The sequence below is a fragment of the Zosterops lateralis genome (assembly GCF_965231275.1).
Source record: "Zosterops lateralis genome assembly, chromosome: Z".
NCBI lineage: Eukaryota > Metazoa > Chordata > Aves > Passeriformes > Zosteropidae > Zosterops > Zosterops lateralis.
The window spans coordinates 4,819,987-4,932,247 of record NC_139800.1 but is presented as its reverse complement, the minus strand read 5'-3'; the positions used below and the strand labels follow the sequence as shown (position 1 = coordinate 4,932,247).

At 36.4% G+C, this 112,261-nt stretch overlaps 1 protein-coding gene across 6 annotated transcripts; it reads right to left on the bottom strand.

Annotated features, from left to right (window-relative positions):
• Positions 1–16,957: 16,957 nt before the first annotated feature.
• On the bottom strand, positions 16,958–100,702 carry FCHO2 (FCH and mu domain containing endocytic adaptor 2). 6 transcript variants are annotated; one of them, XM_083883723.1, is made up of 26 exons: positions 100,049–100,702; positions 91,105–91,196; positions 85,356–85,430; positions 83,915–84,056; positions 83,671–83,823; positions 79,498–79,602; positions 77,437–77,535; positions 76,337–76,433; positions 60,296–60,340; positions 58,535–58,607; positions 55,381–55,405; positions 47,879–47,933; positions 45,312–45,490; positions 44,718–44,732; positions 44,282–44,306; positions 43,497–43,539; positions 42,477–42,571; positions 37,952–38,058; positions 34,954–35,083; positions 29,509–29,620; positions 28,771–28,926; positions 27,729–27,861; positions 24,776–24,975; positions 22,610–22,674; positions 20,025–20,189; positions 16,958–19,796 (listed from the first exon to the last, which is right to left on the bottom strand). In XM_083883723.1, the coding sequence occupies exons 1-26, from the start codon at positions 100,358–100,360 to the stop codon at positions 19,774–19,776; spliced, it is 2,721 nt and encodes a 906-aa protein (XP_083739849.1). In that variant the 5' UTR covers positions 100,361–100,702; the 3' UTR covers positions 16,958–19,773. The 6 variants fall into 6 exon arrangements, with proteins under 6 accessions (XP_083739849.1, XP_083739850.1, XP_083739851.1 ...); XM_083883724.1 differs by having other exon boundaries at positions 44,718–44,729; XM_083883728.1 differs by lacking the exon at positions 100,049–100,702 and adding an exon at positions 92,444–92,525 and having other exon boundaries at positions 16,959–19,796.
• Positions 100,703–112,261: the final 11,559 nt, after the last annotated feature.

The following is a 112,261-nucleotide window of genomic DNA, read 5'->3' as shown; positions in this document are numbered from 1 at the left end:
TTTGGGTTTGTGTGAGTCAAAGCGAGATGAGCCAGACCAAGGATGGAGTGATGCTGGAGAAACAGATGGCAGGAGGAAAAGAGAATGATTAAACTCTTGCCTGACAAGAGATACTTTGGTTAGACAGTATGATGGGATGAAAAGTCTGTGTAGCTTTTCACAGGCAATCTGAATTGAGGTAGAGAGCAAGGGAAATTTGGAATTGAATTGATAAATAAAGAGTGTATGAAAATATATGTTGGGTGTAGGAAGGAGCTTGTCGTGGGGTAGAAGGCTTCAAGGCTTCCAGAACTGAAGATTCCTGAGTGCTAATGGCCCTTTTCTGTCTCAACTCAGGTACCATTGACTGGAAGGGCTCCAGTTGTGTAACACTCCCAATCCTGCTGTGAAGGGTCTCATGGTAAGGAGACTGGGAAATAACAACTCCTATATTCTATGATGAGGGAAATATTCCAGTGAAGAGTTTTTAAAAAGTCTGAACACAATAAAAGAACATGAGCTGTGCTTGTTTTAAAACACAAGCTGAAGATTAATTAGTTCTCCCCAAGAGTAAGAGAGCATCAAAGGTAGAACCAGACTGTTTTATGGAGTCTGACAACAGTGACACAAGGAGATTAATTATGTTTATATGTCAGTTCTCTAATGCCTGATTCTGGTTCCATTGTTTGTTCAACACAGAGCTTATATAATTAATAAAAACACTTATGTAGTGCATATTTCTGTACGAAGTCCTTTGTCAGGCTAAGCTTTCTTTGTTTCTGTGATACTAGTTAATTATTAGACCACTGCTGTGATATATGCTCTCTTTTCCTGTTACATAAATAGTTTTTTATTTTATGTAAACACTTCTTCCACCAAACCCAACATGCCAAGAATTTCACTTAAAAAAAAAAAAAAAAAAAAAAAGTCAGTCATAATAGTTCATAAGTTTGTTGGCTAGCATCTACCTAAAAATGATTTCTGTCTGCAAAGCCTGTCATCAGTTTTTCCCCCCTCCATCCACCACTTAGGTTTCTTGCAATGTTGGGCTCAAGGGCTTCACCTCCCTGATGAAAGAAGGGATGGAAAGAACATCATTCTTCAATTCTTGAGATTCTGACTCAGCCTAGTGTGAGTTTTCAATGCATTAAGTGCCTGTTGATTCCTGCCATGGGGCTGCAGTCATAAAACTGTGATCTTGAGCCATATCCTGTGATTTAAGATAAGAATTATTTTTTAACTATATATTTTTAAACTTTTAAAATAGTATCTGTTGAACTACAAGTAATGCATATTTTAAGTGGTAGTATTTGGCAGAAACTGATCCATATTGTTTTTTTACCATACAGGAAGGTACTGAGAGAGTTTTTTATGTTAAAAATGGACATGATTGTATGACAGTAGTTTCTGTTAGTGTTAGTGCTGGTAGAGAAAATAAAGTATTTTTAATTGGCATGGAAAGCAATGCTAGAGCTATAAAAAATGCAGTGCATTCACAGCACATATGAAATTATGAATAATTACAGTCAGTAATACTCATGAAGACACTGACAAGGAGATTACCATTTGGGATGGTGAGCAGAGAAATAAAATTGCCCATGATTTATTGATTGGGAATTAGTTGAGGCTGATGGAAGCCACTACTTCTAGCAATAATCTGATGAAATATAAATAAAAATTACTAACTTTGCATTCCTTTTATTTTTTTTTTAATTTAGCACACATGTTTATAAATATCAAGGACAGTTGGTTTGAATTGTTTGCCTAATTGATGGTCTCTAGAAACAAGGACACAAATGCAGTAAGTAATGCTAAATGCTGGTCACTTCTAGATTTAAATTCTGCTGTGCAGAAAGATGTTAATATGTTGTGTGCAATATAAGATGAGTCAATAAAACCACAGCTGTTGCAATTAGACATTAAATACTGGATGTGCTGAGGCTGTGCTTCAGCTCAAAACATTAACTGTGATCTGCAGAACGTTTTCAGGTGTTTGAAAACCTAGTGAGAATCCAGACTGTCCTAAACTGTCCTGGTTTAGGAAAATGTAACCATCATAGAAACACTCAGCATTTATAACTCACAGCCCACCTTGAAGCTTTGTAGAAGATCCTTAGATCAAGGCTGATGCTTGAAACTCTCTTTGTTTCAATGACAGCTGGCCTTTTGTTGGTAGACTTTGAAGCAGGAGCTGCTGAAGAGTCCATGGAGGAGATTTCACTTTGTAATTGCTACTTGCTTGCTGTGATGGTGTGGTGTCACCCTGAATTTTCTTGCTTTTGAGTCTTTGAACCTTTGCAGCAAGGTTCTCATGCAGCTTCATGAAAACAATGTATATTTTTAGAGTTTATCTGTGTGTTTACATATTTCTCCTCTGGGAGGAGAAACATGATTGATGGTGATGGTGACCACCGAGGTCCATGAGGTTACAACCTCTTCAGCCAATCCTTGGCTTTTGTACAAAATTTATGTAAGTTGATGGAGTCAGAAAATAAGGTGGAGTTTTCCTTGTCTGACCTGGTGCTGCTTGCTTGTCCTCTGTGTGTCGTGAAATCGCAACAGTGTGGCACAAAGGAGATGATGATGGAGAAGTCAAGAGTCACCCATCTCTCCCACCAAGTTCTGTGCAGCCAGTTCACACTGAGAAGTTGCACAGAAAGTGCAAAGCTTGACTGAATAGTGAAGAACTCATTGTATTGGTTTATTTAGGTTCTGGTAGACTCAGAAGCTCTTTACTGAGAAATACAAGCCTATAAAATGTTTATTTTATTAAAGTTGTCTATTTATAGGTTTAGAAGTGACAAAAGCATTGCTGCCAACATTCAGTAAGCTTTGGAACCAAGCTTAATAAATCCTGAAATTCTGTGTAGTTCAGCAGATAGCTACAAAAGAACTACAGGAAAGTTGCTGGCTATACTGTCATGGAGGGTAAATGGGGGACTGACACCCTCCCCACAAAACAACAGCCACCTGGGTCTGTGGCATTTGTACGCTCATGCAGTGGATCCCAGTGACTTGTGATGGTCCCCTCTCAAGAGCAACACAGAAGGACCCAATAGGAAGACTAACCTGCCTCTCTTCAGAGCCTGGGCATGTCCATGGAGTGTCCATGACTTGGCTGACAGTCACCATTTCCTCTTAATAAATCATCTTTCCCAACCTTTCTGCTCCACCCATCTAAAAGGTTAGAGGTTGCATCTGTGAATGCAACAGGCTTGTTCAGTATTTCTGTTAGTAAATCACAGAATCACAGAATCAGAATGGTTTGTGTTGGAAGGGACCTTTAAAGGTCATCTATCCAAGCCTCCCTAGATGAGCAGGGGCATCTTCAACTAAATCAGGTTGCTCAGAGCCCTGTCACATCTGGCTGTGAATAGTTCCAGGTGTGGGGCAGCTGCCACTGCTCTGGGCTGCTCTGGGCAGCTTGTTCCAGTGCTGCTTTACTATCATCATAAAATATCTCTTCCTTATACCCACTCTACATCTACCCTTCAGTTTAATACCATTGACCTTCATCCTATTGCAACAGGCCCTGCTGAAAGGTCTATACCAATTTTTCTTATAAGCCCCCTGTAAGTATTGAAAGGAAGGAAGAGACAACTGATTAAAAATTAATGCATTTCAGAGAGGTTATGCATTAACCCTCATAAAAACCAAATAGCTTTGTTTTGGCCAGGAGGGGTAGGTAGATCTCTATCTCAAATCTGCATCTTAATTAGTTGGGTTTGCTTGTTCTTCTTGCATTTGATTTTTAAGAGAAAGGCATGACAGCTATTTCAATTTGTGGCACCAGAAACCCATAAGCTCTTGCACTGTGCTGTGATGACACTGGCGTGAGGAAGTGAAGCCCAAGACAACATGCTGCACCCATCACAACAGGAGTCTGGGGCAGACAACCTCACATGGCTGAGGACTCTGCTGCTTCTCACAGTCAGGAAATGAATCCTATAGAAAGGATTGGTCATGCAGAGGAGGGAAGGAAAGAGGAATGCAAAAGTCTTCTATTACTTCTCATCCAGTGCATGCAGAGACCCAGGTCGGACTCGAGCAAATCTTTCAATGTGTTAGAAGGGCATTTTAGAAATCCTAAAACACTTGCAATTTTCTGTTCAAGATTTTATCATAGGTGCCCTTATTTACAAGGAATACAAGACCAGCAGGTTGGATATACACTTAACCAGGAAAAGAATGCACACTGATTGTGTGACATTGACTGGGTTCCCTTAGCTTTTAAATTTAAATGAGTAAGTGGCAACAGCTCAGGAGAAAGTATAAAAAAGACATTGAGGTGCTCGAGCACGTGCAAAGAAGGACAACAAAGCTGATTAAGGGTCTGGAGCATAACTCCTATCAGGAGCAGCTGAAGGAGCTGAGGTTCTTTAGCCTGGAGGGAAGGAGGCTCAGAGGAGACCTTATCACTCTCTACAGCTGCCAAAAAGAAGTGAGGAGGTGGGGATTGGTCTCTTCTCTCAAGTGATAAGCAATAGGACAAGAGGAAAAAGCCTTGAATTGTTACAGGGGAAATTTAGATCAGATATCAAGAAATATTTATTTACTGAAAGGGTTGATTGGAATGATCTGCTCAGGGAAATGGTGGAGAAACCATCCCTGCAGGAGATTTAAAGATATGCAGACATGGATCATGGATTAATGGTGGCCAGTGCTGGTTGGACTCGACCTTAAGTCTTTTCCAATCTAAACAATTCTGTGATTCTGTGACACCAGGGCCTGATTGCTCATTTCTGGGCTACAGGGTAGGCTGCTTAGTTTGTGTGACCTGGGACATTTGTGTTTTGCTTTGCTAGAGATCTGCATCCAGATGTTTTTGTGCTCCCACCCAAATTTGTTTTACAGAGCTGTAGATGCTGGTTTTGTGCTAGCCCAAATTAAAGCATAGTTTAAATAGATGTGAGACCTTGAGTTCTCAGACTAAGAACAAGTCTCAACTGGGAGGTGAGGATTTGTTTGGAAATATACAACAAGATCTATAGTTTTGATCTTTGCACTTCTGAAAATGATAGAGTTGAGTGGCCAAAATGTGCTGTTTTACATTTATCTTAATAAGGGATCAATATTTATACTAGGGATATAGTCACCCTCTACTATCAGTGTGTTATATCAGAGCTAAGGATGCTGTGGTTTGATACATTGAATAGAAAACAATATCTCTATCAAAGTATAGAGCAGAACTTTACAAGCTGGTGTGCCAAACATTATTGGCTTGATAAATACTTTATTCCGTTTCTGGCTGAAAGCCATGCACCCACCAAAGCTGCTCTGTAATTCCCTTCCTAAGATGGACAGGAAAGAGAGGATGTAGTAAGTCTTGTGGATTGAAATATGGACAGGGAGAGATCATTTATTTATTATTGTTGTGGGCAAAACACATTTGACTTGGGGAAATTAATTGAATTTATCACCACCCAAAATCAGAGCAGGTTAATGAGAAGTAAAATCTTAAAACCACTTTCCCCTTGGGCTATACCTCCTCCTCACAGCAGTGCAGAGAGATGGGGATGAGGATTACAGCCACACTTTGCTCCTCCCCCTCAGGCAGAGGAGTCCTTCTCCTGCTCCATCATGGGGTCCCTCCCACAGAAGACAGTTCTCCATGAATTTATCCAGTGTGAATCCATCCTACAGGCAGCAGCTCTCCAGGATTGGCGCAACAGGGGTCCCTCTTCCACAGTTCTTCAAGGACAGGCTGCTCCAGTGTGGGTTCTCCATGGGGTCACAAGTCCTTACAGGATCTTATGGATCTCGAGATCCTCCATTCTTCCATGGCTGCAACTGTATCTGTACAAAACCTTTTTCCCCCCTTAAATATGTTACCCTAAAGGTTCTGCCACAATCATTGATGGTCTTGGCCTTGTCCAGCAGCAGGTCCCTCTCAGAGCTGGCTGGCATTGCTTCTACAGGACATGGGGAAAGCTCCTGACAACTTTTTTTTTTCTGATAATAGTCAGAAATGGCTTTTGCCATACATTGAATACTGTTTTTCTACCTAGGTTCATATCAGCTGAGATATGAAGGCTTAGGCTTTGGCAGTAAAAAATAGATTCAGATCACTGGTGTTCTATTCCGTTGGTTTTGCAAGTCCCATAGCTTTTATTTTAAATTTATTTTTTAATTTTTTTTTTATTAATAGCCTCCATATTGATTTTAAAGGAAGGTAAATGAATAATATTAACTTGTCTACCTCTGTGTTTAACATCTTAGTGCCTCTTGTTTAAAAACTGTAAAAAGAAACAAGGTTTTTTATCTTATTCATGATCAGTGCTTTCACACATGATTATAAATAAGTTATTTTGGTTGGGTTGTTTTGAAGGTTTTTTTGGTAGGAGGCCTTCTCTAAGCTGATATTTTGGTGATATTTTGCTTACTTTATGTAATTATTTTGCTGTTATGGATGATGATAATTAATTTCTCAAAGCTTGTTTTCCCATATTGAGTAATTCCTCATCCCAGAAGTAAGGCAGGCTATTGTTTCTTCTTGTGTGTTGCAGGTGCGTGTCTGTACCCAGGCACTGGAGCTGAAAGCCTTTCTTTAACTAACAGTACCCATGGGATGCTACTGCCACATATCTAAACCACTTGTTAAAAGATATTAAATGTCTATGTGGTGCTACAGGTTGTTGAACACTTTGCTTATTCAGGAAAGTTGTAGCCAGAAGTAAATTCTTAAAGCCTTGAGACAGAGGCAAAGGGAAAGGATTGGTCTATGTGCCATGAAGAATTTCTGAATATTGATAGTGGGTTTTTTTCTGATAAATAGTCCATTTCCCTTTTTATACTGTACTCCAAACAGGGAATCACTGATACATCTTGGATTATCTGAGGAAAGATTTCAGAAACATAAGAGGAAGGTGCCAAGGAGACTGCTGCACCAAGGTTTCTGTGTTCTCTGCACCAGCACATTACTATATTAGAGTGTATAGAGTTCAGCTTTGTGGTAGAGCTCTTACTGAAGGGATAAGAACATTTGACTTGGTCCATAATATGTGCCTGAATCATATCAGATGTCTTAATTGTGTTTAAGGGTTTTATATGATCTATCATGGATGTAGGAAAACATGGGTGGAGATTGCAGGAAGTTTGGTAAAACTTCAGGTCTTTGTCCCTGCCTTGAGCTTGGGAACTGGCTGGATGATGTTCAGAGTTTCCTCCAGCCTCAGATCCTCTGTGATCCCATGAAGATCTGCAGGTTTTTCACAAGATCTAGTTGTCGTGGTTTGAAAGCAAAACGAGTGAGAGGCTCCAAGTATAATTTAGTAAGAAGAAAGGTAAAAAGGTAATAAAATAAAATAAAATAAAATAAAATAAAATAAAATAAAATAAATGCAATAACACAAAGGGCCACTGACAGAGTCAGAATACAACCTGAGCAGGGTGGTGGAAGCAGTCCAGGTGAGGGGCTCTTCCTGAAACAGTGATCCTGTAGAAAGGTCTGGTAGCTCTGGTCCTCTGGGAATCCAGTGGGTCAGGGCTGCTTGTACTGTCCCAAATCCCAGATTATATCCAGGTGAGAAAGCTTGGCTCCTCCCCCTGGGCAGAGCACCTCACAATGGGATGAGGAGTTGTGAAGTGGGTCCTTGATGGCCCATTAAACAGAGATAACTCTTGGAAGGAGTTACCTGTGAGTCATGGGCAAGGCGTTGATGGGCCATGAGCAGAAGAGCCCAAAGGAGGGGCCTGGGAAGACACTGCCCCACTTGGTTCCAACAGCTCATGGAGATGGTGATAGAATAAATACTTTTGTACATCCTACATTGGACACTAGTGCTGGATGACTTTTTAAGAAGAGTTCAGGAAAGTCTTTGGTTATCCCAAAAGGATGTTATTTTGTCCCTATTTATTTGATACTATAGCATCCTCCTGCCATTTTGGATGATAGTGAAGTGGTTAAAAACTGCACTGGAGACCGGGCTTATTTTTTGTCCTCCAGCCTTTTGTCACCTGCAAAGCTTCAGGTTTTTTAACATCAGTAATTGGAAAAATATTAGATATTATGAAGTCTGCAGGAGTCTACCAGAATGGTGTTTAAAGTTGATTCCCTCCTCAGTTACATCTTAAGACTAATTTTTTAATTATGTTCTTGCATTGCTCTAGTTATAAACCCAATGTTGTGTATTTCTAAATCAGGCAAATTACATAAATCCCTTTTTTCCTTTGACCCTATTATTCTTATGATCCAGATTTTCAACCTACTCCTAAATTAGTTCAAGACCTTTATTTGGTACATTCATAATTGACACTAATTATCTTAAATATTTAATTTTCTCAGTAAGATCTGTATTACAGTTATTTGGATTGACACTTCTTTTTTTTTTTTTTTTTTTTTTTTTTTTTTTCCTGTAATTTATCTTTCTTTTAATCTTCTAATCCTTTCCAGGTATTTGAGAATCACTGAAATAAAAATTAATGATCCATAGTATGACTTATTCAACTTCCTAAATTCTTCGAGGTTGTTTATCTGATATGCTGGTTTAAAAATATTTAGCTTTAGTAGATGATGTATTAATATCTCTCTTCAGATACTCTTGGATTGCAAAGTATTTTTACCACGTGACTACCTGATCTAGATGGCCTTTAAGGGATGTGGCAAAATATTTACTGAATACTTTTCCTTCTCACTCTTTTTTTTTTTTTTTTTTACTAATTCTGGCATTTCCAGCTAGTGCAGATCCCATAACACAGTGGAAGCTAAACATTTTTGGTTTTTTAACATTAAAGGCAGAAAACTAGAGAGCTTGGCAATAAAAATAAAAAGAAAGAATGAATGGTGCATGTACAGGAACAAATATTTTTAGTACCTTCCTCTTAACTTCCTCCCTATACACAGCTCTCATCAGCCCTCACCTATAGGCTGATGTGCAGGTGGTAAAATTAACAAGAAAATGCTGCTTCTCACCTTTGAACTTACTACTTTTAAAGCCAAAGAGGAGCCTGTAGAGAGCCTCACTTGAATTTGACTACAATTTCTTATCCATTAGAGAAGACTCAAAAAGCAAGGAAGCATCCAATTCTACGTGTGTTTCCTACTGAGTTCTTAGCAGTAGCTTCCCAAACTAAACATTTCTTAGGAAAAGCACCACAGTCCATCAAGGATAAACTGTCATCCCAAATCACCAAATAAATTTAGTAATGGCAATCAGCATTACAGCCTAAGAAAACCTGGCCTGGTACACACTTTACCTTGGGGAAAATCCCCCTGGGGGTGATCAAAACAATGAGGATAAGGAGGTCTTTCAAAGGGATGGTGAAGGGGAAAATCATCCTGCACGGAGCAAGGTGGAAAGGGTTGAAATCACACGGATGTGGGGGCTGGTTGGATTGGGGATGTTGTGAAGTGAGGGTTATGCTGCCAGGGTTGTCAGCAGCAGGATTGCAGTGGGTCATCAGGTCTGGTCCTACACATCCTGACCTGTTTGCTGGCTGCTTGTAAAGTGAAAATGGGTTGGTTGTTTTGGTTGGTTGGTTTGTTTTTAGTTGATGTTTGGGTTTTTTCACAGCTGGAACATTGAGGAGCAGCTGTGATATGAGTGTATTAGGAGATAGTTCAGTTCACAGCTGTCTCTGGTTGGTACTATCAGGGTTAGGCAAACCCTTTTTGTGTTGCATGGATTAGGCACCCTTCAGATCCATATATTTCCCTTCTTGAATACAAGATTAAGAGAGGGTATGACAATCATGAGATTATTTAATTAATTAGAGTGGTATCTTGGGTAGAATCTCAGCCTTATGCTTGTTTTGTTCATCATAAATAATTTTCTTTCTTACTCTATTGTTGAACAATCTGTCAAGATCTTTTAGATGTTTCAAAGTCCTAATCTGATCCTTGCTCGGTCCAAGAGAAATCCCATGTTTGTTTTTATGGTAAAATACTCTATTGAGTATTTTTTCCAGTATAACTGTTTAGAGGTTAAGTGCAGAATCTTTAAAGAGAATTGGAGGAGGGTTGATGACTCAGTGAATCCCAGCAGAGAACAGCAAGGAGAAGGTGTTCCAGAAGAAGCAAACCTAGATACCAGTGTACCTCAAAGTTCCAACTTACTGTTTCACCAAAAGATTTGGAAAGTCACTGTCTCTGTCCCATACTTGGTTTAACATTCTCTTTTGGCTGAGGAAGATCAGCCAAGAAAAAGTTCTTCAGCTCTTCTGACAAGACTGTTGTAATGAAAATCCCCAAGAAAAGTGTGTGCATGTTCTTTTTCTTCAGGAAGGTGTTCATCTCTGTGAAGTTCCTAATGGACATTAGGTTTCATAGGGCTCCCCTGGGACTTGGCTGGAGTAAGCTGATGTTCACCAGGTGCTACTGGAGAACTTGCAGGATTCTTTGGAGAGGAGTGGAATGTTTTGTAAATTTATTGATGTTATATCTTGAATAATGCTGAAAAAGCACTGAAGAAATGCCAGTGCTTTGTGTAACGAGCTGTGATAAACAGAAAGCAAATAATAGTACAGGATCTCAACATTCTTAAACAAAGGTGCCCTGTAACAAGGATCCACATTCCACTGCACACTATTTCCTCCAACTTCCCTAAAATATTGCTAAGTTTTGTAGATTTATAACTACATTTTATTTTCTGGCAGAGGACTGCCTGTGGTGTTCAGCACTACCAAACTTCTGGTTACTTTATATTTCTTGTGCACATTCTCAGGATTTATGGGACTTCTGTGTAATTAAGGATAAAAAAATCTGAAAGAACTGGTATACTGAAGCCTGTCAGTTAAAATAGTTCTTGTAGGTTCTCACAGATGAAAAATTATTTTTTTCTATAGTTTTCTGCTGTGAGCTGCAGATTGAAATCAGTCAGAGTTTGCCACTAACTAGTTTCTAGGTAAAAGTTGTTCATGACAGAACAAGAGAAACAGATATTTTTTTTCTTTTTCTTTTTCTTTTTTTTTTTTTTTTTTTTTTTTAAGTACAGGAAGTTGCTGTGTGAGTGTCAATATTGGGTTATGAGTAAAATGCTTTAAGTCTTTTGATGGTGGATCTACTGCTTATGCCCCACCTTTACCATTTCTTTTCAGTGCAACGTCATGCACTGCACCTTTGCACACCATTGCGGTCACAGTGGTGAGATTAACCACTACTGACAAGCATCTGATATACAACTCTCTGTACTCTGGACTCCATTTCAGTTTCCTGAAGGAAACCACTCTGTATCTGGGGAGGACAAGAAACATCCCTCCTATGGCAGCGGGTCGTGCCCTGCCTTACTGATGCTGTACATGAGTGATGTGGAGGAGAAGACAAAAGCATTGATCTGTGTGGTGCTGTATCTGCCTTTCCCGTGCCCTTTCAGACACCAGAGTTCCTTCCCAGTCAACTTAGCACCACAACAGGAGTGTCTGACCTGGCTTCCAAGGGCACAAGGCATGTAGGATACGATCAGTTCCAAATGATGCCTTGCATTGTCTTGGGTTTTACCACTGAGTATTCCTTAGGGATGGGAGAGGTAACTCAGGCACCCGAGTGTCAGAGAGACAGCTGAGTGCCTTTAAGGCTGCCGGTGCATTCAGTGACCCGTGCTCCATATTCACCACTCAGTGAATTCCTGCATGGTACTAAAATGACAAGATATAGTGGTGCCATCAGCTACTAGTTGGTATCCTCCAAACAAGTGTTACTGGCCGGGCTCAACTAATGGTGGTCCAGGTACACGTGGTTGCTGGAGAAGCTCAGAGACAACATTTTTTGCCGTCAGCAAATTCTTGGATGAATGTGATTCTGCCTTAATCCTGATTTCAGGAGTGATGGATGAAGTACCCAAATTTCAGGATGCATGGAGAACCCTAGGACTGGCAGTAGGTTCAAAATGGCTCCTCGTGCAAAAGTCACCCTGAAGGCTCCAAACCAGCACCCTCAGTGTTTCCATGACTTGTGTTGGCAGCACTCTTTCCTTGCTGCAGAAACATGCTCAGTTATGAGGGATTACAGACAAGGGAAGCCTATCCCTGGTAGAATTCCCAGATTCCAAGTTAAGAGAAGTATTTAGAAATAAACTTGAGCATAGTGGGCAGGCAGTTTCCCCCCCTGTTTCTTCCTGCCATATGTGGTTTTACAGACCTGTCATTGCACTCTCTCATAATTTGTTTTCCAGTTTGAAGAGTTTCAGTCTGGTTTACTGAAAACAAAATGTTTAAAACCTCCAGTTTTTTGAAAACCTTCATTTTTTGGAGCAAACACCTATTTATCACCCTCAGTCAAACTATCTCTGTGGACTTTCCTGCCCGTGTGTTTAATTTGCCTTTTTTATTAATCTATTTTATAATTTCAGGATTTAGAGCCACTATTAAGAGAAGCCTTCCCTTATGTCATTGGAGGCAGTGGCTTAGTTCCCAGTTCTGACTGTGATTTAGTGAACAGGTGGCCTGGGCTGGGGATGTGTTGTTGTCTGAATTGGGAGATCTCATTCCCTATCCCATCTCTACCCTTAGGTCAGGAATCCCTGTTGGCCAGATCCTCCTGCAAGTTGGTTCAGTTGGCTTAACTTAGAACAGAATTTTCTTGTTTCCTGGCTTTGACTTATGTTTAGTTGTGTAGTTTACCTAGGAAACTTAGAATGACATGTCATTTATGTTATGATTCTTTGTTTGTCAGCTGCATCAGAGAGTGTTTCATTTATGTTTGTTTCTCTCCACAACTGCTATGCTCCCACCCCCACTATTGAGCTCATCCTGGCACAACAAATTAATTGCCCATAATCTGCTGACAGCCAGCAAGTGTGGCAGCTTCTGCAGGATAAGACCTTCCTAGAAGAAAACAGCTTGCTGTACAAGAGCACTGAATTTCTTGGCTCAGGCAAGTATTCCAAAAGGGTTCTCAAAGATTAGACATAACTGACAGAAGACCACTTGAAAGCTGACAGTATCTCTGTACATCAAGGTGCAAGCAAACTGTAAGTAGTTCAAACATGATCCCTACCAGCAGCTGTGTGTTTTTCTGATTTAAAAGTAAAAACTGACTACAGCAAGGTGGCCTGATGCAGTGTGCATTATTTCACGAGGCTTACATCAGTTTCTTCACCATAGAAATAATCCCACACTAATTTTTATATATTCCTAACCTTGACCTGATTGCTACTACTACCATAGTTGAGTTATAGAGATGACAGTGGGGTATATGCCAACAGTATTCTCTGTAACATCTATGGAGAACAATGAAAGACACACCTGATGTGATCTAATACTCTTTGAATCCCTACTTCAAATGTCTGGTTAGATTTGATTGTGCATCTGTTGTAAACATACACTTCACATGTTTTTAAATGTAGATAGTGGCAGCAATAACCATTAAAACACCTACCTAGAGAGAAAAAGAAGAGCTTCCTAAACTTTAATGGAGGTGGAACAAGTTTGCAAGTATGGAACACTTAAATGTTGAAGAGAATAGAAGATCCTTAACTAAAGACCAGTGCCCAAAAGAGACTTAACAAGAATTTTAAAACAACTGTATAACCATCTTTGACTGAATGGATGAGTAAGATACTGTTCCTTACAAACACCAACCAAGGTCTTAACAATATTCTACTGCTTTTACAATTCCAAAAAAAACCCTGAAAAGATCACTGAATGGAGTAGCAGGAGATTGCAAGTTACCACTTAGCTTTCGCAGGGAAAATGTAGAAATTGATGCAGAAATCTGTCTTCTGTCCAGACACTGTTGTCTATGGCACCATATGCTGTGAATACTTTACAGCTTCCGTGAAGGGGACATAGCAGGACACTGCTGCTGCTTCTCATAAAAAACAGGTCTTTTTGCTCCACAAACTAAAATAGTGGCAACTGTTATCAGTAGTTGAAATAGTGAACATATCTCCTGGATACCACTGCTCCTGCTGTGTGTTGGTACAAACATGTTTACTGATGACCTAGAGAGGAGGTATAGCTGAGTCTGTGTTTCCGGACCCAGAAGGACTCTTTAACAGGTGAAACTCTGAACATTTTTTCCTTTTAAGCTGATGTTAAGGTAACAGTTACCACTTCAAGAACAGTGTAATCCTTTTTTGAAAGCTTCTTTTACAACTTGTGACAACAGCTGGGTTTTTTTAACCCTCAGTGGCATGAAAAGCCAGAGACTGCACTGTTCTGCTTACACGAGGGATGAACTCCTTCCTGAAACACAGATTACAGTTTCACACTTTTTTATCAAAACCATGTTACTATAGGACCGTTTTGAGCTGGAGAATCACTTGGAGGAACGTCTAGAAAATGCTATTTGTCAAAAACCTCTTGAATTTTAATGTGCGTTTTTGTGGCATCCCTTGGGGAGCAGCTGGCAAAAGCACTGTCACCTTGAGCAATCTGGAAAGGTCACAGCTGAGGAAAATGGGGGCACAGGTTCCATATTGCTCTCACTGGGAAACTCATTGTTTCCTGTAAGCAAAGGCTGGTACTTAGGTGAGTACAGTAATGAAAAGTCTTAGCTCATAAATAGGTGGACAGAGAAGACAATGTACATGTTCTCCCATCATATTAAATATACAACTTCTATTTTGAGGACTCTGATGGTCTTTTCAAGTATCTTGCACAATGCCAAGAAAGTAGATCTAATGGCCTATCATCCTGATTTTTTAAAAAAATTTCAACTCTTCTATGAAAGTTGTGGCAAATACATGTTCTTTCCCCTTAAACTGCAGGGAGCACTTGAGCCCACATTAATTTTCCCTTCTAGCTTCCTTATTCTTTCTCCTGTGAATGCAGTGTTTGCTCTATGCTACCTCTATACTGTCTTAAGAAATTATGCCAGACTAACAGCAGTCATCTGAGAACTGAGTTTCTTGTGCTAGATGTACAAGATGCAGTTTTTACATTGAGAAATCTTCTGCATTTCAGTCCTGAAATAAAACTATATTTATTTTGTAATCTCACTAGAAGCAGACATCCAGTCTACTGTTTCTAGTCAAGTAGAAACAGTAGCAGTTTCTAGTCAGTGTAGTCAAATTCAGAGGGATGTCAGCTGCAGAAATGGCAGATCACAGACTACAACACTCCTCCTGTACTCACACACCCAGGCACTTCAAGAGTGTGCTGCCAATCTAGGAACTGCTCAGGAGTGAGAAGGGACTCAGCACACAGGCCAAGGCATCCTCACCTGCGAAGGAGGCAATTGCATTGAAGAATGAGGTCAGGTGCTTGGGGGCTGAAAGTTCTGTCTGTTCTCTGTCTTTGATTTTCTGACTAAATCCATGGTCCTGTAAGGTGCCAGGGAGGGAGAGTTCAACACAGGTGGAAAGTAAACAACAGTTTCTGAGCTTTCTCTGTTGGGTTTTGGTTTTCTTCCAAGCCAAGTAGCATTAGTGCATCTTATCTGGATGTAATGTCATCAGTACTAACACTGGGGCAGCCTTAACATTTCTGTATTACTGATAACTATTCATGTAACCTACCAGTAACGAGAGAGGGAAACAGAAGGGAAGGATGTGGTATTGTATAAGGAGCTTATCAAATAGCAAAGCAGAAGGGGACATCTGGAGGGGAGAATCAGTAATTATTATAAAAATGGGCTGCTTCCTTAACCAGGATGGAGAAAGATTTGAGTCACTGCTGAACATATTACCACTGGTAACTTTCTAGAGCAGAAAACATGACTTAAGAACTGAGAACTCCTAAAAGACAGGTTGGGACAAGATAAAAGGAAAAGTTAAATAATCAGAGTAGTGAAATTGGCATGATTTATGGCTTATGATTATAAACTCTTAAAAAAAAAAACCATCCTGAGTAATAATAACTAAGTTACAGAACAAGATCTTTAAAAATAAAAACAACTGATTCCAAAGGAAGTGAAAAAAGGCAGAAAATGCAGAATTAGAGTATTGAATGTTCAATAAGTAATCCAGAAGAAGCCTCTCATGTTTTAAGATTATTTTATTATTTTTAAGACTGTATGCATTATATTGGTTATTGAATGAATTAAGGGAGAATCTAAAAATCAACATGTCAGTAAACGTGGAGGTCAAAGTGAGCTGAGGAGAAATACTTACTGGTGGAATAATATATAGAATTAAAGATAAAAATTATGTTTTCAGTTGAGAGACTTTGTAATCAGTCCAATCAAGGGCACCTCAACAGTAGATATGCTATCTGATGCTTTAGTACTTAGAACTGTTTTTAGCTTATGCTATGCGTGGAAGAATTCCTGACTTTTATCCTTGCATGCTCTCAAGTATTATTTCCCTTTCATAACAAGTGAAATGGAAACTAATTATCTAATAATTGCAAAACTAAAGATAGGCATCTTAACCTCTGTGTATCTTAAGCTTTGCAAATATACAAGACTTGAAATGCAATCCTTTTTCCCATGATGCAAGGCTTTGCCTTTTACTTAGATAGCAAAACTCACCACATGTAACTCGCATGCTGTTCCAGTTCATAATCAAATGCCTTAGCTCCTTCAAATACCCAACATAAATGTTATTTGGCAGTAGTAGAGATAGGTTTCCCTGAAAAGCTACCTGATCATGTACTTAGATAATCACAAACCTGCCTGGACAGTGGTGATCCAGTTTGCAGCAGCTGTGAGCAGTCTGTGGGTATGAGTCAAGTGTTAACAGACCTGCCAGAGCAGCCTCGGTCACATCTGTTACACTCCAAGTTCAGTGAATACTAGAAAAAGTTAACAGCACCTTTTTACATCCCTAACCAATAAAGAGGTGCTGGGGGAGCAGAAAGCAAATGACACATTAGCTCTCTGAGGCTCCAGCCTGTTTTGGGCAGTGTTGAGGACCAGAGTACTGTGCTAGATGGACCATTCAGTCTGACCACTCAGCACTTGTGTCCTTCATTCCTGCCTGCCAGCAGAAGATAAGGATTAAGCCCTTGAACTGTTGCTTTCCTGCATGACAAGAGTGGTACCTCAATTGCACTGGTACCCAACCAGCTGAGAAAGTGAATTTAGTAAGTCATTATTTACTAAGCCTCTACAGGCCTTGGCGTTAGTAGGAAACAAACAGATTCAAAAACATTTTTTCAGTTTCAACTGTTCTGTGCTCAAAGCTTAGAAGGACTAAACCATGAACCAAGAAGGACTAAACCAGACTGCTGAAGAAGCACTAAATTGTCTACTTTCTTTCACTGGTGTAACATAAGAAATCAGAAAGAATTACTTCAATCTTGTCACTAATTCTTCTCCTGCATACACAACAAGATTGTGGCTTATTAATGAAGAGATAATGTACAGCATTTGACAGCACTATTTACAGCTCATGTCCACAAGTCAGGATTTTTCTCATAAACATATCCACAGTTTTGCCTAATGTAATTTATTAATGAAGTGAATCAATTTAGTAACGGCATAGGGCACTATAGATATTCCAGTTTAGTAAAGATGAAATGTTTTGGAGAAGTCACCTTTCCATTCACCTTCTCTGTGATGATTTTAAATATACAAAAGAGTTCATAATGACCTCTACCCTTTATCACTTAAAAATCAACCTCTTCAAATGTTCAATACAGGCATGGTTTTGCTCTATTACCTTATTGCTTAGAAGATCTGTGGAACTAAACTGCAAAAGTACAGGCAATATAAATCAGTATTTAAATTATATATTACATGTTTATTATGGGTGCAAATTTTTAAAATTTACATTTTATGAAAATTCAGAGTATTTACAATTTTTGAAAGATAAAATTGTATGCTCTAATTTACAGTCTAACGTAGTAACAATTCATAAAAATTCAGATCCTTTAGAGTTGTGTTTACAAATTAATTTTCTTAGGAGGCAGCTAAAAGGGATATTGCTGTATACACAAGCAAGAACCAGCTTGCTACGTACTTTCTTTTTATTTAAAATCAGATAGCTACACATACTTTTTACATTGTTTTTGAGTTTCTTTACAAAATGTCTATATAAACTTGTATGGCTTCAAAATTGTAACCTGCACCCAATGCAAATGTATGAAAAACATCTGAATGAAGGCTAGTTTAAAAGTGCTGAAACATCAACTACTTCATTTAACTTAGAAATTAATGTAATACTTGATCGAAAATAGCAATAGGTTTGGGTTTCCATTAATAAAATATTGTTGTGTCAATCAGTTTGATTGTAAAGCAGGTTACAATTAAAATTCCAATCAAAAGACTACCATTTTATGAGTTGTAAATTTATCATCAATAAGATTAGCAAAATATAGGGGCCAAATATACTCTTCCAATCAAATCTACAGTACACTATGTTCTTAGTACTAACAATGAAACTCTCACTGGCAAAAGTGTCTAGTGTACATGACAATTTATGCAGCTTCTACAAAGGCATAATTTATTCTAAAGCTTCAGCTGTCCAATTCATTACTGGCTTTGCATGAATTAACTCAAGCACATTTTACTGTTTCAAAAGAGAATTTGAAATAGATGCTGGTATGCTAAATGTTCATTTGAAATTGCCACATGCAGGTTATTGAATTATTTTGCCCCAATGCTTATGATTTCAACATTACAAAAAACCAACTCGGTAATACAAATACATAGAAAATTTTCTAAATTAGTTACTAGCTTTAAAAAATTGTTACTGAAGTGTCACATCCCCATGCTTATGCTGTAGCAAGCAGATTAGATTACAATACAAATATTAACATTGGTAGTTATAAAAAAAATGAACACATGACAGGATTTGTCATCCTGCAGCCATAAAATATCCTGAAGTACTATGTGTACATTCACATCACACATCCCCAAAAGCACTCAAAGTCTGAAGACTTATAGTCAAAGCAAAAAGTAATGCTGTTTGCTTTTAGAAGTTTGTTTTTCCTATCTTCACTGATTTTTCAGATTCTCCTCTTTGGTGACATTAAAATTACTTAAAGTTACCAAGTCCTGCATGATGCAGCTCCCTTTATTAAAGCCACATTTAATTGTAATTATTCCTTGAGGAACTAATTCGGTGTTTTAATTTTCTTTAAAAACAAACTACAGTTTTTGCAAACCTGTCTTCTAAAGAAATTGCAGTAAAAGAATTTTTATAAAGTTGTGTATATAATACAAACATCATGCTTTCTGGATGAAGAGCCAAACTTTGAAAAAGGAAGTGAGGCACGTGAGTATCAAATTGGATAGGCACAGGCTTTTTTGAAAGGCACAAATGTTATGTAATTAATATAAAAATAAATTAAATCTACTGCATTAACTCAAACAATCACAAGGCCCAAAATTTTTTACTAACTGCAGAAGTAAATCTCTGCTGTGTTTTGCAATTTTTAAGACATTGCACTTAGTTAAAAAAAAATCCCAATATAAACCAACTTACATTTTAAGAATGATCCATGGGCATCAAGTTAGTTTTATACATCTCTAACTCAGCTGGTCTTGTGGTATGAATGGAAAGAAGAACTACATGAGACTTAGCTTCTGCTATCTTTATAAACTGTCAATTAAAGACTGGCAATTAAAGAATCTGAAAAATGAGTATTACTTATGAAAAGCTCAAATATTTCTTACTAGCTCTCCTACCTTTTAGGTTTAATGTTTACAGTACAACATAAAATTTCATACTTCCATTACAACTGTGGATTCCTATTTTGACTTCATCTATATAAAGTTACTAATTTTTCAACAAATTTTCCCTAGTATTGTAGTTGATCATTTACAGACAGTGTTGAAGTTAACTTCAGTGCTATTGTAAAGTAATAAAAAGTTTTCAAAATGACTCTTAAAAGTGCATTTACTTTCTGTAGTTTAGCCTCAAAGTAGGTCAATATTTTGGAAAAATTAATGCATGTTAAAATAGTGTTTGAAAAGTAGAGAGGGCAGAGTGTGTTTCTTGCACTCCTGATCCGAAGACTTCCACAGGTACATCAACAGTCTGCCATATACCGTCCTGAAAAACAAAGTTACGTTTTTTGCAGTCAGTAGATACACCAGATTTTGTCCATATTTTCCTCAGAGCAGTCTGAATAACTATGGAAAAACCAAACTGACTTATCAGAAAGGTTTCAACAAGGAGTAGCTATTTATACATTGCTCATTTAACAGTTTCATATTTTAGAATTCATTACTAGAGAATATATAGGATTAATTTGAATATATAAGTGTGTCAATGTCTTACCAGTGGCAAATCTCTTCTTAAGAAGGGAAAGCCGATAGCCAGTGCCTACAAGTTCCACATCTGCTCCTGAAAGGGTGCTTCCTTCACTGATGAATTGCACTGCAAGTGTTGCTGGTTTACTGGGTCCTCCTGAAAGCTCAAATTTGGCCCTGAGGGATCCAGAACCTATAAAAACAACAAAACTGAGAAGCTGATTGTTTTGCAATAACAAAATGATCTCCAGATTTTTAGTAGTAAGAAGTGAAACTAATATGGTGACTGAGATCTATTCCCAGTGGCAGCCCTACATACACTTTCCAAAGAGGGAAGAGTATAAGTCTGTTTTTTCCAATAGCCTGTTTAAGACAATTTAATGAATGATTTAAAGAGAAACCATGTAAATTTCTGCAGGACTACCCAAAATGTGGGTGTCAGCCTGGTACCCACACTTACTGATTGTCTGATTGGTCCCTTTAATAATTTATGCTTGTTGGTCTCCAAGTACTTACTACCATCTATCTTGTGGTAGATGGTACCTGATTTATAGATAGGAGATAATATCTACTTTTCACTAGCAGATCTGAAATTACATCAGAACATTTAAGAGTTGTCACGATCCATCTGGGTGAACAAAAACATTGGAAGAAATGCAGTTCTACAGTAATGTACCCAGAGGAAAGAAATTACTATGTTTCCATTAAGGACAAGGTTTGATTAAATACTTCTCAAGAATTTCAGTTGATTTTTTTTCAGAGAAAGTGTTGAAGTGCCATCACTTTTGAAGTTATTATAAAGCAATAATAGTTCAAAATTACTTTAAGTACATTTCTGTAGGCAGTGAAATGCATTTTATTAAAATCCCTCATTGTTACTAATTTCTAGTTTTAAAACAGGCCTTTTCTTGTCCTTGCAAAGTGTGCTGGGAAAATGAGATTTAAATTAAAATTAATGGAATAATTTTACTTTAAAACAACTTGCTATTCCTATCAATAACTACTAAATGACAAGGAAAGTTAGTAACTGAAATGCTACTGAGGTAAAAGCAGGAACTCAAAAAAATTGACACGGTAGCTTGTTCTTGATAACTTTAGCTTAAGATCAATTTAATTTCTTCAGTAGGTCTGCCTTATTTCTGTAAACTGGAAATTCTTTCTACTCTAGGTATGGAAACTCATATATTCAAGTGCTTTGAAAGTTTGTTCTGTGTTTTATCTCTCTCCAACTGACAGGTCACATAATGTGTTGGACCATAAAAAAAAACCCCAAAATTTTATCATGCTGTCCACCAGGAAAAAAGACTTGAAGACACTTGTCCTGACCTTGACAGTGTTTGTGCAACTTCTCCCTTTGCTCCTCTAAGTGCAAGATCAGCACAGTATTATCTCCTTCTGGACTGAGAGTACTGTGTGTTTATACTCAAACAAAAGGGGAGGAAAAGATGGTGGGGAGAGAAGGAATACAGCAGAAGCAGTGGGATATATGCGAGTCTGCTGTCAACACACAAGATGCAAACTGGATCACTAGCAGCCAATTCTGTGCTGCTCTGCAGGTGTACAGTTCCTCTTCACCTGGCTGCATTTGTGTTTCAGTATGATTTTTCCTTTGAAAAGAAGCCACGGAGTTTGGAAAAAGGAAAAAAAAAAAATAGACTCAATGTAGTGGAAGACAAATAGCAAAGAACTGTGAGGTTAGTGAAGGACAAAGTATGCCAGACTAATCACCTGTGTTCAATAAAATTCTCTCTGATTTTGTTTGAATGATAACCACAACTTTGCAGCCTTTGCAGGAAGAGAAGTTGTCTTCTCTTTTCATGCTTGTGGTTTCTATATAAAATCAGTCATACTTACAAGCAAATCTGTGATTTCACAATCCCCTTCAATAAATTCTTAACAGGACTAAAGGCCTTTCCTTTACATTAGCAATTAATTTCTGCACAGAGGCTTTGAGGATGAGATACTTTGGCTGCTGTACTACTTCAGAAAAATATTGCATCTTCAGAGACTGTAGGAGTTGTGACATCAACTACAGCTCAGAGGAAGGCACTGAGCAGAGGACAACTATTGGTATCTTACACAATATTGTATAAATTACCATTCCAACCAGATGTGCATAGATTTTTTTTTCCTGGAGTCATTATGGTCAAAACCAAAACTCAAAATGTTGGTCAAGAATAATATATCTAAGTTCAGGACTCTTTTTTTACCCCTAGTTCTTCCACATACCTCCTTCTAATGTATTTAAATTATCTATGTGTGGAAAGACACAGATATTAAACCTGTTTTCATCTGAGTTAGTGCTCACTTCCAAATAGCATGAATGAAATAATTTCCTGTCTCATCTAAACTCTATTTTAGAACTACTAACTGTTTTCAGGGTACTTAACTATTTTCCCTTGTATAGCTAATAATTAATTTTATATTTTGACATCTCACTCAAAACGGAATCTCTCAGGAGGCAACTGATTGAGAAGAAGGTGAACTAGTAAACAGGACACAGCATGAGAAAATGTGTAAAAAGGAATCAGAGGGGATAGAGGCTAAAATGATTACTTGTTTACTGTTAAAAAAATTCTTTACAAGAAAGCAAAACAAAAGAGTTCAACTTGCCTCCATTCTCAGACTTCTCTGAAATGCTAGATATCTTCCAACATGCTTTCATCTGGTCTGCATTCCTGTAAGAGAATGGTAGGTTAGTTACAAGCACTGGGTTTAGAACTTTTATTTCTCTTGACTTACACTGGTATATTACAGACATCTCCAAATAGAAGCCAACAAAATACTTGCATGTTTTAAGCTAAGTCTGTGGAAAACTACAGGGGGGAGAGAGGAAAAGAAAAAGGTGTGTCTGCATCACTCCAGAGCAGTGAGCTCAGAAGAACACACTTCCTTACACATTTTATACAATAATTTTTCACACATTTAACACTATCCTGTGTCCCCACCTATGGCTCCAAAATTCAAACCCCTCTGCAGTTTTACAGGGTGAGTTATTCTGGAAGCAGCCTGGAGGCTGTGCCTTGATGCTTTGTGATGATGATTGTTCTCTCACAAGTGACAGTCCTGAGAGCATGAATTTCATTCCACTTCCATTCTAGTAAAACTACTTGGCATCAGTGACACTCTGTTCAAGCTAACTTCAGGCACTATGAAGGGGCAGAAAAGTGTACCACGAGTGTCTAAGCTGACAAGGCATTTTAGCTCCTGGAGGACTTTCTAGCAGTTGTATCAAAGGAAAGTCAACAACTTAAAGCTGTGAGCAGCATGAAGTGCTGATAGGTTTGAAATTGCTCTTGGCATTGATGTAGTAGGACTGAAATGCTCACATAAGTAGCACATATGGTAGTATTTACTCACAGGAAATCACACTATAAAGCACTTTTTTCCCCTAAAAAAAGACCAAAACCCCACCAGCCAATCCACTAGATGGAACAGGTAGTACATCACAAATACTATACCTGCCTGGGACATAACTGACTTTTTTTTTTTCCTCAGCTTGCCAGGCTCAAAATTCTGGGTCTTGGAAGATGCCTAGGTGAATTTCCTAATGCAATTCTCCCTAAGCCTTCCCAGCTAACACAGAGTGTTTTGGGTGGGTGTTCCTGCTTTCACTCCAGCTTCATTACAGAGGGTTTGTGGAAGAAGCCTGGGCAGGGAGACTGGCTTCAGCCCAGAGTGGTTGTGTTGTTCAGATAGGATACTTGTTCAGATGTTCTTGTTCAGAATAAGCTCAAGATTTGGTTAAAAGCACTGTTTTCTTGAAATACCAAGTTAAGAAGGACTCAGTCCTGTGAGGATTTTTTTTTCCACTTAAAATTATACTATATTACTACATTGTCCAATAAACACCTGTAACTGTATTGCCTCTAGAAACATCAGAATCTACCCAATAAATGCATCATTTATTTTTCTTTTAAACCTTGCTTTGTTAGGTAAACTGATCTACAAGAAACAAGGTTAACAAAGCCTAACTTCCTTCAACTTTGTGTTCTTTGTCCTCTTCACATTAAAAAGACCATTTTGGGAATAAACAGTCCAGAATTTATGTTACAGCTGGGCAAGTATGTACATATTGCACAAGCACAGTAATCGAATTCTGCTCATCTTTTGCTCCAGGGCTATACTACTACTCTGTCTTACTCTGTCTAGTCCTACTACCTTCTGCGTGTTTCCACAAACTTGTAACATAATTTTCTGCTATCTATGTCACAGTTTGAAGTGCTGCTGTAAATGCAGGCTCAGAAGATGATGGCAGGTAGCTGTTAGTCTAATATAATCCACATGATGCTTGAATTGATAGAACAATGCTACCTGGCTTATGGAGAGCGCCTCAGTTACCCAGTTGCAGAGTTTGTTTAAAAACTACTTCCATTAGAAGCTAATTTTAAAGTTAGAACAATCAGGAAATCTTTTTAAAAACTACCTTTCTGCTACTTTTTCTATACAATGTCTTTATACGAATACATTATTACACACAGAGAAAATGTTTTTTAACCATTTCAAATTACTGTATTAAAATTGTCTATTCTATTGGACAAAAAAGCGCCAACACTGGAAAATTCATAAAGGTTTGTATTATTACACACTTGGGAGGGGTACTTACTGACTGTTTCAGTTTATGTGAATTGCCTGCACATGATCTCTTTTAGACCACAAAATATTTAGACATCTGATACTACACATTTTGCTATTTTTTCCTGTGAAATTTTTCAGGCTATGACACTAAAGAATACCCTGCAATGAATCTGAAAAAATACTGAAAAGAATGAAAATTACCATTTTGCAGGTGGAAGTGACTGCATGTTTATTACTCCTCCATCTACTGGTACCACAACCTGGACATTAGACAGCATACTAGGCACATTCATAGACTCTGGATTGTATTTATAATCCACTCTCACATCAGTAGTGCTAGCGTCACATTTCCAGTAAGTTGCAAGATTCAAGGGAGTAGACTGTATGCCATTTGAAGATACCTGTAAAAGAATAAACCATTGAAAACAACTTCATTAAAATATCCACCTTTTGGGCTGTATTAGGGGACAATGGTAATTAATATAAGTCTCAGTGCTGACAAAATACCAAGAGAACAATTGACCCTTGAGTTCTTAATCACAGAATTTTGAAGACTGCTGCTGAAATGAATTCTTGCTATTTTAATTTCAAATTAAAATACTTGAAGAAAAGATTTAAACTCCCTCTGGCCTATGAGGCTTCCTCCTGCTCTTTTATAACTTTTTGTAAGCTTTGTTTTTGTTATGTTCTGCCTTATGCAAGATGCATTCTTGCAGCAAAATGGCTTCATCCTTAGCAGCTGTGTGCTGTGCCAGTTCAGCTGCCCAACCAGCCAGCACCAGAGGACAACACCTGTCATGGGACAGGCAGCCAGTAGAATAGTTCTGACCTCTTCAAAGCATTATTTTCCTGCTGCAGGCAGGTTGGATGTTTCCTCTGTAGCTGAGCTCATTCTACTGTGCTGATGCATCTGAACCACCTTCTCAATCTATTTGAGGAACCTCCTGAGTCCTGGTGCACAATCTTGCCTTTTGTTGTCAGGCCAAAACCTTTTTTATCTGTCTGGGTTTCCACGTGCCAATGCCTCATTTTTACAAGAAAAATACACAGTACTCATTTCAGCAAACCAAATAGTGTTTTCCTTTCATCTTTCTCAAGAATTCTCTGTCCCTAACATGCTTTTTGCAGGTTCAATATGCCAGGATTTTAAACTATCCTAGGCAGATGTGGTAACTACAGGTATGAACACCTAGACTGACCAGTAATTTTCACAGTTTTTTTTGTTGTACAGCTGTCTCAGATGTTCAGACATTTCAAGGCAGGCCTAGAAAATCCCTATTCTCCCTTTGAGGTGAGTATGCCTTGAATATCCATTAAGACTTTTTATTAACAACCAGAAAATCATCTCACTGATGCACAGAATGGCTGAGGCTGACAGAGACCTCCTGGAGGCTGTCTGGTCCAAACCTCCAGCTCCCACAGGGCCACCTCCAGCAGGATGCTTAAGCTCCAGACAACTTTTGAACATTTCCCAGAATGGAGACTCCACTACCCCTCTAGGCAACCTGTGTCCGGTGTCAGCCACTGTCACAGGAAAAAAAGTGGTTCTGGCTGTTCGGAAGGAATGTCCTGTGATTCAGCACGTGTCCATTGCCTCTGATTCTGTTACTGGCCACCAGTGAAAACAGCTTGGCTCTGTCCTCTCTGTGCCCTTTCTCAGGTATTTATACATATTGATGAGATTTCCCTGAACTTACCCTTTTCCAGGCTTAGGAATCCCAACTCTCTCAGGCTTTCATGGGACAGATACTCCAGTCCCACCATCATCTTTGTGGCCCTTTGCTGAACTCTATCCAGTCTCACTCACAATGAGCAACCCAGAACTGAACACAGCACCCCAGGTGTGGTGTCACCACACCTGGTTGAGGGGAAGGATCCCCTCCCTTCACTTACTAGCAATACTTTGCCTAATGAAGCTTAGAAGACCACCTGTTGCCTCTGCAGCATGAGCAGTGAGTTGTTTGGCTCATGTTCAACATGGTAACCCACAGCACCCTCAGGTAGGTCATTTCTGCCAAGATAATTTCCAGCTGGTGACTCCCCAAGTGCATTTCATGTTGAACTTCATGAGGTTCCTTTCAGCCCATTTCTGCAGGGCAGAATGACCCTCTGATTTATCCAGAGGGCCATCCCTATTTGGTATCATCAGCAAACTTGCCAAGGGTACACTCTGTCCCATCATTCAGATCGCTAATGAAGCTATTAAACCATAAAATCAGTGTTCCCTGGGGGTCAGTTCACCTCAGTGTCTGCCCATCTCAGCCTGTTCCTCACCAGCCTCTCTATAAAGATTCAGGTATGTGGTGTTGAAAGGTGCCCTGAAGTCTGAGCAGACAATACCTACTGCTCTGCCCTCATCCATGACTGGGGCAGTCATGTCAGCACAGAAGTTTGTCAGCTCGGTCAAGCATGACTTATGCTCAGTAAATCCATTCTGACTACTCCTGTTCTACTACATTGTGAGAAATCAGAATGCCATACATTCTCAGATAGAATCACAGAGTGTTTGGGTTGGGAGGGACCTTAAAGCTCCAACCCATCCTCATCGTGGGCACAGACCAACTTTCACCAGACCAGGTTGCTCATAGCCCTACCCAGCCTGGCCTTGAACACTGCCAGGGAAGTGGGGCATGCACAGCTCCTCTGGGAAACTTGTGTGAGTGACTCACCACCCTCTGAGTAAAGAATCTTTTCTTAATATCTAATCTAAACCTACTCTCTTTCACCTGAAAGCCAGAACAATGCACTAAAATTAATCAGTGCCAATATCCAAAACTCAGGCAATTGCAAAATCAAACACACTATGACTACAAACTACAAGAAGGCACCAACAAATCTCTTAAAGGAGAATTTGACTTTGCAGACAAATATTAAAAAAAAAAAAGTGTTTGAAGCTTTTTTGCAGGATTGGGCTGAAGCACTAGCAAGCTGAAACAAGCCCTGTATCTTAGGGAATGACATGAAGCATAGCAGGAATGTGCTAAGCCTGGGCAGAGTCTACATATTATAAGCAGAGACATACCCAGAACTGGTCTAGATGAGGGATGACAGCTCACCTCCAAGCTGGCAGACAAAGAATAATTCTTTTAATTTTGGGGTATATATCATATCTGCTGGAATTCCTAAAAAATTACAAAAGGATAAAAGTGTTTACCTGATACTTTAGGACATCCACATTGTAATAGGATGCAGATGGATTCTGCTCGGATAATTTCTTGAGGTAGACAGTTATAGCTTGCATGTTCATCCAAAAGTCCTTAGTACTGGAGTCACTTTGTGACTGATCACTACAAAGAAAGATCATTAATTAGAAGTGAAATATTATACCATTCATTCAAGAATACTAGACATTTGCAAAATATGCTTTTTCAGTATAATTCACTTTGTCAGATACAGCTCTGCTAACATTTCAGTTATAAACTGTCACATCAAACAGTGATTAAACTTAATTTTGTATGAATTATCTATTGCATTAAGTATGAACTAGCAAATGAAATTAAATACAAAAGAATACACACATATGGTTTGATTTATTATTTCAGTAATTAAAAAAATACAGCATTTAAAAACATTTAGCTTAGTGCTCAAATAATTTCTCCAATAAATGAAACAGAAACTGCTCAGCTGAAATGGATTTCTGCTAAAAAATACCAGCTTTTCTATCTTTTAAAAAACAGCATCTCCAAGTGCAATTTCAACAATTATCCTACTTAATCAGCAACATTTTTTTTTTCCTACAAATTATTCTAAGTATGATGTTACACATCTGGGAGGTTGTTATATAAAGAATCTGATTAGTGCAATGATTGGATTTTAAAATACAGTAGTACATGGCAAAGGAGAGTACATGAATCTCCTACTACTTGTTTTCCATTTAAGCCTATTGTTTTATCATTTAGTTTTACCATTACTACTACTGTGTAAAGAAATTATTTATAAAATGCATATTGAAACACAGACACATTTACAAATTATTTTTCATGGCTTTTGTTATACTCAATACAAGTTTTAAGTTCAGTAATCATTGAGATTTTTAATAGTAGCAGTGGAGAGAACTAAGATGAACAAGATTAATTCAGAAAATTAAATTATATGTAATTAAATCAACCAGACTGCAAAGAATTCTGATTTACATAGACAACAACTCATATTTTATAAATTATGCAGCTTACAACTTTGTTAAAAAAATACAAAACCTGTATACAAGTTGTGCATTTGGAAGGATCTGCTCTAGTTTGCTTGTGTTTTTCACCCTGAAGCAGAGCACAGCAGGAGATGGGTTGCTGGTGAAGACTTTAATAATCCCACTTGGGAATGATATTGTCATATCACCAGTAATCTTCACAATACATCTAGAAGAGAATAAAAAAATCAGCTTCATTGCAATCCATTAACTTTCTAGTTCTAATACTAATTTTAAGGCAACTGCAATTTTACAATCATACGAATGACTGAATTAAAAAACAGTCTTTAATGAGGGTAATGTGACTATTGACTGTCACATTCAGCTCGGAAATAAGATGAAATAAGAAAAAAAACACTTTAACTGCTTAAGCATACAGTAGTCTTGGATATTTTTTGAAAATATGGCATGGCTCTGCCTAGGCAAGGCCTAAGTAGCACAGCAATGGATGTGACAGGGAATGAAGTGCTTTTGGCTGCACAAAATCACATGTAACACCTACCTGACAATGATAAAAATCCTTGTCACTCTCAGTGCTCTCACTGAACACATTTCTGTAAAGCAGGTGTATGTGAACTCCTGGCATTACAGAACAATAATCCACTGTTGTCATTTATACACGGGGAGAAAAATCCCTTTGAATTCCCATTCCAATGCAAACTCATTTTCCCTCCCCCAGTATGAAAAGTAGACCCAGTGTCTTTTCTTACTGCAACTCAATACATTCAACCCAATTCATTAGTTAACTAACTTTGTGGGATCTGCTCCTTTAAAGTAGGCGTTAACAGATTCAGTAAGAGCTACTGCAACAGGCAAGGTGTCCTGGTTTCCAAGGCTGACGGGGCTGGGACCACGTGAAACACCTAGAATACATACAGTGTATAGGTTTAATTTTCAAATAGCTTAATAGATTTCAGACTGGTTGGCTAAATCTGTAATTTTCACAAGAATTTACACCAATGTCACAGTAACATCTGAGGTATTATAAAGTGTGTACAAATACATAAACATTGTACAGTCATACCACCAAAATGCTGCTCAGCAGCCCAAGAATGCAGGTCTTGACTATTGGCCTGGTATTATGTAAACAGACACAAGGAAATACACGAGACAGAGGAACGCCGCACTAAAATGGCTACTGGTGGGGTTGAAGTCAACAGACCCAAATTGACTGGAATGCCTTTAAAAAAAATCCCTACTGTATGCTTTTTGTATGGAAAAATGCATGATAAAATGGTCACAGAAATACAAATAATTCACTTACAGTAAAAATGAACTTAAACACAAATTCATCAATATTACCCCCATATAAGTGAACTGTTGAACATTTTTTTTACTTTTTCAGCCAACAAACATTGCAATTCCCAAGCAGAAACTGTTGGAGAAGTCTTCACTTGTTGCTTGTGCCAACACAACACAGTTCCAATGCAGAGCTATAAAAATCAACCAAGACCTTATGCTAAGGCTTTTTGAAATGTGGATATACAGTTGATGAAACAGGTTGTCATGGGATTTCATTTTTCATGAATTTTCTACACGTGTATGGAATATAAAGGAAAATACTGGAAGTTTCTTCTTTTTTCTTAATGCAGCAGTGTAGTAGAGAGCATCTTACTATGTTTTTTGTACCATGAAGAAATAGTCTGTATTGCACAGTATTACCTATCACAAAGGAGGTACAGCCTTTATCTTTTCATAAGCAAATTGACAAATTTTTGTTTCATACCATGAAGCAGGGACAAAATGCTTTTGTATAATATTGCCCATGGCAATTAAACCTATTTACTCTAAGTGGCTGTCATTTCTGAGCTCTTTCAGAAGTAAAAAGGAATTTCAGGCCTTGCTCTTCACAGAGCACCTAATATCTCATATTAGACCTTAAATTAAGAGGTAAGTGAATGAAGTAGTGACAGAAAGATAGCAAAAGACAGGAGCTGGTCTAATTCTGCTACCTTGTACCTCTCTCTCCATTACAATTTCTCACATAAGGTAGTAAAATGTTCAGAATTCTTCTCAGTACCATGAAAATATTTGTGCAATGCTTAGGCTTCCTTAGATCCAAGAGATCCAGTCAAAAGTGTTGAAAACCAAAAATTCTCAAATTAACTAATTATTATGATTCTGGCTAAAAAGCACTGATTTATTCACCTTTTTTCAGTATGAACAGCAGGTTGTTTTTCTTTATTTTTCAGACAATACATGGATCATGTTTCCAAAGTTTTTTCTCTCCCTGAAAACTACCAACAAAACCTGTGATCCCCAATAGTCTCAGGAATCCAGAAATCATTATTTCAAGAGGCAAATGAGCAATAAAAAATGAGTTATCATTTACTAGAAATTCTGCTTGGTGAATTACTGAACTCCAGAATTATTCTTCACTAAAGCCAAAGTCTACACTCTGAACGTGGCACTACAGTCGCTGAGCTGTTTTAATGTCTTTTTACGACAATTTACTAAGGAACAATAAACAACTGTAGAGCAGACAGGATTACCTTGTATATAGATGTATCAATTATTTTAAAATCTTTTACTTAATGGCCTTATGTACATTTTTATAGCATTATTTCAAAAATTATGTAGAGCATTGCAAACATATTCATTATATTCCTGTTGGCAAGATACAAATACTGTTTGCTTGACTGAAAAGTGAAATTTATTAGAAATAATAACATTCTTTTAACTTTTTTTTAGGGCACACCAAAGCAAATACATATGTATACATATTTCTCTGAGACCTATTCTCTGAAATGAGATCACTTCTCTCTTCTTTGCTCTGCTCCTGCTATTCATCACCCTTTGACTCAAAAAGTTTTGCATTCTCCTAGAAAATAAATACACTAAAAATTAAACAAATTACTATACATTCAACAAGGCCAAGTGCCAGATCCTGCCTCTGTGTTATAACAACCCCAGGCAGGGCCACAGGCTGGGGCAGAGGGGCTGGAAAGCTGCCCACAGGAAAAGGCCCTGGGGGTGCTGGTGACAGTGACTGAACAGGAGCCAGCAGTGCCCAGGTGGCCAAGAAGGCCAATGGCATCCTGGGCTGTAGCAGCAATGGTGTGGGCAGCAGGAGCAGGGCAGGGATTGTCCCCTGTGCTGGGCACTGTTGAGGCTGCACCTCAAATCCTGTGCTCTTTTTTGGGCCCCTCAATTCAAGGAAGACATCCAGAGAAGGGCAATGGCTCAAGGGAAGGGTCTGCATAATAAGTCATTTGAGAAACAGCTGAAGGAGTTCAGGATATTTTGCCTGGAGAAAAGGAGTGATAAGAAGAGCCTTATCATTCTCTACAACTGCCTGAAAGGAGGGTGTAGCAAGATGAGAGACAGTCTTTTCCCAGGCAATCAGCAACAGGAAAAGAAGAAATGGCCTCAAGCTGTGCCAGGGGAGATCCAAGCTGGACAACAGCAAGAATTTCTTCACACAGAATGGGCTGCCCAGGGAGGTGGGCGAGTGACCATCCCTGGAAGTGTTCAAGAAATGACTGGAGTGCTCAGTGCTATGGTTTAGTTAACGAGGTGGTGATTGTTCAAAGGCTGGACTTGATCTTGGCAGTCTTTCCTCAGCCTTCATGATTCTGTCATTCTATCATATGAAACAAACACAACTGCTTGTCTTGACGCCTGAAAGTCAGTTTTGTTGCCTTGCTGCTGAGAGTACAATTCAATGCAGCAACATTCAGCTTCAGGGTTTTCTGTATCTGCTGTGAGGTTTCAGATGGAAGGGAAGTAACAGCTGCATGAAGGGTACCCTCACTTCATTTCAGGCTGCATCCCAGGTCAAGGCTCCAGCTCTACCACCTCTGGCAGTGCTGGCAAACCTGGCTTCAGTGCCCTGCCATCAGCCTCAGCCTGATCACTGCTACCAGCCCCTGAGCTGTGCTGACACAAGAGCTGGTGACATAACTGTGCAAATGGTTGCATTGACACCTTCAAGGTGCAGACCAAAACTACAGAACAAAAGACTGCATCACTGGTCATAAAAAAGGGCAGATGAATAAAGCTGATCAAATGGTTTTAGTTCAGTTTAGGAACAAACATCCACAGAGTTTTAATACTGGCTAAACACCTGTCATGAAAATAAAATTTATTTAAAAAAGTACTATCGTTATTATGTCTGTCTTCTAAGATTTGTATTACATGTAAATATAGAAACATTATTACCTACTTGTTTTGGGAAAATAAGGATTGTCAAAGTAAAAATATATTCACTTTACTTGAAAGAAAGTAGTAATGACAAACTGAAGGAGCAAGGCCAAGTTTCAGCTTGTTTATGGAGCAGGGAAGTGGATAGACAGGAGATAACATTATATAAAAGTGGTTACATCAAGTTCTGGTGATTTCAGCAACACACAACTTGTTATGTAGTTGAGATGTCAAGCAACTTGTATGTGTCAGATACCAGAAATATCTGGAGAAACTTGTCTCAAAAGAAATACAATTTTATTAGATGTAGTATATTAGGATGATTAGTTAAGACATAAATGTGCTTTGAGTACAATACCTGGTGGTGTCTCACAAAGCTTTTCAATTGTAGGAAGATTTGGAATCAAAAGATCATCGTCTATTACATTTAAATGAAACAAAACATTGCAAAGAAAAAATATTTCAAGCAAAAATAGATGTTAAAAATCATTATTCAAAAATATTTTGCAAATTAAATAAAGGCTAAAGCAAAAAAGAACCACTCAATTATGCATGCCTTAAGGTTAACTTGGAAAAAAATAATCAGAGTCAATTCTCCATTACTCAGAACAAATGGGGTAAGGGGAACAGTGGATTGTGCAAAAGCCAAAAGAATACAGAATGTATTGCAAACTATATCCTCATGCCCCAAAGTACTTCAGCTTTTTGCGCCACCCTTCCCGTTTTCCCAGGACTATTTAATTCATACAGTCAGTACAGACGGAACTGGTCTTATTTATTTTTCCTAGGCCAGAATAATAACCATGTCAAACCTCAGTGTCAGCACACACCTCGTTACCTCCTGCCTCACCTCACAATTTCACTCTGCCACTGTTTCCAACAACACACACTCACATCTCCCCAGATCTGGGGATATTGATGCTTTTGCTACCAATGTTTGTTTCCTCAGCACCAGAGCTGAGCCCTGAGGATGTGAGCCTGGATAGACTCTGGCAACCAAAATATCAATTTTGTTTCTGCAATGATTCTCAGTATTTGTGAAACTGGTGGACACTGAACTGTAAGAGCTAAGGTTGGGCAGAACTCAGTAGCTTTGCTTCTGCACAGGGTGGAAACAACTCCACTGCAGAACTCCCACTAGGTGCTGCACAGTTCCTCTTCTGAGCTGCTGAGCCTGACTGGGGAATCCTTGGCATCAATAGCATTTGCAGATAATGAAATGATAACTCGACAACTTGATTTAACTTGTGACTAAAGGTGTAACCGTGTTCAGGAATTAAGCAGTTCAATACTGCTATACAGTACAATACAATAAACAAGTTAAAATGTCTTAAGCCCTGCCCCTCTCCCAAACTAACAAAAAACCCCAACTAAACTAAATAAACCATAATGTCTCCTTTTGATTTATGATAATCAAATATCAAAACTGAAGGGCCTTCCTTTAAAAACAAGAGAAAATCTTCTGAAATCAGTGGCAAAACATGAAGACTAATTTCCTTTTAATCTTAATCTTTCTTGTTTAATTATTTGTTTTGCTTTTACTGCTTAGCTTATATTCTTAACTAACTTGAAGAAAAAGATCCATTAGGTTGTTTTTTTTTTTTTTTTTTTTTGGAAACTGCAATTATGGAACAACAAACAAAATTAAAAGAACATAAAAGATCTCAGTTTTGTGAACATTAGTACTAATTCAAATTTTTCAGTATCCCTAAGTATTTCTGCACCTTTACAACAATATCTTCTGAACAAATATATGACAGCATGTTGTACTTGACGGATATACAAGCATACCAAATAAGAATTCATGGAAGGTCAATTGTGAATAATATTTCCCTAAAGAACATGCCATAAGTGGATCTATGGGGTAATATAATTTAATCTATTTCCCTGTGTCTCAGTGTCATTTAGAAGCAGACATTGCAAAGGATGCTTGAAGTACCTGGACTCACATATGAAACAAATAACTCCAACAAGTGGTTCTCACAAACAGGTGCAACCTAGTGGCTGAGTTGTCAAATTTCTCAAGTAGGGTAAAATGGTTAATTAAACTTACCAACTGTAGGTGTGTTTGCTGCACTGAGGGAAGCAGAAGAGGATATAGAAGAAATGCTCTCTGCACGTGCCAAAGGAGCTGCTGGAGGTGGACTTGAGTTAGAGGTCAATGGAGGGCTGAATGGCCTAGGCTGTACAAGAGAGATCACAAGAATATAACACAAAGTGGTTTTAAACAGATGAAAAAAATTGTAAATAAAAAAGTTCTTATTTCATGCCCAAATCAATTTCATAATGTTTCTCAACATAGTTTCTTTAATGTTTGATCTATTAATGTTTTTAATGTAAAACAAAGAATCTGCATTTCCCATTGGAGTAAATTCCATTATTTCATAGATTATAGTTTTTTTGACAGAGTAGTCAAATTTAATATGTTTGATTATGCAACAGCCTTTCAATAATAATTATGGAACACAGTATCAGAAACTAAGACCACAGCCCTATGTATATGTGGCAAATATAAATTTAGAGAGCTAAAGCAGAGCTACTGATAAACTGGAAGTGAGAGCAGGAGAGGGGAACTAAAATAGTTGTGACTGGAGTACAGGAGCAAGAGAGGAACAGGCTGTAGGACCAAGGCTTTTTCAGAGAACAGAAGCCTAAGAAGGGAATTATTAGCAGTCTCCTAATAGGTAAAAAGGGGTACTCAAAGAAGTCAGAGTCAGGCTTTTCTAAGAGATGCGAGAGCTACAGCAAAGAAATGTCAGCTGGAATTTGGGAAAAAGTCCTTTTTGCAACCTTGTGGTAAAATCCTGAGACAGGCTGCCACATTGGGAGATTGTAAAATTTCCCACTCTGAAGATTTTCAAAACTCAGCATGTGCCTGAGCAACCTGATACAATTCAGAAGTCAGACCTTTTTCAAGTAGGTTGGCCTAGAGAACTTAAAAGTTACTTCCACTCTAAATCTCTGGATGTTTTTAGGATACACTTAACTGTTAAGGTATTTAACCAATGCTCATGCTGGGACTAACCTATCTGAAAGGAACTGAAACCCCCAAAGCATCATTTTGGCAGGGTAACTGTAGAATCCCAGAAGATAAGGGGCTAATGTGTATGTCTGAAACACTGATAGCTGCACAGCTGTGGGACCAACCAAGGATTGCTGGTGATAACAAACAAGGCCAGCTGGTAATAACCACGGATTGTTGTTAATAACCAAGGACTGTTGGTACTAACAGCTGAGGTCTGCTGATGATAACCAAGGACTGTTGGTAATGAACTGAAAAAGAACAAGATGTGGCTGGAGAAGAGGCTATGCAGTGATAGGCAGCACTTTTCCATGACAAACATCCTGTTCTGGCTCCTGCAGATAAGCATAAGTACATGTACAGCTCAAGTACAGGAATGAGGCAGAGAAGTGGGCATGGACTGTAGGGGGTATAAGAGCACCCAGGACCCCCAAAGCCCTCTGACTGAATTCCAGAAAGGTCTGAAGGAATGAACTGTGCATGTTAACTAATTTGCATAGAAAACAAGAAACTTAGCTCCAGGGTAGGGAAAACCTTTCTATTAAAAGGTACTCCCAATAAGCCTAGGTGATACCTCCAGAACACTCCATCAGCTGAACAGACACTGGAACCAGGATTGGTGATCTCTTTTTCTCCCTTTCTCCCACTCTCATCCTGTTTATTTCATATGTTCCTTTCTCCTCCTTTTTTATTCTACCTCTGTATCCAGAACCCACTGTTATGTGCATATATAGTAGGTCAGGGACTAACATACAATTTCCATGCCAAGTGCATGATTTAATAATAAAGCTTTGTGAGTTTCGTAGAGCCTCTGACTTCAGTCATTTCTTTCAACCACCAGCATTTGTGAATCTTGGGTGTTTCCTTCCGCCTAAGGATGGGATGTCAGAGAAACTTTTCTTCCCCATTCTATTGCACTTGTTGACTTTGACAGAGACAATGAGAATTGTAAAAGGAGTTAACATACAATGAAGACAACTGACAACCTTCTCCTTGTATCCAGATAATAGTAAATTTCAAAAGCAACAGTATAAAACAAAGGTAGCTTTGTTCAGGATCATACTTTACAGCAGAACAGTACCAGATAAATTCTTCTATTTAATTATGATGACATGAAGAACAGATTCTTTGAGCTAAGAGCAATTACTAAAATTCTGTATTGGAAAGAGAAAAGAATTTCAAAACGAACTCTCTTGTGATCCTACAGAAAAGGAAAACAGTTTGAAAATATTTTGTTAGCTTTGTCAAAGCACAAGATGAGAATTTTATTTGTACCAAGAATATGGTGAAAATATCTTGCTACTTTAAAAGACTCTAAGAGGATTTTACCACAGAAACATTTTTCCGAGTCAGGAAGTCAAGTGAAACCTGTAGAATACTAATATTTACAGAGGAAATTAGGCATGGCCTAGTGTGATAGGCTGCTTGGTGATTTGCATTCTTTACCACATTCCTCACTGGCAGGTGAACTCGCATTGCAGGCACTTGCAGACAGTGCACAACCTCCCACTATCCTCAAGGGCAACTGCTGTGATCTACCTCCTCCCTTCTCCACAAACAGCAAGTGCAAGAACTTACAACAGGACTACTTCTGTCAACATACAGCTGAAAAAAAACCCCGCTCATTTCCCAAAGCTTTGGTGATATCCCTGAATCAAGGGAGGTTTGTATTTAGTATTTTGCATTTTGAAAACGTCAATCTTATGCATGCACCATCTTTCATTATCAAATTACTGATTGCTTAATTAAAAACACTCACCTGATGCAAAAAAAAAAAAAAAAAAAAAAAAAAAAAAAAAAAAAAAAAAAAAAAAAAAAAGGCTTGGAACTTTGTACTTATGTTAGTAATTATTTATTGTAATAAGATATTTATCATAAACTATTACCATGCCTATTTTGCAAAGTTGAAAACCTGCTTATGTGATTCCTTGAACATTGGCTAGAAGGTAAGTCCACTGTAACAGTGTAAATAAATGGTGTATCTAAAATAAAGTCAAAATGGCAAATAATAATAATAATCAATACATACTATTTCATTAATCCCACTTAGTTTCCCAGTAGAAGACAGCTTTGGTCTTGATGCAGGTCTTGGTGGGGGTACAATGGTGCCCACAGAAAGAGGAGTGGTGGGCCTTGCTGAAAGAAAGCAAAGTTAAGAAAATATTAGAAAGATCACACTGAACATAAATAATGATTTACTTGAGTAGAGTATCTGGAAGTGATGTTGCTACTAGAGGTTCCTATTGTACAAGTGCCATTAAAAGTTACCACGAATAGTAAGTGCCTTTAAAACAGTGTCATGTGATACCCTGAAAAGTGCATCTAAAAACAGCATCATGGGCTTTCTCATTGCTCTCAAGTGATTTTATATCAACCACTCTTGGAAACTTGTATGTAAAAATTGTTTTAGCAAATGCAATTACTTAATCTTTGAGATCTCATTGCTGTCTGACATCCCACAAAAACACATTCCCATTTCTAGAAAAGTAATACTGCATAGTTAAGAGAAAGCAATGCCTTTAAATGAATAATTTGAAATTTCTTCTTGTTTCAAGCTGAGTATTTACTTCACTGCCCCAACTGGTATTAACAAGCAGTTTAGTACATTCTAAGTAAGAAGATGAGTTAATTTTAACATCAGTTGAGTAATAATAACAAAAAGAAAAATGAATCCAAAGCTTGCTTTTTGGAGTCAGTTATTAGCAAAAGAGCAGTACAGAATGCATGCTTGGCATACCCTTATTTGTATGAGCACAAGAAGACACTAAACTATAGTCCAGTAGTGCTGAAGATGATGCAGAAGATATTTCAGCAGCAGTGCCAGTTTCTTCAATGAATAATTGTTCATGGCATATAAAGTTATTGAAAAGGTCACTTTGATCCTCAGAAGCACAGCTGTTGGAAGAATTCCCAAGCAAAGCAGAAGAGGCAAGGCAGGCATTTTCAGTTTTAAAATGCAATCTTTGGGGCTCCTTCTTGTCTGTGCTCGTGTGTCTAATTGTAAGAAGTTCATCAGCAAAGGAAATCCACTGACTTTGAGACCGTGAAAAACAGGATAAAGTACTGGTACTCCCTGATGGCGCTGCTGCAACACCAGATTTGCACAAAGTGCTAATGGTAAAGCCTGGTGAGGATGGGCTTGTAGACCCAGAATCTGTCTGGTGTCCAAGCAAAGACTGAGATATTCTACACCCAGACAAATCAGTGGTAGATGAAGAGGAGCTCCTATTGTGCTCTGTTAGGGTAGCTGAAGGAAAAGGGAAGAATTGAAACTAGGACCGACAACGAAAAGATAAAAATTTCAATATTCAAAAAAATACTCAATATCCATGGCACAAGGATTACTAGCCAGCAAGAAAAATAACTGCTCTACTAAGATAACCCCCCCAACTGAAAAACAGAAGAAAGAAAAAAGCCAGTCACATATCATATGTACTTCATTCATACTGCCAACCATGTTGCTTTCCATTGTTCAGTACATAAAAATATATTGTGCGTCTCTCCACTTAAGGCTCTATTTCTCACAACTTTCCTCATTCCTCTGACTTCCTACCTGCTGTGATTTAATTTTTTCTCATCTTTGTCTTTCCCTTCTTGCATCCTACTCCAGTTCTGGTTCCTCTCCACAGCATTCTGCTTTTAATTTCCTCCAAAGTTATTGACTCAAACCTATCCTGTTCCTTCTGAAGACTTTGATCCTCTTAGTCCTAACATTTGTAATAGGAAGGTCCCACAGATTTGGCTTTCAGGTGAATGAATGGAGACAATGGAGTCACAAGATTCACTCTGATAGTTATTTTGTCTGTAAAATTTGTGTCTAGTGAGTAACAATATGGATGAGGCATCATCCACCTCAGGTTTTTTTTCCTCTCTTATCCTATAGTCTTCTGACTGCTGAAAAAAGAAGTTTTTCACAAGTATTCCCTGCACTTGCTGTTGCCTGTTGCTCTAGATGACAATAAAAGCAGAAAATGCAAGGTTAGTCAATTCTCAACATCTTGGACATAGGCAGAGCTAGGAGCAACAGCAGTGACAACCAAAATCAAAAACTGAGAGAAACACATTTAAAAGTTCAGATCAAAAGTACAATTGTCCTCTCCCCAGTGGTCCTTTTGTCATAAACAAATACATTTTCTAAGTCCACCTAAACATTAAGAATTTTAACACAGCTTTCCCTTTCTAGCAGATATTTTAACTATCATTCAAAGGCTTTAAAAATACTACTATAAATCCTATTTTAAAACAATGTGGAGATGTTAAGAACTATTTTTAAATACATATAGATGAAAATAAGGATGAAAACTAATAGAAACATTTTAAAGTATCAAGAGCTAGCTAAAAAATGTCTGTTGTGTTTATTCAAGATAACAAAGTTATCTTAGGCTTCTAATAAAGTGGGATTATTCATGGATGACCAAAGATTATTTCTGGGCTGCATAAACCACTGTCTGCTCAAATACCAAGGTAGTTTAAGTGTTCAATGATTAACACAGTAATAAAACAATAGTTAAACAAATGTTTAAACTGTAAGGGACATACACTGTATTCCACATTACTAATGCAATTTAGGTTTTGGATTGAGATTTTCAAAAACTTTAAGCGCCAGCTTAATACTGACCTTCAAGTTGAAGATAAAACATTGATTTTGAGGAAAATACAATCAGACAAGTATTTAAAAAATCTTTTAGAACTAACTTGCAAGTTAGTGAGCATTAGAACTCAATTTAAACATGACCTACATTAATCAAACTTTTTTTTGCCCCAAATACATTAGAAATTTGTTATACTTTGGAACACTTACTTTCTATTTAATTCTATAGATTATTTCATAAATGTAAATATCTTAGTTAACTCCCAGAACAACAATCCTTGAAATAATTATTTATCAGATAAACTTTCCCAAGGCACAGATGTATCTAAACTTGATTTATGCCCATAAGACCCTCTATTGCACCAATTTCTATGAACTGCAGGGCTCTGTGTATAACCCTCAGGGGTAGGACTAGGGCAGATGAAGACTAGGGTAGATGACTCCCTGTCAGATACAGCTAAGGAGGATGTCATGGATGTCTGTAATTACTTATCAGCCAGAGACTACTTTCCCCACAGTTCTGCTGCCAGAAGGAACTGTATGAAGATTTCCTAACCTGCTTTCACTTCCCATCCAGGCACAGCAATAAACACCAGAATACTGCTACAACCACCAGCACAAGTTAGGTATCCTCTGCCTTTCTCTGCAGAGTCCAACACAAGACCAAAGCTATCAAAACAGAGTATTTTAAGAAAGCACCATTTCTTTTCAGAATATTCCAGTAATATATCTCTCTGTAGAATTTATTCTTAAATGTGTTACCACACACCACACACATGGTGGTTTCACTTGCCAATACTACTGACTGATTATGTAAGTCAGGGTGAGAAAATTATGATGAAATCTGTAAGCCTGATCTGTTAAAACCTTAACCTTTAAGGAACATGAATTCGTAGTGAAAGACTAAGTTCTACCTAAAACTGAAGTGTTGCAAAGCAATGTTGGTTGTTGCTAAAAGAACATTACTTAAGCCAAGAAATAACACTAGTTTTTCAGAATTTTCCTATTGATACATGTAATCTTCCTTATTTTTCTTCAATCTGCATGATCAAGCACAGAACAAAACTGATAGAAAGCCGTAATCATGAACAAAGAAGTGAGGACTATTTTTGGAATACAAGTACTTAGTTAAAACCAAAAGTGAACACACTTCCTTTGTCAGATGTGTGGGAGGAGAGAAGTGTCTACGTTAAGAGAAAATTAAGATGTTGGAAAAAAGATACACAGTAGGTAGACTGAAAAAAAGACTATGAAACTATATTTTGCAAATACTGAGTTTCAGGAAAGCCTGCCAGTGTCCTGCCAACACTAATATCCTGCAACCCAAAATTCCCATGCAATTTGTGCTCTCTCCCTCCACCTCCCATACGCCACACACCATTCTTTTCCTTGCAATATCCCTGCTTTCAGGATCTCAGCTTAATTCATGTCTCAGTCCTGTCATTTTTATCTGTCTCCCCTTGGATTATGCCTCACATCTAACAGAATCATGCCTTCCTACAGGAAAAAAGCTCCTCACAGCAAAGCTCTGCAATGCCTTTGTACTACATAGCCCAATCAACTTTCCTGGAAAGAAGAAATCCATCCCTATTCCTTGTGCAAGCTCAGCTTGTCTCACAGCTGCTGCAACAACCTACATTTAATCTCCCAGCTTTACCAGCTGCAAAAAAAGGATTATATTCTAGATGGTAAGCAATTGTTCAATAAGTATGAGAAGGCAATAAAAAAAGGCAGGAGCAAGACAGAATTTTCCTAAAAATTGCACTGCCTCTTCCTTCTTGCTCTCCAGCTTGAAAGCCTTTTATACTGCCTTCTCAGTCGTGTAACTCTTCCAAGACAGTGTACTGCCTTGTAAGATTCTATAATTTACTCATCAAAGCATGTCCCCTTGCAATAATTGGAAAACAAAATAACTGGAATCCAGAAATAAGGCAAATGCAATCTCTACCATCAAATATTTTACCTGAGGAGGATGAGGATGCCAAAGAAGCTGAAGAGGAAGATTCAAGAGAAGTGCTGAAGAGTGGATCCCATGCCAGGAAGTCACTGTTCCCCTTTCTATATTAGGAGTTAAAATTGGAATAGAAATGAAAGATTTATGCATTCATAAAAATCACAAACTTCACTAGTAGTTTGATAATGTAATAATTATAATAATCACAGAATAGTTTGGCTTCAAAGGGATCTTTAAAAATTCTGTTCCAACCACACTGACATCCACTAGACCAGGTGGTTCAAAGCCCCTTCCTGAACACTTGAACACTTCCAGAGACAGAACATCCAGAATTTCTGTGGGCAACCTGCTCCCACATCTCACCAGTAAAGAATTTCTTCCATATATTTAACATAAAACTACTCTCAGTTTAAAGCCACTCCTCCTAATCCTATGACTACATAACCCTTGTAAAAAGTCCCTCAATAATATGATAAAAACATTGGACAAATTAGTCTGTATTAGTCTTTCCATCTAAAAAGAAAAGAATTCATCAAAAGTTGCAGGTCAAAGAACTGATTTACACATAAGGAGACTATCTTAGTCAACACCTTGGTGAAAATTTGTGGACACAGTCCATAATGTCAGTTAAATAACTGTAATTTTTGAGACCTACATCTTCAAATTCATTTATTTCAGCCTATATACACATAAGCAAGGTATGCAGATCAGCGTAAGTTTGGGGTTTGCAATCCTAAACACTTTACCATGGAACACTCTTGGACAGAAATGAAATCTATCTTATTTAAAAACATTGTGTAATTAAAACCATATGTAATTAAAAATACCAACTGAGATTGACCACAATAAATCAAATGTATTAGAAGGGGTAAACAAATAAATGGAAAAGAAGTATTCATTGATACACTTAATCTTATAATGCCATAGAAGTACAACTTAAAATAGGACTCAGCTGTCATTTCCAGTGAGTATAAGAAAAAAAAGAACAAATTCCTGCAGTATTTGATAGAATTTTAAATTTGAACTTACTCAGTAGTTGGAGCAGGAAGTTTTGATTTTGTTAACTCTTCACCTAAGAAGATACAGTATTATCACCAAAAGTGTGAAATATAAAATAAAAATTTATTTTCATTATAAAACGATAGTTAATACTAATGTTGGCAGATCAAAACTAATTACTACTAAAATGGAAAAAGAAAATGTATTTCTAAATTTAGCAAAAAAAGTTGTTTCTGATAACTTAAATTTAGATATTCCTGAAATATGAGAAGACTACACAGACCAATGCACTTCATAAGCAAGTGCTGTTTACTTCAAACTTCCTCCTTGAATTATACAGTTTACTGTATAGTTATAGTGTGTAATATCAATACTGCTCCCCAGCAAATCTGGCCTTGTTTCTTACTGACAAAAAAAACCTCTCCAAACAAACCCTGAAGAATAGAAGCTAATGCTGTATCCTCTATGTAGGTATTTTGTATCATACACACAGTATGGTTTGCTGGTTTGGGGATGACACTAAAGTTGAGCAGGTGGAAGGGTTACAGGAACTTGCACAGGAGTTTTTGCCATGGGGTTACCCCTTTGGCATCTGGGTGTGTTCCTCATTACTGTCAGATATAGGTTCATCCGGTCCCCACAACAGGGAACGGCCAAGTACATAGATAAGGAAGGGTAATATAAAACTAACAAGAGAAGCGTTTTGTTCAATTTAAAATAGAGATATTTAAGAAGTTTATATCTCCAATAATTAAAAAAGATATTTGTTTTCATTCTATGTTAAAAAACTAACAGACTAAAAGATTCACACTTACTGGATGAATTTTGATTCATTTGTGCCTGAAACAGGAAGAAAAAATTAGGAATAAGTTCTTTTACTGTGAAATAAACCACTTATGAGTCCCAGAATTCTTATTTCCACTCAACTTTCTATCAGATATTTTGTTTTCAATGCCAGTCAAAAACATCATGAGATTCATAAAGACCATAGAACTTGAGCCTGGACAGAGGAACCAGGGCACATCTTCCATACCAGTATGAAAATGCAGGAATAAATAATGTACAGGTGACAAATGGAGCAGCATTTTTAGATCTGTTTACTGTCTGAGACAGAAAATTAAACACCTATGTATCTATCACATGGTACAGATGAAACAAAACATTCCTCATGTTTTCCCAACAAGTCCCCTCACATACTACACTTACTTAGTTTTAACTACAAATGCAAATAAAAAGCCATTCTCTACTTACAGGACTGTGCCTCTGCTTTCAAAATGTGGTGAGGGAAAAAAGAGAAAAATTATTATTTTAATATGTTATGTGCACTATTTTCCTTAAAATCAGAACCAGTCCTATTCTGATCTGAATACTGTACTAGCATACTCTAATATTATTTATCTGGTGGTATAAAGGATTATTCCATGAATTGGAAGGATACATCAATAAAGCTGCACTGCAAATGTTACATGTATCCTCATTATATGACCTGTTTTAAAAGACTTGTATGTTATTGAAAATTAATTAGTAAATTATGTTAAAAGCCATGCTCAGCTAACTCTAAGATGAAATTGAATGTCTTGTGGTGGCATGAGCACAAAGACAAGAACTGAGCAACCCAAAAGACTCATAGGAAAGTTTAAATATGAAAAAAGTACTTAATGTTATACTGCAATATAAAAGTGCAATCTAAATATATTGGAATATGAAGTGTACCAAAAATGACCTAGTGCACAAGAAAAAAGTTCTTGAACCTAGAATAAATTCTGAACACTGCCGTATTTCTTTACACTAAAGTTTCTTTACCACTTTTCTACACATTAAAAATACAAGGAACAAAAAACTTACAGATATTGCTGGAGAAAGAGTGATGTTCCCTATGGATACTTTTAATTCATCCAAAGAAGGCATAGTGTACTGAGAGCTATTATTTGGCTGGACAGGTTTTATTTCCACATGGAACCTTCTGGGTTCATCGTCTTCAGAGTCAGAATCACTGGATGAATAGAAATGGTTCTCTTTGGTATGTTTTTCTCAGTTAAGGTGGAAATACCTCAAAGTCATCTGCTTAATCTACTTCATAATTTTGCTCCACAAAATGCTCGTATTAAGTGACCTCTTTGTGCACTTACATACATCCCCAGTCCAAAATTCACAACTCAGAGTTAAAATTTAGGGGTTTATTCCATTTATCTTCAGAATGATGATTCTGTTCAGAAACACATGATGTCACATAACTGAACAACTGCATATTTGAAAGCATGAGGTTAAATTTAAGATTCTAAAGCAGCAACACTTCTGCACATGTAAAATTATAATTTGCAAGACTCCAACAGGGATTCTAACAGACACATGAAAAACGTAGAAATCTTTTAAACCAAATGGAGAAAAGCCTAGGTTTTTTAATGAGCAGTGAAATGCCCATGGTATCTGTACCTAACATAAACAGTGAAGGAAGAGCAGGAAGCAACCATTACTTGCACCTTTTAGTGTGGCACTGAATATTTTGCAAGAAAAGATGCCAGTTAAATAGAAGGCTGCACAGCAAACTGAACAATGTCAGCTGCTTAAAGTTCTTTGGATAGAAAGAAATCACAATGACATCTCAGCCCTCAAAATAAGAAAAATAAACAGCTCTTCATATGCACAGAAGCTGCAATGAAGAAAAGCTCTAAAAGCCCCAAGCTAAGTCTTAAAAACTGCATTTGTTTTGGCAAGAAAAATTTGAAAAACTTCCCTCTACAGAAACACAAAAGTTTTGTACCAACTGGAAGAAGTCTAAGTCACATCTGTTATTTTCACCTGAAAATATGACAGACATTTGCATTAAATTCCTTCAAACTACTCCCTAACAAAGTTTTAAACCTGAACACTAAAGACATTCCAAATCCCTTTCAGCTGAAAGGATCTGAAAATCATGGTGAGGAAAAAGCCAAATATCTTAATATTATGCCCATCTCTTCCTTCAAAATGAAGCATTTAAATAAAAGGTTTCAAAGACAATTCTAATTTCATCAGATTTCTTGCCTTGAACATTATCACTGACCTTCAAGATTCATTTCCTACAAAGAAGGCAGGTTTTGTCAAATGTTTTGCCAATACAGATTTAATTAAGACTTATTGACAGTCATTATAATAAAACAATGTCCTCCAACAAATTATCTCATGAGTTCCCACCAACAGAATAAATTTCTAGAGGTTAAGGGAGGAAAAGAGAAAGGGAGCTGATAAGTTCCTGAAGCTGATTTTCAAGAAGCTGAAATACTATCTCATGACACATTGCAAATCATGGGTATTTTTCACTGAATGTATGTTTTACTCTTGTTGCACAACAAAAAGAGATAATAAAAAAAATGATGCCCAGATGAATCATTCATTGTAAGGACAAATGTTGTTCACTTATCTCTCACTTTCAGAAATACATGTAAAGCATGAAATAATACTCCTCTTAGAACTGGACAAAAGTCTGCAAGTTTTATATCAATTTTGTGAATAGAAGATGACACCAACTTGCTTTTGTTGTTACAGAACTCTTCCATGTGGGCATTAGAGGCATATTCCGCAAAGCTGATGAAAACAAAAAAAGTTATGATGATGAGCTGGGCACAGTAATGAGCTTTTAACTGCTTAAAAGTTTTCGGAATTTAAGGTAATGGTACAGGCTAAATTCACCTTTTATCTGCAGCACACAGAAAATTCAGTGAATATACTTCCAAAAATTAGCTATCTTGCTAACATACTAGGCTTGCTTAGATCTAAGGTAACTATTCCCAGTTCTTAAATAGAACTTTTCTCTGTGGCAGGAAGAAAAAAGTGGACAAGAATTTTCCTCCTGAACAACAGGGGAATGGCAGAGAAAAATCCTGAGGCTCCATAAAGGTGACTCAGAAGAAAATCTATTCTGTTCACGAAAGCTATTATTAATAAGACAGTAAAAGCACCAACTGGAAACAGCATGTGGTGTAATGACCTCATTATGTAACAGAACTTCTATTTCTACACTGGTCTAGTGCTACAAAGAAAATGGGAGGATGCAGGTATAGAACAGCTAACCCTTCAACATGCTTTAAAAAGTTTACAAACTTAACTTCATAAATTCTCTGAGAGCTTTTCAAGGAGAGAGATTTGCATGGAATTTTGTATCTGCATTGGATCTGGCTATTTTTTTGCTTTTTATTTTTACTGTCCTTTTAAAGTTCCCAAGAGATCTGATCCAATCTAATCTTTAACATTTGCACACACACATCCAAGAAAAAAATTGGTTCATTTTACAAGAGCTATGAATGTAAGAATACAAGGTTGCAACATAGGTAAAAATATCATTAATCTTCCTTAACTCTTTAGTCAATACTTCCTCTCTCCAAAGAATTGTAATATCATCAAATAACTTGGCACAATAATAGTAAAAAGGATATCCTGTGTTGCTTCTGGTTTAATGCTGTATCCTTCATCATCTACATCAGGAAAGCTCTAAAAACAACAACAAAAATTATGCTATGGATAAATAACTAAAAAACCATGTCATTCTTACATCAGACTGAATTTTGCATCATTGACAAATTAAAATTACAATAATTCATGAAAGTGATTTTTATTCAACATTATTACCATTTTCTGAAGTTATGATCTATCATTCAGAACTTGTGTGACAAGATACCTCAGCACAAAAGGTTACAAAAGCAGCTCTAAATTTCCTGTGAAAACTGGCAAGTTTGAAATATATCTGCTTTTACTAATCAATCACTAATTATTAATTGATTAATTACCAATCAATTACTCTATCAAAAAGGGCAGAAATCAACATTATTTTAGCTTTAGTACTGAGTTAAATTAGGCTACAGTTCTCTACACCCCAGAAAAATTTCCCAATTTTCACTGCTGTCAGCTAAGACACAAGATGCTCTGATGGTGCAGAGGTAAAACCTTTCCTAAGTATTAGTCAGTATTTAAGTTTGCAAGCCAAATCACAGTTTGCAAATTCCACTTCCCCTAGAACAGACAGCATGCCTGCACTGTTACTTCAGAAAAGAATATCCACATCACAAGTGCTCAAAATTTTATTCCTAAGTTTTCCTTTACGTATCTCCAACACTCTCCTGTATCTTCAAGGCCAATAAACATCTGAAAATTTAAGACAAGTTCTGTTTTTCTGTTCTTCCAGGCAATTAAACAGAAATTGAAAAGAATTACGTTAAAACAACTTAGAATGCTCAGCTAAGCATGCAGTTTCATTAATAAAAACTTTGGGGCAGAAAGAAACAAGTCTCCAAGACAATGTTAATTTTAAAAAGGCACAAACCCCCCACATCATGTATGTTACATATACAGGATAAACTTCTTTCCCCACTCAGAACCAAAAAATCCACTCACAATTTCATATGCATAGGCCGTGTACATGAACTGCCTAATGTCTCAGTATGTTTATCACAAAAAAACACAACCAAGGTAGCTTCAATATGGAGTGACTTCAGCAATTACTAATATATTATTAAAATATGTATATATATTAAAAAGTGATTTACTATAGTGTATTATCAGTTTATTCTATCAGAAAGCAGGTACTGGGAAGCAATTCGACCAACAGATATGTATACATAGTATAGTCAAAATGTAATTTGTTAGAAGTCAAGAGATACAACAAAATGATTTATGCTGGTGATTTCAAGTGGAAAAGAAAGGAACCTCATGACTTCAGATAAAATTTGAAGCTAAGTTAAAGAGAATATCTTTAAATAGTTTTTGAAGTATAGAAGATTAAAATTATTAAAAGGTAGTTATTCTTCTGTATCTTTTACAGATATCACAAATGGGCTGCCTGATAATTCGCTAAGAAAGATTCTCCTCTATACAGCTCCCTAAATTTAGCACTTCTGAAATCAATGGAATTCACACATAGCTCAAACTTTCTGCTAAGGAAAGTGTAAGAAATACAGTCATGTACAGATGTAAGACTGAAACAAATTAAATATTGCATCAAACTAATGTAAAAAACCAACATTTAAGCCCTTTAATCTTAAAATATAGACCATATAGCTGTAATTTCTTGAAATATTTACAAGATCCAGACTTCACTGCTATCTGATTAAAAAATAAATAAATAAATAAATAAATAAATAATTGCAACAACAAGAAAGTAATAAGAGTACAATCACACGGTCCAATACTTTAGCTCCACTTGCTCAAATCAGGGTTCTTAGCCACGCTTGACCTCAAGCTGACCTTGTTTATATACCAAAAACCATTAATGAAACTTGACATCAAAGTAAACAGAACAAAAACATATAGGTACAGGGTAAGTATATTTTCTTGTAATACTACAAATTCTGAAATTTCAAATTAATTTAGTTGTCACACCAGGTAATTTTCCATAGATCAGGATCATTCACGGTTAAGATGAATTGAAAATCAATAAAAATCTTTAAATGTACAACATTTAATTTTTCCTACAACTGGGCCATATATGTAAAGGATACTATTACTGGGTTAACACAGCATGCACACCATAGCTGGAAAAATTGACTGTTTTGATATAAAATTGTGAGACGACTTAGTTTGTAGAAGTTATTTTCATTGTATTATTTTTAATTACTGAATAATCTCTAGGATGAAGAAAGCACTAAAATCCTAAAGTATTTAACTTTCTTTCATAATACTTTCATGATAATTATTTCTGATCTTGATAATATACTTAAAACATCTGTTCCTCAGAAATAGCCCTTCAGCATGCAGTCTGTTTTCACAACTTCACATACCTAACAGAGATGGATACTTTATAGCTCAAGTTCTGAACACAGAAGAAAATTCCTTCCTTCTCTTTCAGCTAGTCTATGTTATCACCTCTTTTCAAACCCTGTAGAGAAAACTTAATTTGTATTTTTTTTCCTATATCTAAAATTTGAATACACGTAATTCCAAACATCTGACTCTAAACAGCATATACACACATAAATAATTTGTATTTCCAGCCTTGTCAGTAATTCAGATTGATCTTGTGCCAATTTATGATCATTGTTAACACCTGCTTTAATTAACTAGATACTGATTTTATATTTTCGTGTACACCAAAGTAAAAAATGGGTGTAAAAATACTTGATACACCCTTGTATAGACAAAGGCAAATTGTGTCACACACACACACAAAATGGTACCTCACAATTTTATAAGTTAAGTAGTAATTTCAAAGTACTGCTCTCAATATTTTGAATGATGAACCGGTGAATGTTCTGCTTTCTGAAATACAAACATTTCATTTGTAAATCTACAGTTAATAACACTGGTAGATAACACAGCAACCTGAGAGATAAATACATTCATGAATCTGATGTTAATGAAGGCACTTACACCTATATGACTAATTTTCACTCCCTTTTCCACACTCCTACAATTACAGAACTATATATTATATATTATGTCACAGATAACAGTGTATCTTAAGTATCAAGCACACAACACAGATAAGACCCAAATTGCCTACCATGCTGATCAGAGGTTAAATTCACAAACTACATTTATACATGAATAATTTTTGAACTTCAACACACAAGATGATGATGTCTGCAAACTTTGGCCTTTGGGAAAAGTTATTATTAATACTGCAGGGATGGAGGTCTACTTTAGTCCCCTACACTAATATGTAGTGGTCTTTGCAGCCAAAAAACTCCCAACAACCTCATTATGCATGTAAATTGAACTCTGCAGAAGCAACTGGAAAGGTGGACTTCCAGGAAGCCTTTCTGAAGTTCTGTTAAGCAATTAAACATGTAGTTATAAAAGCCACAGTTTTCCTTGTGTTTGCAGATGTAATGCATTAATTGAGATCTTATATAGTTTTAAACATATGCCAGAAACTTCGACTGTGTACCTTTGTCTTTGCCTTGGCATATTCTACAAGCTTTCTGGGTGGGGTTAATAATTTTTCAAAGAAACAAAACATAAATAAATTTTCCTGTAAAAGAAGCTTGAGGACCAAGCATTCTATTGCCAAAACACTTTTTTTTTTTTTTTTTTTTTTTTTTGTGAATAATTTATTTCAGTTTCCTTGCTCTGTCCCATCTGTCATCCAAAGGCAATTGAAGAAGCTACACCATTATCATAAGTGGCTCTGGGATACATGCAAAGGAGAAGGGAGGAACATATGGAGCACTGCAGTGTAGCTGCTTCATTTGGCCCTTCCTCTGCTACACTAGTGCTGCTGGCAGGCTGGTCATCAGTCAAGGAGCAGAGAACCTTTGATTTCTTTATATTTTGATTTCTTTATATTTTCTCTTCTCCCCAGATAACTACAGTAGTTATGAGAGCTCTTTATCAAGTTTCCCTGAGGTTATGCTTGAAGATGCAATACAGCTGAACTCAATTTTTTTTTCTTCCAGAACTCAACTGGCTTCCTGTAATCCAGATAAGGACTCTAAGTAAGCAGCTGAAGCTCGTAGGCTGGAACAGGAGAACAAAAAGGCTCTCCACTTTTGACATATTTGAGATGTAAATTTAACTCTGGCATATCCTTAGGTTAAGACAGAGGCACAATATTGGCCTCCTCTCCTTAGGGTGCCTATTAACCCAGAAGACACAGAAGAAGAGAGTAGACAGTTAGTTTCTCCTATTGTTAGAAATGCAGAAAGAAAAATGGGTGTACAAAGTTCCCCTGTCTTGTGCTGTGATAGAAAGCCTTGTCCTCAAAAGCAGCTATTCAAAATATGCCAGAAAAAAAAGCTAAAAATGCAAATAAGAAAAAATACTTGAATTTCATTAAATATTAGGTTACACTTGAGTTCCACTTGTCAGACTCTGACAGTCCCAAATTCAACAGGTCCCCAACAATAAAAATGGTTTATAGTTCTATATAATTATGCTACACTCACTTGTGAAGAGGTTAATAAAAACTTTTGGATGCCTTGATAAATGTTTGCATTTCAGTTTCCCCTGAAAAAAACACTTCAGTGTTATGATGTACAGAACATAACACTGACTCCCTTCTTAATTACTTTTGAACTTAGCGGACAATTGCAAATGGATTTGACAGAAGGAGCAGCGAACTCAAAGATAATTACATTATTACAGTCTTCATGAAAATAGGCAATGAAGTAGAAGAAGGAGATCAGTATGCATCCCAATCAAGGGAAAGGTTGCAATCCCAATTCAGATCTTACTGGGCACAAGTGGAACCCTTGTAAATGTTTCCCAGAAATAAAAGTTTCTTTTAGGCCTCGTATCTTCCTAGAGAACATCTCTAAAAACATGGCAAAACTCAAGGGAAACAAGACATTAGAAAGAAGACTTTAGAAAAATGTTCTGAGGCAAAAGCCTCATAGACAGTCAGTTGCTATCTCTTTCCAGTGCATAAATTTTCTACTACAAACTTTCCACTCTTCTTAATTACCGAGGTTAAGCTTGATGGAAGTTACACTATAGACTGACATATAAAAAACTCAGGAATTTTAAATCTCATTAGATACTCTCACCTATGTTTAAACAGAGACTGCTTATTAAAATGGTAAACCTTTTGAACAAATACCAGTTCTCAGTCTACAGCTGCCTACTCACTGGCACACAAAAACCTCTTACAGCAGTTGCAAAAAAAATACTCACAGGAATTAACATTTCATTATCTTATTTTGCAATATACATATTCTGACAGCTATAAAAAGAATGAACATAATAAGCAAATTTGTTTTATCACAGATAAATTTGAGAGCATCAATTTTGGGAAAAAAGACATTTTTGACCCATCTCACCCATTTTGTTTTTGGAAAGAAAGAATACAAGTTTGATAGATTGCATTACACATTTTGGACTAGTGAGAAGACCTTCATGGTACTGACTACAGAATATGTTCAAAGATCCACAGTAGCACACAGAACTGGAAAATAATGTATGGAAATCAGTTCTTACTCCTTTTTAACTTGAAAGTTTGCAGTATTTTTACCTTGGTGCTTATATTTATATATAATTGAAGAGTGGTTATCTCTTATATTCCTTTCACATAATTAAATTTCTTGCCAAATAAACAAAAGCCACCTTTATAAAAATGATTACATTAATCATATATTATGCCAGAGAGGTTTTCTGCAAGTGATGAAAACTGACAAAAATAATAACTGGGACATCTTAAGTTAAATTTTCTGAGGTCTGTTCTTCAGCATTTCCTAGCAATCAAACTATAAAAACAAATTATAATTGCTTTATTTTTTGCTTAATAATAGTTTTCCAAGTTCAATTTCTTGAAATGCATGATTTATTGCAAATATCCATACAAAACAAATACTCCTAGAGATGATACAGACTGTTCAAAGTATTTCGATCAGGTTTAAAAAATTAAACAGAAAGGAAATCAGGAAGTAATAGGAAGAAAAATTAAAACCACTTGAAATGAGACCTTTCAGAAGAAGACTCCAACCTTAAAACATAAAAGCACTTTGGATTGCTTGTTTGTAAGGGCTGAAATGAATCATGTATATTTTTTTTCATTAGAATCACAGTAGTGACTTCTCCTATCAAAGCATTCTATCACAACTCAGAATACTACTTTTGCTGGAAAAAAGCAAGCAGCAATCATAGACCAAATTTTAAATTCCAAATGCAGTCATAAAATGTTGAGCAGGCAAAAAAAACCCCACAACAGTATCAACAATTAACCTAGATGATCATATGGTGTGCCTCATGTAGCCAGAAAGAACGACAAACCAATTTATAGTTGAATTTTCTGAACTAATTGTTTTCCAGAAACATGGAGATCAAAAAAAGCAAAGAAAATAAACACTGCAAGTCAAATTCAGTTGTGGTTCACTCCAATGACTCAACTGTCAAATGATTTTACTTTCATAAGAAGCCTGATAATTATAAGGATACTTCTACAGTTACTTTCTTTTAAATGTACCCAAATAAAGAAATTTGCTGTAAGCCAAGATGACTCCACAGTGTTAAAAAACTATCTTGCCCAGAGCTACACATCTGTTCTTACACATATAGTCCTGTTATGTGACAAAACTTACTTTTCCCCATTTAGAATGATAGTTCTATTAGATGTTTAAAGTCAAGTTTCTCAAAGCAACTTTTATTATTAGGTACTAAAACCTCCTAGTTACCAAATAAAAATATGAAAATCCACAAAATAAGTGAACTTGGAAACTTAAATTGTGTAATATAATTGGCACCTCAATGAATGAACTAAAAACAAATCAGTCTATAGAAAATCACTCAGATTACTCTGTAAATTTTTCCTAAATATAGCTATAGGGAGTTACAATCTTTGTTATATATTAATTCAAGAGAATATACATGTTGGCATAAAAAGAGAAGACTAAATTAAGGAAATAAAAAAATCATTAACATATTAAATTTAATTTGAAACGGTCGCTTACCTGAATTGACTAAAAAAATTTGTAAGACACATCACAGATCTAACTAACAGTAATGAAAACTAGACCATTAACAAAGTGCATCTAGAAATGCTGCATTTAAAACCATATTTTTAACAGTATATTCCTACACTCTATTGCCAGTGGTAAAGCAGAACCCAATTAATATTAAAAGGATTTCCCAAAAGAAACAGTAGTAAGCAGAGGAATATGACAATACAAAGTTGAGCCCACAATAAGCTAAATAACTTTCTTTCTTAGAATCTATTAGCCAAGGAATTCAAACTAGTAGCCAAAAAACAAAGTAACATATATTTGCAGTGAAAACACCTTGCTTAAAACCTAAAGTTGTTAGGAAACAACAATCTATTACTTGTTGGTACATACTGCTGAAGATCATGTACTGCACAAAATTAACAATTTTCAGAATGCTATGAAAATACTAAATCCTCTATCAGATAAATTATGTATTGGAGGGATTACATGTAAATTAAGTTTCATCAGATTATGTAGGGCTTGATTGTATTAGCATATGCATTTATTTTGAAAACAAGTCTACTTACAACTGAGTCTGCATCTGGACACTCCCTATTAAAAAAAAAAATAAAGAAAATTTACAATTATAAAATGCACAACTTATTTTATTCACACGATTTTCCTTCAATATTTTCAATTAATTAAAAATTAATTGAAATTAATTTAAAAGGTGCATTTGACCCTTTTGCCTCTAAGACTCTTGAAATTTTTACTTTAACTAATCCACATTTTACTGGATGAGATTTAAATAACAGCTGATAGTTTATGCTCAAAACACTGCAGAAGAAAGACTCAAAAGAAATTAGGAAAAATCAAACTCACATATTAGTGCGAAGAATTAAAAATATAATAACAAAAAAAATCAAGGAAAGCGAGGACTACCACACTGTGTCATGGATGAATATACTTTAAGTTTCAGGTCTTCATGGTTGATGTGTGCAATAAGTAGAAGTCATCATTCCTAATGAAATAATCTACCTACAAGCGTAAAACGCTTTGGACAAAAACCAGTTCACAAGGAAACTAAGAAACGAACATTTTCTTCAGATGAATTCAGAGCTTCCTCTTTTAGAGTTTCATTCTTAGTTTGTGTTTGTCCAGCACAGTTGCAGTCAAGTACTAGAAGAAGCTAAACAAAATAAAAGAGTACCCTCCAAAGAAGGACTTAAAAAAAGTAAAATAAAACTGCCTGCAGAAAGGGAGTGGTTGCACACACATTATTCACACGTGTTAAACTTTTCCACTGCAACTTTGATTTGAGCAGTAGCACTTAAAATAATGAATGACACTGATTCTCTCTGATGTCTTCAAAAAGCAGAAGCAATTACTTTTACAGAATGTGGGAATACTTGAGTAGCGTACAAGTCCTCTCTAATTTGCACCCTAGTAAATAGTGATGGTGTAACTGAACAAGAGTATTTTTATATCATTAATCTGAACATTCTAAACATGCATTTATAGAAAAATGAACCTGGAAAAAAATAAAATTTATTGCGATCTAAAGCATCTTCCCTGAAAAAATAAATGGGTTAAAGACAAAAAAATGTAGTTTTTACTATGATGCACTAAAAACAAGCACAAAAAAACTTGCTAACATAGAAGTATTAATACAAAATTCTGTACAGTATGTTAAGGAAATGACAGTGAGATGAAGGATTCCATCTTCTCTGAAAGGCTTCACACAAAAAAAGTATATACGTGACCAAATTTCTATTTGTTTTACATCTTTCATAGCAATAAAGCTATTCTGGAAGATATTTTACTGCTTGTAAAGACAAAGTATATTCTTCCCTTGAGAGATGTGGTTTCAGAAAGTATCTGTATGCAAATGGACACCCTGAGGTACATAAAAGTTGAGAAATGTGAAATACAAGGCAAATTAATGAACATAATTCAGGCCATAATGAAGGTTTATAAAATTAGTGAGCCAAGAGACCTCAAACAGAAGTGGAGATCTCAAACAGATCCAGTATGATTCAGAGGAGTACTAACAGCATCACTTGGGATCTGTTCTATAGATGCAATGGAAACACAGCAGTTTGCAAATGTTGGTGGAAAATGAGGACATCAGGCTGTAGACAAAAATACTTTTAAATCACCAGATCTATGATCATTCTTTTAAAATTAAAGAACTGTGTCATGCTTAATATTTCAGAAAACTGAGATTTTATTAGGAAATGTAAGGTAATACTTCAGAAAATGGAGATTTTAGTAGGAAATTTAAGGATTGGGTTGATTGAAATAATCAAAACATGCAAAGCAGTGGTTAGAAGTGAAATCCTTAGCTAAACAATGGCAATATGTAACAGAATGCACCCTGTGTGGTATTTCCCGGAATTAAAACCATTACTAGACACACCACAGGTTCAGGCATCAACAGTTTAAAAAGCATCTTGACAAACTGAAAAGCCTAGTAACCATAAGAGTTTTTCTAGATGTGGAAAGCCTGCTCTATACACAATAAACAAGCTTACAGACCAATAAAACACAAACCCAAGGCAGAACCTCTCTGTACAGAGAAGTTTCTGATGACTGTTTTATCATTTCCAGTCTGTAACAGGATCATCAGCTGAACATTAAATCAGACAAAATACAGATTAGCAATCTATATCTCTAAAGGGATCATAAAAAAAGTATTAGAATATATTATGCAAACACATAATGAATCCTCTGTTATTTATTTGTGATGTTCTAGTTAATTTATTAGTTATGGTTTAATGCAAGAATCTCTGTAAAAGTCTATGGCACATATTACAAAGGAGATTCATATTGTGCCATTATACATTTTTCCTTCTCATCTCAGAATCTAGTCACTTTTGTAGAGTGTGTGAATATAGAAACAAAATACTATTACCACCTGCTGTTCTTAGGTAATGAATTTTTCAGCAGTAAGTTAAAAAAACTAACGCTGGTAAAATACTTTAAAAGGTAATTTAAAAAGTATGTATGCAGACGTTGCCTTTGGGAATATTTCTATATTGTCAAGTTTGTAAAATTGCTTGTAAAATTGTAATTGTAAATTTGTAATCTTTTTGAGAAAATACATGTAGAAATTATTAAAAAATTACACTGACCCTTCATACTAATATAGACATTGCGACTAATTACCTCAGAACTGTTATTCAAACTCACTTTTTGCAGAGATTTAACTCCTGGGAGACTGAGGACATGCAAAGAATATGGCAAAGGGTATATTCGAGATACGAGTCCTGAGCTAGAATTATGGTGTGTGAGAAGGGAGCGTGCTCATCATATACTGCATTTTTCTGTCCTTTGACAGTATGTGCAGAAGTTCTTCTAACAGAAGAATAATTGAGGCTTCAATTCCGCCAACACAGCTGTCCAGTACTTTTACCATGTACAAACATATTTTATTAGGATTAATGTGAATTACATTATCTACAATGCTGAAATGCAGAAAAATGGGAAACGACTCACCTATGCACAGGAAAGAATGAAACATAAGTTGACTACTATGAATACACTTATGTTATTTTTTGTTATTTATGTTAAAATACTTGGTGACAAAAATTGTAAATAACTGATGTTTTTTGTATTCAATGTATTCCTTTAAACTGCTGTTATAAACACTTTTTTTTTTTCTTTTCTTTCTTTTTTTTTTAATTATCCCCCTTACTAGTTTTCATACAAGACAAGGCTCCAAGGTAGAAGTATACTTACACAGATTCAGTATCTTTTTCTTTTTTCATTATTCCTGATAAACCAAAAGGCTTCCTTTTCCGTGGTTTTATTCCTATGGAACAAACACTTTTCATTTATAGATCAAAGAGATAAATGCATATTTAGCTATGTCAAACACAGATGCATATGAATGCCAATGTTTTAATTGCTGCCACAGGTATGCAGTGGAGATAGGTATGGAGCCAAATGAAGGGAGCACTATTCCAATTTGCTTTAAGTAAAATATCAGTTTAAAAAAAAAACAAAATAGGGTTCAACACATTAGTAACAAAATCCTTAAAAAAACCTGATTTGGATACAGACTGTATTTTTTTTAATAGACAGTTTTGAGGAAGAGGACTCTGCTCACAAAAACTCAACAGGAGCTGTTGCTCCAGGCAATCCTGAAATAGCCAATGATGAGAAACTCTTGCCTTGCCCAGCTACTGCAGTTCAAAACCCTGTTTTTATTTCCCTGTGTGTTTCCAGGAGCTGCAAGCTCCTGTCTTTCCTCAAAAGGAGGATCTTGGACCGTTGAAAATAAGATTGTTTCTTGGCTTTCCAGATGATGTGAGTTTATGATTTCCCAGTTCATGATTTCTCCAAGACTGGTTTGCACAGAGTCTGGAATTACCCTTCTCTCCTTTTGTTTCTTCCCTGCTTTCAGCACTGGATAACTATAGCTACAGTACTGAAAAAAGTTTGCTTTCATTCCCATTTAATATACTAAAACAAAAATACACTTAAATATTCCCTCAGACTTACTGCCACATCTGCTTCTTCACAATGTTTGCTGAGGCAAAGCAAACTGCCAAACAAAATGACTAAGTGCAAGCATCTGATCCAGCTAGTCTACAATTTGGTTTTGATGCATGATACTACTGACAGCGTGCTTTTGAGCAGAGTGGTAGAAATAATTTGGTTTCCAAAATTAAACCACTGTCAATTCAAGCACTTTATTATATTTATATTTACAAAAATACATTATACAGTGCATAAGAAACCTCTCCACTCCTAGAAATTTTCAATAACTCCAGACTTCTCAAATCAGGTAGCTGTAGAGCCAATAATATACACTGAGGCACATAATTTGCTCCAAGATTATTCTTAAATGTCTGGGCTTTATTTTTTCTCTGTGTCTTATGCAGCCCAAAACAATGAAATATGAGAATAATTTTTGAACATGGATCTTCTCTGCTTCAGTTAGAAGAGATTTTAAGTCTCATCTGAAGTCTTGGCAACTTAAAAACTTTTGGATGCTATAGTTATACTGTTGACTCCTCTGCCTGACAAGTTAAGACATAGCTTATGGACAGAAAGCAGTTTTTAATCACTTAAAACAACCCCATAAGCAAAATAAGCTGCACCAACAAAGAAAGACTTTGCAAACATAACACTACATTAGGCTTAGTTTAACTGACACTGTAACAATGAGAAGAGCCCGGGCCATGTTTTTACACTTGCAAATTAAGCTACAACACATTCAAAAGTGAATCAAATCCAAACTTCTGCAAAGACAAAGCCTTAGCCAAAGTATACTTGTGAGAAACACTCAAGTTATCTGACCTTTATGCATTAGTCTTTTACAAATTTTATGCATTTTGTTGTCACTGAAGTTCGTTTCTCAAAAGGAAAACTGCATTTTAGTCTACTGGAGCACTTTAAGGTTATACAGATTCACACACTGAGTATCCTCTGCTTCACAGCTCGTGTCTTTATTCACAGCATTCTCATGTGAATAAATATGCTATGGTAACTCACCTTCAGCTACAGTGGATGTGTTACATTCTTCAAATTCAATAGGGCCTTAAAGAAATGACAGTGAAGACAAACATTAGGTCAAATTTCATCAGTTTTAATGACAACTAATATCTCCTAAAAATATGAGATAATCTAATTACAAACATTGGTAGTAACTGAAAGGCACAATTACTCTGCCAATGGCCAAGGATACTGCAAAATCACATATGTAAACCAGTTTTTTCACTCTTTCATACTGAAAAATTAAAATACTAGTCATCATCTAACTACAATTCAATTGCCTATATCTAATTGGTTCCTCATTCAAAACTGCATCTATAATATAGCATCAGAGTAAGGTTTTCAATTTATTTTCTTTTAATTAACAAGGCTTGTATAAGTAAAAATAAAAAAGGAGAAGCTATAGCCCTAATTTTGAAAGTCACACTTTTGCTAACTCTGCATTGCTAGTTCTAGTTTTTCCTCTCCATAGCCAATTGCCTACATAGTTAAAAGTGTCATGAAGTGTCATGTAAAATCTTAAACACAGCAATAAAGAAGATAATTTTTCCAAAAAAATCATTAAGACTCAACAGGACTAAATAAAACCCCAAAACCACAAAACCAACCCTTGTTAAATTCTTGTATCTAAAGAAAATCCTCACATCACATTTGCCACAAATTAATAGTCATTTGTCATTGCCCATTGATGTCCTAAGCCTCATTTATTCAATTTGGCCAGGTCTAGAATTTTTTAATCCCACTACGAGACATTTAGGAAGTAAGTGTACAGAAAACAGCATGAGTTTCTGCAGGACCTTGTTCAGGGAATGACAGAATCACACCAGCACTTGTGGAAGTGCAATGAAAACAGAGAGCACAGGCAGGCAGGAACCTTTTCTTCCAGCCAGTGTTGGATTATCTTGTAGCTGTATCCACAGAAGAAAAAGTTCAACATGCTATCACTTTGCCACAGGGTTATTACTTACCTTTCTGCAAACATTTTGATAGCATGCACACAAGTTTATATACAGATACATTACAGATAAGAAAGAGGTGAAATTACTTCCTTTTTTTTTTTTTTTTTAATTTATGGCATGCTCAAAGTATTGATATATATTTACTGTAATTAAGACTGAGTTTGCAAATTTTTCCCAATCCGTAAAAACAAATCTAAGTGTTTGTAAAACAGCAGGATCAGAATTTTGGACTAGAAGCCATCAATATCTCACTTATCATAATGTAATTGTTTGGCCTTCAAATGATGCTTTTGAAAACAGAATAGTAAAAGACAAATCTCAAGGGGCAGTCTTAATAGCCCTTTAAATTTCAATAAGTAAAAGACTTCAAATGCAAATCTAATTATTCAATATAGCAAGACAAGACGAAAATTCCTAACAGCTCTCTCAATCTGTTACACATCATAAATACATGTGCATTTTAAGCTGGTCTTCCAATCCTTTCTCCTTTGCCCTCCACTAAATCTACAGTAAAACAAGGTCAGCATGCTCCAAAAAGAAGCAACCCTGGGTATCTTGCAAAACAAAAGGATAGGGAAAAAAATCCAGGAAAATTTTTTAGAACTGGTTTTTAGATTTTTAGAAACTACATCTCCATACTGATTTTATCAACATTTAATTTTACAAAATTGAACTCTATTGTTCAAAGGATATTAAGCAAGACATTCATAAAAATGCCATAAAATGTAGAAGCTGAAGAACACAACCGTTACTTCTTCAGAACTACACTTCAGACAACACATTTTTCATCACTTTGCTAATGATTCAACTACTTCTGTTTCTTGCTTCTATACATATTCTCACTTCACTAGGAAAAAAATTTAAAAAGCTAAAACAACCACAAACACTCATCTGCAAAACAAAAGAAAGAAACCTGTAAACACTGAGACTTAAATATATTTTCAGAGGAATAAAATACTCAGGCTTTTTCAAAATTCCACCACTTCTTTACCCTTTCCAGGTACTAAAGAGTGATGCCCTGAATTTTAAGATTTTTACACCAATGATTAAAAGAAATAATGAAGGCTCAAGTATGGCTCATCTACATTTCAGATCAGTATCTTAACTTCCACTTCTAAAATAAGCAGAAAGATTTTCTTTAACAAGACGTCCAAGTTCCCCTACTTTTTTCCATTATGCTTGCCTAAAACATTTGCCTTTAAAGGTGAGTTTTTTACACCTTGTAAGAATTTTTATTTGAAGATAGACTCCTCCTTAGTACAGAAACACACAGATATCACGTGAACTAGTTACAACCCAAAAACCTATTTTGGTCAGATTTGTATAGGGCCCTTCTTCCTTTGGAATTTTAGAAATTCATGTCAGTGGCTGTCTCTAATTAGCTCAGTTGATGAGGGCATGGTGCTAGCAACACTGAGGTTGTAGGTTCAATCCCTATACGGGCTATTAAGTTAAAAGTTGGACTTGATGATCCTTGTGAGTGTCTTCCTACTAAGAATATTCTGTGCATACAGTTTGCCCTTTTGAATGGAGCAGAGTGAAATTTGTAACAGATTTAAATTTTCTGACAAGTTTTGTTCTGTAACTTCAGATCTCCCTACAGTTCTGCTTCCTATATGCCTGCCATAAAGATTACCGTATTTTTGCCTTGGGCATAGTATTTTTAAATCAAAGTCACATTTCAGAAATAGACATTTCCTGTGGCACTCTACAGTGCACTAATTTAGAAAACAGGATAGTTGTGAGGAGCTTTCAATAGCCTGCAGAACAGCTGGAGTCTCCTGTCTTTGAGTCCAAAGAGGTGATTATATGGTTGTCCTGCCAGAACTGTGTGTTGTCACCACACTGTCTCTGCTAGAACCAGCTGCAGTCTCCCAGTCAGCCAGAAGGTCTCAGGCACACATACTGCTATGGGAGCATAGCATCAATAAGGAATTCAGACAGTTTCCTCCTAAGAAGTTTTCCAGCATTGCTCGCTTTCTGTGTAAAATGTAGAAACAAAAGCAGCTACACTAGCACTGCAAAAAAATAATCTCCCAAATCTCTTTAAAAATCCCAGCTCAGAAAGCTTTCTCCTCTGCAGCACCATAGCGTCAATCTTTCTGATTCCTTAATCAGAAATCAGAAATCAAGAAAAAGTCAGAAGTTGCTACAGTCACAAACTACCAGTGGATTGTCATTAATGGAGATTGCCAGACAGATGTAATATACAAATGGAAGTCAAAGCATGCAAACTTATATCCTAGTGTCTCAATAACTTTTGTAAAAATTACAAAGCTGTTATTAAGGTAGATGCATAACTCTACAAGGCAAAAAGTCTTCAGAACAGACTTATGCCCAGTGATTGTAGTATAGACAAAGGCTTAACACCAACAAGAACTTCAGCTGAAAATCTGGATGATCACAATGGCTAAAATTTTTGATGCAAGTAAAGATTCACTGTCCATTGCAACATCCAAAGAAAGAAAAGTAGCTGCTTCGCCTTTAAGAAGTAGTGATGATATTGGGGACTGCAGTAATTCCCTGAAACAATCTCTAGAGTCCATGCCATGTGGTAGCCAAAGGCATTGAAAGAGCCATCTAAATGTTGCCATACTGCAGTGCAGGTGATAATACAGGTAACACTGCTATTTGTCAGTACCACAATCAAAGCACTGAAATTTTCTTTGCTCTTTTTTGTCATAACAAGACAATTGAGATGAATTGTGAACTGAGATAGAAGTCTAGTCTCAAGCATTCATATTAACACAAAAACAAATTCTAAAACTACAGCAGTACTGTAAAAATCAAAAAGACATTTAAAGACATTTTTTGAGTGAATAAAAAGTTCTAGTTGAGATCTAGTCCAATCCTTGCAAAGGTCTACTCTGCCTGCTGATAAATTAATCCATACATTGGTAACACTGGCTGTAACACCTCAAATATCTCTATATTGACTTGCATATATTTGATACTGTAAACGCACAGAATAGAAAAAAAAATTAATAAATACACTGTATAAATGAAGGTTAGCCTCTGTAACAGAGAGAGACATGAGTTTCTAGTGGGATTTCAATCACTTAAGAATATATACCTAGCCATCTGGATGCTAATGAGAAATGTAGTGTTCTACAAAGGAAGCAGGCATCAAAAATCAGTAAGCTCCTCAAACTGTACATAAAAATTCCCAGCAAGCATCACTGCAAGCTGCAGTGAGTTTTTGAATGCTCACAGTATTCTACCAGCTGGGACAGATAAGGACAAGAAGAAAAGGCAAATGGAGTACAGTTTCACAAACACAGAGGCAGACAGCTGCTAGTTGACAAGAGACTAAAGCAATTGCACCAGGATTGGGTCAGTTCTTAGGCTCTTGAAAATAAAGCAGCTTTGGTTTGCTGGAACAGAAGAAGTAATTTGTATAAATGGAAAAGTTTTATTTTAGTTAATGTCATAATTTACAAGAAATGACACTTACATAAATTAAGCACTAGTGAGTGGGTCTGCATCTCAGGATACATCTAGAGTACACACGTTCAGTAACCACATGTGATGTTTCTTTTGTTACACGTGGTATGTGAGATTTCATGTCACTAAAAGCAGAGTATATAGCCAGCAATAAGGAGATAATGTTCTTATTGACAGATAAATGAAGAAGATGTAATTGCACTGTACATTATATTACAGAATCTCCTACATATTTAGCTCATATCTATGGGAACAGATATTTCAGAATATATTCAAGGCAACTACAGAAACTATCTTTATAACCACTATCTTATACCTGCTACTTAAAAAAACCCAGACAAAATCTCTCTCCACAAAGTCCTAGATACAGTTTTTCTAGTCTGTCTGTATAACTTTTATGTAAAACCTCTGTGAGGGAGACATTGAGAGAACATTTTGCTAATGTCAAAACAATAAAATAACTTGCACTTTCCTCAATTGAGAGGAAAAAAAAAGATTTTACTGTTTGGATTCTTAAATAAACAAATTAAATGCAAAAGTCAACCAATATTACTAGTAAGAAAAACATAATATTTTGTCATACCCTGAAAAAGTGCCCCCAGTAAGTATATCAATGAACTGGAAAATCCCACAGAGCTAAAAAGTTAAACAAATCAAGAAGTCAACAAATCAAGTAAGAACTGCTTTACATTTGCATCTGCTTTTGAAAACTCTCTCCCTTTCTAGCTTAAGGGGGGCGTGCATGACAGAAAGAAACATTATATTGGTATTAACTGCATGTAATTCTAAGTAACTGGAAACACTCAGACCCTCAGAGCATCCCCCAAAACTGCCTTTCCTTGCAACCTGAGGAATCAGTTTACACACATGCATGCACACGTATAAACATTAACATATCTGTTTCAAGCAAAATAGTTACGAATACAACAACAAACCATATTCTTGTTTTCAACAAAAACAAAAGTTTGTCTCTGAGTGTAAATCATGCATGAAAGGAGGACAATTTTTTTTTTAAACTGCATATGCTTCACATGCTGCTTCAAATGGCAAAGCTTTGCGTGCCTGGCTCAGTGCCAGTTGACAGCTCAGCTGGATATCAATGCATATTCTGACCCCCCTTGCAGCGTGTCACTTCTGAATTGTTTCCGCAGTAGAAAGTTTATTCAACCTCTCTCTCAAATTCAGTGGACCGACCATCATTCTGCTATTTAATCATAGCAGAACAGGTTATTTTTCTGACAGCACTAAAGCCAGACAGCAGTTCCTAATGAACAGCTTGATACAAGTGGAATTTCGACTGTTTTAGCCTCAATTAATTCTGCTGTCAAAACAAATGACTGCTTTTAGTGTTTAGATGTCAAGCTGCATCACAAAGGTCAATTTTGTATGTACACAAACATATAAGCAATCTTTTTCTTGCTATCATCTGATCCTGTGACATGTTTAGCAAAAAATGTCAAGCTTCCAAATTCAGAAGCCAAGAAGCCCAAACATATTTTGTCATTAGTGTTTCTATTACTAGCTTCCCATTTTTATAGCCTGATAGGAATGATTTTATAAAATAATAGGATTTTTTTTCCTAAAAAAGGGCTTCTTAATCTATATTTTATAAAATGAAGGGAAAAAAAAAAGCAAATTGAAGCCTATCTTATTTGGAGAAATGCAGAGTAAAGATGAGCAGCTGTTTTCTTTGAGCTGAATTTCATACATGTGATACAGTTGTCATGCAAGTAACCAAATTGCTACAAGCAAATTGTAATTTATGGATTTGGTCAGCTCTTCTTTGCCAAAAAGAGGATAAGGGACAAAAAATAAAACTGGCCTGCTAGCAGGTCAGTCTGAGGGAAAATACTGAAATAATACTGGTAAAACCTTATCCTTTAATCTAATTTGATAAATACAGTTCAACCACACCAATTCCTGAATTTCTGACTACTCTTTGTTACATCCTCAGAATGATATATCAGCCTAGCTGATGCATATCTCTAGAAATGTTGAATGCTTCACCAAATCTTCCTTTAAAAAAAGAAATTTAAAAAAAAATTGTAGCACAGAAATAGTATTCAATTAAGGAAAAAAAAGGAAAGGTAGAGGTGATAGTGGCACCAGAAGTAATGACAATTATCAGTAGCAACATTAGTAGCACTTCCTCAGCATTTTTTTCAGATGAAGAAATTAACATATGAAGAGAGCATCTAAACAAACAATCAATTTTAACCCTGATTCTGTTACTAGGTTTCCAGCCCTGCACTCAGTTCACCAGATCAAAGGAAACATTATCCATCTCAGGCTTTTCTGGTGCTCTGGGTACAAACTATGTGAATACAGCAAGTACATTATACTCAGGGGACACTATTTCTATGTGGTTTACAGAGCAAAAACAAAGCAGAAAAGGATCATAATCTGAGTAGCCTTAAAATAATTACTATCAATTAAGATGTTTATCATCAGAAGGAAAGACTAGATTTTTTTCTCTAAAACAAAAAGTTGGCAAACATCAATTACAAAATATCTTTCATCACTCTGGTAACACAAGAGTTTTCAAAAGAGACAGGAAACATGTACCAAAGGTAATGATTCAAGGTAGAGAGTATGACAACAAACACTGCAATTTTCAGCTATGATCTATGAAAATGTGAGGTCTGTGAGCAGCAAAATATAGTGTCAGCTAATACACCAATCTGCAGAGCATTATGATCCCTTTTCCTCTCCTTTTCTACTCCTGCACTTCATATTTTCTCTCTGACTGCATAAACAACAAGATGTGAGATGTGGCTGGTTTTAAATATTCACAAGCTAAGTGGCAGGCCAACATACACAATACATACAAATATATACTCAGCTGTCTGCTGACTCTCCAAATGAGTAGTGGTTTGGATGCTTTATCTTTCTCTAGCAACCTCCTCATTCCTACACTCTCCTTTTCTATCTAATTGTGTAGGAAGTACCACTCTTGTGAAAATTGTAGGAGAGGTGCGGAAAAAAGTACTGAGCAACTGTATAATTCTAGTCTATAAATGTAAGTAAATAGCTCTGCCTGTCTACATGGTGCATGATGCACCTGCTGAAGATATACCATGCAAATATGCAGTAATGAAAGAAATGCACAGACACATTCACTTTTAAGAAGATTCAGCTGAGATTCTGGAACACTAGACACTGTAAATTTGTCAAGTTATAGCCCACATATTCAAAGATAGCTACAAAAATCACATCTCTTTTAGCTCTCACACATTCTCCCTCTAAATGAAGAGAGATATAGTTTCTTACTGAAGTTCTGAACTTAAGCCCATGAAATCATCAGAGGTTGAGATGTTTAATGTGACCCTAAGGAGCAAAAATAGGGCAATATATTTTATAGTATCCAGAATTTTCAGACAAAAAGATATTTTTTCCATTAGAAAACAAAGATCATTTCCTGCCTTAAAAGAAAAATGTACCCCAAATAAATGAGTTCAAAATATCAAACATTTCCTAAATATTAATTACATATAAGGTTATGATTTTATATAAGTAAAGTACAGGTCTTAGATTTGTTTTATGCCAATAAAATAAATGGTTTTTATATTTCCAGGTGTTTTAAAGTTATTTAATTTTTCTGGTCATAGTAGAATACATAATACATCCTACGACATTTTCTGATGAGTATCACCTACTTAATTTATTCTTCCTACTAAAGTTATTGAATGGACATTGTTTTCCTCCTGCAGTCCCAAAAAAACCTCTTTTAAATGTCACACTGCAACTGATTTGTTTGCCTGTGGGAAGAAAATTTGAGTGCACCCAACAGTGCTTTATCTTACTCATAGTTCCAGATAATTCACAGTCTAGCTTTTGCTCCGTTTTGTCTACTGAAGTTGTCTTAGATATTTTTATCAATGCTGTGACTCTTCCACTTGCATTCAAATATTTTTTCAATAAAACTTGCTCCTTTATAACTCTCCAGACCATTAAAAAAAATCAATAAATTGCATTCTAAAATAGGTTTAAAATTTAGATATATGTAATTATTAAAAATCTATGCTGGCAGATCAGACTAGAAGCCCACAGAAGCCTTGGATTTGGTTGAAAAGACCAAATTTTTGCAGGCAAAGATAAAACAGATATCTAGGACAGCAATTAAGATATATTTGTTGGTACAGCTTTTCAGCTTGCAGCTCCTCAAACAGCTTGGAAACAGCTCTACAGCATAAGACCGTTAAAGACTTTTCTATCTGCCTCAAACCCAGATTCTCATAAAAATCTTCAGCAATATTCATACTTAATTTCTTCCATTAACTTTTGAAATACAGCAGTAGTCTGTCCTCCTTTACAAAGGGTACTTTGCTGAATCCCTTGGACACTGTCAGTGTTGATAAACTAAGCTCATTCCTCTGTCAGCCTTCTGTGTTCAACTATACGTGGGCACAGTCTTTGGGAAACTGTGACACTCCAAGTTATTTGTGCATTTAACCACAAGCATCAGCAGCACTAAAGTATTCACGGTATTTAAAGAAAGTACAAGGAAAATAACTTATAAGAACATAAAATAAATACTTGCTTTGTTACTGTTCCCTGTGGAAAAGAAGCTCAAAGATGTCCTGCAGAGCTGTTCAAAAGTCAGTATTAACCATTTTCAGTGTTTATTTCCCTCTACTTTGTAACTTGTTTAGTGTCCTAGAAAAGTACTTTTATATGTGCTGTAAACTACTATGTTATCAAACAAACCCATGGGAAAAAAAAACCCCACCACACCCAGCACTGTTTAAAGTCTTTCTTTCAAAGTAGAGTCCATTATTTAACCACATAAAATGCTAGTAAGTTTTAATCAAAGCAAGCTTCAATACTTGGTTGCCCTTGTTTTGCCTCTCAAACCCTGGGAAAGTATTAACTTGTTTCTAAAAATTTTTAGGAGTAATACATTTATTCTTAACCGTCTCTTTTTTTTCCCCACTGCTTAATCTTGTTTATTTGGTGCATCTCTTCATTAGATACCAAACGTGCAGTTTAACACACCACACTTAATAGGAGTGTTAACATGGAGCCAGCACAACCGTGCATTAACACTTATCAGCACTACCTTTCAGCTGTGGTGCAGCTCACTTTGACAGTCTTGATTTGCTTTGGAAAAAAAACACATAAGCAGTACTTTTCATGGACATTTAGGACTAAAAACGCTCACAATAGGCAATTACAAAAGGCCTAAAAGCATGTGATAAAGTCACATCAAACTTTGCACTGATGCCACTGCCAACAGACAGCCACATGAAACATTATTCTAATCAAATAATCAATAATTCAGTTGAGGTCACAGAATCAGAAATCAGTTGAATTAAAATTTGGGGGTTAGATGTTTATTAAACTTGAAGCTTTAATGCTTCATGATCTCTGCTAACAGGCAGAGGTCCCAAATGTGTTCCCTCAGAATAGAAGAGCATCAGCAGCACACTAAGAAAGATACCAGGATATTTTTCTCTGGTATGTGGTACCTTGTGAAAAAGTAGTGATCGTGGTTCAGTCCTAACTCACTGAAAAACGTATCAAGTTAGTATACTTAATACCATTTCCAGAAAGTAATTCAGGACTTTTTTGGATAATTTTGAAATTATGTCTCCACTTGACAAGCATGACCTTACTCTTTTCCATTACTGGAGTTACCAGGAGCCTTGAGACTATTTCTTCTGCATGGGCAAATAAAGTAAAATGGGTTTTCAACAGTTCCAAAAATCAACAGACCAAACTTTTTTTTAATCAGCATTACTGATTCTTGACCAAATTGTCAATTTTTGCATTTGGTGGAGGGAAGAAACAGAACAGGAATATTACACTTGTCCTTCCTGAATCTTGTTATCTGTAGAAGCACCATTTTATTAAAAATATTCATACTATATTTCTAATATCTAAAACAAAAAGAGAAACAAAAGTCAAATACTTTGCTGTAAGTGCAAGAGCCAGTGATGGCTGCCCAAGAGCAACTGTTGATAATAAACATTGCAAAGTATTGCTCTCATTTAATCCAAAGAGTAGATGAATTGCAGGCACTAATTTTCAATATTTTTAAAAGTGCAAACCTCTTTTAGGCCCTGTAAAAAAGTTCAAATTTACTGAATGGATAATGAAAGGAGACAGGAAGTATTTTCATGAGCTCACAGATTGTGAAACATGGATCAAGCTAGCACAAAAACCAATACTTCTAAAGGAAATTACTACAGCTGAAAATTACTCAGTGCCTCTCTCACACTAAATATGTAGTAATTGTCATCTGCACATCATTGTTTTATTGCAGAACTAGGAGCAAACAAAGATTAAGGCTTCCCATTTTTTAATCTGTATTACAATAAAATTCTTGATTTCATCTTTAGTATTTTTTAAGAAAAAAGGGCAAAAATAGAGGAACAAACTACCAACAACCACTAACAGTGATACCATTACAAATTAATGAAGACAAAGGCCTCTACAATGGGATTACATCACTAGTGGATAAGGGAAGAGCAACTCATGTCATCTTCCTGGATTTCTGCACAGCATTTGACATTGTTCTGCATGATATCTTGGTCTGTAAACTGGAGAGACACATAACTGGCAGATGGACCACTTGATGGATAAAGAATTGGCTAAATTGGATAAAGAGTTGCCATCAAAAGCTCCATGTCCCAGTGGAAAGCAGTGCCAAATGGTGTTCCTCAGGGGCCAGTATTGGGGCTGGTGCTGTTTAACATCTCTGTCAGTAACATGGACAGTTGGGAGCACCCTCAGCAATGATACCACGCTGTGTGGCATGGTGGACACACCACAGAGAGGGAATACTATCCAGAAGGATCTAGAATAGGCCCAGGAGATGGGCCTGTGCAAATCTCCGGAAATTTAAAAAGTCCAACTGCAGGATCCTGGGTCAGGGTAATCCCAAGCACAAATACAGGCTTGGGCAGAGAATGGGTTGAGAGGGCTGCTCTCAAGAGGGCCCATCTCAAGAAAGATGTGGTGGGGTTTGTGGACAAGCAGCTCACTGTGACCCAGCCATGGGCAGTCACAGCCCAGAAAGACAATTAATTACATCCTGAGCTGCACCCAAAGCAGTGTGGGCAGCAGGACAAGAGCGGATTCTGTCCCTCTGCTCCACTCAGGTGACACTCCACCTGTAGTGCTGCATCCAGCTCTGGGATGCCCAGCACAAGACGTTACCCTGCTGAATTGACTCCAGAGGAGGGCCATTATACTGATCAGAGGGTCTGGAGCACCTGTCCTATAACGAAAAGCTGAGACAGTTGGGGCTGCTCAGCCTGATAGCCTGTGAGCCTATCAGAAAAGTTGGAGAGGGCCTTTCCAGAAGGGCATGTAGTGATAGGATGGAGAGAATGATCTTAACATGCAGGAGAACAGATTTAGGTTAAATACTAGAATGAAATTCTTTATGGTGAGGGTGCTGAAATTCTTTACAGTGAGGATGCTGGAATGGGTTGCCCAGAGAGGCTGTGGATGCCCCATCTCTGAAAGGGTTCAAGGCCAGGCTGGATGGAGCCTTCTGGGTGAACTGTGCAGTGGTTAGGCAAAAACTAATACAGGAACAAACACTTACATTTAGCTCCCCCTATACAAGAAGAGGATATGGTAATTCAGTAACTAAAATTAAAAATTACTCATTATCAACTACAGCTATATAGGCACTCACTATAAAAGACATTTGATATTAATCTGACTATTTCCGATACAAAATCTAAAAAGAACATGAGCTTAAACTTCTTAGCAGCTTCTATGTCTTGTGCACCAACACTGCACACTAGAATAAATCGATTTTCTAATAGATAAATAGGAGATTAAGGAGCTAGAGCTCATTGATATCTCATTAATCTGGAATAATATTACTCTGGTATCACTTCCATTATTGGTTTAAATATACTTTAGAAGAAAACTAGATCTTTTCTGCCATACAATAAATTAATTTTCCAAGGAGTATGAAGCAACAGACAGGAAACCACTCAATCAGAAGTGGGCAAGTTTTGATAAACATTGCAGGAACAAATGACTAAACTGATGGTATCAAATCTGCTATTAAACCTAACACCAGGAATATATCATAGAATCACAGAATTGTTTGGGTTGGAAGGGACCTTTAAAGTTCATCTAGTTCAACCCTGCTGCAATGAGCAGAGACACCTTTGACAACATCAGGTGGCTCAAAGTCCTGTCAAACACAACCATGAATGGTTCCATGGATGGGAAAATTCTCACTTCTTTGGGCAACCTGTTCCAGTGTTTCACCATCCTCATAATAAAAAAACCCCTTACTTATATCTAGTCCGAATTTACTCTTTTTTAGTTTAAAAATATTACTCCTTGCCATATCACTACAGGCCCTATTTTCTCATCCCCATCTTTTCTATAAGCCTGTTTTAAGTACTGGAAGGCACCAGTCAGCTCTTCCTGGTGTGGACTGTTCTCCAGGCTGTACAGCCTCAACTCTCTCAGCTTGTCCTCACAGGAGACCTGTTATAATAAACTCAGTGTCTCTCCTCTGCACCACCCCAACAGTTCCATGTCCTTCCTGTGCTGGGCCCCCAGGGCTGGTGCAGCCCTGCAGGTGGGGTCTGAGCAGAGCAGAGCAGAGGGGCAGGATCCCCTCCCTGGCCCTGCTGCCCACACTGCTCTGGATGCAGCCCAGGACACGTTTGGCTCTCTGGGCTGTCAGTGCCCATGGCTGGGTTATGTCCAGCCTCTCATTCCCCAGCAGCACCCCCAGGTCCTTCTGGGCAGGGCTGCTGTGATCTGTCCATGCCCAGCCTGTGCTGGTCCAGGGCTGCTCTGACCCAGCACCAGCACTTGGTCTTGCTGAACCTCGTAAGAATCACATGGGCCTCACTCTTTGACCTCACCCTGGTTCCTCCGGATGTCAGAGGCAGTTCAGGGAACACATTAAATTCTGATCTGAAGCCTTACTGGTCATGCCAGCTTTGTTTTTCAGTGTTTTACACTAAGTGATTTTCTTTTCAGTTAAGGATTAGCAACAGGATGTAAGTGGTTTGGTCTTTGTTTTGGTTTGGGTTTTTTCACTGAATGGAAGTCAGAAAACAAAAGTTTTTACTTCTTCAAATATTGTGTTATTAAAACCTCTAAATTCTAAATGGATTTAATAAAGAAAAAAAATAACTTCAGTGAGAAGGTTATAAAGCTGACTAGATAAGTTATTTAGATAGTTGTGCAAAAGAGCCAAGTTCCTGAGTGAATTAAAAAACTCTCACAAAGCATTACTGTTTGAAAGAAAAACTGTTATTTGTACAAGAAAAGCTTGAATTCTAGATGCCCCTGTACATTATGACTCCAGGTGACAGAAATTAGCCAGCAGAGGGAGCCCATATAATCTGGTAAAATGGACATCACTGTAGAGATACATTTCAGATACGCAATAAACTTTACTATAAATGGTTTCTAATTCTCCATAATAAAACAGCCCCCATCAGTAATTTATTTCAAATTCATTCTTATTTTTACAGATATAAATAAGAGCAAGTGATCTCTGCTGTGAAGAACTATAAATAGCTGGAATATAATGAAATAAATTAAAATACTTCGCTATGCATTGCCTTTTTAGTTTATTTTATCTTAAAGTATCTATTATCTCACTTATCAGAGTAACCCACAAATAATAGGGATGAAAGAAGGACTACATAGTCCTGGGGAATTTTAAAGTACTGCCTTTAAACAGATTTAGATCAGAACAGTGACATCCAGAAGACAGTTTTTCTGCATTTGTTTTGCAAGCCAAGTCAGTATCATTTTTTACATTGATATTTAGATTTTTCTAAGGAGCCATCTCCTTCTTCAGCCTAATTAATAAATACATCCCACAGACTCCCAAAATTTGATCCATGAATTAAAATATCTTTTCATCATGAACAGTTCTCAGATGCAAAAAAGTGGGGGTTTAATCAAGAAAAAGCAGTCCTTAACAGTGGATGTTGCCTTTTCGTTCTTAGAAAGCAGATACCTCACTCTGCCTTCTAAATATTTCTAATTGTCAAAGTTTTATGATTCTAAGTTAATAAAACAAATATATTAGAAGCAGTAAGCATAATTAATGTCATTAGTGGTCTGTGTTGCTAGTCTTTAACACTTCAAAGCTTCTTGTAAATTTCTTCTGCTGCTGAATTTGACTATGCTTTCTCCCTGCACCATGACTGCTTGACAAAGTTGATATCAATAAAATTATTTTAATTCTATAAAAGAAAATTCAAGGTGCATACATTTAAGCACTAAATGTGCTATTGTTCCTTAAAATACTTTGCTTAACTTTCTTAGAACACATTTGGAGAAGTTTTTATTTGACCCCAGAGAGCACAGGTGGGATTTGAAGAACTGTAAAGCATCAAGTATAAAACGTGTGCAATTTCTTCATTAAATTAAGGAGTGAAGTATTGTTTTTCTTAAAATGTCAGTGTTGTCTGGCAAAATCCAGACTAAAAGCATGGATGAATTGAATGCACAATGTTCTAGGATGAATTACCAAGGCTCTTTATAACCTAGGCTGTCAGAACCTTAAATGCACGATGGAGATCCCCAGCCATGATATCCTGGCAACGTCATTGGCAGCATCTAGTCAAAGGGGTTTGAACACCAAATTGTCACATGTCTTTGTCCTGTTTCAGACCAACTAAACTTAATACTCTGAAGTTCACATATTTTCTTTTTTGCTGAGAAACTGATATATACACAGGAAACTTTTAAAAATTGTTCCACATGTCATCTTACCTCAGCCCACTTGGATATCAGCATTAGAGGGTCACAGAAAGAATATGAAATAATGTTATGTTAAAAACACCTCACAAACACATTGGAAGATACCTAATAATATTTAACAATTTATTATAAATTTTCATTACCTACTATGGCTTACATTTTTGCCCTGGAAAAAAACCATCTTTGTTTGCCTCTACTAGAAGACAGAGATGCTGGTGAGGACTCCCAGTGCTGAAGGAAACAGTCCTACTAATTCCTGTATTTTCACACCTAGTGGCTGTGTATTCATGCCAATATTAAAGAGACACTATATAGGCAGTACTGTGAGAATGACTTTTTGTGCCAGTCCAAAAAGGTCTAACCACACCCAACCAGCAGTACCTTCAGAAAATCCTATTTGCTTCTTACTAAAGAAGCAATACACATCATTGTATATTAAAATACATTTTATAAAAAGAATAGATATTGCATATCTATTGAAATGGTAATTTGGTAACCTGAACAAACTGATGCAACTGTTCCAATATTTCAATAAGCAGCCTCATAGACATCTGCTCTGAATATGTTTATATTGAATAAAGTTGTGAAATACAGTTTATGCAGACAACACAGTTTGTACAAGTAACAACAGCTTCTTGACCAATTTCCCTGATGTTCCAGGAAACAGCAGAGTTTAATTGTAATAGACCTACAAACTACCAAGCATTATGAACACAAATACTGCATGCATATAATGAATTTTGCATTACCAATTTCTATGAATTATTTAATATCAAAGTGAACAAATCCTAAGAACTTGAACACATTAAACATTTTAACTTGAACATGTTAAAAATACAGCACACTAACAAATATGGGTTTGACCTTTCATTAGGAATGGAAATTTCCAGTTTTAAAGCTAACATTTCCTATTGTGTTAATCTCTTACCAGGTCTTTCCTTGCCAGTTCCTTTTGACTCAGCAAATTTCTGTATTAAACTCTCAACTGTAGTATTTGCCATGTTATTAATAAACTCTTCGTGCACCTTCAAAAAAAAAAAAAAAAGCTATTAAGTTTAAAAAGTACGTTTTGCTATAGCTAAGGTTCAAAAACTTTCCCTCTGAAATACATTACAGGACTTAAGAGAAATCAACAGATATTTTATCTAGGAAACCCTTCTCTTTGCTCTAGTATTAGCAAGTGTGAGTACACTACAGACAAAGACTGAAATGACAGGTCTAGGTTTTACTTCCATTTCTTCCATGTTAAACAACTTCTGTATCTATCATTTTCTGCATTAGTCAGCAACACATCCCACTATAATGTTAGGAGGACAAGTAGTTGTTTCAGCCAGCACCAGTTTAGGGTGTGAACTGTAACTACTGTATTATCACAACTCCCACCTGCTTGAGTAAAAAACATTACTGTTATAATAGTTTTGGTCTAACAACATGTTAACAAGTTTTTCCAACAAGGCAGGATGTGTATATACTTTAGAAACAAACAGCACAACCCTTGTGATGATCACTTATTAGCAGAAAACCTTAGTATTAATGTGTAAGCCAATAAAGTGACACTTCAAAAATCAAAAAATTAAGGACTGCTTATAAAGATTATTAACGACACCAACTTCCATCTAAACAAAAGATATTATAAAAGCTTCTGTTACTAAATATATTTTGCTTACAAAATCCAACAGTATAAAATATTTGACAGCTTCTCAGAGTGATATAATTTCTAGTTTTAATTAAAAAAGTAGTATCCTAATTCTGTGTGAAATGAGTGCTAAATTAATATTCGAGAAGCGGAATTTAGAAATACACTAAAAATTCTTCAACTTTCAAATCCTTTAAACTGTCCCAATATTTTGTTTTCTGTGAAAACAAAATTTATCTAGTCTTTTTCTGTAAATTTTGTGACATTCAACTTGAAAACATAACAGGAAGCCATAGGAATTTGAGCTTATGTTGAATTTCACAAAGTAAGAAATATCCCATTTAATAGTTAAGGAGAAACATAAAGCATGATCAAACATAGTATAAAAATACCTCTCCTATTTGTAAATGAATTTCTTTGACAGTATTTGACAATGACTGAATAATCTCTTTCATACGAAGAAGGTGCATTTCTTCAATGTCTTGAAATTTCTGCAAACAAATATGAACAATTAATCATAATGAAAATATTTCCTGAAACAGAACCTTAGATGTCAGTAATTAAATACACTAAAATAAACAAGAACAAAAAAGCCTCTTTTTTTTTTCACATCTTAGACATAACAATTACATTTAAGAAAGTAAGATTCAGAATTCAGAGAGTTATGAAATAATGCACTTTAGAAAGTAAACTATCCTTCCAGAATCATTATCCAACTTTTTTTACTTAATTTTTGAACTTTCATCTAACCCTTCAAAAAAATCTGATCTATTTCTACCAAAAGAAAGGTGTTTAAATTTTAAATTATGTTTAGAAAGTGTTTAAATTTTCACTTAAATTTTCTCTTTTCTCCATTACTGTAGGTTTTTTCATCTAAACCAAGAAATTTTAGTTCTGGATCTGTTTTGCACTTCCTTTTTAGAACACTCTTGTAAACATACACACTCTTTCTCCAGTTAAATCTATGTTCTTTGCTTCTTTACATATTATTTATTTGATCTTTAAACTCATCATACATAATTTTTACACTTTGTTCCTTTTTACCTAGGCTGTCAGCTGACACTCATTTTAAAGTCACTCCCAAAGTTTTCCGTGGCCCCTTCCTGGCCAAAAATCAGAAGTAAAAATGTTCTCATCCTCCCCAACAGTCAGCCATAACAGTCTTGAAATCCTTTTTTACTTCTGCACTTTCCTAGTTCTCTGCCTATTTCTATAACTGCCCTTTCAAGTGTGTCCAAGCTTTGGTGGGCACTTAATCCTCTCTCCAACTTGCACAGGGTTCTGTGAAATTCCCCATCCCACACCTCCTGCTACTCTGACTCACAAACATGACTCCATTTATAAAAGAAATGTATCTCCAGCTTCTTAGATCCTCAATCTTCTGCCATACTTATGTACCTCTATTTTTGTCACATACTTATGTACCTCCGTATTCATCACATCAAAGGGAGATTAAAATGATTTTCTTTAGCAGCCTTCCTCTGAATTACAGAAGATATGGTCACCCTCTGTAGCCTACCCTATGATTTTACTTTTACTGGACGCTGTAAGACAGATTTAAGCTAAACCAACTGATTTTGCACTGAAAAGAATGAAAATATACCCCTCATAGTTTAATTTTCAGAACTAATCAGCATATTTGCAAGTGAAGGATATGCTGAATTAAGATAATACAGGGTTTTGCTTTACATAGAACTAGACTTCCTTATATTCATGGATGTTATTTTTCCTATCAGATCATCTTTAAAGCAGCAATTGCATAACCAAACTCTGTATGCAACTACACCATTATACTTCAAATGAATTCTACACATACATATTTAATTGGTAGAATGACAATTTTTATTTCCAATAAAGACAGATGTGGAAAGTTTACAAGTGTCCATTCTAACATTAAGTGAAAATTTAAATTTTAAGTAAAAGTATAGCTACAGGTAAGGAACTAAGGACATTTAGCCAAATGTGGTTTAAAATGTGGCAAGACATGGCATATGCCTTGATAGAGAAAACCTGAAATCTTCCAGAATACAGTCTCTTAAAAATCCCCAGGAACTTAAACAGCTGTAACAGCTTTTCATAACCTCTGGAAAACCCTAGGTAGATATTTGAACCAACTGTAAATTATCTATTTTGATGGAATAATAATGAAAAGCCACAATGGATCCCAATATTAAAATTCCTATGAATGAGTTCAGGGTGCCCAGAAATTCAGAGGATTTTTCACATAAAGACAATGCATATACAATACACCTAAAAGTCCATTTTGCTTTCTTCTAAAAATTTCTTCAAAATATCTTTTAGAGTATCACAACATACATGGTCAGTGTTGGCCTTTCAAACAAATTAATTTCCAAAAGGACTACTTTTTTGAAATGGTTATTTTCAGATGGCTCCAGAAATTAAACAGAATAAGTTAACCAACTTAAAGGTAACTCATTTAATGCAACACTTACCTGTGCTGTTTCTGTCATTTTCAGTTCAAAATCAGATTTAAATGCAGCATACTTCTCCACATACAATCTATAGGTATCTGTTGCTTTTTTAGATTTAACTGCTGCCTATAGATCAATACAAAAATGTGTCAAATGTCACACGTGCAGGTTTTTAAAGTTATTATTAAAAGAAAGCCTAGGATGATCTCTAAAAATTATTGAGGGACAGAGTAAAACAGAGTAGCGTCATAACAAAATTTCAACACCAAATATCACAGATATGAGCAATTAGAGATGTAACTACACATAAATCACACACAAGTGTAACAAATTAACTCAATTAAATCCTTTCCCTTTATAAGAAATGAAAATTTTATTAAAAATACCTATAGTAAAACTTATTTTGAAATCAACTTTTTATTGCTGAAGACAGCTCATTAGCTCTGGTCAAATATTAAAAAAATTATATTTGCAACAGTGAAATGGGGAAAAAGAAGGGTTAGAATACAGAGCAAACAGTTATAAGTGCAATTCCAAATGAATCAATGGTAATAAAACCATGATGGTGAAGTTCTCTTAGAAATGAAGAAATAAACTCAAAAATATCGGAGTTACATCAATGGATAAACAGATATTTGAAAGTGAAGGTAGTGCAGAATATAGTGAAGGTCAGATTTAGGCAAGTCTGTGTAATTATTAATAGTCCTTTGGCGATTTGTACTTTTCATTGCTAATAAACCAATATCTTTTTTCTGGGAGTAAAGTAAAACACAAAACAAAATACAAGGAAAATCTCAGTACTACATGAAGAACAAAACAGAATGAAGTGACTGATTGCAGTAGTGAAAAAGTTATCTTCAAAGTTTGTAGCATGATGCACAAGAAGTCTTTCAAACCTTTGATAATGTATTTCCAAGTTAAATGCCAATGAAAATCATCTTGAACACCACTTTCTTTCCTAGCTTCTTTATTCAACAGGCTTACTATCTCTGAGGCTTCCCATCAGTTGTAACACAAAAGCATTCCTGAACTGTTAATGACATCAGTAAAGAGAATTGTATATTTTCTATTTGTTCTAGTTCTGAGTAGCCCTTCTCTTTCTTTCAAATAAATTTCACCTGTCTAACAGAAATTAATTTTTACTTACAATGATTTAAAGCTGACTCTATCTATAATTTCAAAATAATTAATTAGTAGAAAGATGCCCTCAGGCAAGAGAGAGAGAGATTCCACAATGTCCAAGAGAAAAATAACAGATAATTATGAATAAAAGTATACATATTAGAACTTCAAAGGAATAGGAACCAAAGCTCATTGTTTATCCAGTTATGAAGAAAACCTAAGCAGATCTTAGTCACAAAGTCTTCTAAACTCAGCATAATACTACATGAAAATACTTAATGTAACAAGAAAATGGATTATTCAGAAAAGGTGTATCAAACCTATCAGTTTATTATCCTGAATTTTACTTCATGATTCTCACTCATACACATTTCCAAAGGAGAATCACTGAGAACTACACAGTCCTATCATGTTTCCCAACTGCCATTTCCTATGCTGAAAATACAACATGCTCCATGAAAACTTGCTTTTAAAATCAAGATTGTTTCTAAGTTGATACCAACTTTAATCACTGAAAAGGAAGGAAATGTCAAGCTAAAAGATGTAAAAATGGGGTATTTTTGGTAAAAGCATTTTTAATTGAACCCTATGTGCCACGGAGTTTGACAAAACAAAAGCACTCTCCATTTCCCATCATATTTAATGATGAGCAGAATACCAGTATTTCATGATGAAAAGCAATTAAAAAACTAAGTGCTCAGCAGAACAGAAAAAATTATAAAACACACGGGCACTATATGATTAACTAGTAATCTCTTCTGAAAATAGGATGTGACTATTCTCAGGAACAGCAACTGCTAGAACTGTATTTACCAGATTTACAGCGTGTGACCAGATTTACTATGTGTGAAAGAATAAGGATCAGTCAACTCTTTTTTGTTAAGTCACTATAAATAGAGAAGTTTACATGTCAGAGAACAACAGGAAATTATTACGCAAGTTAGTATTGACTTCCAGCTGCAATGAGACTTGCAAGGTCTCAGACACGTCCTTAGATTCTTCAATAAAGTATCTCTCCAAACATTTGGCTTTGTGATAAGCTCTTAGTTTACTGGTGCAGATCCCTTGTTTTCTCAGAAAGCAATTAATCTGGGTTTTTAAAATTAATTTTAATTAATTTAATTAATTTTAAAATTAATCTGATTTTGCCAGTAAATAGTTTTCATGTTGCACTGAAAATAATACATCTATTTTCTACTAAAGGAAAAAAAAAATCCTACAATCTTTGGGCACTCTGTTTACAAAATTGCAAGTGAAAATTTGAATAGAGGCATGACTGAAGAGATGTGACAGTGTCAGTTTTTTTTACCTGCTCCCACTGGAAACATACTTCAAGTACTTGCAAAGCATCCAATTAAGACATAATTATATCTAAGGAAGATGCATAAAACAGTTAAAAAAAAAACAAACCAAATCCTCCTCCTATAGTGCTTCCTCTTTTTCCTTTCTCATATAGACATCTGTCATGCTGAACATTTTTTTTGTTTCCAAATGAACAAGGATAATGCTACATCTTAAAAAGCCTTCCCTCAAGTCAACCTTTCCTAGTGAAACTACTTACAAGAATTCAGAAAAATTATACTTTGAATACGCTGCGAGGAAAACATCTGCCAACACACATCTGATTCATGTCTAGAATGCAGCATGAACTGTCATTTGAGACAGAAGCTGGGGGAAAAAAGCTGGATTTATACCAAGATAAAACAGCTGAAATATACTCAACAGAATAATTTTTGTCATGAGTGAAAAGACAATAACCAATGTTATCTTCTCCATCAAGGCAGCAGGACTAAAAGCAAGAGAATCATTCTAACAAGAACAAAGTTCTACAGAGAACAGTTAATTGAAATGGAAATAGCCAGAGGAATCAAGATTTAATAAGAGAAGTTATAATTATAAACAAGGAAAGGTGACCTCTTTACTAGTTAGGTTCCTGAAAACAGGAAGAAGTTACTTTTTTCACAACAGTCAGGGAAGGGAATCCTTACCCTCTACTCAGCACTCCAGGTGAGGCCCCACCTGGAATAGTGTCTAGTCCTGGATTTTTCATTGCAAGTGAGACATGAACATATTGGGAGAGAGTCCAGTAAAGAAGCATGAAGATGATTAAGGGACTGAAACATCTCTCCCATAAGGAAAAACTGAGATTGCTGGAACAGTTCAGCCTGGCGTAGGGAAGCCTTAGGGAGAATCTTACCAATAGATACAAATACTGAAGGGAGGGTACACAGAAGACAAAGTCAGGCTCTTTTCAGTGGTGGCCAGTGATAGAACCAGAGACAATGGGCAATAACAGAAAACACAAAAGATTCCCTCCCTCTGAACATCAGGAAACACCTTTTTCCTAGGAAGGTGATTGAGCCCTGGCACAGTTTCCCCAGAGGGACTGTGGAATCTCCATCCTTGAGGATACTAAAAAGCTGTCTAGGCAAGGTCTTCAGTAACTCAAGTAACAGGGCTTGAGATGGCCCTGTCTGAACATGAGGCATAGATAAGATAACTTAAAAAGATAGCATAAATCAACCCCAGAGACTGAGTGTTTCTGTGAATGGATCAGCCCCTCCACCATAACCCAAGGACAGTACTAAACACACCCCAAAGATAATTAGCCCTTGAGTCTCTGGTCCATGAGATTGGAACCTTTTAAAACAGTAGTGAAAGTGCTGATGACATCTTTTTCTTCACCAAACATACTTCAAGTACTCATGTACTCAGCTACTTTATCTCACTGGAGGGATATCACAATCACTCCTGAGTTCAGTAACAATGGCATTGAGTATTCATGTAAAGAAATATATTCAAAAACATAAGAGATGCCAAAACAATTGGGCACAACTTCTGTTAAAGCCACTACACAGAACTACCATTTGATGCAGGTATTTACAAAGTGAAGAATTAGAACTAAAAGTGTAAATAAAACATATCTAGGTATTCAGGATATCATGCATATCGCAAAATAGTTGCAATTTCTTACTACAATTAACATTTTCTGAGTGACATTCACCTTACTAATACAAGGTGAATATGTAAAGCAGTTAGTAGCACTATTACAGTAAGATGTGACAGAGCTACCTTTTCAATTTCTCTCTGTGTTGCTCCTTCCTTTTTCAAGCGTTCTTGTTCCACACACTTTGCGTTGTAGTTTTCTTTTGATTTCTGCAAGGCCTGAGTGATACTCTGGATATTTTGCACTGCTTCCAAAGTTCCTGAAACGTCTTCTTTAGTCTGCCAAATATCACATGGTTGTCAAAACCAAGCCATTTTAATTTTTGTGTTAACAAGTCATTGGACGTACATAAGAAAAAGAATTAATAACCTTTTTATAAGCTTTGATCTGCTCATCCCCATACTTGTGAACTTCTTTTATTAGCTCTTGTAATCTTCGCACAAGATCCAAGTGACAACTTGCTAGTTTTTCTGTTGAGGTTTTGAAAACATCCCAAACTGGTGCAAATGTCCTGCATTGAGGGAAACAACGTTAATCTGTTTTTTTAATCTTCAGTTGGCAATTTTTTTTTTTAGTAGTGCTAAAGAATAATCAGTAAGTTCACATCTCCTCCTAAAAGTGAAACAAACAAAACACCCAACAACTGCCATAAATTCTTATTAAATATCTTCCAAATGTACTTGACATCCTATGTACTAATTTTTCCATGGTTTATGTTTTACTTGTATTGACTCTAATAAGTAAAACATAGTAAATTTCATTTAATACTATGATGTTCACACAATAATGGCAAGCACCAAGACGGTGCAAGAAGAGTCTAAAATAATTTAACATGCAGTAAGTACTACTATGTATAAACTTGAACAGTGTGAACAAATCAGGAGTTTCTTGGTTAGTTACATTTCTAGTTGTCTTACATCATTGCAGCCACAAGATGGAGGAAAAAACATTGCAAAGATGATCTGCCTCTAAAAGGGATTTACTGATTAACAAAGATGAACAAAGAGGTGGGATCATTTCTCAGATTCAGATTTCTGTGCTGAATGGACCTTCTCCAGCATTCAAAGTTATGCTTCTGCCTTTCTATTCTGGGTAATGCTGCTAAAAATCATAACCATAGGCTTTAAAGCTCTTATGTTCAAAGGTTCTATATCTACTTGTTAGTTTAAAGGGCAGCAACAACTATTATCAAATTATCCACTGATGAAAGTTCCTCACATTTCTATATTACATTACTATTAAAAAAAAAAAAAAAAATCTAGCTTTTGTCAGAAATCTGAGTTTTTATTGGGCTAATCTTTCTAATGAAAAAGCATCCATTAATCATTCTAGTTTTTAAAAACATACCCTGTGTGTAAAACTTCCTTTTACTATGGAAAAAATCTATGGAAAAGTCTTATTCTGAACACCTCTGAGAAGAGATAACACTCCAAAAATCAGAAATTATAGAAATAAAAAAAATCACTGCCATATTTGCAGGCCATATGTTCTCTCTGCAAAATAATTTCCATAGGCTCGAGAAGATGTAACAGAAGTCACTATGTCTGAAATAACTCAGTTTTAAACACAGAGGAAAAGACAATTTATCCATGTTTGGGCTTTAGTCTTTTTGTTCCATTTTGAAAAACTGCCTTATTTTTTGTTTGTTATAGCTGCACAACTTTTTGTACCATTACTGAAGGCCTAGCAATCATTTTTAAAGGTGGCAAAGTTATACTAACCTTCAACATCATCAATAAAATATTCAGATCAAACCTGATTCTTACCATGTACACAGTCACTTAATTCTCTCTCATGTACACCTACTTACCCAAGCTGTGTGTAGTTGCTTGCTGATTTGGCTAGTTTTGTCATCGACCTTGAGTATGTCTCCTCTATTGTAGCCCTGCCAAAGAAAGCCACCAAAAGTGTCACCAAAATTTTCAAGGTAAGAAGATTGAATATGCATTGTAAAGGTACAAAATAGAAGACTTTTTATGTGAGCTAAAAATCACTCCATTTGAATGATCTCTCAAAAGCTATACAAAAAAAATCATATTAGTATAGTATATTTTAAAAAAAATAATCTAAGAATCCTGTGACAAAACACTGCAGGGAGCAGGACAAGTAAAACCCAGGAACTCTAAGCTTGAAAAAGACAATTCCTTCCTCTCTATTTGCTGTTCTCAGCTACCACTAACATTCCTTAGTAACAGACAGAACAAAGCATCATAACAACGATCTATCCAGCACTGTCTAAGCAGGAGAGCCTTACACAGCAACAAAATAAAATGTATTTGTGATGAAAACTTTACAACAAACAAACAATATTTACTGAGCAATCATATCAAACAAAATGAGGTCTTGTTTAGTCTTCTTGTTGGAGGTAGGCTGTTTTTTCCTTTAAGTTCTTCACATAGTGATATTTGAGTTTGGAAACTGCATGAAGTGTTCTTAAATTTTCCTTCACTCAAACACACAATTTCACTTGTTTTTTAGTGATGCAAAATCCAAGGGTTGGCACAGATTCCCTCCTTAGAGTCTCTGCAGGGGCAATTGCCATGGAATCACCTATTACAGCAGTGACTCCCTGCAGGTTTTCCATATCAATCTTCCTCACCCACCTATTATTAAAGATACACAGTATTTTAATTTTTCACCCTAAACCAATATTCATTGTGTAGTATCAATTTAGTTTTAGAAGCATCCTAGATTTCAGTAAATACCGTAATTGTCTTTTCTTGAAAAGCTTCAAGCAATTTCTTTCCTGCTATGCAATACCTTTACACAGGACACAAGAGAAAAATAAAAGGCAGATGCAGAATTCACCCCTCAAGTTATACCATGATTATAACCCGAGACAGGAGTTTTTATTTCTCCTGTACAGCAACAGTTTACAAGCAAAAATAATTGTCTTGTGAAAATATGAAAACAAAGTAGGGGTATTCACCTGAAACAGAGGAGTAAAACCTACTGAACTTCCAAAATAACCATCCAGTTAGTTAGCTGGAAATCTGTCTGGAGAAGGAGATTAAACTGCAACATGCAACAAATAAATTTCATTTTGAATATCAGCTATTGTAAAGTTATTCACCATAAAAGAAAGTCAATTAACTTTATCCTCCTTCCATATATGATCATATCTTCGATGATAAGAAAAAGTTTAACTTTCCAAGGCTTGGAAATCTTGCACACTGCACAATGGCAAGCACCCATGCCCCAAGCATAGACAATGATTTTTTAAATTTATTTATCATGATGAGCAATATATTTTTGACTAATCATCCATGTTTTCTGTAAAAGTTTTCCAGATTTTATAACTCAGTGCCTTATTCTTCCCCTTTAAACACAAGGATTTTGAGCAAAATCTATGTCCCTTTTTTTTGATCCAATTTACAGTATACTTCTCTGAACTATCTCCACAAAAGTGGAGTTCTGCAATTCACCACAGAGTATTAACATACATCAGCTAAAAACTCTAAGAACTGAAAGATGACCAGTTAGTGACCAGTTAGTACATTTGTCCTATTAACTCACTTTGCAGAACACTCTGTTGTACAGGTAACAGACTATGATTTTCTTAGTAAAATAATTTTCACCCATTTGGACATGTGTCTTTGCCTGGGATCTGCTAAACATTTAGAAGTTAAATGGAAACATAGGCACTGCTAGTTTCATCTAATCTAAAAGATTCTTTCTATGATGCTTACGAGCAATTTGTGCAGAAAAACATTAGAAAAACTCCCGGAGGAAAAAAAACAAAAAAACACATTCCTGTACCTATTTCTTTTCTAGAAAAGTAGAGTGATTTCTTAGATATAAATGTTTAGACTTTAAATGCACATGAACATGACAGTTCACCTACAAAATCTTCCCTATATATAAAGAAAAAAAACTATGCAGGCAGCTCAACCCTCTTATTTTGAATTCTTTAAAAACCGAGAATTTCTACATGCTTTATCAATGAGGCATGGCCTTTATTCAAGGCCAGGTTGGATGGGGCATTGAGGAATCTGGTCTGGTGAAAGATGACCCTGACCACAACAGCAAGTGATGGAACTCAATGATCTTTAAGATTCCTTCTAACCCAAACAACTCAACAACTTGATGATTTTAAGAAATCGTGTCTAATCTTTCAGAAGATAGACAATCTGTCCCACTCAAGATTAAGCAGACTGCCTGCCAGAAAACTCACTCCTTCAGATGACAAATTTCTGAACCAGAGAGCCAAATAAATCTCAGTTCTTTTAGTACGTGACCAATAACAAATACTCACGAACAAACTCAGAAAGTGAAAATTGTATTGGTATTGACTCACTGAATACAGACAGGGAGGAAAACTTCTGCTCCTTCTAGGGTATCAAGTAGGAACAGCAGACACAGCATAGAAATATTATTACAAATTAACATTTCAAATGCTTGTTTTTCTTAGAGAAAAAAACTTCACAATCTCGGAATGTTCTTACATAAATTTTAAAATATTTTTTAAAAATAAATTTTCAAGATAACAATAATTTTAGAAATTATTCCATATCTTACACAATTTTTCATTCCCATTTCTAAGGCTGGAGAAAAGGAAACTATACTCTTCCCCAATTAGGCTACACCCAACTAAAACAGTTTTCTGAACAGCATAAGTAACAAAGATGGGCTTAACACAGACGTGTGTCCTTTGTGCCCTAAGCAGTCTGTACATCCAAACACACTGACCCATCTCTCCTTCCTGTGCAAAATCACTCCATAAAAATATAATTTCTGGCTAGTCTGGAGACTCCAGCAAGCCCAGCTAACCAGATGACTGCTCTACCTAGAAAAGGTAAAAAGCAATGGAAGAACAGATTCGAAATTCAAATGTATGTAAACTTGGTTTTCATAGGGAGAGTTTAGAAAATCAGGTACACAAAAGTCAAGGCATAAAAACACCAGATCTAGATGGCTTCTAATACATGTTGCTCATCATTTTATATACTTCCATCAGAAAATAGTACTGTAAAAAAATGTTCAGACTATAATCTGCAGAAGAAAGAGGAGATCAGATAACTGTGTGCACCATCTCTTAATTTCTTTGCAATTAACAAATGTGCAAAATAGATCACAGACAAGACAACTGAATCATTGTAAAATTCTGCTCAAGTAGTGCCCAATCCAATTTCTTTTTGAGACCAAGAACTTGGCCCATGTATAAAAATGTGTTCTACTGAACCATTTTTATTTCCCAGGAAGTTGAATGACATCCCACAGTAACCTCACAACAGCAGCAAAGGGCTTCACTGCACGCATATGGACTCTCAAATATTTTTATTAAAGTAACGACACCAAATATTTGAAGTGTTTCTATTTCTTTGAATCTAAACTATATGTCACAAACTATTAGTCTGGGCTGTGATTGATCATTCATCCCTTACTTGAAAAAAAGTATCGATTTGTTACTCAACTGCTTTTTTGTTAATTGCAGCCTGGCTAATTGACACGCAGCAGAAAAACAGGGCTGAGGAATACACAAGGGAGGTTTAATATCCTGATGGGAGAAAGTCACTGGAAAGGACAGAATTTAGTGCAGCTGGCCTGCACCATTGACAACTCACCCTTAAGGAGCAATACTGCAGTTTTGTCAGGTAAATTGCAATATAACCCTCAGATTCTGTCTTAGTGAGCTAACAAGAACTGAATTTTTCATACATCTTACAAAAAATGCTGTTCTCTTTGGCACATCCTGATCCATGTGCAGGAAATAAACATTTCTTGAACTCTCATTGAGGATAAAGTATCCATGGGGATCCTCATGTATCCCTACACGGTCATTAATCTTGAAATGCTATTTAAAAAACTAAAAATAATTGACAGCAACTTGAGCTGAAACATTTTAACATGTGGAAAAAGGTCCAAAGACATTCTTTATTGACTGCAAAAGCACATGATTTAAAAGTTATTTTAAAATAATTATTTAATTTAAAAATTATTTAAATTAAAAAATTAATTTGCAGAAGCTTATACATAGAAAAAACAAGAATTCTATATTCTTTTCTTTTGTGTAGAAAAAACTGTCAAGTTTCATTTATGTATTGTATTTTAACAAATAAGTAAACATATATTTATGTATTTATTGTATGTCAGTACAATAAAGCAAAGAAACCAAGTCAGATACAGCAGCAAGTTATTCTTTACACATTTGCCTAAAACCTTTCACCTTAGGACCAATATGAATAAAATGGAGCATATTCAAAGAATACAACACAAAGGAGACAAGAAGCAGAGAGTGAGACAGTTTCTCATCTAAATATGGAGATAAATCTAAATACAAAGGATGCAAAACCAATATACTTAAATATGTCCAGGCAAGGTACAGCTTAGGTCCATGATGTGCTGGTATAAAAAACTGAATGATCCCAAAAATTAAAGAAGCTTTCAAAGGAAAGACTAGGAACTCACACAGATAACAAAAGACATATCTTAAAAATGCAAGTTTATGAAGCATTAAGCATTTATAGTAAATGTGATTAGTGTGATATCCCTCTGCTCAAGCCAACTCAGGGTTTCACTAGAACCCTTTGTGGCTTCATAATGCACTCTCTGAAACTGGGAACTTGTAAAACAGAAGATTGTTTGGGGTGTGCAAAGTCTTTCCAGAAGGAGACATCACATTTGGACTCTGGAACTCACTCGTTTCTGCTTAGTGAAATTTTTTTGGTAATTTTGTCCACTTTGAAATGACACTAATGTTAGTGCAATGGAGAATCTGTCCGATTTGTGGTGATTATATTTTGTGGAAACTTGAAAGTACTTTTTAAACTGAGATCTATTTGAGGCCAAAACTTAAATTTTGAAGAATTCCAGTTTTTTGACAGCTTCTACTGCAAGAAGCCAGCATTGAAACAGGTCCTCAATCAATACTTTGGAATTATTTTTCATGTATTACCTAGTGTCAGTAATTTCAGAAGGGAAATCCATATATTCAGTGTGGCAGCAGCAGCCTTTTTTCACAAAGAACTAAATGCAGCACTGGGTCACCTGTTTTGGAAGTTGTCATATTTTTAGATTTCAGTCCTGTTCCTCCCATCCAATATAGATGAACCTGTGTTATTTTCTGCATATTATTTTCTCATCCCTATGTATCACTCTCTTTAACAAACCTAGTGTCTCGGCTCCTGAAATTATAATTTCTTTGAAGTCTATACTAGCAGTTGCTAATAGCCTAATTCAAAATGCATAGTAAAAACTCTGTAAAACTGGTAATTTTTGCAACTTTAAATTATCCTTTTTTCCTCTAAGTGAAATGAAAAATTGGGATTAATTTAAATAAACTGCTGGACACCTAATATGACACTTCTAGATTTTTACTCTCATCTTTTAAGTGAAACCTGAAAAATTAGAAGCTTGTTATTAACTGATGCTTAAGAGCTCCTATTCAGTTCTAAGCAAATGGAATAAGTATAGATATTCCTGTAGAATATGAGAGGTATATTAAAATTATAATTAAGTTTTGATATTTGAATTTTGTTTACATATTTTGCATGTTACTATTAAATGCAACAACTAACAATAAAACCCGCAAGTATTAAAAATACAGGATGAATACTTACCTTTCTCTAATAAAATCTGCTAAGTCCTTTGTTGACAAATGTCCATGTTTCATATTATGATAGAGGACATCAAAGCCATTGTTCCTTTCTCCCTAAAGATAAACAGAAAGTAGAACTATGAAACACAACATGCTGAACATTTGCATTTTAATAACTGATTTTCATTTTAATCACTTCATCAGGAAGTTAATTATTTCCAATGCTCTGCTTTTTAGCAATTGCTGTAAGTTCCCATGAATCCCTATGTCTAAACTAAAATCACCTCATCTGCTACCACTACCTTTCTATTATATATTTCTAGGCTACAGTCAAAGATTCCTCTTGTAGATATGATGGGGTCTTGCATTCTTTCACTTCCCATCCTATTAAACACACACGAAATACTGTACTCTCTTTTTATCCTCTCACATCTTTCATTATTTTAAGTGAACTAAAATTCAGTTAAGATTACTTGATATCTTACTTCCCCAATCCTTCACACCTCATTTCCATTCCCCTGCTCTTTGTAAAACTGGTTAAAAAAAGAATCACTAATCTTATCCTTCTCACTGGCAGCTCCTCTTTGTCTATTCTGAAGTTTTAAGACGTTTTCCAGTGAGTAAGGCATATCTCACTATTAAAACTGAAACACTGTTTAAAGCACTGACTAATAAACTCAGCCAGCTTATGACCTCTGGCACTACGATAAACTTCCTCCTGACAGCAAAAATCAACAACAGAAATGAAAGGAAGGCAAAGCACAGCATAACAACACTGCTACCATTATTTTCCTGTCAGACTATCCATTCCCCTTTTCCCTCACAAAAGCTTCTGATCCATAATGATGCTTATATATAAGGTGCAAAGTGTGCCCTCAGGAAAGCTGCATGCATATTCAGAGTGGGAGGGAAGGAAGAACAGGATGGGATAGGATAGAATAGACTATTTCACCTGGAAGGGATCTACAGCAATCATTTAGCCCAACTGACTGAGCACTTTGGGGATGACTAAAAGTTAAATCATGGAGTTAATGGCGTTGTTCAAATGTCCCTTAAATAGTGACAGGCTCAGGGCACTGATCACCATCTCTAGGAAGCCCATTCCAGTGTTTGACCACCTTCCCAGAGTAAAGAAATGCTCCCTAGTGTCCAATCTGAACCTTCCCTTGCAGTTTTCAACCATTCCTATGTGTCCTATCCTTGGCTCCCAGGGAGAGGAGACGGGAATCGCCCTCCCCACTTCCCCCGCTCAGGGAGCTGCAGAGAGCAGTGAGGTCACCCCTCAGCCTCCTCTCCTCCAAACCAGAGAAGCTCAAAGTCCTCAGTGGCTCCTCACAGGATATGTCTTCCAGCCCTCTCACCAGCCTTGCTGTCCTCTTCTGGAGGCATTCAAATAGTTTCACATCCTTTAACAAAGGCAGCTCTATATTGCCAGTGAGAAAAGCCTGAGAACTTGGTCTTACACCCTTTCAAACGTTTCTGCCTGTTCAGTCCTTCAAAAATTTGTTTGTGCAGCCATAAAGCAAACCTTATCAGGGAAATTATACAGCTGAAAAATAAAGCTGGCAAATAAAAACAAGAATCACTGATCCAGATCACTGCAAGGACACAAACAAGCTGCATTGCTCAGCAGAAGAGGGTGGAGCCAGGAGCAGAAGGCATGCAGGGATCTGCTGTCTTAAATAAGGAGAAGCAGTCATGGCTGGATGGAAACACTTCACAGCAGCAGAGGTATTAACTCCACTTCCACTAAGTTTCAAGTTGCCTTAAAGGACACCACACAGAGACACACAAATTTGCAAATAATAGAAAACTGAGGGTTAATCTGATACACATTACTAGCCAGGATTATTTGCTTTGCTTCTTCCAAGCACTGGGAAAAACAAAACCAAAGAAAAAAAAACCACACCTATAAAATCATAGTTTCCATGGTTGCAGTAAGCTGTAACTTGAAAAAGTGCACCAAAATTCAGATAAGTTTGGCAAAAGTACAATTACAATCTGTAAAAAGTACAAGCAAAACTAAACAGAACACATGAAAATACAGCAAACTCTAAAAGGATTCTCCACTGAGCAAGGCTTTTACAAACTTGAAAAGTAAAAGAAAGATAAGAACATCAATTAGTAGAAAATGCAACTTTATTTAAATGTTGTCCTGCTCAAGTACCAGTCTAAATAGTTTCTTTCCCCTTTCACCCCTATCTAAACGTTTTTTTCCTTTATAGTTTAAAGCCCATAATAACTTTGAATACTGGTGCACTAACTTATTAACTTTATGTAGTTACTCAATATAAACCCTGAATGCCACTGCATTATAATTAAGACTTCACTGGTATTTTCAATTAGAATACAGAATATAATTCTTATTTAACTTCACCAAAGCTGTTACTGCATCCAAATCTATAGATAAACATTTACAAATAGGTTAGGCATTTCTTCCTGAAAAACTAATAAAATTCCCCTTTGTGAAATGTTCTTTGCTTTAAGGTGTTTCTTCCAGCTAAAACAACACGTTATCAAAATGTGCTGAACATAGGCTGCTTGTAAACTTTTCATAATGGAAGCTTTTAAAGGGGCCTTTCCTACACCGGAGTTCCATAAATTTCCTGCCAATTTAGAAATGCAGGAAGGGAAGCACAGCCATGACCCAGCCTCTGGCTGCAGCCTTCCTGATAAACTGTCAGAAATGTAACTGTGCAAATCTTTAGAGAATGGAACGAGCCTAAACAACCAACTGCCATCATTATCTTGTTCCCCAACTAACTGAAGGTTACTGCAAGGGAAATAATTTTTCCACTAAAATCAGGTTTTCTAATCAGTCCTATTCTTTCTCCTGAGTTTACAATGAATAGTAGAAAGCAGGGCAGAGAAACAGAACAGATAATTTCCTCAACTGAGTCCCCTGAAAGCCTCATCTCTTACACACTATCAATAATTATCAGAGGTTAAGAACCTACGTGCAAAATACATTAAAATTTAAACAAAGCAGCAAGTCAAAAAGATTTGAAGGCCTACATGGTTTAAGTCTGGCACAACTAAAAGACATGTCTTCACCTGCAAATATAATGTGAAGTATAACCTACATTACCTATATCGGGCTCTATCTAAGAGCACAAACATACAGACCTCAAAACTCTTCACATGACCAACTGCTCTGACAACTGACCTGAAGATGATTCTGCTCATGTTTGGAGACATGTGTGTATCTAAACCAAATTAAGGATGGTGTCTCAATGAGACAAAGTGAGCAGATGTTTTTCTGCTTTAGAAAAAAATACACAGACTTTCCACAACTTCTCCATTCAGTAATTGCATCCATGAAGAGCAGCAGAGTTAAGGCTCCATATTTAGCATAACGAGACAGATGTATGTGGTGGCTAGGAGGAAAAGTTGTTCAATTTACAAAAGTCAACAAGTATTACATGCACATATGCCATTAACACTGTTCGTGTTTGGATATTTTTTCTCAACATTTCTCCTTCCCACACACACTGTACAGAATTCTGTACATGGAAATTGTGTGTCTTATATACGTTTTCTTCATTGGGTGTTTTTACTTGCTCCCTCCTAGTGGCAACAGTAACAGTTATGATCACTGGAAGATCAGTAATGGCCTGCTTTAAAACAAATTAATGCAGTATATAGTAGAGGGAACTGATGAAACCTTCCACTGCCATTCATAAACAATTACCTGGATATCAATTAACAATTACCTGTTATCTACTGGACAACAGACAATGAAGGCAGATGCAGATTCTTCCTCTACAAATTGCACAGTGGAGAAAAACAATCTTCTGTTGTCATGTATAACATCAGGCTGTAGGTAACAGGCTTCCATATCAGTCTGAAAGACCATTCTGAATGTAATTTTGTAGGTAAACAAAAAGTGCTAAACCACTTTCTGTTGAGGATGATCCTGCCTTTACTCAGTAGAAAACAAACGTAAAACTGTGTATGAAAATGCAAAATATAAGTGGTCCTCTCCCGATACAGGCACCATTTAGTTACTCTGAAGTCTCTTAGCAGTTTTCTCTTCCTTTCTCTTCAGAGGATGGTGTTCATTCTGAGATTTCCTATTCTAAACTACTGTAAGAAAGCCCTTCTGTATCTCGAGCATAGATGTCCCCTGAGAGCAGCCATTAGAGAAAGCAAGACCTCAAATACAAGTAAACACTCAAATAAGCCTACAATGAAGCATTACTGACCAACTTTGTAGCCAAAACAAATTAAGTCATGGAAAGCAAGAGCAACCAGTCCTTCCATTTCCCTTCATCAAGAACTAGTTGCAAAGATTTCCTCATGGAAATGAAAGTAGCTCTGTCAGCAAATGTGTAGCCAGAAATCAGCATTTCCATGACTTGTGCATAACAGGAAACAGATTACAGGAACTCTGTGGGACTGAATTACTTAAAATACTTCAAGTTTTTAAGAATAATTTTGTTTGTTGCAATAAAAAGAATTCTGAAATCACAATCTGCGTTTAGTAAAATAGCCAGAAATTTCTAGGCAATCTGCAGCAATATTTATTTGCTGAATTTCCAATAGAATTGTTTGAGTGCAAGCTCTGTCTCCTTTGGATTGAAATTGTTCAGTGTTAACATCTATTAGTGTAAAAAGGTTATACTCTGTTACACCACTTTCTATTTACCCTATTTATTTATAGAGAAATATTTCTATTTGTTCTATTTCTAGTACAAATAAATGGTTATATTATGGGGGCTCTGACTGGTCAGACACTAAATTCAGGAATACATAAACTCATTGTAGATGCTCTGACAAACACTGTTGCCATGTTCTTTAAACTGTTAATTCTTGTTGCAGTTTCAAATAAATAACATTCTTTCATGCTTTCTACCTAGAAAATAGTTTAATTTAATGGGCCCTGAATACATAAAAATACTCATGTGATTAATATTACGGTGTTACATTTTTGAAAGTTCTCTCTCATTAAATTTCAGTTTCTGAGTGCCTGAAAGAGCTGTAGAAAACTGAAAGCATTGAAATGTGAAAGAAAAGCAGTCACCTGATGCTGACACAGGTAATGCATCTTCTTCAGTTCTGAAAGTTTTGAGAAGATTGGACACAAAAACAACCAACCTGCCAACTTCAATTTCCACCTTCCCATTTCAACAGAGTAAACAAAGCACAGCTCCAGAGAAGCTCTGTGCACGTGAGGAAGGACAGATACTTCCCACCACGTACAGGTAACTAAAAACATTTTTTAATGAACAGATGGAAGGCTGCCAAATCATGCTGGATGCACACACAGAGAGAGGATACTAAGCAAATATTGTACAACAGCTCTCCTGAAACAGAGCATCCAGCTGCATGCCCAGCAGAAGAGCAGGGCTGTGTAAACATACAAATGTAACTCCAGATGTCACTGTGAAAAGTCTCCATGCTATTAACATACTCACAAGTTTGTAAGACAACACATCTTACCCTTAACAGAGCAAGCTTCCTCACAAAGGTATGACTGATTATTAAACAGGGATACTGCCAACCTTTACACCCCACAAAAGTATTTGGAAAAAAAAAAATAGAATCTTCAATACAGCCATTCTCAACAGCTACAAGTAAAGCAATCAATTAAAAAGAACTTTAAAAATTGTCAAAGGCAATTTATATATATGTTTTTATATGCCAGGACTTCCAAAGTTACCAAGCACAGAGTTACACAAATCAGCTTCAGCTATTCATAGAACTTCCAATAGTTTAATCAAATTAATTCTAAACAATCCATAAACAATAACTGACTGGTTTGAAAGGGGCTTATTTTTCTTGATTTGTCAGTAGTTACTCTTTTAAACTATGTCATAAGAATCACCTGCGCTGGTCAGTTTAAATACAACGCCAAAATTTAAGCAATATTTTCTTTTAAGAAAACAGCCAGTCAATGATAAAGAACACTTTCTATACTCCTACACTAGTAACAGTATGCTCAAAGTGACAAAATGTAGCTATGTTTGACAGAAATGGTTTATTGATAGTGTTACCTTTAAACCATGACATTGTTTTGATGTAGCACATACACAGCAGCGAGGGTACAATGATTTAGGACAACCCTGACTAGGAGCTGGGAATGGACATGACTGGAATGCCTAAAACTCAGTCACAATCAAGAAGCCAAGAATAAAGGATATAAGAATCAAAGCCACTTATAGACTGTACTACTAGTTCATAGCTTTTGATACCCAAAAAAATCCTCCTGGATGGAAAATGGCTCTGGAATGCTGTGCTGCACTAGCAGACCCTTACATTATGTTTTTCAAGTGATAGCAAATTTTTAAAGTGACAGTAGAGGTCTCTGTACTTTGGTTTTACACATCCTGAAAAGAGTCTTATTTACCTCTCATTGATCTCCTACAGAACACTAAAGAGATAGCTCATCCAATTTTCTTACGTCCTCTAACAACAACAAACCCAAAATGTGCAATTATTTAAACACTTTTAGAAGCAGTGCAAGAGGAAAGCCTCAGGATAATTTCCAAGACTGACAACAAAGAAGGTAAGATTTGTTCTGTTTACATGGGCACATTTAGGAAGACAGCAGCTTAAATACTGTGTAAGAAATCAATACACTCATACACATGTCAGTCCCCTTTTCTGGAGTAATCATTAAAGTCCCTTAAGTTTCTGATCTCTTTTCCTATTACTTACTGAAAATTACTAAACCAAGGGAGAGAACACACATCTTAAGGTCCAGATTCCCATTTCCAACGCACAGTTTCAGCTGCAAGTTTATGACAGCATCTATGCCAAATAATTAAATATTAATAATGTTTTCAATACATTTTCAAATTGGTGCTTTAAAAAGCATAACTATCCTATTCCATATTTCCAAAAATATTTTCTATAGGGTTACCTAGAAGGGCAAGGAAGGAATACAAGACAACTTTCTGAAGTTCTACCACCTTCTTTTCTCCTTACAAAATTATCTTCATTATTTTCCATCATTATACATTCAGTGCATTTTCATGTATCTTCTAATTCCCATTTTAACTTTCTCACCACAATTCAGAGCCTACACAGATTGTTTCCCAAATCTTCCAAAGCAGTAGCAATTCTGAACAATAACCTCTTCTGAAATGTTAGTGCAAATGAAGATGACTAATGATTCAAAATGCACAAACCTATAATTTATGCCTAGTTCTGAGGATAAACAGAAACTCAATACTTTCAGATTTTACAAATCCATCATTACAGTTAATATTGAAAAATATTCACCCACAGCAGTAAAGAAGGAACATTCCTTTTAACTTCACTTCTATACAAAACAATAACCCTGTCAATGGTATTACACAAGTTTCTTGGTCAAATTTTGGAAGGTGAGATCCTGTTTAGTGTCTTTGTCATCATCGCAAGACAAAAATGAACAAACTTTTTTTGACCTTGTGTCATTTCTGGACTTATGAGAAAAACCTGCACTGACAGAAGGAATCACACAGGTCTTGGCACTCACTAATAACCCACACCAGGGGTTCTGCTCACAAAGCTACAGGCAGAGACTCTGGAAAACAGAAGGAGAATGGGAATTTGGGATAGATGTTCACTACCTCACATTTGCTGGAAGCATTTGTGAAGACACAGAGATGGAAACAGAATGTACAGGAATGGCCCACTGTCTTCACCAATTTAATTGATTTACTAACAAAGCAAAACACAACTGATCAGACAGTTCAATGAACACACCACAGTACACAACAAAGCTTAACAGAAAAGTTCAATTTCAGTCGTGATAGCTGAATAAACAACTTCTGTTTTGCTCTAATCTTAGGAGAATATAGAAGTTTTCCAATGAAAATGCATAGTTTTATATTAATTTTAATCTTATTTTTATGAAAAATAAAATTCTTCCACGTTAGATTAACACTGATCTCCCACACTGGGGCTTCCAATTAAGCAGATTTGTAGGCCAAGAGAGCAAATCCAGTATCTTGGGTCTTTAAATTTAAATAGCATGTTGAAAGCAAAGGAATAAAAAAACCCCCACAATACTGAAAATAAAACATAAACTGGAGCTATGCCTTATATTCAAGAATAGTGATTTGTGAAATTAATTATTCCTAGACTTTAAGCCTAACTGCGGTTTATACCCAGAAAAAGCACGCGTCTAAAAGATATTTTGTCTCTTTTTCACTTCAGTCTCAGGCAGTAACAATTTTATGTTTCCGCTACGTCTTGGTCGAGAGGCGTGGAGAAAAAAAAAAAAATCAAATAACTAGCAACTTTGTAAACAGTCCGGTGACTACGAGAATACTTTTTTTTTAACGTTTCAAACTAGCAATGAAAACTAGTCGCATTTCACAGGAAACTCGATCCAAACCCATAATTGAACTTTTTATCCATATATATATATATATATATATATATATATACACACACATATGTACGCACACAAACCCCCAGGGATATGGGCGCAGGGATGCCCTATGGGACGGCAGGTCCAAAGCAAGGAGCGCCTGTTGTTTCCTGCGGGGCTGAGCCTCCCCAGGGGCGCAGGGAGAGGAGGGAGCAGGAGGGGAGAGCGGGGCGCCGAATTTCGGCTCTGCCTTTGCTGCGGCCGATGCGGAGCCGCCACAGCCCCGAGACCCACCAAAGGCGGGCACCGGAGCCCAGCGCAGGCAGCGGCTCCGCGCATCCCTGGGCCCGGTAACCACCCACCCCATCCCATCTCATCCCATCCCTTCTCATCCCACCCCATCCCGGTTCCCGCCGCCGCTCCCCCGCGCAGCCCCAGCCCGCCGGGCCGGCTCTCCCCTCTCCCCGCCGCGCTCAGCGGGTTCCCCGCTCCGGGCGGCCCCAGCGCGGCCCCGCCGCGGCTCCAGGCCCGGCCCAGTCCCGGTGGTGGCGCAAGAGCCGAGGCTGCTCCCGCAGCGGGACCGCGGCCGCCCCGCGCCGCGCCCTGCCCCGTTCCCACCGCCCGCGCCGCGCCGCCGCGGAGCCCGGGAAGGCGCTGCCCTTACCCAGAAGCTCTCCACGAAGTACGCCATCCTTCCCCCGCCGCCCCCGGGCACCGGCGAGCCCGGCCGCGGCCGCCGCAGCCGCCGAGACGCGACGGAGGAAACGGGCGCCGCCGCCGCGTTCCGCCCTTCCCGTGACGGAGCCGCCGCCGCGCCCGCCCCGCGCCTGCGCTCCGACCACGGCGCTACTGCGCAGGCGCGGGGAAGGACGGGCGCCCTCTGGCGGGCGAGGCGGGAGGAGGCGCGGAGGGATTGGGGGAAATTAAAATAATAAATAAAATTAAAATAAATAAATAAAATAAAAAATAATAACATGAAAAATAATAAAAATATAAATAAAATATAAAATTAAAATTAAAAATTAATAAAATCATAAAATAAAATAAAATATAAAATAATAAAATAAAAAATAAAATAAAATAAAATATGAAATATGAAATAAAAATAAAATAAAAATTTAAAAATAAAATAAAATTTAAAAAACCTAAACAAAATAAAATGAAAATAAAATATAAAATAAAATAATAATAAAAAAATAAAAATAAAATAAAACAAAATAACACAAAAGGACCACTGACAGAGTCAGAATACAACCTGAGCAGGATGGTGGAAGCAGTCCAGGTGAGGTGCTCTTCCTGAAGCAGTGATCCTGTAGAAAGGTCTGGTAGCTCTGGTCCTCTGGGAATCCAGTGTGTAAATGCTGCCTGTACTGTCCCAAATCCCAGATTATATCCAGGTGAGAATGCTTGGCTCCTCCCGCTGGGTGGAGCATCTCACAATGGGATGATGAGTTGTGAAGTGGGTCCTTGATGGCCCATTAAACAGAGATAACTCCTGGAGGGTGTTACCTGTGAGTCATGGGCCAGGCATTGATGGGCCATGAGCAGAAGAGCCCAAAGGAAGGGGGCCTGGGAAAACACTGCCCCACCTGGTTTAACAGCTCATGAAGATGGTGATACAATAAATACTTTGTGTACATCCCACACTGCAACCCAGGGCACGAGGAGATGAGAGTCCTCTGCTGTTTGAGGGGTCTTCAGCCAGAGGGTGGCTGGGCACTGGAACAGGATCTCCAGAATCACAGAATGTGTAGGTTGGAAGAGACCTTGAAGGTCGTCAAGTCCAACCCAGCCCTAACACCTCAACTGGATCGTGGCATCGAGTGCCACGTCCAGGCTTTGCTTAAACACATCCAGGGATGGTGACTCCAACACCTCCCCAGGGAGGCTATTCCAGTATTTAATCACTCTTTCAGTGAAAAACTTCTAATATCCAACCTGTATTTCCCTTGATGCAGCCTGAGACTGTATCCTCCCTTTCTGTCAAGGGGAACATCATCACGGCAGAAACCCTGATGGAGTTGGAGCAACTTTTGGACAACACTCTTGGGGACACGATGAGATTCTTAGGGATGTCCTTTACAGGGCTAAGAGTTGGACTCGATAATCCTCGTGTCCCTTCCAACTCAGAATATTCTGTGATTCTGGAATGTGGCTTCATAACCAAGTCTCATTCCAGCCAGGTAGGGTAAGGTCATTGAAAGCAGGTGACAAGAACTAGTCCTGCAGGGAATTTTGCTGATAATGCATAGTCTGCCCTCCTAACAGCATTGTCCCACAGGATTTTACACTTCCAGTGGCATGTTCCTAATAAAAATGCACCTCATCTAAAGCCTAAGTGTCTGCAGAAACTGAATTAATTCAGGTCTTCACCTTCTTCAATGATGGTTCAGTCTGTAGACTCTCCATTGACTCAATATAGAGTATCAGCCAGTGGGGGTGATGCCAATTATTGGTCCAGAACATGGGACCACTCAAGTGCCATCTGTGGCCAGTCTGTACCTTCATTTTTCTGAATATATATATATACATATATGGTCTTTGTGGCAGAGTAGCACCACTGGACTCTTTCTCCTGTTCTACCTTAATAGGGTGATTTCTTGCCCAAGACAGCAGTTAGGTTTTCATGATCTAAAAACAGAGGGCCAGGTCTAAGCAGGAATGTGAATGTTTGCCCAATGCAAACAGGTGGTAAGTGCGTTATCCCAACCTGACCTGTGGCTTTGTCAGCACAAAGTTTTATCTAAACCAGAAAAATTAAGCTGATATTCCTAACTGGGTTGAGTTCAAAGAGGTCCCTTCCCCCCTTATGGAAATCTTATTAGTCCTAGTGTGAAAAACCTCACCTTCTATCACATTGACACTAATGGTTTTTGTACTTTGTTCTGTATGTTATTAGGTAAGGCATAGAGCAGAACATTCAAGTCATCTCTGAGAACCTGATGAATCCACAAACTGCAATCCATTGTATCAAATTTATGCTGAGTAAAGACTTCCATGAAAGAAAAAGGTTAGGAAAAACATACTTCAAAAGTTCACAAAGCTACAGAATTTCATCTACCTTTACTAGAGATATTTTCATAGAAGTTGAGCAGTATCATTCTGAAATGGTATTACAGTTGATGGTAAAAGGTTGTAGATTTAGTCCACCACTTCTGTAGCTCTTTGGTGAGTTTAGAAGTTCCTTCCTTTCTGGCAATGTTCTCCAGAAGTTCCAGTGCATGCCAAGCTTGATTACTTGTCAATGCAGAGAAAACTCCTGTATCTGTTTCACCGTACAAATTTCTTTAAAAGTCCCAAGATTTTGTTGGATCTGGATCCCTCTCTTTTGATAAGAGAAGCACGTGTACTGTCATTTAAACAGTAATAACACACTATAGTGTTGTAGATAGGTAAAACTTTACAAAAGGAAGGCCTTGTAAAATCATGGCTCACTCCTGTCACTTTGGCTAAGAAGAAAAGGGGTGACTCAGCTGAATTAGAGGTAGAAAAACAAGTTATATAACCATCTCGTGCTCACATCATGGTGGTTGGTTGGATGATGTTTGCTGTATTTTAAAAGTATGTAACTGATAAAAGCCTAACTGTATAAAAAGGCCTGGATTTTGGAATAAAGGAGTTCTCTTTTGCACCTGCCTAGGAACTCTGTGTTGCTCTGCTTCATAACACTATAGGACTACATTTGAAGAAAACTTCTTTAGTCCTCTTTATACTTAATATAAGTAAGCAGTCTGTATTATGATACGATCTGAATAAAATAAAAAAGGACATGATTATAGTACATTCTGCAGTGTGCATTGCAATCTGTAAGGACATACAACAGGACAAAAAATAGATAAACGCTGCATGAGCAGAGCTGAGGCTTTCTCTTCCATAGCAGATAGAAATACATCTTTCATAGGGACAGATCCTATGCTATGATGGAAGGAGTCATGGAAGGTTCACTTCTACATTTCACAGAAAAGTTCCTATCTTCTGTATTTTCAAAGCTCTATAGTTCTCCCTTATGTGCTGCTATACTGGATATGAGGCAACAGCTACAGTTCTTCAGCAATCTACTATGACAGAAATATCAAAACCTATCCTCAGGTTTTCAACAGCTTTCTATATACACTTGAGTGAAATGCATAATCTCAATGTTAAGGCATGCCCCAACATACGTATAGTTATATAGAAAACCACTTTGATATGGATCATGATCAGGATAGAGATTAAATCTTGAGATTTTTCTACACAGAGAAATCCATAATGGATTACTAAATGCAGAGACAATGTCTCTTAATCTGGAAGTCCCCGATCAGCATGTTAGTGAAATCTTTGAGAATAGAATACTTTGCAATAGTGTCATTTATAGTTCTTTAATCTTATCTTCCTCCTTAGGTATTTGCTGCCAAGGACAGGATACTAGGTGAGGTAGCATTTGTTTGCCCCAGTACAATCATTCTTTTGTTCTCCTCCTGTAATGGAGACAGAGAGAAAGGGACATTATTTTGAAAGCCATAAATACACAGTGTGTTCTGTATAATAAACCAAGAATTCCCCGCATATTTTCAGCAACATTCACAGAAGATCAAAACAGTTTTATAGACTGCTGATTTTGTAATAGTTTCAAAAAGCAGTTCTTCTCATCATCTACATGAGTGTAAGGTTAAAGAACCACCACAACAAACCTCACAGGAAGGGTATGAAGAACTAAAGAGACATCTATGAACAACTAGTTCATTAGTTATATTTTATATCTAGGTTTTAAAGAATTTAGGAAGAAACACTCTGGAATGAGTTGCTTCCACTTTACAAGCTTAATCAATCTTTAACACCAATAAGGAATGGATAAGACAGGGGTAAGTGAAAAAATAAGAATTTAACAATCGGAACAGGAACAGATTAACAGTGAAACAACTGTTAGATATAATATTGCTGCATCACACAGGGTACCACCTGCCAGGATGGATCTCCCCAGCCCAGCATGTATCATGGACAAAGGGAAAAAAAGAGTGCCAGTCTTCCCTCTGCTCAATGCTCTGCTTGTCTCCCTGGTGGCTGGAGCTCCAGCTGGTGTTCTCTGGATCACAGGGCTTTTCTCTCGCAGGAGATGGCAGGGCAGGCAAGGCAGGGCAGCTGAGCTGGGGTGGCTCCTGATCCTCTCTCCTCAGCCAGGGCTGCTGGTGGAATTTGCCCTGAGGCAGACCAAGACCACTAACTGCAACCTCTCTGAGATGAGAAAAAAAAACCAAACCCAAAAGAGAACCTAAACCCAAAAAGCCTCTGTCCACACTGCCTCGGCTCCACAGCAAGATGCAAAGAGCTAAAATAAGTGCCCAGAGTGAGAGCTCTGCCTCAGCAAAAATGAAGAGTCCAGCAAGGCAAAAATTATGAGCCTAAGAGGCTGAGCTGCCTGCAAAAGAAATGACTTTAAAAATGCCCCCAGTACCACCCTCACAAGTTCCATTTTTTGGCTGCAGGGTCTTAAAGAGACAATAACAATTTTTGGGCACAGATAGATCTGGAATACAATAACGTTTTGGGTTATCCATGGCAGGAAATAACGCTAGTTTTTGAAAAAAAAATATGCTACTTAGCATTAATATGGATTGAATACATGTAAAAGGATTTAGCATTTAGCTCCCCTTTCAGAAAAGCATCCCTGACTGTGCAGTTTGCTATCTCCATCTCCACATACCCATTCTCCCATATTTCCAGCTTCTGGTTTTAAAAATGTTAATATTAACTTATTTTCAACAGAAATAAATATTGTATTTTGGTTTTACCTATAGCAACTAAGTTAATTTGTTTTATGTCAAAGCCATCTGAAAATGAATTATAAATTCTAGATAAAATAACTGTATTCAATTACCAGTAAAATCTTTAACACACGAATGTACAATTGAATGTGTTAATTTTAGTATTTAAAAAAAATCCAATTACCAAAAATAACATCACTTATTATATAACATTTTCATAATGAATTGCCAAAGAGTTAGTTGACATTTAAAGTTCCTTATAAATTAAAGAGTTAAAAACAGATTCAAGCAAAGTACATGCTCTAACACTACACTTTAAAGAGGATTTGAAGAAGCAGATGGAGCTATTTTATACGCCATATAGGTATTTCATATACTACATTGAGGATATGCCTTGAAAAATGCATTTTCTTTCTTTATTTATTTTCTTTGCTAAAAGAACTACTCAAAAATCTATAGGTGTATTTAGAAGACTATAAGAAGCAGAATGGGATATACAAAGCCAGAGTTGTTTACCAATATGGTGGAGAACAAAAGATGAAGTGAAGAAAGAATTAATTGTTAGCTAAGTCCTTTTCAAGAGTTGTTTCAGTTTGGTCAGTACTGTCACATTACCTTGCAGGATGTAAAACCCACCAGGATTATGTTCTAACCAAACAATGGTATCTGCATACCTGCAGACACTACTGAGAAGCTTAATAATTCACCTTCTTATGACCTACACATTACCTTCTGTCTTGGTTTAGGAAAACACAGATCTGCCAGGGAAAGCTGGAGTTTCCCTTGGAATGTAACATACTCCCCCTTCAAATTATTGTAATTTTGAAATTAAAGGTTTTCAAGCAAAGATTTGGGAATAGGAATAACAGTTCTTTACTAGGAACATTATGAATACAAATGCAGCAGTAAAAAACAACAACAACAACAAAAACCACAACAAAAACACCCCCAAAAAACAAGCAAGCAAACAAACAAAAATCCTTGAAACCCCAACAGAGTCAGAAATATAACCTGACACCCTGTTGGTCAGGGTGCTGGGAGCAATCCAAAGTAAACTCTCCTGGGGTGGCAGATGTGGTTCTATTGGAGTAGAGCTGGCCCTGTAGAAGGGTCCAGTAATGGTGAGATGGGTCCAGTCTTCCTCTGGAAATCCAGTGGGAACACTGGCTATCTGGTACTCCTACATCTCAGTTTTTATCCAGGTAGGAATAAAAATAAAAAGTCACAGAAACTTATCCTGGGCTCCTCCCCCTGGGTGGAGCATCTCCCCATGGGATGATGGAATTGTATCAGCCCTGCAGTGAGCCTGGATGGCCCATGAACAGCAGAGATCCCCTGGAGGGAGGATGGGTGGTGGAAGAGATAAAGAAACACTGCCCCAGCTGGTTTTAAAAGCTGCCCATTAACAGAAGGCACTCACCCATTCCCTCCTGGAATTGCAAGAGATAAAGAAAACCATCTCCCCAGTTGCTTTCAACATATGAAATAGAACATGTATTTTTTTTTTGGTTACATAACCCAAGACACTTTCATTACTAGACATTTGCTGCAGCCTTTTTGTACAGAAAGCGTAACAAAATCCCATAGGCAGAAGGTTAGAGCTAGTAAAGCTTAGGAAAAAAATCTGGAAAAAGAGATTATAAAGTTAGCAGCAAATACAACTAACTTGAAGTAATTTATTCAAAGGGAATTCTCCCAGATAATCTTAATACAGGCTAAACTCTTTTCCGAAATACGTGCATAAACTGAAAATGTAGTTCAATGGGATAACACTGGTGAGATTATGGCCTACACCACACTTTGGGTTAGGATAGGTGTTTCTAATGTTATTTCTAAGTATAAGATGAACAAAAATATTTGTTGACAGAGTCACAGTCATGTTGTTACAGTGAGAGATCAACTGAATTTCTTTAAACTTGGTGTAATATTTCATCAGTTATTTTAAAGTTAGGAATAATACACATGTTCTGTTGAAGATTTGCAGCAACTTTTAATGGCACTGTTTTCTACAACCCTGGAATTATGGATTCCATCAGGCTGCATCATCTGTCTCACTGTATAGTTAACTGCATGCCTCTATTGATCTGGACACCAAGCTTGATTGTATATAATTTGTGAATTCAATTAAGTTATGAAGCCAACAGCGTCGTCTCAGAGTGAGTTGGTGTTAATGGTCTGCCTTTGTAACTCTTCAGCCAAAAGCATGTCTCATCAAATCAACCATCAATCAAATGGAAGGCTCAGAAAGTGTTAGTAAACATTAGCAGCAACACACCAGAATAGCTGAGTGGTTGTAGATTCCATTTTGACTTCTTGTCCCATTTCAGAGCTGCATGAAAAGTTCTGGGAGATTTCTAATATATTCAGCAGGTGCATAACTACAGTAATACCATACTGAATTTTTAAATCTATATTCTATGTAAGATGGGGAAATAACAGGATAAATTATTATGTTGCTGTACCCTAAGGTATAGATTCAATGCTTTGTTGAATTCATACTCTTGACACCTTAATATTTTTAATATTACATATATATTGACTTACCTGAAATTATGTCAATCAATGAATTTGGAGCAGCAGCTTATTTGTAGTCAACTAGTAAAAATAACCTAAATGGGAAAAAAAAAAGAAAGACTGAAGTATTTAATACACTGAAATTCAATGAAAAGTAAAGAAAAATTAAGTGTTTAGAAGAGCAAGCTCTGACTGTATTAACTACTTAGTACCAAAGTGCTCCATAGTTCAGCGCCCACCGTGGTGGTGTTCTGATCACAAAAATCTTCTCCACTCTTGTTATAATATACAACAGAAAAGGTAATTTGTGGAAGGATGTGAAGCCAAGCTAGTAAGATCATGTGGTATTCTCAATAAAGTGTTCTTAGGACAGCATATATAAGAATAGATAGTACTTTTGTTCTTAAATCAAAGACAGCTTTTAAGTATTACTATACTAACAGAAGAGCAACTGCTTGGGATTGAGTTCATGCAAGGCAGTAAATGAAATAACGGAAGATATTGGTCTGGACAGGTATTTCAGCTGTCTAGGGAAGTAACTATTGAAATATTGTGAAAGAAGTGAAATGATTTGGTGATATAAATCCTTAATTAAGATTGAACCTTAAAAATCAGAATGTCAGTGTGAACAGGATGGCCAGTGAATAGCTTCCATTTTGGAAAAGTAATGCCATGTGAAAATTATTCTTACCTTTGAATCTTAACATCCATGGATTGACACACTAATGTCTATTAATGACAGCCATCACCTTCAGCAAATTGAAAAAATACGTGAACTTCAGTGTCCATGTCACTTCAATAAAATTTAAAGCCTAATTCCTTCTGAAGAGGCGCAGTAACAATTTGGAAGGCTTCCTGTCTGCTCACACAGAGGATATTTGTGGTCTATTTTTTCTGTTGTTTTTCTGTGTTTTGGTTGTCATGGTGGTTGTGTTGTTTTTTTTTTTTTTTTTTTTTTTTTTCCCTGTGAGTTTGTTTGTTTGTTTTAAAGGTACAAAAGTAGCCAAGATGCCTATGAGTTATTACATCAGGCAATTTTCTGTCTTAAACACTGCCTTTTTATAGAATGAGAAATAGTTACCTGAGTGAATGTTTGCAACACAATGAGAGCTGTGGTCTAAGGTTCCAGCTGGCTTCCATCTGATTTTGGTCCAATAATGACAACAGGTTTGGTGTACAAGGATAAGGAGGATGGAGCCAACCAAAATTAAAATTGGCTGCTTATTCCTATGGCAGAGCACTACTAGAGAAAATGATGCATCTGTCTTACTGCCTTATACTAAGATATGTAAATTTAAAAAAATGAATACTTGAATTTTTAGTTTGTCACGTGGTTAATCTGATCTTCCAAAGCTAGAAGGAAAAGGTGCATACATTTACACACATGATTCCAAACTGTTTATTTGAGCATTTTCAGAATGAAAAACATATGCGAGACAATGACCATCAATATGTTAAGGAGAAAAAACACCCCTCCATGTAAAATGACTCAAAACCTCCATTTGAGATAATGATTTTATTAAAAGAAGACACTGAAAGACATGTTTCTAGGAAGAAAAATACATTAAAATTCAGTTGTAAAACAATTTTGCACTTTTTTTGTGGTTTTGTTTATAAGGAAAATCCCCCTTTTAATGGTATCCTTCACTGTTTTGAGTTTTCAAGCTACACAACCCTTTAGTTTCTATAACTGTAAGTCACAGGAACTTCTCAATAAGTCACTATAAATGTAAAGCTAAAAGATAGCTTGAGAAAACTGTAAATTGAATATACACTACCCTGTAAAGACATTACTTAACAATAATTCCAGGATAAAAGGACAGGTAAATAAATCTCACTTTCCTTTGTGTATTTTATCACAGAAATAAAATTCTATTTAGCATTTCTATTAAGCACAGAGGGTGCAGAGAGAAATATGGAAAGTTTAAAAATATTGGCATAAGTTACAGTAACACTGCAGTAGTTATGATCTAAATAACCTGTATGCTTTCAACACAGGAGGACTTCAATTTCCCCTGTATTTTTAGTACAATAGATTTATGACCATTCCCTTTGCCAAGAGGGATTAAAAAAAGGGGGGGAAAAAGGTAAAACTGTCAGTATAACAACATTTTATTCCGGTTTTTGATGTACCTTGAAATATATATTTCCATATATTTCAAAATTATAAAATATAAATTGAAAACTAATATTTATACCTAAAGATACCTATAGCTATACATAGAAATAAATGTATATAATAAACACCTCCATTTTAATTTTCACAATTCAAATTGAAGTCTGGTAGACAGAATTTTTATCACAGAAAAAAAAAAAAAAAAAAAAAAAAAAAAAAAAAAAAGCCCTAAAAACCATGACTCAAAAATAATGCCTTATATGCCTTCATTTATATAGCTATGCATTAGTACATGTTCAACATAATTACATCTGTTTTCCTTAAATTGGATGGATTTTAGGAAATGACTCAATGTTAAATCTGTCTTTTTTCAGATTAACATTTGGATGTTAATTTGGTTTCAATAGTCTATACTGCTCATTTTACGCAGAACAAGTGTAATGTCTGTGAAAGATCAGTTCCTTATAATGCAGTATGTTTCACTGTGAATCATTCTCAGATAACAAAAGCTACCAACAACTACTCTGTGAGCACTTAGAATACGTAAATTATTTTCTACACACTCGAAGCCTATTGAAATGTTTCTTCATTTAAGTACAACTTTAAATGCCGTTTTTTAAAAAACAAATACCACGATGTAAATTAATTTTCATGCTTTTGTACCATTCCACAAGCTTTGCAACATTCATTTCCCTTACTCAAAATATACTTCACCCTCTAACATTTTTAAATACAGGTAGTAATTAACCTCAGACTCAAAATGAGTGGCCACAGCTTAAAACCAGGCTTTGAGCTGATAGCAGAAAAATTGAACAAAACCACTGACAGCAGCGTGCTGTCAGCACATAAGGTGAGTGGGAATGTCTAATTTCAAAGAAAGCTGAACTTCCCCAATCCCCTCCCACACAGTCACTGATGTGTTCAGCCACCAGGAACTGGCATTTCTGCTAAAGCAGCTTGGTCTCTACACGGCTGTTCTGTGGCCTTCTCCTGCTTCTGAAAACGGAAGTCCTTCATTAAGCAGAGTTTCATCAGCCAAGTATGCAGCAATTAGTTTCTATTGTAAATTTCATTGTGGCATTTATATCTACGCATTTTATTGCTATAGTAAACAGTCAGTCAATAGCATATAGACAACTTAGACCATGAGGTATGTCTAGCACAGACTGTTTTATACACGGTAATGACTAAGTTCAATAAAATGTTCAATAGATAAACAAATGTTAAATACCAGAAGGGAACATAAAATGTTCAGCTCCACATGAGCAGATTGAAAGGAACTGTTTTTTCATATTTTAGAGACTTCTAAACTATAGAACTTTCTAAAGTTCTCTAAGGATAGCTCTTTAAATAGTTTGTATTACCACGATCCCATGAAAGCTAGATAAAATTAGACTGACCAGTACAAATTTTGGTTCAAGGTCTTGAATAATTTAAATTTATTTTTTGTTTACTCATTGTTTAATTACTCAAATTATTGATAACCCTGGAAATAAGTACAAAATTTTTCTCCCCTTTCCCATTTGGTCTGACTTAGAAAGTATCAACTGTCTAAAGAAACATAGTTAATGCAACATTTCTCAGTAGTAGTTACCAGTTATCACCCAACAGGTTATAATTTCAGTCCACCTAAACCTCCTTTTTTTAACATTAATTTACCCTCAAGCAGCATGAAGTATCTAAACTAAACTAACATTAAATTATCCAAAAACCATGCTCTCTCAGGTAAAATGAAAATCCTTACTTCAGAGATTCTAATATCTACATGTGTGAACCAGAAGAGTTCTGCACTACTGGGTCAGGTAAAACATATATTGAACAATAAATTTTAATCATTTAATCAAAAATTGGAATGCAACATCTATATTTCAACAACTTTATTAACATAGTCAAGCAGTGATTAACATTCACATCTATTATGTCACATCATACAAATGTAAATACAAAATTACTACAGTACAATATATATTCTCTGCATGATCCAAAATATTTGGTGGCCCCAAAAACTCTTTTAAAATTCAGCAGCTTATCAAAAATTAAAACCATATTCTATTTAAAATGAAGTTCTGTTAGCACATAGGCAGACTTCAAGAAATATCACTCAATTTAGTACAGTTTGAGAGGTTGCAGGAGGATATGTTTGAAGGAAACATTCCAACATTGTGGCAGATACAGAAACGTAAGATTTAAAGCTTTCAAGCAAAACTTATACAACCTAAGTTGTCAGCAGAAAGATTGGGTCACCTTTCATTTAAAACTATTTTGTGTACTTCATCCAATTTAAAATTTCAGAAGTCTCTAGTATCAATAAGTCAGACATTGTACAACACAACTATCTCTTTCTATCACAACTATCTCAAAAAAAGATATTACACTGCAGATTTCAGCCAAATAAACCTCCTTATACCAATCTTTTTATTCTCATTGCTGTCCTCAGAAAAAACACCCAAACCTTAATTTTGTTGCTCACCCAAAATAAGGAAATAGAGACCTAAAGTGAAAGTAG

Bases quoted from the DNA above. Each gene is read 5' to 3' on its own strand.
- FCHO2 (XM_083883723.1), bottom strand. From the start codon at position 100,360: ATGTTATTATTTTTTATTTTATTTATTTATTTTAATTTTATTTATTAT. The intron at 91,197-100,048 runs GTAAGGGCAGCG...GTTTATCTTTAG, and splicing joins ACTTCGTGGAGAGCTTCTGG to GGAGAAAGGAACAATGGCTT. The intron at 76,434-77,436 runs GTATTTTTATAC...TTTTTTTTGAAG, and splicing joins TTCATTTACAAATAGGAGAG to GTGCACGAAGAGTTTATTAA.